General features: G+C 50.3%; 1 protein-coding gene and 3 long non-coding RNA genes across 7 annotated transcripts in view; 1 reads left to right on the top strand and 3 right to left on the bottom strand.

Annotated features, from left to right (window-relative positions):
* The window catches only part of LOC116955546 (synaptotagmin-like protein 4), a 64574-nt gene extending 44532 nt beyond the window's left edge, over nt 1–20042 (bottom strand). Inside the window, exon 1 of one of the 4 annotated variants that reach the window (XM_076053285.1) lies at nt 19633–20042. The gene's annotated coding sequence lies outside the window, so the exon portion shown is untranslated. Of the gene's footprint in view, nt 1–13335; nt 13737–13757; nt 14897–19632 lie in introns of those variants that run through there. The other 3 variants (XM_076053286.1, XM_076053288.1, XM_076053287.1) reach the window with 3 other exon arrangements.
* Nucleotides 20043–43024: 22982 nt separating this feature from the next.
* LOC142905978 (uncharacterized) lies at nt 43025–58296 on the bottom strand. The gene is made up of 4 exons (XR_012930006.1): nt 55539–58296; nt 54302–54408; nt 44598–44860; nt 43025–43738 (listed from the first exon to the last, which is right to left on the bottom strand). It is a non-coding gene; the product is annotated as an uncharacterized LOC142905978 (long non-coding RNA).
* A 7265-nt stretch (nt 58297–65561) lies between these two features.
* Nucleotides 65562–74792, top strand: LOC116955566 (uncharacterized). Its single transcript, XR_004404864.2, has 3 exons — nt 65562–65994; nt 72376–72491; nt 73861–74792. It is a non-coding gene; the product is annotated as an uncharacterized LOC116955566 (long non-coding RNA).
* Nucleotides 69054–107407, bottom strand: LOC116955564 (uncharacterized). Its single transcript, XR_012930005.1, has 4 exons — nt 106552–107407; nt 78217–78274; nt 72929–73010; nt 69054–71440 (listed from the first exon to the last, which is right to left on the bottom strand). It is a non-coding gene; the product is annotated as an uncharacterized LOC116955564 (long non-coding RNA).
* Nucleotides 107408–144179: the final 36772 nt, after the last annotated feature.

Below are 144179 nucleotides of genomic sequence, written 5' to 3'. Positions count from 1 at the left end.
CACCCCGAGCTCTCATACTCTGATGGTGCATTGTCTTTGAGTTGTGCGCCTTTTGGCGTCATCTGGTCCAACACCAACGTGAGACGAGGCTCTAAGGAAAGCTGTCTCGGGTGTGGACCAATCATTTTCAAGGACAGTGCCACATACATTATCAGAGATATGTTTTTTGTTTGCATTCCGACCGCAGGTATTGTGGTCAATGCAAACGTGACTCCTTGTAAAAAAAAGTCGTCAGTTTTGTTGCCAGATAAAAGGGGAAAAAAACATTCTTGGTTCTTTCGGTAAAGTCACATAGAAGGGAAACAATAAAATAAAAATATAAAACAATAAAATTATCACGACGTTTCGACTGCAACACAAGCAATCGTCATCAGGTGTGAAAACCACAGCAAGAAAATTTTGTGGTTTTTCACACCTGATGATGATTGCTTGTGTTGCAGTCGAAACGTCGTGAGAATTTGATTGTTTAATATTTTTATTATTTTATTGTTTCCCTTCCTACGTGACTTTACCGAAAGAACCAAGAATATGAATCCCCGCAGTCACGAAATCTTTAAATCAAAAGGTAAAAAAAAAACCAACGGTCAATTTACAGACTCACAAAAAGAAACGAAGTAACAACAGCGACGATAACGACGAGGGCGACCACGTTTCTGACATTACAGTCGCGCGTGAACGTTCGCGATCTTAAGCGCAAGAGTTCAGTTTAAATAAGGGCAGAGATGGCAGAGCGGAGATGCCAGCGGATGAATCCGTGGTGGCTCCGAACACGTTGGAGCAGCAGCGACATTTATTTATTTCGATCCAAGCGGAGCGCCAAACCTGGGGAAACTGTTAGGGGACGCGTGTCTCTTGATGTTGACAACTCAAAGAACATCCGCGCCGGTTGCAAACGTTCAGGCTGGCCCGCCTACGATCCACCCTGGGTTTAACCTGCACGCTGGATTTTGCGACACTTTTATTTCAGCGGAGCCGGCCGCCGTACCCACCGCGGCCGTCTTTCAGTGGAATTCGCGAGGCGCTCTGCGCTCTATCGGGGCCGTTTCATCGAGAAAAGTTGCCCTTGGGGGTTGCTCTGCCAATTGGACGCATCTGACGAAGCCACCCCCCCCCCCACCAAGTAAGACCGTCAAAGTTAAACCACGTGTAGCGTAGTATCAACGACAAGGCTCGATTATTGCAACTCGCTACCTTACGGGACGTCTGGCAACAAACACTACTAATCAGCAGCGTCTACAACATTATCTGGCAGTGTTGCGACGAGGCATCGCGAGATCCGACACCGCGTGTCGAGCCGCATTGCCCTCCGGTTGGCCAACGGAGACGTTGCTACGGGGTCGCGCTCGTTACACACAAATTGCTTGCCACAAATTAACCACAAATACCTCGTTAATCTCGTCAAGAAGCATAAACCATCATCATCATCATGCGAACTCCGGTCATCCTCGCAGTGAATTTGGCTAAGCCGTCGAACGAAGGCGGTGGTCACCGCATCATCGCACGGAGCTGTCAGATGCACTTCTGTGGCCGTCTGGAACGCTCTTCCTTCCGATATTAGGAAGCCACTGGAGCTGTGCGTTTTCGAATCATCATCTAGATCAATAACTAATTTCTTTATAATCGCTTTTTGTATTTAAGCGTGTTGTAATTACCTGTACCTCCGATTCGGACGGTTGGCTATGTATATTGCAAAAGAAGTTCAACATCTTATATACGTAAAATAAACTAACAAAAAACTTTAAGCAACTTTTTTTTTATTTTACCAGGTAATGCCCACTGAGCTGAACAGCTTTTTTTTCAGTAGCGACCTGCCCACAAATGATAGCCCAATGACGTGTCTTATCATCACGTGGGAATTTATAGCAGCCAAATACTCATACAGCTGGTGACCATTTACGTTTGGCTGCCCTGAGCCAGTGGTGGCAATTCCACGTTCCCAGGGGCAGGAGACAGTAAGGAACGACCACAGCGAATGGATCACGATTTGCATGTGGAGGGCACGCTGGATATTGCAGCGAGAGAGGTGGGAACTTGAGTGGGTTTGGGCATGACACATCACGGCGAGAGGGAACAGCGTCCCGTGGGGGAGACTTAACGACCAAATGATTATTTGCATTTATAGAAACCCTGTAATCAACGAAAGCCCGATTTGCAACCGTGATTTGCAACCGTGAATTTGGCAACTGTGAATTTGCAAGCGTGCTGTATCCTTTCTCTTTATAGAAACCCTGTAATCAACGAAAGCCCGATTTGCAACCGTGATTTGCAACCGTGAATTTGGCAACTGTGAATTTGCAAGCGTGCTGTATCCTCTTTCTTCGTGTGGCTCTTAAATGTTGGTATGTTTTTATTATTATTATTTATATATTATTCACAACGCAGATCAAGTCTATGTGCGATTTGGTTAATGCACCCACAACGTTTACATTGCTGGCAAATGCCCGATGATGATGCTGGTTGTTGTAATGGCAAGCGCAACTGGACATCTGCGAAAAAGAGCTTTACAGCTCATCAGATTCTTCCAGTATCAATATTCTGATTAGCTCAAACTGTGAATGTTGCTTATGGGTTTTTTGCTCTCCGACACACACACACACACGGTTGGCTACGTGCGGTGCGAAAAGAAGTTCAACATACATACAACACACACAAGCGATGGTGCTGCAGTCAGAACTAATTGGCACGTTCCGTTCACATGACAAACCTTACGAATTAGGTGTGTCGGGTGGAGGTATGTATGTACGTAACTGCTCAACCCGAGCTATAAATACTCTGATACTTGCATTGTCTTTGTAGTCTTCGCCTTTTGGTGTTCTCTGGTCTAATACCCTCTGGTGTAGGACAATCAGTTTCAAAGACAATGCAAATGTACTCTGTGCTTCTTTCGGTAAAGTCACGCAGTTAGAAATAAAATAAAAAATGAAAACAAATCAAGACGTTTCGATTGCAACGCAAGCAATCTTCATCAGGTGTGACAACCACAGCAAGAAAAATTGCTCAAGTGGTTGTCACACCCGATGGAGATTTGCTTGCGTTGCAATAGAAACGTCGTGACTTGTTTAATTTTGATTTGATTTCTAACTACAGTTAAACCTTGGATTGCGAGCATAATTCGTTCCGGAAACGTGTTTGTAATCCAAAGCACTCGTAGATCAAAGCACTCGTATATCAGTTGTGATCACGTGACGCTCGGCAGTACAAAGCGTGTACATGTACTACTACTCGTATTGCAAGGCCCTCGCTCGTTTGTCAAATTAATACTTATTTTAAAAAAAATTTGCTCGTTTTGCAAAACACTCGCTTGACCAAGTTACTCGCAATCCAAGGTTTTACTCTACTTGACTTTACCGAAAGAACCAAAGAGTATGGCTTCCTGCAGTCACGAAAGCTTCACATCAACAATGCACATACTATCAGAGCATGTCTTGCCACAAGCGTTTGTGGCCAATGCATTCTTGATTCCTTGCAAATGGAGTATCTATTTGGTTTTAAAGCTTTCGTGACTGCAGGGATTCATATTCTTGGTTCTTTCGGTAAAGTCACCACGTAGAAGGGAAATAAGAAGAGAGATGTCGGAAAGACGGCTCTGTTTGTTCACCTGAGGACGGCTGCTTGCGTTGTGGCCGAAACGTCGTGATAATTTCATGTTTTATTTTTATTATTTCCCTTCGACGTGACTTTACCGAAAGGACAAATAATAAATATATTTGGTGTTTGAACATCTTAAACACCTCCTGATTTATAGCCAGAAAGGGTAAAACCTGTTCTCATATTTTTGATACTGGCCAAAAGGTCCCATACAGTGAGGGAAAAAAGTATTTGATCCCCTGCTGATTTTGTACGTTTGCCCACTGACAAAGGAATGATCAGTCTATAATTTTAATGGTAGGTTTAATTGAACAGTGAGAGACAGATTAGCAACACAATCCAGAAAAACGCATGTCAAAAATGTTATAAATTGATTTGCATTTTAATGAGGGAAATAAGTATTTGACCCCTCTGCAAAACTTGACTTAGTACTTGGTGGCAACACCCTTGTTGGCAATCACAGAGGTCAGACGTTTCTTGTAGTTGGCCACCAGGATTGCACACATCTCAAGAGGGATTTTGTCCCACTCCTCTTTGCAGATGTTCTCCAAGTCATTAAGGTTTCGAGGCTGACGTTTGGCAACTCGAACCTTCAGCTCCCTCCACAGATTTCCTATGGGATTAAGGTCTGGAGACTGGCTAGGCCACTCCAGGACCTTAATGTGCTTCTTCTTGAGCCACTCCTTTGTTGCCTTGGCCGTGTGTTTTGGGTCATTGTCATGCTGGAATACCCATCCACGACCCATTTTCAATACCCTGGCTGTTATTCACCCAAGATTTGACGGTACATGGCCCCGTCCATCGTCCCTTTGATGCGGTGAAGTTGTCCTGTCCCCTTAGCAGAAAAACACCCCCAAAGCATAATGTTTCCACCTCCATGTTTGACGGTGGCGATGATGTTCTTGGGGTCATAGGCAGCATTCCTCCTCCTCCAAACACGGCGAGTTGAGTTGATGCCAAAGAGCTCCATTTTGGTCTCATCTGACTACAACACTTTCACCCAGTTGTCCTCTGAATCAATCAGATGTTCATTGGCAAACTTCAGACGGGCATGTATGTGCTTTCTTGAGCAGGGGAACCTTGCGGGCACTGCAGGATTTCAGTCCTTTACGGCGTAGTGTGTAACCAATTGTTTTCTTGGTGACTATGGTCCCAGCTGCCTTGAGATCATTGACAAGATCCCATGTAGTTCTGGGCTGATTCCTCACCGTTCTCATGATCATTGCAACTCCACGAGGTGAGATCTTGCATGGAGCCCCAGGCCGTGGGAGATTGACAGTTCTTTTGTGTTTCTTCCATTTGCAAATAATCGCACCAACTGTTGTCACCTTCTCACCAAGCTGCTTGGCAATGGTCTTGTAGCCCATTCCAGCCTTGTGTAGGTCTACAATCTTGTCCCTGACATCCTTGGAGAGCTCTTCGGTCTTGGCCATGGAATCTGATTGATTGATTGCTTCTGTGGACAGGTGCCTTTTATACAGGTAACAACCTGAGATTAGGAGCACTCCCTTTAAGAGTGTGCTCCTAATCTCAGCTCGTTACCTGTATAAAAGACACCTGGGAGCCAGAAATCTTTCTGATTGAGAGGGGGTCAAATACTTATTTCCCTCATTAAAATGCAAATCAATTTATAACATTTTTGACATGCGTTTTTCTGGATTTTTTTGTTGTTATTCTGTCTCTCACTGTTCAAATAAACCTACCATTAAAATGATAGACTGATCATTTATTTGTCAGTGGGCAAACGTACAAAATCAGCAGGGGATCAAATACTTTTTTCCCTCACTATAGATATGTACGTGTGTTGAACTTCTTTAACGCCGTACGTAGCCAACAGCGCTAATCGCAGATGCGGAGGACAACAAACGAAACATTAAAAACTGTTCTAAGGAAATGAGTTTTCAGCTTTGATTTAATAGCACATAGCTCCAGTGGCTTGTGATCTCACCCCAGGAAACACTTTATCGTGAATAAGATTTGTCGCGAAAGCCAATATGTTAAATGACTCTGTATATACTAAACTATTTTTTTATTTTCCCAGGAAAGGCCCCACTGAGATATGTGGCTCTTTTTCAGAAGTGACCCGGCCACAAATGATAGCTCAACGAAGTGGCTTATCATGTGCAAATGTATCACAGCCAAATACTCTGAACGAGTGGTGACGTTAATTCTAAATGTGGAAGCAAAAACTGGAAGACCCGGAGAAAAAATCCCCGCGACCATGGGGAGAGAGAAAGAGAGACACAGGGAAACTCCAAATATATACAGCAGGTGTCAGGGTCGAACCCCTGACCTCCTGTATACCAGGAGAGGTAGATAACATCTCAGCATGGGCAGAGAGACATGCAAACTGCAAATATGGCGTCAGGGTCCGGATCAAACCCACGACCTCCTGTATACCAGGCGAGGTAGTTAACATCTCCTAGCCACCCGCGGCGCCAAGCGTATGTGTGGCCCAGGGTAGGGCAGGGCAGGCGAGGTGTCTGGGTGGCTGGAGCGGTTTCACGATGATCGTGCCAGACAGATCACCGAGCCACCCACTGCCGCCACTGAAATTCCGGGTTCCAGCCGCCCGTGGCTGAACCGAGTTTTTGTCACGCAGCGAGTTCACGACCTCGGCCCAGAACAACAGAGCGCCCGCGCTCGTAAGCCGTCAGAACAAATTTGGCTTTGCGCTTAAGTTGATACGTACTACTGTGTTGTATACGTTGGGGCACAAGTAAATCGATGCTTAAAAAAAACCATGTAAATTTGAATTACATTTGCACTATAAGCTCAGCCTTGCAGTCATCCCGTACCTCCGATTGGCGCGGTTGGCTACGTATGGTGCGAAAGAAGTTCAACATACAGTACATACCTCGCAAACAGCACTTGCCCCAAGAGTCTGTTGCATCTATGGGGCGTGGTGGCCCAGTGATTATCGCGCTGAGCTATGGACCCGGCGAACCAGAGTCCAATCCATGAGAGGATTGTTTTGGAAATCCCACAGCTGCCTTGCGGTGCGTTCCCCCTGGAATTCCACCGTGTCGGCGTTCTGGTGGCGCCTCTCTATCTCCCGTGGTTATATTAAAGATTCGCGTGTGTTTATGTACGTCAATGTACGTCACGGTCACACCAAAGTAGAACAGCCTGCTTGCACCTAGCTTTGTCTGGCACCACCCCCCCCACTCCCTTGCTCCCGTTGTATTTGCACTGTCAGTGTTCTCTTAGCGTGCCGAGGGATCGCAGGTGAGCCCGAGGTGTTTCTGCTCTTTCTCGTCCAGGTCTCTGTTGTAAAGCGACGGACTCGTCAGTGACACCTGTGCTGCTGCCACGGTGACTAGGAGATGTTAACTACCTCGCCTGGTATACAGGAGGTTGTGGGTTTCGATCCCGACCCTGACGCCTGCTGCTGTATATTTGGAGTTTGTATAAATCTCTGTCCCCGTGGTGAGATGTTAACTACCTCGCCTGGTCTACATGAGGTCACGGGTTCGATCCTGATCCTGGCGGCCCCACTCCACCAACGCCCCCTCCCCCTCGGCCATCGTCATCATCATCATCATCACGATCCATGGGCAGATAGCCCGAAGGTGTCCACTGCACGTTTCATCATCTGTTTCCACTTTCCTCTGTCTTGTCGTGCCAATCTACTCAAGGAGTGGCCACATCTGTATGGTACATATCTCTTACGATATCGTCATCAAGCCATGCTCTCTTTCCAGTTCCTTCCATTTTTCCTGAACAAAAACAACAACAACCACACACACTTTTAATTTTCCTATTGTCCATCAGACATATTTGTCCCTCGGCCATAGGAACGTGGTACTTCCACCACTTGCTCGGGATGGCTGAGAACGGCAGACGAATCCCAATCAATGGTTATTGGAGGAGGAAATCTCCGTGGCCTTGCTTGACTTGATGTGACACACCAGTGAACGCCACTCATGCACAACCAGGCACACCGGACAAACTTGAAACTTCAAACAAGCGTTTGCGCGTGACGAGACGAGGCGCGGTGGGAATGCTTCACCCCTCCTCCTGCGCTTCGTGAGTGAGCGAGGGAGTGAGAACGCTTTACCCCTGCGCTTTGTGAGAACGCTTTAACCCCACGCTTCGTGAGTGAGCGAGTGGGCGAGCGTGCGAAGGAGCTCGTTCAAGAAGTAGAAATCCGCTAAATCGGATGACGGCCCGCCGGGTTAGTCGCTCCTAACAGATGGCGTGAGAGCCGCGGTGTCTCGGGAGACGTTAACTACCTCGCCTGGGTCATACAGGAGGTCGTGGGTTCGATCCCCGACCCTGACCCCTGCTGGATGATGGCACATGCCTTCATCCAGCAGTGGATAGCTCATGGCTGGATAATGTACATTAAAGCAGTCATCCCTTCTTAACCTCCCTCCGTTCCTCTCTGAAATCCTCCATCGCCCATTCCCCGTCCCCTTGACCTCTCCTCGCCCCTCCACTCTTTCCCATCCCTCCCCTACAGCCCTTTCGTGATCTCCCCCCGAATTGTCGCTGCTGTCATTCATTCCTCGACCTGTGCATCGCGCCTGCCATCTAAATCATTCGTATTATTATCGCGTTGAGAACGATGTTAAGCCCCTTGAGTGAAGGCGGTCTATCTCAATCTATATAAAAGGCAAAGTTGTGATTATGTGTGTCCGTTCAAAATGTTTAGCGTACTTCCCAACATGCAACAACCCTGAAATTTGCCATGTGGGTACTTTCCAGACTGTACACCATACAAAAATTATAAAAATACACTTAATTTTTTGGGGGGGGAGCTCAATAATGCATTTTTTTTGCACGGCAAGTGAGCTGTGACGTCAAATCTGTCACGTGACCCGCGCATGTGGAAGCGTAACGCATTGTAGTGTAGTGGTTAGCGCACCGCGCTACGAACCCGGCGACCCGAGTTCGATTCCCACTCACGGCCACCACCAGTGTAATTATTTGAACTGGTCCTGGGCCGCCCCTAGGTCGACTCAGCCTCAAATGAGTAACTGGTGTGGTGTGTGAACATCGCCACTGGGGAGACAAAGGCGGCCGGGCGTGGTGAATCCAAGTTCCGGGCGAAGCTGGGTAGGAAAGCTCGTATAAAATAAAATAAGGTGATGATGATGAGTTTGCATTTGACAATGGCGAGTTGTTCTTAAGAGATGCACATCGAAGTGATGACGGTCAGAATCCGAATATGTACACTGCAGGAGGAATCCAATGAGCAATCCAGTTGGGGCATGTGTTCAGAACGTTACAACAGTACAGAAACACGATTGGAGTGCAAAGTATAGGAAATGTAAACAAATCACTTTTAAAAATATGTAGAAATAAAACTAAATTTTTTTTATCCTACCAGGTTAAGCCCACTGAGCAAATTAGCTTATTTTTTCAAAATCAACCTGGCCACAAATGATAGCTCTATTAAATTATAATGATGCGTAAGTCGTTCTTTAAAGAGGTATAGCGTATCGATGAGGTTAACACGTGGAGAGAGAGAGGGGGGAGTGGATGATATGGTGAGGTTAACACGTGTAGAGGGGGAATGGATGTTATGGTGAGGTTAACACGTGGAAAGAGAGAGGGGGGAGTGGATGATATGGTGAGGTTAACACGTGGAGAGAGGGGGAGTGGACGTTATGGTGAGGTTAACACGTGGAGATAGAAGGGGGAGTGGATGTTATGGTGAGGTTAACACGTGGAGAGAGAGAGAGAGTGGATGTTATGGTGAGGTTAACACGTGGAGAGAGGGGGGAGTGGATGTTATGGTGAGGTTAACACGTGTAGAGAGAGGGGGGAGTGGATGTTATGGTGAGGTTAACACGTGGAGAGAGAGGGGGGAGTGGATGATATGGTGAGGTTAATAGTGGAGAGAGAGGGGAGTGGATGTTATGGTGAGGTTAACACGTGGAGAGAGAGGGGGAGTAGATGTTATGGTGAGGTTAACACGTGGAGAGAGAGGGGGGAGTGTATGTTATGGTGAGGTTAACACGTGGAGAGGAGTGGATGTTATGGTGAGGTTAACACGTGTAGAGAGGGAGAGAGGGGAGTGGATGTTATGGTGAGGTTAACACGTGGAGAGAGAGGGGGGAGTGGATGTTATGGTGAGGTTAACACGTGGAGAGAGGGGGGAGTGGATGCTATGGTGAGGTTACCACGTGGAGAGAGAAAGAGAGGGGGGAGTGGATGTTACGGTGAGGTTAACACGTGGAGAGAGGGGGGAGTGGATGTTAAGGTGAGGTTAACACGTGGAGAGAAAGGGGGGAGTGGATGCTATGGTGAGGTTAACACGTGGAGAGAGAGAGGGGGGAGTGGATGCTATGGTGAGGTTACCACGTGGAGAGGGGGGGTGGATGTTACGGTGAGGTTAACACGTGGAGAGAGAGGGGGGAGTGGATGTTACTCTGATGGGTGTGGTTGTCTGAATGTTGTAACCACATTATAGTGATGATTAGCAGAAAGTGCGAAGGCCTTTCCACAGTGGCGATGCCGCATATAAACGCAACTCGAGTCACACAAACCGTGAACAATTCTGGAGGCATTCCAGGAGTTAAAAATACCGATAATACACCACCAGATCGGTTATCGATCACCTGCTTTTCAGATGTACTGTCACGCCGTGCTAATCCTGCATTGTTTTTAAACCGCTAACAGTCATGCAATCAATTGATCAATTTCGTAAGGATACTCTCTATGCAGAGTAACAGCACGACACGATGGCTACAGACTGTGGGTGCAGTGATGATCTCTCATCGATAGGGCAGTGGTGACCACTCACTTTCGGAGAGGGAGGGAGGCCACTTTCGCCGATAAGACGTCATCAGTCGTGTGTGTGAGCAGGCCCACCACGCGTTTGAAGCCATTGCTGTGTTTGTGACAGCAGCACGACGATGATGATGATGGGGGGTGTTGTGATGATGATGATGGGGGGTGTTGTGATGATGATGATGGGGGGTGTTGTGATGATGATGATGATGGGCGGTGTTGTGATGATTGGGGGTGTTGTCACTTGAGTGATTGTCGGGGGGCCACACTAAAGACCACCAGGGGCCACACTAAAGGCCACCAGGGGCCACACTAAAGGTCATCAGGGGCCACACTAAAGACCACCAGGGGCCGCACTAGAGGCCATCAGGGGCCACACTAAAGGTTACCAGGGGCCGCACTAAAGACCACCAGGGGCCACACTAAAGGCCACCAGAGGCCACACTAAAGGCCATCAGGGGCAACACTAAAGGCCACCAGAGGCCGCACTAAAGGCCATCAGGGGCCACACTAAAGACCACCAGGGGCCACACTAAAGACCACCAGGGGCCACACTAAAGGTCATCAGGGGCCACACTAAAGACCACCAGGGGCCGCACTAGAGGCCATCAGGGGCCACACTAAAGGTTACCAGGGGCCGCACTAAAGACCACCAGGGGCCACACTAAAGGCCACCAGAGGCCACACTAAAGGCCATCAGGGGCAACACTAAAGGCCACCAGAGGCCGCACTAAAGGCCATCAGGGGCCACACTAAAGACCACCAGAGGCCACACTAAAGGCCACCAGAGGCCGCACTAAAGGCCACCAGAGGCCACACTAAAGGTCATCAGGGGCCACACTAAAGGCCACCAGGGGCCACACTAAAGGCCACCAGGGGCCACACTAAAGACCATCAGGGGCCACACTAAAGACCATCAGGGGCCACACTAAAGGCCACCAGGGGCCACACTAAAGGCCACCAGGGGCCGCACTAAAGGCCACCAGGGGCCGCACTAAAGACCACCAGGGGCCGCACTAAAGACCACCAGGGGCCACACTAAAGGCCATCAGGGGACGCCAGTGGGCCCGCGGGGGCCCTGCAATGACGAGTGCTGCGCTTCGCTGATGCTCGGACTATTTCAACTACAAAAGACCGGGAACACAGCACGGGAAGTGAGATTATCATCTCGCCAAGGCAGAAGAGGCATCGTCTTGAGCAGATGATTAATTATTGTTGTTGTAGTTGTGACATTAACTAGGCATCTTAATGTCGCATCCACTCACTCCAGCCATCCACCCACTCACCCTTCCACTCACTCACCCAAACATCCACTCACTCACCGACTCACCCACTCACTCACCCACCCATCCACTCACCCACCTACTCACCCACCCACCCATCCACCCACTCACCTACTCACCCACCCATCCACTCACTCACGTACTCACCCACCCATCCACTCACTCACCTACTCACCCACTCACTCACCCACCCATCCACTCACTCACCTACCCATCCACTCACTCACCCACCCAGCCACTCACTCACCCACCCATCCACTCACTCACCTACTCACCCACCCACTCACCCACCCATCCACTCACTCACCCACCCATCCACTCACTCACTCACCTACTCACCCACTCACCCACCCATCCACCCACCCATCCACTCACTCACGTACTCACCCACTCACCCATCCAGTCACTCACTCACTCACCCACTCACTCACCTACTCACCCACCCACCCATCCACTCACTCACCCACCCATCCACTCACTCACCTACTCACCCACCCATCCACTCACTAACCCACCCATCCACTCATTCACCTCACCTACTCACTCACCCACCCATCCACTCACCTCACCCACTCACTCACCCACCCATCCACTCACTCACTCACCCACTCACCCACCCATCCACTCACTCACGTACTCACCCACTCACCCACCCATCCACTCACTCACCCACTCACCCACTCATCTACTCACCCACCCATCCACTCACTCACCCACCCATCCACTCACCCACTCACCCACCCATCCACTCACCCACTCACCCACCCATCCACTCACTCACCTACTCACCCACTCACTCACCCACCCATCCACTCACTCACTCACCTACCCACTCATTCACCCACCCATCCACTCACTCACCCACCCATCTACTCATTCACCTCACCTACTCACTCACCCACCCATCCACTCACTCACCCACTCACTCACCCACCCATCCACTCACTCACCCATCCACTCACTAACCCACCCAACTACTCATTCACCTCACCTACTCACTCACCCACCCATCCACTCACTCACCTACTCACTCACCCACCCACACAACTGCATGGCGTTATTGACAACCTATTCGAGTTGTTTGCCCAACACGAACGGCAGAAATGAAAGAAAAAAACACAAAACAAATACAAAATAAAAAGCCATAAAAACTCAAAGAACACATAACACAAAAATACACAAAACTAAAAATACACAAAACTCAAGAAACAAAAAATACACAAAACTCAAAAAAATAAAATACACGAAACTAAAAAACCCCAAAAAATACACAACTAAAAATACACAAAACGCAAAAAAACACAAAACTCAAAGTACAAAAAACACATAAAAAAACACACACAAAACTAAAAAATATAAAAACACAAAAATAAAAAAAACGCAGAAAACTTCGAGCGCATGGGAGAGGCCGGGAAGTGGGAACATCCCACTCGCACTGTACCCGTGCACGACTCGTCACAACCGTTGCCTCATCATCATCGTTGTTATTATTATTGTTCATATTGTTATTATTATTCATATTGTTTAAATAACTGTGTAGGAAAAGTTGGGACAACCCCCACAATGATTAGCACCTCCGATTGGCACGGCACGCTTGGCTACGTACGGCGCGAAAGAAGTTCAACGTACAGTAACAAAGCAACCACAACACCTGATACACTACTGCACGTAAAGCAATGTCAACCACACCACACCGCACGTCAACGTTTAAACATTTATTTACCACATGCCAACGTTCGGCCGACGTTGAGGCAACGTTCGGCCGAGGTTGAGGCAACGTTGGGCCGACGTTGAGGCATCGTTGGGCAGACGTTGAGGCAACGTTGGTTGGGCAGACGTTGAGGCAACGTTCAGCCGACGTTGAGCCACGTTCTGCCGACGTTGAGGCAACGTTGAGCCGACGTTTAAACAATGTTGAGGCAACGTTGAGCCACATTCAGCCGACGTTGAGGCAACGTTGAGCCGACGTTGAGACAAACGTTGAGCCGACGTTGAGACAAACGTTGAGCCGACGTTGAGACAAACGTTGAGCCGACGTTTAAACAACGTTGAGCCGACGTTGCGACAACGTTGGCATGTGGTGCGGAAACTTTGCTGGGCCAACTATGACTCGACGTCCCAACGTTGGCCCAACGTCGCACGTACCCCCGGGTCTGTAGACGTGTCGGACTTCTTTCGCACCGTACGTGGCCACCCCGTGCCGATGGGCGGCGTCGCGATACCGACGACGACGATGTCGATGTCAAGTTTGGCCACCGCACACGCTAATCGATAACTTATAATTATTAATAACAATAACAATAATATATACACCACAAAGACCCCACCCGGGTAGCCTTCACAGACTGCTGGGGCAAGTGCTGTTAGCGAGCAGCACCTACGAAGGGGATGGCGTGGCCAGCAACCACGCCCGGCCGCCTTTGTCTCCCCAGCGGCGATGATCACACACCACACCAGGTACTCATTTGAGGCTGAGTCGACCTAGGGGAGGTCCAGGACCCTCAGCGCCGTCGGCTGCCGCGAGCGACGGGCGTGGGAATCCCAACTCGGGGTGCGGCCCGACACTCCCCACACGCTCACAATTCCGCAGGCACACAAACAACATCATCATCGACATCTTCGACATCATCAACAACAACATCGTCTTCACGATGATGTCGTTGATGATGTTGAGTATGGCCCAGTTATTGCATGCAGCAGGCTGGTCACGCACAGGCTACATCGCTGGGGGCTGATCACAATAACAACGCGCATTGAGGAACACACTCCAACTCACTACACGCACTGTACACAATATACACTGTACACAATACACACAATACACTGTACACAACACGCACTGTACACAATACACACTGCACACACTGTACACAACACACACCGTACACAATACACACTGTACACAACATACTGTACACAATACGCTCTGTACATAATACGCACTATACACCACACACTACACAATACGCTCTGTACATAATACACACTGTACACAACACACACTGTACACAATACACACTGTACAAAATACGCACCGCACATCGCGCACTGTACACAATACGCTCTGTACATAATACGCACTGTACATAAATACGCACTGTACATAATACACACTACAGAATACGCACTGTACAGAATACACACTGTACAGAATACACACTGTACAGAGTACACACAGGCGGGCGGCTGTAGCGATGCAGAGCTAACGAGGTGGAGTGTCGGGTGTGGACACGCTGCTGTATTGTGTTGGAGACGGTCAGACACACTCTTGTTGTTACACTGCGACTCGAGTGTGTGTGTGCAGTGTGTGTGTGTGGTGTGCAGTGTGTGTGTGTGGTCTTCATGGTGTGTGTGGTGTTCATGGTGTGTGTGGTGTTCAGTGTGTGTGGTGTTCAGTGTGTGTGGTGTTCAGTGTGTGTGGTGTTCAGTGTGTGTGGTGTTCAGTGTGTGTGGTGTTCAGTGTGTGTGGTGTGTGTGGTGAAGTCTGTATGGTGTTCAGTGTTAGTGTGGTGTTCAGTGTGTGTGGTGTGCAGTGTGTGTGGTGTTCAGTGTGTGTGGTGTTCAGTGTGTGTGGTGTGTGTGGTGAAGTCTGTATGGTGTTCAGTGTGTGTGGTGTTCAGTGTTAGTGTGGTGTTCAGGGTGTGTGGTGTTCAGGGTGTGTGGTGTTCAGTGTGTGTGGTGTGCAGTGTGTGTGTGGTGTTCAGTGTGTGTGTGTGTGGTGTGCAGTGTGTGTGGTGTTCAGTGTGTGTGGTGTGCAGTGTGTGTGGTGTTCAGTGTGTGTGTGTGGTGTTCAGTGTGTGTGGTGTTCAGTGTGTGTGGTGTTCATGGTGTGTGGTGTGCAGTGTGTGTGGTGTTCAGGGTGTGTGGTGTGCAGTGTGTGTGGTGTTCAGTGTGTGTGGTGTTCAGGGTGTGTGGTGTGCAGTGTGTGTGGTGTTCAGTGTGTGTGTGGTGTTCAGTGTGTGTGTGTGTGGTGTGCAGTGTGTGTGGTGTTCAGTGTGTGTGGTGTTCAGTGTGTGTGGTGTGCAGTGTGTGTGGTGTTCAGTGTGTGTGGTGTTCAGTGTGTGTGGTGTTCATGGTGTGTGTGTGGTGTTCAGTGTGTTCATGGTGTGTGTTTGATGTTCAGTGTGTGTGGTGTTCAGTGTGTGTGGTGTTCAGTGTGTTTGTGTGTGTGTGGTGTTCAGGGTGTGTGTGTGGTGTTCATGGTGTGTGTGTTGTGTTCAGTGTGTGTGTGGTGTTCAGGGTGTGTGTGGTGTTCATGGTGTGTGTGTGGTGTTCAGTGTGTGTGGTGTTCATGGTGTGTGTGGTGTTCATGGTGTACAGAATACACACTGTACAGAATACACACTGTACAGAGTACACACAGGCGGGCGGCTGTAGCGATGCAGAGCTAACGAGGTGGAGTGTCGGGTGTGGACACGCTGCTGTATTGTGTTGGAGACGGTCAGACACACTCTTGTTGTTACACTGCGACTCGAGTGTGTGTGTGCAGTGTGTGTGTGTGGTGTGCAGTGTGTGTGTGTGGTGTGCAGTGTGTGTGTGTGGTGTGCAGTGTGTGTGTGTGGTGTGCAGTGTGTGTGGTGTTCAGTGTGTGTGGTGTTCAGTGTGTGTGGTGTTCAGTGTGTGTGGTGTTCAGTGTGTGTGGTGTGTGTGGTGAAGTCTGTATGGTGTTCAGTGTTAGTGTGGTGTTCAGTGTGTGTGGTGTGCAGTGTGTGTGGTGTTCAGTGTGTGTGGTGTTCAGTGTGTGTGGTGTGTGTGGTGAAGTCTGTATGGTGTTCAGTGTGTGTGGTGTTCAGTGTTAGTGTGGTGTTCAGGGTGTGTGGTGTTCAGGGTGTGTGGTGTTCAGTGTGTGTGGTGTGCAGTGTGTGTGTGTGTGGTGTGCAGTGTGTGTGGTGTTCAGTGTTAGTGTGGTGTTCAGTGTGTGTGGTGTGCAGTGTGTGTGGTGTTCAGTGTGTGTGTGTGGTGTTCAGTGTGTGTGGTGTTCAGTGTGTGTGGTGTTCATGGTGTGTGGTGTGCAGTGTGTGTGGTGTTCAGGGTGTGTGGTGTGCAGTGTGTGTGGTGTGCAGTGTGTGTGGTGTTCAGGGTGTGTGGTGTGCAGTGTGTGTGGTGTTCAGTGTGTGTGGTGTTCAGTGTGTGTGGTGTTCAGGGTGTGTGGTGTGCAGTGTGTGTGGTGTTCAGTGTGTGTGTGGTGTTCAGTGTGTGTGTGTGTGGTGTGCAGTGTGTGTGGTGTTCAGTGTGTGTGGTGTTCAGTGTGTGTGGTGTTCAGTGTGTGTGTGTGTGGTGTGCAGTGTGTGTGGTGTTCAGTGTGTGTGTGGTGTTCAGTGTGTGTGTGTGTGGTGTGCAGTGTGTGTGGTGTTCAGTGTGTGTGGTGTTCAGTGTGTGTGGTGTGCAGTGTGTGTGGTGTTCAGTGTGTGTGGTGTTCAGTGTGTGTGGTGTTCATGGTGTGTGTGTGGTGTTCAGTGTGTTCATGGTGTGTGTTTGATGTTCAGTGTGTGTGGTGTTCAGTGTGTGTGGTGTTCAGTGTGTTTGTGTGTGTGTGGTGTTCAGGGTGTGTGTGTGGTGTTCATGGTGTGTGTGTTGTGTTCAGTGTGTGTGTGGTGTTCAGGGTGTGTGTGGTGTTCATGGTGTGTGTGTGGTGTTCAGTGTGTGTGGTGTTCATGGTGTGTGTGGTGTTCATGGTGTGTGTGTGGTGTTCAGTGTGTGTGTGTGGTGTTCAGTGCGTGTGGTGTTCAGGGTGTGTGTGGTGTTCAGTGTGTGTGGTGTGCAGTGTGTGTGTGTGTGTGGTGTTCAGTGTTAGTGTGGTGTTCAGTGTGTGTGTTGTGTGCAGTGTGTGTGTGGTGTGCAGTGTGTGTGTGTGGTGTTCAGGGTGTGTGTGTGTGGTGTTCATGGTGTGTGTGTGGTGTTCAGGGTGTGTGTGTGGTGTTCAGTGTGTGTGTGGTGTTCAGGGTGTGTGTGTGGTGTTCAGGGTGTGTGTGTGGTGTTCATGGTGTGTGTGTGGTGTTCAGTGTGTGTGTGTGGTGTTCAGGGTGTGTGTGTGGTGTTCAGTGTGTGTGTGTGGTGTTCATGGTGTGTGTGTGGTGTTCATGGTGTGTGTGTGGTGTTCAGTGTGTGTGTGGTGTTCAGGGTGTGTGTGTGTGGTGTTCAGGGTGTGTGTGTGGTGTTCATGGTGTGTGTGTGGTGTTCAGTGTGTGTTGTGTTCAGGGTGTGTGTGTTGTGTTCAGTGTGTGTTGTGTTCAGGGTGTGTGTGTGGTGTTCATGGTGTGTGTGGTGTTCAGTGTGTGTGGTGTTCAGGGTGTGTGTGTGTGGTGTTCAGTGTGTGTGTGTGGTGTTCAGTCTGTGTGGTGTGCAGTGTGTGTGGTGTTCAGTGTGTGTGTTGTGTTCAGTGTGTGTGGTGTTCATGGTGTGTGGTGTTCAGTCTGTGTGGTGTTCAGGGTGTGTGTGTGGTGTTCAGTGTGTGTGTTGTGTTCAGGGTGTGTGTGTGGTGTTCAGGGTGTGTGTGTGGTGTTCAGGGTGGGTGTGTGTGTGGTGTTCAGGGTGTGTGTGTGGTGTTCATGGTGTGTGTGTGGTGTTCAGGGTGTGTGTGTGGTGTTCAGGGTGTGTGTGTGTGGTGTTCATGGTGTGTGGTGTTCAGGGTGTGTGTGTTGTGTTCATGGTGTGTGGTGTTCAGGGTGTGTGGTGTTCATGGTGTGTGTGTGGTGTTCATGGTGTGTGTGTGGTGTTCAGTGTGTGTGTGTGGTGTTCAGTGCGTGTGGTGTTCAGGGTGTGTGTGGTGTTCAGTGTGTGTGGTGTGCAGTGTGTGTGTGTGTGTGGTGTTCAGTGTTAGTGTGGTGTTCAGTGTGTGTGTTGTGTGCAGTGTGTGTGTGGTGTGCAGTGTGTGTGTGTGGTGTTCAGGGTGTGTGTGTGTGGTGTTCATGGTGTGTGTGTGGTGTTCAGGGTGTGTGTGTGGTGTTCAGTGTGTGTGTGGTGTTCAGGGTGTGTGTGTGGTGTTCAGGGTGTGTGTGTGGTGTTCATGGTGTGTGTGTGGTGTTCAGTGTGTGTGTGTGGTGTTCAGGGTGTGTGTGTGGTGTTCAGTGTGTGTGTGTGGTGTTCATGGTGTGTGTGTGGTGTTCATGGTGTGTGTGTGGTGTTCAGTGTGTGTGTGGTGTTCAGGGTGTGTGTGTGTGGTGTTCAGGGTGTGTGTGTGGTGTTCATGGTGTGTGTGTGGTGTTCAGTGTGTGTTGTGTTCAGGGTGTGTGTGTTGTGTTCAGTGTGTGTTGTGTTCAGGGTGTGTGTGTGGTGTTCATGGTGTGTGTGGTGTTCAGTGTGTGTGGTGTTCAGGGTGTGTGTGTGTGGTGTTCAGTGTGTGTGTGTGGTGTTCAGTCTGTGTGGTGTGCAGTGTGTGTGGTGTTCAGTGTGTGTGTTGTGTTCAGTGTGTGTGGTGTTCATGGTGTGTGGTGTTCAGTCTGTGTGGTGTTCAGGGTGTGTGTGTGGTGTTCAGTGTGTGTGTTGTGTTCAGGGTGTGTGTGTGGTGTTCAGGGTGTGTGTGTGGTGTTCAGGGTGGGTGTGTGTGTGGTGTTCAGGGTGTGTGTGTGGTGTTCATGGTGTGTGTGTGGTGTTCAGGGTGTGTGTGTGGTGTTCAGGGTGTGTGTGTGTGGTGTTCATGGTGTGTGGTGTTCAGGGTGTGTGTGTTGTGTTCATGGTGTGTGGTGTTCAGGGTGTGTGGTGTTCATGGTGTGTGTGTGGTGTTCATGGTGTGTGTGTGGTGTTCAGTATGTGTGTGTGTGTGTTCAGTGTGTGTGGTGTTCAGTGTGTGTGTGTGGTGTTCAGTGTGTGTGTGTGGTGTTCAGGGTGTGTGTGTGGTGTTCAGTGTGTTTGTGTGTGTGTGGTGTTCATGGTGTGTGCGTGGTGTTCATGGTGTGTGTGTGGTGTTCAGGGTGTGTGTGTGTGTGTGGTGTTCATGGTGTGTGCGTGGTGTTCATGGTGTGTGTGTGGTGTTCAGTGTGTGTGGTGTTCAGGGTGTGTGTGTGTTAAACGTTCGCCCCACCTCTGCTCTGCGTGCTGCCTCCTGCTGCCCGTGCGAGCGGTGGTAGTTTGTGTAGTTTGTGGCCGAGTGTCAGAGACGTTGGGGCGACACCTCAACGTCTACTCCTGATGGGTTGGGACCCACCTACTGACGTCAACACTGCGTGTGGGTGTGTGCCTGTGTGTGTCTGTGTGGGTGTGTGCCTGTGTGTGTGTTTGCGTGTGTGTCTGTGTGGGTGTGTGTCTGTGTGTGTGCCTGTGTGTGTCTGTGTGTGTGCATGTGTGCCTGTGTGTGTCTGTGTGGGTGTGTGCCTGTGTGTGTCTGTGTGGGTGTGTGCCTGTGTGTCTGTGTGTGTATGTCTGTGTGTGTGTGCCTGTGTGGGTGTGTGTCTGTGTGTGTGCCTGTGTGTGTCTGTGTGTCTATGTGTGTGTGTGCCTGTGTGTGGGTGTGTGCCTGTGTGTGTTTGCGTGTGTGTGTGTCTGTGTGTGTGTGTGCCTAGTTCGATTCCCGCTCACGGCCAACACCAGTGACGATTATCTGAACCGGTCCCGGGCCTCCCCTAGGTCGACTCAGCCTCAAATGAGTACCTGGTGCGGTGTGTAAACATTGCCACTAGGGAGACAAAGGCGGTCGGGCGTGGTGCTGGCCACCCACCCCCTCGTGTACCGTTCCGGCCTTCATAGGTGCTCGCTAACAGCACTTGCCCCTACAGTCTGTTAAGGCTATATGGGGGATCTTTGTCTTTGTCATCTTTGCCTGTGTGTGGGTGTGTGCCTGTGTGTGTGTTTGTGTGTGTATGTCTGTGTGTGTGTGCCTGTGTGGGTGTGTGTCTGTGTGTGTGCCTGTGTGTCTGTGTGTGTGTATGTCTGTGTGTGTGTGTGCCTGCGTGTGTGTGTGCCTGTGTGTGTGTCTGTGTATGTCTGTGTGTGTGTGCCTGTGTGTGTGTGTGCCTGTGTGTGTCTGTGTGGGTGTGTGTCTGTGTGTGTGTATGTGCCTGTGTGTATTTGTGTCTGTGTCTGTGTGTGTGTCTGTGTATGTCTGTGTGTGTGTGTGCCTGTGTGGGTGTGTGTGTGTCTGTGTGTGTGTGTGCGCGCCTTGCGGTATGTGAGTGCAGGGAGCGGTGGTGCGCGACCGATAATAATTCCTCTAGGTCGACTCAGCCTCAAACGAGCGTCTTGCGCGGTGTGTAAACACCGACTACTTGGGAGACAAAGGCGGCCGGGCGTGGTTGCTGATCCACCCACCCCCTCGTGTGCCTTTCCGGCCTGGATAGATGCCACTCGCTAACAGCACTTGCCCCCACAGCCTGTTGAGGATATACGGGGTATGTTTGTCTTTGCCTGCGGAATGTGAGTGTGTGTGTGTGTTTGTGTGTCTGTGTGTGCCTTGCGATGTGTGTGTTTGTGTGTTCCTGGTAGTCCTGCATCGCGAGTTGTCAGACGCGCTTCCACGGTCCGTCTGGAACGCTCTTCCCTTCCGATATGAGGAAGCCACTGGGTAGGCGTACACTCTGAAATCATCATCATCATCTCGATTGACGAAACTTATTTCTTTAGAACTGCTACTTGTTGTTGTTGTGTTTAGTTTGTTGTGCTTCCCCCGGCATCTCCGATGAGTACCGTTTGGCTACGTACGGTGCGAAAGAAGTTCAACATACGTGTGTGTACGTACACGTGTGTGTGTGTGATTTTGTGTATGTGTGTAAACTGGCAGTGCTGTGTCGGCCCTTGTATGTGAATGAATGGGTTTCCCCGAGATCGACTCGACCATAAATGAGTCACCTGGTGCGCTGTGTAAACTTTGGCATTGGGGAGACAAAGGCGGTTGGGCGTGGTGCTGGCCACCCTACCTCCCTCGTGTGCCGTGCCGGCCTTCATAGGTGCTCGCTAACAGCACTTGCCCCTACAGTCTGTTAAGGCTATACGGGGGATCTTTGATATTTGTGATGCACGGTTGTATTTTTGGTTCAGTTTGTTGTCCTTGTACGGTGCGAAGGAAGTTCAGCATGCGTGTACACGTGTGAGTACACGCATGATGAACGTGTGTGTAAACGCATGCAGTTGTGGAAAGAGTGGAGAGTTTCCCAGACCTGGGCAGTGTGCTCATGACCGGCTCCGGTTTTACAGCAGAGCTCTCACTCCGAATCTTCGAATCAGTCGAGCGGCATTATCTTTCCATCGGTTGCGTAACGCTGTGTGGAAGCTACCTGGTCTGTCGCTCCGCACGAAGCTTCAGGTCTGCTCGGCCACGGTCATTCAGACCCTTCTCTACGCTTGCGAAACGTGGACCCCCCTAATGGAACATCTTCGCCAGTTAGAAACATTTAGGCTAGCCTGCCTACGATCCATCCTGGGTTTAACCAGGCTGGATTGTGTGAGGAGCTCACAAATCCTTGAAAGATCTGGGCAAGGTCCCATTGGTGAGCTCCTCTGGCAGGCAAGGCTGCGATGGCTGGGTCATGTAGCCCGCATGCCCATGCTAACACATGCCCAGCCACCGCATGCCTGAACAGCTTTTGTTTGGCCGGATCGAGGGGGCTAAGCGGGCACGACACGGGCTAGAGAAGAGATGGAGTGACGTGGTACAGGAGGACGTGGAGCTGAGTGGACTTGCCGATGACTGGTATCAGCGGTGTCAAGATCGGCCTCTGGAGGAGGCTCGTGAAGGATGCGACTGGGCATTTGGAGGCAGTCGCCCTCCAACAACAACGGAGGGGGCAGGAGCGACCCTCACAACGAGTGGAGCACAGGGTTACTAAAGCACAACAAGTTGGCACAGTAGGTGGCAAAGGTGGTGCATCAGCCAGTCATCTCAGTCAGTCGACCTCTGGCATCTGGGTCTGCCCCGTGACCTCCTGCCAGCGGGCGTTCGACACTTCACGTGGCCTCAAGGTGCACATGGCCTGGCACAGGCGTCGTGGTGACGTCACTGCCACTTAGTGGCGAATGGCGGTTGTTGTTGTTGTACACGCATGGTGAACCTGTATACACATGTGTGTGTACACGTGTGTGTACACGCATGGTGAACCTGTGTACATGTGTGTGTGTACACGTTGCCCAACAGAGATGCCCGTTTCGCTGTTGTTAGCCGTGGGAGGCGTCGCTAAACTCGCAGAGATTTTTTTTAACGACGTTATGGGAGAGACCTTTGCTGAACGAGCATTACGAGCATTAGTCATTCACGACACGAGTTCAGTCCTGAACCCTTCTACACTGGGGGGGGGGCGGGATGGTGCAATTACATCCTTGGGTATATTTGTGTTCCTTACCCTTGTCATTTCTACAAAATCAAAAGTGTCAGATGACATGACAGAAGAGACGCAGACAAGAGACAGATGTAGTGAGGGGAGAGATACAAACAGGAGACAGATGACGTAGTGAGATGAGAGATACAGACAGGAGACAGATGACGTAGTGAGATGAGAGATACAGACAGGAGACAGATGACGTAGTGAGGTGAGAGATACAGACAGGAGACAGATGACGTAGTGAGATGAGAGATGCAGACAGGAGACAAATGACGTAGTGAGACGAGATATACAGTCAGGAGACAGATGACGTAGTGAGATGAGAGATACAGACAGGAGACAGATGACGTAGTGAGACGAGAGATACAGACAGGAGACAGATGACGTAGTGAGACGAGAGATACAGACAGGAGACATGACGTAGTGAGGTGAGAGATACAGACAGGAGACAGATGACGTAGTGAGGTGAGAGATACAGACAGGAGACAGATGACGTAGTGAGATGAGAGATGCAGACAGGAGACAAATGACGTAGTGAGACGAGATATACAGACAGGAGACAGATGACGTAGTGAGATGAGAGATACAGACAGGAGACAGATGACGTAGTGAGACGAGAGATACAGACAGGAGACAGATGACGTAGTGAGATGAGAGATGCAGACAGGAGACAAATGACGTAGTGAGACGAGATATACAGACAGGAGACAGATGACGTAGTGAGATGAGAGATACAGACAGGAGACAGATGACGTAGTGAGACGAGAGATACAGACAGGAGACAGATGACGTAGTGAGACGAGAGATACAGACAGGAGACATGACGTAGTGAGGTGAGAGATACAGACAGGAGACAGATGACGTAGTGAGACGAGAGATACAGACAGGAGACAGATGACGTAGTGAGGTGAGAGATACAGACAGGAGACAGATGACGTAGTGAGGTGGGAGATACTGACAGGAGACAGATGATGTAGTGAGGTGAGAGATACATACAGGAGACAGATGACGTAGTGAGATGAGAGATACATACAGGAGACAGATGACGTAGTGAAATGGAACACAATATGTGTGTGTGCGTTTTCTCTCGTCTTCAAATTAAAACGCTCATTCAATTGAACCTTTCAAGGGATCGTTGAGTCAGGTTTGTCTGGTGGGGCCTGTCTATCAACACGCCCAGTTAATGTATAAGGTGGGGTCCCTCAGGGTGGGGTCGACTCACAGGGTGTGTGTTTGCTTACGTGCGTGTGTATGTATGTAGGGCACCGGGTAGACATGTCATGCCGAGTCGACCTAGGGGAGGTCCAGGATCGGTTCAAATAATCGTCACCGGTGTTGGTGGCCGTGGCCGGGAATCGAACCCGGGTCCCGGGGTCGGCAGCGCAGCGTAGCCCTGACCGCTGCGCCACCGCTCCTCTTTGGCTTTGTTTTGTAACAGCACTTGCCCCTGACAGTCTGCTCAGGCTATACGGGCGATCTTTGTCTTTGTACTTGTTGGGGCAGGGTTGCCACCTGCCTGGGTTTGATTGTGCTGTCACGTGACCGCGATGGATGATTCATGCAGCAGTGGATAAAGACTGGCCGATGATGATGATGCTGATGGTGTCAACAACAACAACGGTGATTGTTCCTCCACGTGGAGGTACGGTTGCCACCTGTCCCGGATTTGACCAGGGCAGTCCCGGAGTTGGCATCCACCCACTACTAAGGGGGTGCCACGGTGGTGAGATGTTAACTACCTCGCCTGGTATACAGGAGGTCGTGAGTTCAATCCCGACCCTGACGCCTGCTGCTGTATATTTGGGGTTTGCGTGTCTCTCTCTCTCTCCCCGTGGTGAGATGTTGACTACCTCGCCTGGTCTACAGGAGGTCGTGGGTTCAATCCCGACCCTGACACCTGCTGCTGTATATTTGGGGTTTGCGTGTCTCTCTCTCTCTCTCCCCGTGGTGAGATGTTGACTACCTCGCCTGGTCTACAGGAGGTCGTGGGTTCAATCCCGACCCTGACACTTGCTGCTGTATATTTGGGGTTTGCGTGTCTCTCTCTCTCTCTCCCCGTGGTGAGATGTTGACTACCTCGCATGGTCTACAGGAGGTCGTGGGTTCAATCCCGACCCTGACACCTGCTGCTGTATATTTGGGGTTTGCGTGTCTCTCTCTCTCCCCGTGGTGAGATGTTGACTACCTCGCCTGGTCTACAGGCGGTCGTGGGTTCAATCCCGACCCTGACACTTGCTGCTGTATATTTGGGGTTTGCGTGTCTCTCTCTCTCTCTCCCCGTGGTGAGATGTTGACTACCTCGCCTGGTATACAGGAGGTCGTGGGTTCAATCCCGACCCTGACACCTGCTGCTGTATATTTGGAGTTTGCGTGTCCCTCTCTCCACGTGGTCGCGTGGATTTTTTTCCGCGTCCTCCGGTTTCCCCCTCCACATTTAGAATCAACGTCAGAGTATTGAGGCTGCCGCTATACATTTCCACATGACGGTAATGATGATGATGATAAGCCACTTCGTTGAGGCTATAATTTGTGGCCAGGTCGCTTCTGAAAAAAATAGCTACAGAGCTCAGTGGGCCTTACCTGGTAAAATAAGTCGTAGTTTTAACGTGTTTAGTTCACTAACTCGCCCACCTACTCACGTATTCACTCATTCACTCACTCACATACTCACTAATTCACCCACTCACTCACCCACCTACTCACATTTTCACTAATTCGCTCACCCACACACTCACTAATTCACCCACTCACACACCCACATACCTACTCACATATTCACTCATTCGCTCACCCACACACTAATTCACCCACACACCCACCTACTCACATTCACTCATTAGCTCACCCACACACTCACCCACCCACCTCGTCACATATTCACTCATTCGCTCACCCACTCACTCACTAATTCACCCACTCACTCACCCACCTACTCACATTCACTCATTCGCTCACCCACACACTCACCAACCTAATCACATATTCGCTCACCCGCACACTCACTAATTCACCCACTCACTCACCCACCTACTCACATATTCACTCATTCGCTCACCCACACACTCACTCATCCACCTACTCACATATTCATGAACGCTCTCACTCTCCAACTGGGTTTGCCACCTGTCCCGGGTTTGTGCCCGCAAAGTCTTGGAATTGGCATCTTCCGTCCGGGTTGCAGGAATTGATTTGGACCCAGATCTCGCCTCCTCCTCCTCCTCCTCCTCCCCCCTTGTGTCATTGTGTTGAACTTTATCACCGCGAACTGCACCGCTTTGGTAATAGACCAAGTGCTGACAGACAAATTCTGTTTAGGGTTTGGTCTGCAGTGTGAAAGGTGGCAACACCATTGTGATATGTGTGTGTGTGTCTGTATGTGTGTGTGTGTGGGCTCTGGGGTGTTCTTCGTACTTTTGGATTTCCTGACCCCCTGCTCACAATCATTAAGGACCTTCATGATGGTGAGCGAGCCCGGCTAAAACTATGTGGCCGGGAGTCAGAGCCATTCCCTGTACACCTTGGGGTGCGACAGGGATGTCCTATGGCTCCCACATTATTTAACATCTATTTTGACCACGTAGTTCGTGAAGCCTTCAATAGCTGTACCGGGGGAATCTCCATTTGGTACAGATATAATGGGAGGCTGATCCATGCCCGGGTGCGGTCAAGGGATGGCTCCCTATTGCACAATCACGTTATGTATGCCGATGATTTGGTAATAGCTGCTCATTCAGAGGAGTTGGAGACGCTGCTGCTGAGACTGGAGCGTGCCACTAAGAGATGGGGCCTTACCATCAGCCCCACCAAAACTAAGCACCTGCCTGGGTGTTTTGTACCATCGGACACTCCACCACCACAACTCCCATTCGGTTATGGGGCAGTTGTGGAGAGAGTGGAGAGTTTCCCATACCTGGGCAGTGTGCTTATGACCGGCTCCAATTTAACAGCAGAGGTCTCACTCCGCAAAAGTCGGGCGGCAATATCTTTTCATCGGTTGCGTAACGCCGTGTGGAAGCTACCTGGTCTGTCGCTCCGCACTAAGCTTCAGGTCTTCTCGGCCACGGTAATTCCCTCCCTTCTATACGCTTGCGAAACGTGGACCCCCTTAATGGAACATCTTCGCCGGTTAGAAACATTTAGGCTAGCCTGCCTACGATCCATCCTGGGTTTAACCAGGCTGGATTGTGTGAAGAGCTCACAAATCCTTGAAAGATCTGGGCAAGGTCCCATCGGTGAGCTCCTCCGGCAGGCAAGGCTGCGTTGGCTGGGTCATGTAGCCCGCATGCCCAGCCACCGTATGCCGGTACAGCTTTTGTTCGGCCGGATCGAGGGGGCTAAACGGGCGCGGCACGGGAATGATGTGGTACAGGAGGATGTGGAGCTGAGTGGACTTGCCGATGACTGGTACCAGCGGTGTCAAGATCGGCCTCTTTGGAGGAGGCTCGTGAAGGATGCTACTGGGCAGTTGGAGGCAGTCGCCCTCCAACAACAACGGAGGGCAGAGGAGTGACTCTCACAACAACGAGCGGAGCGCCGGGTGGCTGAAGCACAGCGGGTTGGCACAGTAGGGGGCACAGGTGGTGCATCAGCCAGCCATCTCAGTCAGTCGACCCGTGGCACCTGGGTCTGCCCCGTGACCTCCTGCCAGCGGGCGTTCGACACTCCACATGGCCTCAAGGTGCACATGTCCTGGCACAAGCGTCGTGGTGACGTCACTGCCACTTAGTGGCGAATGGCGGTTTTTGTTGTCTGTATATGTGTCTGTATGTGTGTATAGGTGCTCGCTTACAGCCCTTGCCCCTACAGTCTGTTGAGGCTATATGGGGGATCTTTGTATGTGTGTGTGTCTGTATGTGTGTGTGTTTGCTTAGCGTCCGGGAAAACAACCCCCTACCTCCTCGCGGTGCCGGACGGGCAACTCTGTCGTGGACAGTGCTGTGGGGGGAGATCCAATTTTGATTGGCTCCTCCCCTCATGGCATATGTGTCCACCACAGGGGCTAAACGGGGGCTCTGGACGGGTGCGAGGGGCTGGTAACCCCTCCACCTTCAATTAATTACCACGAAACTACGAGTTAAACTGAAATATGTAACTAATAAGCTTGTGCCGGAGGCCCCGGGGGGCCAGGCGTCTATGATGTCTCCTGGCCAAACCCCAATTGGCGGAGCCAGGAGATTGAATACCTACCCTCGGGGTTACTCCAGAAACAACGAAAAGCCACTACGGGTGGCCACGTGGAATGTTCGAACGCTCACTGCGGAGGAGAGGCTGCCACTCCTCTGTCAGGAGCTGGACCGGTACCGCCTGGATCTATGCGGCATTCAGGAGGTCCGGTGGACCGGCTCTGGCTCCTGCCACCATGAGGGGTGGACAGTCCTCTACTCGGGGCAGCAGACTGCCAAACAACAGGGTGTGGCTCTTCTTTTGAACCAAAGAATGAAGGGGGCGTGGGAGCGTGGCGGTGAGGTGTGGGAAGCTGTAAGCCCCAGGCTACTTTGGGCTCGCCTTCCCATCAACCGGAGGCGAGGAATGGTGGTCATGGTTACTTATGCCCCCACCGAAGATGAACATCCGTGGAGGGATGCAGGCAAAGCCGATGAGTCAGATGCCTTCTATGACCTCCTGTCACAGGTGCTGGCTAAAGTGGCCCCTCGGGATAGAGTCATCATGTTGGGTGACTTCAATGCCCGAGTTGGTCATGATACTGGCACCTGGTCTGGAGTGATTGGAGGGCATGGGCCAGATCAGCTCAATAACAACGGTAAGAGGCTGCTAGATTTTTGTGCAGCCCATGGGCTTGTAATTACCAACACGCTGTTCCGGCATCGGCGCATCCACACAACATCATGGATGCATGCCAGGTCCAAGCAAGAACATCTGCTGGACTACATAGTGACGGACCAGCGGATGTGAGCCCATGTCCTTGACACCAGGACCTACCCTGGAGCTGATCTGCCCTCTGACCATCGACTAGTCATCTGTAAGATGCGCCTGCCATTCTTCCACTCCGGTGGTGGGTGTACACCCAGGACCCCATTCCGACCTAAAGTGGCCTGGTCTCAGTTATCTGATGAAAGTTGCAAGCGAGAATTTTATCATCGCTTGCGGCTGGGATTGGCATCGTCCCCGACTCCTCCTGATGTCGAGGGTAAATGGGCGAGGTTGAGGACTGTGACTCATGCAGCTGCAATGGCTGCTTTAGGTACGCGGTCCAGACCTCCCCAGAGACCCTGGCTGACAGAGGAGGTGTTCAGGATGGTTGAGAAAAAGCGACAGGCCCACTGTCATCGGCTACAGAATCCCACGTCAGAGAATGAGGAGGCTTACCGCAGCCTTCGCTTGGAGGTTCGGAGAGCCGTGAGGTACTGCAAGGATGGGTGGTGGTCGCGGGTTGCTGAGGAGATGGAGTCTGCCTCAGTGGCCTGTGATCACAAATCTCTATCTAACTCCATCAAAAAAGTAACCTGCAGCACCGCACCTATTACCATCATTAGGGGAAAAAACGTGATCCAATCTCCGACCCCCAGGAACAGGTATGCAGATTTGCTGAGCATTTCTGTGAGGTCCTGGGGGAGGGAAAATCCCTCAGCCAGGAAAATATCGTGGCACAAAGTGAGGATGACCCTGCTGAGGCTGCGGTGCCTCAAATATTGGAAGAAGTCACCCCCTGTGAGTGGCTGGCTGAGGTGCCATCTGTTGAGGAAGTACTGAAGGCGATCCGGAGTCTGAGACCAAGAAAGGCAGCAGACAGAGATGATCTCCCAAGCGAAAAGCTGAGGGAGGGTGGCGTTTGTGCACAGACTGCCCTATATGACATCATAACAACAGTCTGGACCACTGGACGGGTTCTGCAGGATTGGAAGGATGCCCTGGTGGTCCCCCTTTTTAAGAAGGGGGACCGCACAGACTGTAACAACTACAGGGGCATCTCACTCCTCAGTGTGCCGGGAAAGGTCCTGGCAAGGATTATTCAGCATCGCCTTGCCAGGCACGCTGAGGAGAGGCTTGCAGAGCCCCAATGCGGTTTCAGGAAAGGGCGGTCCTGCACAGATGCCATATTTTCTGTCCGTCTGCTACAGCAGAGGTGTATGGAATTCCAACAAGACCTACATCTCTGCTTTATTGACCTGGTCAAGGCCTATGATACCATCAGTAGGCCTGGGCTCTGAGTCGTTCTTCGTGCTTTTGGAGTACCTGACCCTCTGCTCACGATCATTAAGGACCTTCATGATGGTGAGCGGGCCCGGGTAAAACTACGTGGCCGGGAGTCAGAGCCATTCCCTGTACACCTTGGGGTGCGACAGGGATGTCCTCTGGCTCCCACATTATTTAACATCTATTTTGACCACGTAGTTCGTGAAGCCTTCAATAGCTGTACCGGGGGAATCTCCATATGGTACAGATATAATGGGAGGCTGATCGATGCCCGGGTGCGGTCAAGGGATGGCTCCCTATTGCTCAACCACATTATGTATGCTGATGATTTGGTAATAGCTGCTCAGTCAGAGGAGGAGTTGGAGACGCTGCTGCTGAGACTTGAGCGTGCCACTAAGAGGTGGGGCCTTACCATCAGCCCCACCAAAACTAAGCACCTGCCTGGGTATTTTGTACCATCGGACACTCCACCACCACAACTCCCAATCGGTTATGGGGCAGTTGTGGAGAGAGTGGAGAGTTTCCCATACCTGGGCAGTGTGCTTATGACTGGCTCCAGTTTAACAGCAGAGGTCTCACTCCGAATCAGTCGAGCGGTAATATCTTTTCATCGGTTGCGTAACGCTGTGTGGAAGCTACCTGGCCTGTCGCTCTGCACTAAGCTTCAGGTCTTCTCGGCCACGGTCATTCCCTCCCTTCTCTACGCTTGCGAAACGTGGACCCCCCTAATGGAACATCTCCGCCGGTTAGAAACATTTAGGCTGGCCTGCCTACGATCCATCCTGGGTTTAACCAGACTTGATTGTGTGAGGAGCTCACAAATCCTTGAAAGATCTGGGCAAGGTCCCATCGGTGAGCTCCTCCGGCGGGCAAGGCTGCGATGGCTGGGTCATGTAGCCCGCATGCCCAGCCACCGCATGCCGAAACAGCTTTTGTTCGGCCGGATTGAGGGGGCTAAGCGGGCGCCGCACGGGCTAGAGAAGAGATGGAGTGATGTGGTGCAGGAGGACGTGGAGCTGAGTGGACTTGCCGATGACTGGTATCAGCGGTGTCAAGATCGGCCTCTGTGGAGGAGGCTCGTGAAGGATGCTACTGGGCAGTTGGAGGTAGTCGCCCTCCAACAACAACGGAGGGCGGAGGAGCGACGCTCAGAACAACGAGCGGAACGCCGGGTGGCTAAAGCACAGCAGGTTGGCACAGTAGGGGGCACAGGTGGTGCATCAGCCAGTCATCTCAGTCAGTCGACCCGTGGCACCTGGGTCTGCCCCGTGACCTCCTGCCAGCGGGCGTTCGACACTTCACGTGGCCTCAGGGTGCACATAGCCTGGCACAAGCGTCGTGGTGACGTCACCGCCACTTAGTGGCGAATGGCGGTTGTTGTTGCTTAGCGTAGCGGTTAGCGCGCTACGCTACGAACCCAGCGACGATTGTCTGAACCGGTTCCGGGCCTCCCCTAGGTCGACTCAGCCTCATATGAGTACCCGGTGCGATGTGTAAACATCGCCACTGGGGAGACAAAGGCGGCCGGGCGTGGTGTTGGCCGGCCCGCCTATTCGTTCCGGCCTCGCTAACAGCACTTGCCCCAACAGTCTGGTCAAGCTATACGGGTGATCTTTGCCCATGTAGCTTTACATTTCGGTGACGAATATCATCCAGCACCGTGGAGCCAAGCAGCCAGTGTTGGTGGATCACCGCATGAATGTGAAACTCCCTCCCATCACGTGGTTGAGTGTCGAGGAGGCGCTGTACCCCTAGCTCTGCCAGCAGATGGCGTTGGACTAATCGCCATCTGTTTATTCCATCTGTTCGGGGATAGAGCGTTGCCCCCTCGCGCAAGGCGTGGGTATTCTCCGTGTGCTCCAATTTCCACCCGGCACGTGTTCGACAATAATAAATGATAACAATGAGCACAACTCGTCATTTATTGACTGAGAAATGTTGCGCCTTCAAAAAATAAAAAAAATAAAATCCCAATGTGGCGACAGCAGCCTCACCAAAAAAAGTAATGGTCCAGCGACTCGGCGTGGCTCTACCGGATAATAATTCGTCGACTTGTGCGCAACTCAGCGCCTGCCAGTGCCGGATGATCCTAGTAGCACAAGTTGCTACAAATGTAGTAGCTGCATGTATAGTAGCTACGTGTGTAGTAGCTACATGTGTAGTAGCTGCGTGTGTAGTAGCTGCGTGTGTAGTAGCTACATGTGCAGTAGCTACATGTGTAGTAGCTGCGTGTATAGTAGCTACATGTGTAGTAGCTATATGTGTAGTAGCTACATGTGTAGTAGCTACATGTGTAGTAGCTGCGTGTATAGTAGCTGCGTGTATAGTAGCTACATGTGTAGTAGCTATATGTGTAGTAGCTACATGTGTAGTAGCTACATGTGTAGTAGCTGCGTGTATAGTAGCTGCGTGTATAGTAGCTACATGTGTAGTAGCTACATGTGTAGTAGCTACATGGGTAACAGCTGCATATGTGGTAGCTACACGTGTAGTAGCTGCGTGTGTAGTAGCTACATGTGTAGTAGCTACATGTGTAGTAGCTGTACATGTGTAGTAACTGTACATGTGTAGTAGCTACATGTGTAGTAGCTACATGTGTAGTAGCTACACGTGTAGCTGCTGCACAGCGTACATTATGCGCACAAATTGTTATTGTACGGCCCGTCGATTGTGGGTACTACAAATAGCCGTAGAAGCGACAGATCCCCGTACAGGCATGCATTTAAACGGCGTATCACTTGGCAATTCGCTTCCAAGCGGCACTAAGCCCGTAGCCGCACCGGGACACTTTGGCCGCGACGCGTAGGCTGTGGGGCTTCGGACTGACCGCAGGGACGCAGCGTTTGCCGATCTCGTCAAGGGGCTGTGAAGACCACGGTCACGCCAAACTCCGCTCGTCCTCGCAGCAACAGCAGCAGCATCAGGAGCAGCAGCAGTGGCAGTAGTAGCAGCAGCAGTAGTAGTAGGAGCAGTAGTAGCAGCAGCAGCAGTAGCAGGAGCAGCAGTAGTTGTAGTAGCAGCAACAGGAGCAGCAGGAGCAGCAGCAGTAGCAGCAGTAGCAGTAGGAGCAGCAGCAGCAGGAGCAGCAGTAGCAGCAGTAGTAGTAGTAGCAGCAGCAGTAGTAGCAGCAGCAGTAGTAGTAGAAGTAGTAGTAGCAGTAGTAGCAGCAGTAGTAGCAGTAGTAGCAGCAGCAGTAGTAGTAGTAGTAGCAGTAGTAGCAGCAGTAGTAGCAGTAGTAGCAGCAGCAGTAGCAGCAGCAGCAGTAGTAGTAGCAGGAGCAGCAGCAGGAGCAGCAGGAGCAGCAGTAGCAGGAGCAACAGCAGCACCAGCAGGAGCAGCAGCAGGAGCAGCAGGAGGAGCAGCAGCGTCGCGCGGCGCTACCACGCGCGCTTCTGCGGTCCGTCTGGAACGCTCTTCCCTTCCGTTGTTAGGAAGCCACTGGGGAGCTGTCCGCTTTTAAATCATCATCATCATCACCTCCATTGTCAAACTCGTTTCTTTAGAACTGCTGCTCGTTGTTGTTGTGTTTGTTGTCCTTCCTCGCGTACCTTCTCCAATTCACACGGTTGGCTAAGTACGGTGCGAACGAAGTTCAACACACACACACATTACGAGGTTCATTAACACCATGTCATCCATACTGAGCCAGCAATGCTAAAGGTTCCTAGGTTCAAGCCATGGGGCTGGGCGTGTCTTGCTCTTCCAGAGTTCATGAAGGTCATGCCACATACACACCGAGTCAGCACGGTTTGAGATCCTAGGTTCAACCCCCTTGGGGCTGGTGTCTCTTTTACGAGATTCATATTCAGTAGCCATATCATCACGGTCTAAGCCAGCAATGCTGACATCCTAGGTTCAAGCCCCACGGCTGGGTGCGTCTGTATCTCTCTACCAAAGTTCATGAAGGGCATGTCATACTGTACATTCCCAGCCGCATGGCTCACAGGGCTATACCTAATAAATGAAACTTGAAATCTAAAGACTCAAAGAGTGCAATCATCTCTCATCTCAAATGCAAGTTGCACGTGAGCGCCAGCAGATGGCAGCATTGCATTGCAGTTCCCAAGAAGAAACAGACGACAAAACAAAGACAAAGCTCCCCCGGATAGCCTCGTGCACAGACTGTCGGGGCAAGTGGCTGTGAGCGAGCGGCACCTACCGTGGCACACGAGGGGGTGGCTGGCCAGCACCACGCCGGGCCACCTTTGTCTCCCTTAGTGGCGATGTTTACACACCGCGCCAGGTACTCATTTGAGGCCGAATCGACCTAGGGGAGAGGCAAACAAACACCTCCCTCCCTCTTCGCGAGAGACCAGGCCACGCAGAAGTCCCTCCTTGCTGACATATCTCGCCCTGAAGCTGCTGGGTCCACAACCTCCTACACCGCATCAACCGCCTGGAGCTCGCTCACCCGGCCCAACTGGACATCCGTGTAGAAGAGCTTCAAAGCTCATCGGATTCCTCCAGGATGAATACTGATTCTGATTCACTGCACAAACCACGGCAGCATTGGGAGCTGATGGGAGCCACTGGGAGACACTGAACGCTACTAGGAGACACATGGGAGACACACGGGAGACACTGAACGCTACTAGGAGACACACGGGAGACACACGGGAGACACTGAACGCTACTAGGAGACACACGGGAGACACACGGGAGACACTGAACGCTACTAGGAGACACACGGGAGACACACGGGAGACACACGGGAGACACTGAACGCTACTAGGAGACACACGGGAGACACACGGGAGACACTGAACGCTACTAGGAGACACACGGGAGACACACGGGATACACTGAACGCTACTAGGAGACACACGGGAGACACACGGGAGACACACGGGAGACACACGGGAGACACTGAACGCTACTAGGAGACACACGGGAGACACACGGTAGACACTGAACGCTACTAGGAGACACACGGGAGACACACGGGAGACACTGTGGGCCGCTGTAAGACACTGGGGGCCAATTGGAGCCACTCGGAGCCACTGGAAGTCACTGGGAGTTGCCTCTGGTTGAGTGGAAGGCTTCCTGCCGATATCTCACGGGTTATCTCAACGCTTTCTTTCCCTGCTTTTCCTTCAGAATGCCTTCGAATCTTCTCTCGTTCTACAGATTCCTCCGAATTGCTCTGAATTTCGTGTAACAAAGGCACCGTGGCAACACGATTGGCAAGTGTGGAATTTCCTGCAGATGTCTCTGTCTGACGTGGCACGGATTATTTAGTTTTACATTTCTCCGTATCACCTTCACAAAAAAAGATCATTCATCTCGTCTTGAGCTCTCCCCTAACGGGATACACTGCCGCGCACAAAGACAAAGCAGCCTCGTATAGCCTGGACAGACTGTAGGGGCAAGTGCTGTTAGCGAGTAGCACCTATGAAGACCAACACGGCACGCGAGGGGGTGGGTGGCCAGCATCACGCCCGGCCGCCTTTGTCTCCCGAGTGGCGATGTTTACACATCGCACCAGGTACTCATTTGAGGCCGAGTCGACCTAAGGTGGAGACAAGGTAAACAAATCACTAATATACATACCCTTACCAGGTAAATCCCACTGAGCTATCATGAGCTAATTCAGAAGCGACCTGGCCCACAAGCGATGGCTCAACGAAGTTGGCTCATCACGACTCCACACCGCACCAGTTACTCATTCGAGGCCGAGTCCATCTAGGGGGGCGTGGTGGAGGGGGGGGGGGGCAGGACCGGTTGGCATAATCGTCACCGCTGGTGCTGATGGCCCGCGACCGGGAATAGAACTCGGGCCCGCCGGGTTTCGCAGGACGTGAAATCTCTGCTGCGCGACCCACGTGCGCGGAATATCCACCGCCTCGCTCGCTGAGCAATGCGCGACGCCTCGACAATAATGCGCCCGCGGCTCCGGCAACAGGCGCCCTTTGTTGTCGTGGCTGGCACCCGCTCGCTGACTTCTCTCAACATTCGTGTAATACAAGCGGGGCGGTGCGGCGCAGCTGGACTAAATTAGGTTGGCAGGTGGGAAAGTGGACGGGTGGGTGGATGGATGGGTTGGTGGTAGAGGTGTGACGATTTACCACCCAACCACGCAACCATCCACCCACGCACCCACACACCCACCCACGCACCCACCCACCCACGCACCCATCCACCCACGCACCCACCCACGCACCTACCCATCCACCCACCCACACACCCACCCACACACCCACCCAACCACGCACCCACCCACGCACCCACGCACCCAACCACGCACCCACCCACCAACTCACACACCCACCCACGCACCTACCCATCCACACACCTACCCATCCACACACGCACCCACACACCCACCCACGCCCCCACCCACCAACCCACGCACCCACCCACGCACCCAATCCACGCACCCACCCAGCGCTATCATCATCATCGTCATTATATATGACCATATTGGGGGTGTTCCCCATGACAAAGCCTCACTTACTGAGTCTCAAGGCCTACTTTGTAGGAGCGCGCTGCTACGGTTTGATTCGCAGTCTGGGGGCGATGTTGCTGCTGGGTCCGATCCCAGTTGAGTGAATTTGCCTGTTCGGATCGGGAATCGTAAGTTCAACCTCCGCGCAATAGATGGCGGTGGCATCCACATCTGCAGAACGTGAAGAACCAGTGGCATCTACATCTGCAGAACGTGAAGAACCAGTGGCATCTACCTCTGCAGAACGTGAAGAACCAGCGGCATCTACATCTGCAGAACGTGAGGAACCAGTGGCATCTACATCTGCAGAACGTGAAGAACCAGCGGCATCTACATCTGCAGAACGTGAAGAACCAGTGGCATCTACATCTACAGAACGTGAAGAAGCAGTGGCATCTACATCTGCAGAACGTGAAGAACCAGTGGCATCTACATCTGCAGAACGTGAAGAACCAGTGGCAACTACATCTACATCTGCAGAACGTGAAGAACCAGTGGCATCTACATCTGCAGAACGTGAAGAACCAGTGGCATCTACATCTGCAGAACGTAAAGAACCAACGGCATCTGCAGAACGTAAAGAACTAGTGGCATCTACATCTGCAGAACGTGAAGAACCAGTGGCAAGTACATCTGCAGAACGTGAAGAACCAGTGGCATCTACATCTACAGAATATGAAGAACCAGTGGCAGCTACATCTGTAGAACAGACTAACACGTGGCATCTACATCTACAGGAGATTGTACAACTTGTAAAGCCATTCCCCGTGTTTAGTGTACACGCCGTACATGTTTGGAATCGACTTACGAACAGACCCCTGGAACCTAACTTGTTCGTAAGTAGAGGAGTCGCTGTATGTTGAACTTCTTTCGTGCCGTACGTAGCCAACTGTGTTAATCGGAGATCCCCCGGATAACCTTTTAACAGACTATAAGGGCAAGTGCTGTTAGCGAGCAATCAACGAAGGCCGGCACGGCACACGATGGGGTGGGTGGCCAGCACCACGCCTGGTCGCCTTTGTCTCCCCAGTGGCGATGTTTACACACCGCACCAGGTATTCATTTGAGGCTGAGTCGACCTAGGGTAGGACCTGGACCGGTTCAGATAATCGTCACCGGTGTTGGCCGTGAGCGGGATTCGAACTCGGCTATTTTTGGTGTTTGAACATTCGTCCCAGACAGGGTCAAAGCATTTTTCAAAAATCACTAAATAGCATAAACACATTTAAAAAATATTCCCATGTTTCATGGGCATGTGATTTAATGAATGCGCAGCGTTTCATAAACAACTTAAAATATACTACATCGTCGTGTTTAAAAAGAAAATAAGTTCGTAGAGTCAACAAGCAGCAGTGAGTAATTGCAAGCGACTCGCCAATCGTGTGTGTGTGTACGTGTCCAGCCCCTTTGTGAATCAACTGCTGGATGACCGCCTGACCCACGCCACCTGGGTCGTTGCCAGGGAGTCCCCTGGCCATACTTCACCCACGCTCGTGTTGATAGGCGGCGCTGCAGCGGTGAGTCAGCGCCGCGCTGCGCTACGAACCCGGCGACCCGAGTTCCATTCCCGCTCACGGCCACCGACACCCGGTGACGAATTATCTGAACCGGTCCTGGGCCTCCCCCTAGGTCGACGCAGCCTCAAATGAGCACCTGGTGCGGTGTGTAGTAAACATCGCCACTGGGGGAGACAAAGGCGGCCGAGGCGTGGTTGCTGGCCACCCACCCCCTCGTGAGCCGTTTGCGGCCTTCATAGGTGCTGCTCGCTAACAGCACTTGCCCCTACAGTCTGTCAAGGCTATACGGGGGATCTTTGTGTGTGTGTGTAGCGAAACACGCACGCGAGATGCTGCCCCACTCCCGACCGCATAGCCGCATAGTGAGTTAACTCAAACCGCATAAAGCGAATTTTGTGTATTGATACAGGGTGAACACTTCTGAGGATTAGCAACAGCATCACGAGAAATGTGAATCCTTCAGGGCTCTGGAGAGCAGTTGGGGAAGATTCATAATAAACGTGTTCGGGTTAAAATATACATCGTCGATTACAGGCACGCGTTGACAACGCCGGCGAACAAGTGGAAGGCTCTTTGGCATTCTTCTTTGGTTCTTTCGGTAAAGTCACGTAGAATGAGAATAAAATAATAAATTGATAAAATAAAATAACACAATAATATTCTCACGACGTTTCGGCCACAACACAAGCGGCCTTCGTCAGGTGAAGGGGACGAGACTGTCTGGAGGACCGCTTGTGTTGTGGCCGAAACGTCGTGAGAATATTATTGTGTTATTTTATTTTATCAATTTATTATTTTATTCTCATTCTACGTGACTTTACCGAAAGAACCAAAGAAGATGAATCCTTGCAGTCACGAAAGCTTTAAATCTCTTTGGCATTGTTTGTTAAGCTATTAACATTACATTTGTCGCCACGCCACGGTGTATTATTATTATTGTTACCCGTTCTTTTTACCATTCAAAAACGATAGTCCCGTGTGGCTGTTAACATTGTTTTGAAGCGCCCTTTAGTGTTAGCGAACCCCGCCGTCGAGCGAAGAGGAACGTGAATCAATTTGTCGTTTTTATCTAAATATAACCTTCAAACAATCGCCTGTTTTTTTTTCTCCCCCACGTCACGAATGCCCGTGTCACATCCTTCCCCGGTGGTAGTCGCCACGCGGCAAAGGAAACGCCCTAAGCTTTGTTTATGTTAATTCGTAAATTGTACATTCCATAACCATGATAAAGATGAACCGAGCCGAACCCAATCCCAGCCTCGTGGCCCGCTCCACGGATGGTCCTGCGATGGGATGTTGGGCAGACTGCGCAGTCTGCTGCTGCTGTTGTTGTCGTCTGCTGTTGTTGTTGTTGTTGTCGTCTGCTGATGTTGTTGTTGTTGTCTGCTGTTGTTGTTGTTGTTGTCGTCTGCTGCTGTTGTTGTCCTCGTACCACGCAGCAGTCGTAGCAGGTATGGTATTTAAAACAATCTCGTTACAATCAACAATAATGTAGGGCCCATAACAGAGCCAGATTTGTGGAGAATTGCTGGCGAAACGTCACAGTACTCAGATTGTAAATGTTGTGGCTTGGCTCTCCAACACACAACCGGTGTGGTGCTGTACTAGTATACTACACTATACACTACACTATACACTACTATACACCACTACACACTACACTATACACTACTATACACTACACTATACACTACTATACACTACTATACACTACACTAAACACTACTATACACTACACTAAACACTACTATACACTACTATACACTACACTATACACTACCATACACTACACTATACACTACACTATACACTACACTATACACTACACTATACACTACTATACACTACTATACACTATACACTACACTATACACTACACTATACACTACTATACACTACACTATACACTACTATACACTACACTATACACTACTATACACTACACTATACACTATACTATACACTACTATACACTACACTATACACTACTATAAACTATACACTACTATACACTACTATACACTATACTATACACTACACTATACACTACTATACACTATACTATACACTATACACTACTATACACTACACTATACACTACTATACACTACTATACACTAAACTATACACTACTATACACTACACTATACACTACTACACCATACACTGGTGTTGTACTAGTGACGAATTGGCCACGTTCTGTTTACGTGACAACCCTTACTAGTTGGCTGTGTCGGGTGGTGGCGGGTTTTAACGACACATTTATATATTTACACGATCTAACCCCAAAAAAAGACTCTCTTACGGATGATATTGGTCGCGAAAGCCTACGCGTCAATAACGTCGGGGTAAAGCGCAGTCCGCGATAACACCGTGAGATGCGTACGCAGGCCGAACAAAGGCTGAGGGCGCGTTGGGTAGCTTCTAGAAGGATCCAGCAGCATCCCACCGCCTTGTGTGGTGCTTCTGTTGCGTGCAGTCACTTTTAGATGTTTCCTGTTCACGTTTTTGTTTTGCTGCGGTTGCACCCGAGTCAAGAGCCGCATGGCTCACAGGGTTATTTATGCCGAATACATGAAACAGAAAACTGAAAACTGCTACGCCGAGGCAGCCGTACGACCGCTTGTTCCTACTCGCGCCGCGACGCCTTGTATCAAATTCGCATCCGCGTTATAAATGTAAAACAAAAACTGTGTTCGCTATTGCATTCATCATCCCGTTGTGGACAAATCGCGTTATGAAAACAACACGCGGCGTTGTAGGAGAAGCAGACTTAAACACGTCCCTCCGTGAAACTCAGACTTTAAAACATTTTAAAACATTTTAAAGTCTGAGTTTCCGGTCAAGTTGTACTTTGTTTAGCCAGGCGAGAAACTATAAACTTGCCAGGGGGCTGGGGGAAGGGATTGTAATAATCTTACACCATTGGCAGATTTTAAAACTGTAAACTTTTTACCAGGTAAAGCCCACTGATCTATTTAGCTCTTTTTTCAGAAGCGACCTGGCCACAAAGGATAGCTCAACGACGTGGCTTATCATCATTATCATCATGTGGCCATTTCTAGCGGTAGCCATATACTCTGAACGCGTGATGTTGATTCTAAACGTGGAGGAGGGAAAACCCGGAGGAGCAGGAGAGAGACGGGATCGGGATCGAACCCACGGCCTCCTGCATATCAGGCGAGGTAGTTAACATCTCATAGCCACCGTGGCGGCCCAAGAGAGAACTCAAGAGAGACAAGAATGAGTCTTCAATTGCAATGGTGAGTGGGTGAATGCGTCAGTGAGCGAGTGGATGAGTGAGATGGTGGGTGGGTGAGTGAGTGGTGAAGTGATCGAGTGAGATGATGGGTGGGTGAGTGAGTCCAGGTATAGATTTCGTTGACCAGCCAAAATGCGTTCTTTGGTCTAACACTCGTAGAGAAGGCTGTCTGCTGTAGGCCAATCAGACAATGCTTTTATTATAATCATCAGAGCGTGTTTGTTTGCATGTTTTGCCACAAGTATGTGCGGTTAATGTAGACGTGGTGCCTTGCAAAAGGTTTTTTTATTTAATGTTTGAACATCTTAACATCTTAACACCTGCAGTCACGAAAGCTTGAAATCAAAATCTTAACACCTGTTTTAATGCTAGAAAGGATAACGCCTATTCCGATTCATCAATGTGAGTACGAACTTGATTTGGAGCTTTCGTGACTGCAGGAATCACTCTGTCGGCTTCTTCCGGTAAAGTCACGTAGAAAGGAAAATGCGTTTAATAATAGCATACGACGCTTCGATCGCAACGCAAAGCAATCATCATCAGGTTACAAATGAAAGATAAATCAAACCGAGTAAACTTAGAAATATAATGCAAATACAACACAGAGTACGTTGAAGAGCAATCCCCCGCCCCGCCAGTCAGAGATAGGCTCGGCCCCCACCACCGCCCCCACCGCCAGAGGAACGTGGAGTTTCCACCACCGCTGGCTTGGGGGACAGGGGGTGAGTGAGGTGGATAGGGGCTCGTCCAGCGGTTCTGAGCCCCCTGTGATTGTGTGAGCGCGGCAGATGCTTTGCTAATAGACACGACGGGGTTTATTTATACATCGCTGCATCTCACAGCACGTGGGAGGCGCATAGACACATATATAGAGAGCACGGGGGTGGTCCACATGTCTTGTGACCCCCCCCCCCCCCCCCACATTTCATTATTTAGAACTTAATATATTTCATATTCTTAGTTTTTTCGGTAAAGTCACGTTGAAGAGATGACCGTTTGAGTTATGGTCGAAACGTCGTGAGAATTTTTTATTGTTTTATATATATTTTGTTATTTTGTTGTTTCTCTTCAACGTGACTTTACCGAAAAAACTAAGAATATGAATTACTGCAGTCACGAAAGCTTTAAATCAAAATTTAAATCAAAATTTAATATATTTCGTTAAGTTAGCTTTATTTAAAACAGATATGACAATGCAAATGGGCAACACATATTCTTGGTTCTTTCGGTGTGATGATGATTGCTTGTGTTGCAGTCGAAACGTCGTGAGAATTGTATTGTTTTATATTTTTATTATTTTATTGTTTCCCTTCTACGTGGTGACTTTACCGAAAGAACCAAGAATATGAATCCCTGCAGTCACGAAAGCTTCAAATCGGGGGTAACACATGTTGATTAAATGGGGGCCTCCTCTAGGTAAATTCAGCCTTAAAGTAGTGCCTGTGCTGTTACAAACGCGCGTGTGTGTGTTGAACTTCTTTCGCACCATACGTAGCCGACCGTGCTAATCGGAGGTGCGGGGAGGTGGGGGGGGATGACATCAAACTCACGTGAGCAGACATCGTCACTCGAGAGCCGAGTGCTCCTCTGACATTCAGAAGAAAAGTTAGCGGGGATGAAAATACATAACTCGAGAGCGGACCAAGCGTCTGCTTTCAGATGTTTGGGGGGGAAAAAAAACCCCCATAGCTTTAGGATTTAAGCGTGAGACCACGCTTATGTTTATTTAAATTAATTCATTAAAGTTAATAGATGGCGCATAGCGTTTCGAAGATGTTTTTTTTAAAATAATGTCTAGGGCAGCTCTCACTTTCACGTCTCTCTCGCGTGGATCTCAGTCGCAGGCTTCAGAATTGTTGTTGATCTTACTTTAAAAAAACAACCCACAACGATGATTCAATGACTCACCTCGTGTGAGAAGCGAGCTTTCGCAGCGTACGCTCGCAAAGACAAAGATCCCCCGGATAGCCTTCGAACGGACTAAAATCTTGACTTAAGGCTTTCGTGACTGCAGGGATTCGTATTCTTCGGGTCTTTCGGTAAAGTCACGTGGATAGGTTCCAAGAAAATGACAAAAAATAACAATAAACTACGACGTTTCGATCGCGACACAAGCGGTCGTCTTCAGGAAAAGGGGGGCGGGGAGGGGGGGGTTAGCTTCCAAGGCAATCTTTGCATTTTGTAAGTCTGTGGGTCTCTGTTTAAGTCTGTGGGTCTCTATGCACGTCTATGGGTCTCTGTGTAAGTCCGTGGCATTAGCGGTGGTCGCGTGGTTGGCACGCACCCTGGTGCAGGAAACGACCCCTGACCCCGATGTCCAATCCCACTCAGCCTCAATCCGTAGCCCGGGGTCCGGGGGGGGGGGAGGAAGGGGGGGAGGGAGGCGCCGCTGGCCGTGAGAGACCCCTTGTGGAAGTCAACGCCCGGCGCGGCATTTGCTTGGGCGCCCTGCCCGAGTGGCCCTGCCGTGCCCGCCTGCCGTGCGGCGTCAAGATCGGCCTCTGTGGAGGAGGATGCAGCAGAGAGGAGGAGGGAGGAGGAGGTGGCGACTCGTGAGGATGAGGTGCAAGTCGCCCTGACGGCAATAACGAAAGGGCGGTGGATGCGACGCTCACAACAAACAACAACAAACAACAACAACATTAGCGAAGTTCCAGGGCGGATAAATGGCAGACGAATTGGCACCCGTGGGCAGCGCAGGTGCATGCATCTGGCGAGAGTCATCTCAGGTAATAAACCCACGGCACCTGGGCCTGACCCGTGACCTCTCCCCCTGTTCGCAGCGAGCATCTGTGCCGGTTTAGGGGCAGGGAATGCGCCACTGTGGCACGTGGCGCCTGTGGGGAGGGGGATCGGCAGGTGCAGTAGCCCTGTCCTGCAGCAGGTCACGAGCCGGAGAGAAAGGAACGCGTGGCAAGGTGGGACAGATGAGACAGTGTGGTGAAGGCCGGCAACCTTTTAGTTAGTTCCATGGACTTACATAGAGATCCGTGGACTTACATAGAGACCCATAGACTTACATAGAGACCCGTAGACTTACATAGAGATCCATGGACTTACATACTGACCCATAGACTTACATAGAGGTCCATTGACTTGCATAGAGACCCATGGTCTTACATAGAGATCCATGGTCTTACATAGAGATCCATGGACCTACACAGAGACCCATAGACTTACATAGGGATCGATAGACTTACATAGATAGCCATAGACTTACATAGAGATTCATGGACTTACATAGAGAGCCATAGACTTACATAGAGACCCATATACTTACATAGAGACCCATAGACTTACATAGAGACCCATAGACTTACATAGAGACCCATAGACTTACATAGAGACCCATAGACTTACATGGATAAAAGGGGACCCTCCCCTCCTCCAGAGCGAATGTTGGGGGCTGTTGGTTGGGAGTGGAACCCGTCGTGCTGCTGGGAGCCCTTGTGACCGTCTTCAGCTCGTCGGCGTTGTAGGTCCAGGCAGCCTGTGAGGTGTCCTCACCCTATTCGAGTTGCCTCTCGATGTCTCCGGCTCAGTCACTACACGCGTGTTGAACTTCTTTCGCACCGTACGTAGCCAGCCGTGCTGATCGGAGGCGGGTGGGGGGGGGGACCAAACTAAAGGGCAAAGAGCAGTCAAAAAGAGAACAGATTTTTCGACCTAGATTTAAAAGTGCCTCAAAGCCCCGATCGTTGTGTCTTTTCTTCCTAACGTCGTAAGGGCAGAGCGTTCCAGACGGCCGCAGCAGCGCGCCTGGAAGCGGCTCCAGGGACTCCGGCAAGCAACACGACCAAGAAAAGGCGCTTTTGGTTGAATTCGGTAAACAAACAACAACAACAACAACAACTCGATAGTACAAGAGATGCCGCAATGCATTGTGGTTGTGGTGGCTCCTTCAAGAATGACGTCACCAAGAGAGTTGCTCAAAGAGCCGCGGGTCGTGGAGCCCCCCCAGGTCGTGGACCCCCCCCCCCCCCCAGGTCGTGGACCCCCACAGGTCGTGGACCCCCACAGGTCGTGGACCCCCCCCAGGTCGTAGACCCCCCCCCCAGGTCGTGGACCCCCCCCAGGTCGTGGACCCCCCCCAGGTCGTGGACCCCCCCCAGGTCGTAGACCCCCCCCCCAGGTCGTGGACCCCCCTCACAGGTCGTGGACTCCCCCCAGGTCGTGGACCCCCCCCAGGTCGTGGACCCCCCCCAGGTCGTGGACCCCCCCCAGGTCGTGGACCCCACTGACCTCGCCCTGACAACACCGCCGCTAAGCTGAGAACCGCGGCTGCGGTTGTTGTTGTTGTTGTGTGTACGTGTTGTGTGTAAGTGTTGTTGTGTGTTGTGTGTGTTGTGTGTGTGAGTTGTGTGTGTGTTGTGTGTGTTGTGTGTGTGTTGTGTGTGTTGTGTGTGTGTGTGTTGTGTGTACGTGTTGTGTGTGTTGTGTGTGTGTTGTGTGTGTGTACGTGGTGTGTGTGTTGTGTGTGTGTTGTGTGTACGTGGTGTGTGTGGTGTGTGTGTTGTGTGTGTGTGTTGTGTGTGTTGTGTGTACGTGTTGTGTGTGTGTGTGTTGTGTGTGTGGGTTGTGTGTGTGTACGTGGTGTGTGTGTGTTCGTGTTGTTGTGTGTTGTGTACGTGTTGTTGTGTGTACGTGTTGTTGTATGTTGTGTGTGTGTTGTGTGTACGTGTTGTGTGTTGTGTGTGTACGTGTTGTGTGTGTGTGTTGTGTGTGTGGGTTGTGTGTGTGTTGTGTGTGTGTGTTGTGTGTGTGGGTTGTGTGTGTGTTGTGTGTACGTGTTGTGTGTGTGTGTTGTGTGTACGTGTTGTGTGTACGTGTTGTGTGTTGTGTGTACGTGGTGTGTGTGGTGTGTGTGTTGTGTGTACGTGTTGTGTGTTCGTGTTGTGTGTACGTGGTGTGTGTGTTGTGTGTACGTGGTGTGTGTGTGTGTTGTGTGTTGTGTGTACGTGGTGTGTGTGTTGTGTGTTGTGTTGTTGTGTGCGTGGTGTGTGTGTGTTGTGTGTGTGTGGTGTGTGTGGTGTGTGTGTGTACGTGTTGTGTGTACGTGTTGTGTGCACGTGTTGTGTGTGCGTTGTGTGTACGTGGTGTGTGTGGTGTGTGTGTGTACGTGTTGTGTGTACGTGGTGTTTGTGTTGGGTGTTGTGTGTGTTGCGTGTACGTGTTGTGTGTATGTGGTGTGTGTGTTGGGTGTTGTGTGTGTTGTGTGTACGTGTTGTGTGTAAGTGTTGTTGTGTGTTGTGTGTGTTGTGTGTGTGAGTTGTGTGTGTGTTGTGTGTGTTGTGTGTGTGTTGTGTGTGTTGTGTGTGTGTGTGTTGTGTGTACGTGTTGTGTGTGTTGTGTGTGTGTTGTGTGTGTGTACGTGGTGTGTGTGTTGTGTGTGTGTTGTGTGTACGTGGTGTGTGGTGTGTGTGTTGTGTGTGTGTGTTGTGTGTGTTGTGTGTACGTGTTGTGTGTGTGTTGTGTGTGTGGGTTGTGTGTGTGTACGTGGTGTGTGTGTGTTCGTGTTGTTGTGTGTTGTGTACGTGTTGTTGTGTGTACGTGTTGTTGTATGTTGTGTGTGTGTTGTGTGTACGTGTTGTGTGTTGTGTGTGTACGTGTTGTGTGTGTGTGTTGTGTGTGTGGGTTGTGTGTGTGTTGTGTGTGTGTGTTGTGTGTGTGGGTTGTGTGTGTGTTGTGTGTACGTGTTGTGTGTGTGTGTGTACGTGTTGTGTGTACGTGTTGTGTGTTGTGTGTGTGTTGTGTGTACGTGGTGTGTGTGGTGTGTGTGTTGTGTGTACGTGTTGTGTGTTCGTGTTGTGTGTACGTGGTGTGTGTGTTGTGTGTACGTGGTGTGTGTGTGTTGTGTGTTGTGTGTACGTGGTGTGTGTGTTGTGTGTTGTGTTGTTGTGTGCGTGGTGTGTGTGTGTTGTGTGTGTGTGGTGTGTGTGGTGTGTGTGTGTACGTGTTGTGTGTACGTGTTGTGTGCACGTGTTGTGTGTGCGTTGTGTGTACGTGGTGTGTGTGGTGTGTGTGTGTACGTGTTGTGTGTACGTGGTGTTTGTGTTGGGTGTTGTGTGTGTTGCGTGTACGTGTTGTGTGTATGTGGTGTGTGTGTTGGGTGTTGTGTGTGTTGTGTGTACGTGTTGTGTGTACGTGGTGTGTGTGTTGGGTGTTGTGTGTGTTGTGTGTACGTGTTGTGTGGGTTGTGTGTACGTGTTGTGTACGTGTTGTGTGTACGTGGTGTGTGTGTTGTGTATACGTGTTGTGTGTACGTGTTGTGTTTACTTTCTGTGTACGTGTTGTGTGTACGTGTTGTGTGTATGTGTTGTGTGTGTACGTGTTGTGTGGGTTGTGTGTACGTGTTGTGTGTACGTGTTGTGTGTACGTGTTGTGTGTGTTGTGTGTGTTGTGTGTGTGTGTACGTGTTGTGTGTACGTGTTGTGTGAGTTGTGTGTGTGTTGTGTGTACGTGGTGTGTGTGTGTTGTGTGTACTTGTTGTGTATACGTGTTGTGTGTTCGTGTTGTATACGGGCTGGTTGAGTGGGGGGGGGGCGTGGTTGTAAACACATTATTCTAGTGAAGTAGTAGTCGTCATAATAATGAGAATAGTAATCAGAGTAATAATTCTACTAATAATAGTAACAAAAATATAAATCACAGTAATTATAATAATAACAGTAATAATAGTAGTAATAGTATTAATAATACTCGTGAAGATGAGAGTATTCTTCCCATATGGCTCCGCCCTCTGGTGAGGTTTTTACCCCGGTAAATATTTACTCCACGTGCTTCCTCCCGGCGAATAAACAAAGACTCGCGCTGCGTCTTTGTTTCGAGAAGTTTCGGCTAAGTGGCGCCGAGAACCATGGGGCCGCGTGGACATTTCTGAAATAGTTTCCAACCAATAGCAGAATGCTGTGTGTGCGTGATTTGTTTCAAGATATACAAATGTAGATTTGTGTACACGATCGAACCCACGGCCACCTGGTGTACAGGAGGTCGTGGGTTCAATTCCGACCCTGACGCCCGCTGTATATTGGAGTTTGCGTGTGTCTCTCTCTCTCTCTCCATGGTGAGATGTTAACTACCTCGCCTGGTGTACAGGAGGTCGTGGGTTCAATTCCGACCCTGACGCCCGCTGTATATTGGAGTTTGCGTGTGTCTCTCTCTCTCTCCGTGGTGAGATGTTAACTACCTCGCCTGGTGTACAGGAGGTCGTGGGTTCGATCCCGACCCTGACGCCCGCTGTGTATTTGGAGATTGTGTGTCTCTCTCTCGCTGTGGTGAGATGTTGACTACCTCACCTGGTGTACAGGAGGTCGTGAGTTCAATCCCGACCCTGACGCCTGCTGTATATTGGAGTTTGCGTGTCTCTCTCTCTCCCCGTGATCGTATAGATTTTTCTCTGGGTCCTCCGGTCTTTCCCCTTCACATGTAAAATCAAAATGCGTTTAGAGTATTTAGGCTGCTCTACATTTTCACGTGATGATGATGATGACAAGCCACTTCGTTGAGCTATCATTTGTGGCCAGGCCATTTCTGAAAAAGAGTTACATAGCTCAGTGGGCTTTTCCTGGTTAAAAATAAGTAATATTGAAAACTACTTTATTAAACACGCTTTAATGAAATGTACCGTACTAGTAATGGAAGAACTCCACGACTCCAGGAAGTGGCCTCTAAGCTTGCCACAACGTAAGGGGGGCCGTGGTGATTTACAGCCAACGTCAGTTGAGCGTGGACAATTAGACCCAAGCCGAAACATAACATATAAAAACGATTGTTAAAAAAATATGTATTTTCTATTTCTTATGATATAATATAGCATTGTCATCAGTATGACATAAGTATACCAAGTTTTCAGTCGATACCACATTGGGAAGTGGGTTAAAATTGAGTTACAAGATTTGAGGATACAACAGACAGAGTGAGTTAATAGAAAGCGTGTAAATAAAAAATAGCTGGAGTAGTTTTAGTTTGGGTCGGTTCCTGAGACCCGTTCGTGAGTGGAACGGTTCGTAAGTCGGAACACAATATTGTGCTGTATTTAAATGCACACACTGTCAGTGTCATGAAATGTGTTTCGGCATGATTAAATATCATAAGTAATATACAGCATATTGTAAATGTGCATGTAAGTCTATGGGTCTCTATATGAGTCTGTGGGTCTCTATGTAAGTCTATGGGTCTCTATGTAAGTCTTTGGGTCTCTATGTAAGTCTATGGGTCTCTATGTAAGTCTATGGGTCTCTATGTAAGTCTATGGGTCTGTATATCAGTCTATGGGTCTCTATGTAAGTTTATGGGTCTCTATGTAAGTCTTTGGGTCTCTATGTAAGTCTATGGGTCTCTATGTAAGTCTATGGGTCTCTATGTAAGTCTATGGGTCTGTATATCAGTCTATGGGTCTCTATGTAAGTTTATGGGTCTCTATATAAGTCTTTGGGTCTCTATGTAAGTCTATGGGTCTCTATGTAAGTCTATGGGTCTCTATGTAAGTCCATGGGTCTCTATATCAGTCTATGGGTCTCTAAGTAAGTTTATGGGTCTTTATGTAAGTCTTTGGGTCTCTATGTAAGTCTATGGGTCTCTATGTAAGTCTATGGGTCTCTATGTAAGTCCATGGGTCTCTATGTAAGTCCATGGGTCTCTATGTAAGTCGTTGGGTCTCTATGTAAGTCTATGGGTCTCTATGTAAGTCTATGGGTCTCTATGTAAGTCTATGGGTCTCTATGTAAGTCTATGGGTCTCTATGTAAGTCTATGGGTCTCTATATCAGTCTATGGGTCTCTATGTAAGTTTATGGGTCTCTATGTAAGTCTTCGGGTCTCTATGTAAGTCTATGGGTCTCTATGTAAGTCTATGGGTCTCTATGTAAGTCCATGGGTCTCTATATCAGTCTATGGGTCTCTATGTAAGTTTATGGGTCTCTATGTAAGTCTTTGGGTCTCTATGTAAGTCTATGGGTCTCTATGTAAGTCTATGGGTCTCTATGTAAGTCCATGGGTCTCTATGTAAGTCTATGGGTCTCAATGTAAGTCTATGGGTCTCTATGTAAGTCTATGGGTCTCTATGTAAGTTTATGGGTCTCTAAGTAAGTCTATGGGTCTCTATGTAAGTCTATGGGTCTCTATGTAAGTCTATGGGTCTCTATGTAAGTCTATGGATCTCTATGTAAGTCTATGGGTCTCTATGTAATTTTATGGGTCTCTATGTGAGTATATGGGTCTCTATGTAAGTCTATGGGTCTCTGTGTAAGTCTCTGGGTCTCTATGTAAGTCTATGGGTCTCTATGTAAGTCTATGGGTCTCTATGTAAGTCCATGGGTCTCTATATCAGTCTATGGGTCTCTATGTAAGTTTATGGGTCTCTATGTAAGTCTTTGGGTCTCTATGTAAGTCTATGGGTCTCTATGTAAGTCTATGGGTCTCTATGTAAGTCCATGGGTCTCTATGTAAGTCTATGGGTCTATATATCAGTCTATGGGTCTCTATGTAAGTCTATGGGTCTCTATGTAAGTTTATGGGTCTCTAAGTAAGTCTATGGGTCTCTATGTAAGTCTATGGGTCTCTATGTAAGTCTATGGGTCTCTATGTAAGTCTATGGATCTCTATGTAAGTCTATGGGTCTCTATGTAATTTTATGGGTCTCTATGTGAGTATATGGGTCTCTATGTAAGTCTATGGGTCTCTGTGTAAGTCTCTGGGTCTCTATGTAAGTCTATGGGTCTCTATGTAAGTCTATGGGTCTCTATGTAAGTCTTTGGGTCTCTATGTAAGTCTTTGGGTCTCTATGTAAGTCGTTGGGTCTCTGTGTAAGTCTATGGGTCTCTATGTAAGTCTATGGGTCTCTATGTAAGTCTATGGGTCTCTGTGCAATTCTATGGGTCTCTATGTAAGTCTATGGGTCTATATATCAGTCTATGGGTCTCTATGTAAGTCTATGGGTCTCTATGTAAGTCTATGGGTCTCTATGTAAGTCTTTGGGTCTCTATGTAAGTCTATGGAACTCTATGTAAGTCTTTGGGTCTCTATGTAAGTCTATGGGTCTCTATGTAAGTATATGGGTCTCTATGTAAGTCTATGGGTCTCTATGTAAGTATATGGGTCTCGATATCAGTCTATGGGTCTCTATGTAAGTCTATGGGTCTCTATGTAAGTCTATGGGTCTCTATGTAAGTCCATGGGTCTCTATATCAGTCTATGGGTCTCTATGTAAGTTTATGGGTCTCTAAGTAAGTCTATGGGTCTCTATGTAAGTCTATGGGTCTCTATGTAAGTCTATGGGTCTCTATGTAAGTTTATGGGTCTCTAAGTAAGTCTATGGGTCTCTATGTAAGTCTATGGGTCTCTATGTAAGTCTATGGGTCTCTATGTAAGTCTATGGATCTCTATGTAAGTCTATGGGTCTCTATGTAATTTTATGGGTCTCTATGTGAGTATATGGGTCTCTATGTAAGTCTATGGGTCTCTGTGTAAGTCTCTGGGTCTCTATGTAAGTCTATGGGTCTCTATGTAAGTCTATGGGTCTCTATGTAAGTCTTTGGGTCTCTATGTAAGTCTTTGGGTCTCTATGTAAGTCGTTGGGTCTCTGTGTAAGTCTATGCGTCTCTATGTAAGTCTATGGGTCTCTATGTAAGTCTATGGGTCTCTGTGCAATTCTATGGGTCTCTATGTAAGTCTATGGGTCTATATATCAGTCTATGGGTCTCTATGTAAGTCTATGGGTCTCTATGTAAGTCTATGGGTCTCTATGTAAGTCTTTGGGTCTCTATGTAAGTCTATGGAACTCTATGTAAGTCTTTGGGTCTCTATGTAAGTCTATGGGTCTCTATGTAAGTATATGGGTCTCTATGTAAGTCTATGGGTCTCTATGTAAGTATATGGGTCTCGATATCAGTCTATGGGTCTCTATGTAAGTCTATGGGTCTCTATGTAAGTCTATGGGTCTCTATGTAAGTCCATGGGTCTCTATATCAGTCTATGGGTCTCTATGTAAGTTTATGGGTCTCTATTTAAGCCGTTGGGTCTCTATGTTAGTCTATGGGTCTCTATGTAAGTCTATGGGTCTCTATGTAAGTCTATGGGTCTCTATGTAAGTCCATGGGTCTCTATATCAGTCTATGGGTCTCTATGTAAGTTTATGGGTCTCTATGTAAGTCGTTGGGTCTCTATGTAAGTCTGTGGGTCTCTATGTAAGTCTATGGGTCTCTATGTAAGTCCATGGGTCTCTATATCAGTCTATGGGTCTCTATGTAAGTTTATGGGTCTCTATGTAAGTCGTTGGGTCTCTATGTAAGTCTGTGGGTCTCTATGTAAGTCTATGGGTCTCTATGTAAGTCCATGGGTCTCTATATCAGTCTATGGGTCTCTATGTAAGTTTATGGGTCTCTATGTAAGTTTATGGGTCTCTATGTAAGTCGTTGGGTCTCTATGTAAGTCTATGGGTCTCTATGTAAGTCTTTTGGTCTCTAAGTAAGTCTATGGGTCTCTATGTAAGTCTATGGGTCTCCACCCCCTCGCTTGTCAGTCTGCACGCCTCCCACGTTGCCAGGGCTCATTACCCGCTCGCCTATTTTATTTTATACAAAGAACCGCCCGAAATCCGACCGGGCGAGCAATCAGCCTCTGATTCGCTCACGGATCCACGGTAAAGCGGGGGGTGTAAGTAATTCTCACTCTCTATCTATCACTCTCTCTCTCACTCTCTCTTTCACTCTCTTTTTTACGATCAGAGGAAACAAGAAGATGCTCGGTGTAGTCGGCACTTTGCTTCATCATTTCGTTGTTTTTGCTTTTTTATGTTTTGGTTAATGTAACCTCCCCCCCCCCTTTAAAAGGAAATATTTACTCTCTCTTTCTTGCTTTTTCAGACTTGTGCATTTCCTGCGGTGCCAGGGAGGATCTGGCCCCACCAGTACTTACGCTGCCAGCGGCTCAAACTCAATGTTCCGCCTTTTGGGGGACATCTTCAGGAAACTGGGGGTGCCCTTCTACAAAAGCAGCTTCGTATATGGGGTGGTGCCTTACCTGGCTAACAAGCGCCATGACCTCGCCAACTTCGCCTGTGCTCAGGCGAAGTTGGCGGTGTTACAGAACGAGGTAAAAAGACGCTGCAAGGTGACACTGACGGCTGCTCTGTGCTGCTTCCAGTGTTCAGGGGCCTGCTCAAGGCGCGGCTCCGGCTGGAGCACGCCACGTACCACACACACGTGTCGGTGATGTGCAGAACGTCTTCTTCGAACGCTGGGGAGCCGGACAAGCCCCTCTCTGTACTAGCGTGGACGGCACCACCCCACGTGTTCACCTTCTGAAGCGCTCGCTCGTCACCGTGGCGTGCGCGATGACCACCACCACAACCACCACCACGTGACTTTTCTTTCGTGTTGTGCGCGGTGCATTTAGCGTCACAGCGCGTGGATGTATCGTGTTTGTGTTATTTGTGTTGCTGGTGACTTTGTGTTATTTGTGTTGCTGGTGACTTCGTGTATTTCATATCGGAATCGCCTCCAGTGCTATTGCTGCTGGCGGCCATAAAAGTTGTTTAAAAGTCAAAAAGTCTCACTCTCTCTCGTTCTCTCTCTCGCTCTCACTCTCTCCCACTCTCTCCTATTTCCCATTGAAGCGGTCACATTCCTCCAATTACCCACGCCGCCCTCCCCCCCCTCCTGGGAAAGGTGCAGAAAGATCCCCCCTCTCCCTCCCTTTCCCCTCTCACTTCTCCGCAGGAGTTTCCGGGTACAAATGGAAAGAATAACAGACGTTAAAATTCTCTCTTAAGCACTTCCCAAACGAATCAATCACCACGCGCCACTTCCACTACAAAGGCACGGATCCTCACTCCCCATGTAGCCTTACCGACACCGTCGGGGCAAGTGCTGTCAGGGAGCACCCACCACGTGTGCACGTGCCACACGTTGGACTTCTTTCACACCGCACGTAGCCAACTGTGCGTGAGCGGGGCGGGTGGTGAAGAGGGTGCCGTGGTTAGAAACCACGCCCAGCACCATTGTGTCTCCCCACTGGTTGCAATGTTCACGAAACCAAAAATACCCCCCTCCCTCCCTCCCCACTCACCGTATAGGGCTTTGTCTCCTCTGTGCTGATGTTTAGCTGCCACACCCAGGTGCAGACAGCGAAGGTTCAGTCGATCTAGGGGGATGGCGTCGTCGACGAGACGTCATCTATTAAGGATGCACCGCAACGTTGAGTGGTTATTGACCGAATTCGAACGAAAAATAAATGCCTCCGTCTTGTTATTTTGGTTTCCGACCCCGTGATCTAGGGGAGGCCGAGAACTGGTTCAGATTTTCGACGATGTTTGGCTGTGAGCCGGAATCGAACTCGGGTGGCCGGAGCCGTAGCGTAGTTACCTAACCGCTGCGCCTCCACTCCCGTGACATGCATGTGTACACTCACACAGACTCTCAGATACATACACGCAACAACAACAACCGCCATTGGCCACTAACTGGTGGTGACGTCAACACCGCGCTTGTGCCAAGCTACGTGCACTTTTAAGGCCACGTGAAATGTCGAACGCCCGCTGGCAGGAGGTGATGGGACAGACCCAGGTACCACGGGTCGACTGGCTGAGATGAATGGCCGATGCACCACCTGTGACCCTTACTGTACCAACTTGCTGTGTTTTAGCCGCCCAGCGCTCCGCTCATTGTTGTGAGCGTCACTCCTCTGCCCTCCACAGAGGTCGATCTTGACACCGCTGGTACCAGTTAGTGGCAAGTCCACTCAGCTCCACATCCTCTCGTACCACATCACTCCATCTCTCGTCTAGCCCGTGCTCATTTAGCCCCCTCTATCCGGCCAAATAAAAACTGTTCAGGCATGCGGTGGTTGTCTCCATGACCCAGCCAACGCAGCCTTGCCTGCCGGACGAGCTCACCGATGGGGCTGTTTCCAGATCTTTCGAAGATTTGTGAGCTCCTCACACAATCCAACCTGGTTAAACCCAGGATGGGATCGTAGGCAGGCCAGTCTGAATGTCTCTAACTGGCGAAGATGTTCCATTAGGGAGGTCCAAGCATAGAGAAGGGAGAGCATGACCGTGGCCGAGAAGACCCGAAGCTTCATGTTGAGTAACAGACCAGGTAGCTTCCACACAGCGTTACGCAGCCAATGAAAAGAGAATGACGCTCAACTGATTCGCAGTGAGACCTATGCTGTCAAACCAGAGCTGGTCATACGCACACTACCCAGGTATGGAAACCTCCCCACTCACTCCACAACTACCGGACCAATGTGGAGATGAGTGGGCGGAGTGTTTGATGACACAAAATACACAGGCAGTGCTCACTTTTGGAGAACCTGATGGTAAGGCCCCATATCGTAGTAGCACCCTCCAGGTTCAGCAGCAGCGCCATCAACTCCTCTGAGGAACAGCAACCACCAGATCATCGGCATACGTGTTGTGTTACGCGTTGCGTAACGCAACACGCGACACAACGCGTAACGCAACACGTGACACAACGCGTAACGCAACACGCGACACAACGCGTAACACAACACGTGACACAACGCGTAACGCAACACGTGACACAACGCGTAACGCAACACGCAACGGGGCCCTCCGCTTCCCCCCTCCGCATTTAGAATCCGCGTTGCCCTTTAGGGTATTCGTTTAGGGTATTCGTTTAGGGTATTCGTTTAGGGTATTCGGCTGCCGCCGTTCATTTCCACGCCACGACGCCGAGCCGTCATTCGTGATGGCCAGGTCGCTTCTGTAAATAAGTAATATTTAAAACAACGTTTTTTTATATAAAAAAAACACGCTTGAATGAAATGTATCCTGCTAGTAATGGAAGAACTCCACGACTCCAGGAAGTGACCCCGAAGCTTGCGGTAACGTAAGGGGACCGTGGTGATATTACAGCCAACGGCAGCTGAGCGTGGACAATTAGACCCAAGCCGAAACATAACATATACAAAATAACGTTTACAAATATATATATTTTATTATATATTTTTTATGATATAATATAGAATTGTCATCAGTATGGCATAAGTTTACCAAGTTTGCAGTCGATAGCACATTGGGAAGTGGGTTGAGGATACAACAGCAACAACAGATATAGTGAGTTAAATAAAAGCGTGTGATAAAATAAAAGCGTGTAAGTAAGAAGAGCTATGTAGGCTCAGTTGGACCCTTCGGGCTGGTGAAATAAATAAATAAATAAAAATTGTTGAAAGTTTTTTGTCGAGGCACTTGGCTCCTGGGCCAGATTGTATGGAAGGGCTCTTTGTGTGCACGCTTGAGATCAGCTTTTCTTTCCACGGTTTTACCAGAAGCCACATTATATATATAATAAATATAAAATGTTTAATGTGGCATTTTACGATCTGAGAACGAAGACAACCGTGGTTAATTTTTTTTATTTTTATTTTATACCTACGTGACTTTACCGAAAGAAGCAAAGAGTAGGGAAAAATAAAACATTCAAGATTTAATTTTGTCTCTCGTCGATGCACTTCCGTGCTTCGGCCACCCAAGTTCGGCACCAGTAACGATGATCTGAACCAGTCCTGGGCCTCCCCTAGTTCGACTCAGCCTCAAATTGAACTATAAATGATTAGAAAAAGATAAACGATTTTTTTTATTTAACCAGGTAAGGCCCAATGAACTATACAGCAATTTTTTTAGAAGCGACCTGGCCACACGTGATAGCTCAACGAAGTGGCTTATCGCGTGCAAAATGTAACGTAGCTAAACACTCTAAACGCGTGGTGACGTTGATTCTAAACGTGGAGGGGAAAACCGCAGGACCCGGAGAAATATTCACGCGACCACGGGGAGAGAAACAGAGAGACACGCAGATTCCAAATATACAGCAGCAGGCGTCAGGGTTAGGATCGAACCCACGACCTCCTGTATACCAGGCGAGGTAGTTAACATCTCACCACGGGGAGAGAGACACGCAAACTCCAAATATACAGCAGGCGTCAGGGTCGGGATCGAACCCACGACCTCCTGTGCACCGTGCGAGGTAGTTAACATCTCCTAGCCACCGCGGCGAATTTGGGGAAGAGGTGGTCTGTTGGGGGGGGGGGTGATGGGAAGTGATGTTAGATATTATTTCTTTATATTATTTTATGGCCCAAACCTATCTGCAAATCTAATCGACAATAATGACTCACCCTCCTCGCTCGCCTTTCAAACAGCCCTCTTAAACCATTGCAAATGCCTCTTCACGCCCCGTGTGGAAATTAATCCTCGGCTCGATGTCCACAGTGTGTGGGTTTCACGCGCGCCCGCGGATACAAAGGCAAAAGGTCCCCGCGATCCGTATAGCCTTGCACAGATCGATGGGGGAGGGGGGTACATTTGACGGGGGCCAGTGGCTAACAACCCCGCCCGGCCGCCTTTGTCTCCCCGGAGCGCTTGCAAGATGCGCTTCTACGGCCTCACTGGGTGCTGTGATTGTTGCTGTCCTTCCACCGCACCTCCGATTAGCACGGTTGGCTACGTACGGTACGAAAGAAGTTCAACGTACGGTGTTTGTAACAGCGGACAGGCACTACTTTAAGGCTGAATTTACCTAGAGGAGGCCCCCATTTAATCAACATGTGTTACCCCCGATTTAAAGCTTTCGTGACTGCAGGGATTCATATTCTTGGTTCTTTCGGTAAAGTCACCACGTAGAAGGGAAGCAATAAAATAATAAAAATATAAAATAATAAAATTCTTACGACGTTTCGACTGCAACACAAGCAATCATCATCACACCGAAATAACCAAAAATATGTGTTGCCCCTTTGCATTGTCATATCTGTTTTAAATAAACCTAACTTAACAAAATATAATAAGTTCTAAATAATGAAATGTGAGGGGGGGGGTCACAAGACATGTGGACCACCCCCGTGCTCTCTATATATGTGTCTATGCGCCTCCCACGTGCTGTGAGATGCAGCGATGTATAAATAAACCCCGTCGTGTCTATTAGCAAAGCATCTGCCGCGCTCACACAGTCACAGGGGGCTCAGAACCGCTGGACGAGCCCCTATCCACCTCACTCACCCCCTGTCCCCTAAGCCAGCGGTGGTGGAAACTCCACGTTCCTCTGGCGGTGGGGGCGGTGGTGGGGGCCGAGTCGATCTCTGACTGGCAGGGGCGGGGGTTGCTCTTCATGAATGGACGGGTGGGGGGTGGGGGCGGAGGTAGAGAGGGGGGGGGTAGAGTGGAGGTAGAGAGGGGGGTAGAGTGTAGGGGGGGTAAAGGGGAGCTAGATGGGGGTAGAGGTGGGGGTAGAGGGGGGAGGGGTAGAGGTGGTTCTAGAGGGGGGGGGGTGCAGAGAGAGGGTAGCCGGGGGGGTAGAGGGGGGGTAGAGGGGGAGTAGAGGGGGGAGTAGAGGGGGGGTAGAGGGGGGTAGAGGGGGGTAGAGGGGGAAGTAGAGGGGGGGTAGAGGGGGGGTAGAGAGGGGGAATTCCACCCTGCTCGAGCCCCCCCCCCCGCCGTGTCTGTGCACGGGAAATGAAAGCTGAAGCGACCGGGGCAGGTGCGAATTCGCAAGATTGATGCCACGGATATTTCAATTGCAGCCCACGTTTATTTTGGAACGCGAAGGCACTGCCGGCAGCAGCGTGGTTTAGACCATCTCGTTACCACTACTACCACACGTGTGTGTGTGTCTGTGTGTGTGTGTCTGTGTGTCTGTGTGTGTCTGTGTGTGTGTCTGTGTGTGTGTCTGTGTGTGTGTCTGTGTGAATCCGTGTGTGTCTGTGTGTGTCTGTGTGTGTGAATCTGTGTGTGTGTCTGTGTGTGTGTCTGTGTGTAGTCCGGCAAAACAACCCCCTACCTCCTCGCGGTGCCGGACGGGCAACTCTGTCGTGGACAGCGCTGTGGGGGGAGTTCCAATTTTGATTGGCTCCACCCCTCATGGCATATGTGTCCACCACAGGGGCTAAACGGGGGCTCTGGACGGGTGCGAGGGGCTGGTAACCCCTCCACCTTCAATTAATTACCACAAAACCACGAATTAAACTGAAATATGTAACAACTAAGCTTGTGCCGGAGGCCCCGGGGGGCCAGGCGTCTATGACGTCTCCTGGCCAAACCCCAATTGGCGGAGCCAGGAGATTGAATACCTACCCTCGGGGCTACTCCAGAAACAACGAAAAGCCACTACGGGTGGCCACGTGGAATGTTCGAACGCTCACTGCAGAGGAGAGGCTGCCACTCCTCTGTCGGGAGCTGGACCGGTACCGCCTGGATCTATGCGGCATTCAGGAGGTCCGGTGGACCGGCTCTGGCTCCTGCCACCATGAGGGGTGGACAGTCCTCTACTCGGGGCAGCAGACTGCCAAACAACAGGGTGTGGGTCTTCTTTTGAACAAAAGAATGAAGGGGGCGTGGGAGCGTGGCGGTGAGGTGTGGGAAGCTGTAAGCCCCAGGCTACTTTGGGCTCGCCTTCCCATCAACCGGAGGCGAGGAATGGTGGTCGTGGTTACTTATGCCCCCACCGAAGATGAACATCCGTGGAGGGATGCAGGCAAAGCCGATGAGTCAGATGCCTTCTATGACCTCCTGTCACAGGTGCTGGCTATAGTGACCCCTCGGGATAGAGTCATCATGTTGGGTGACTTCAATGCCCGAGTTGGTCATGATACTGGCACCTGGTCTGGAGTGATTGGAGGGCATGGGCCAGATCAGCTCAATAACAACGGTAGGAGGCTGCTAGATTTTTGTGCAGCCCATGGGCTTGTAATTACCAACACGCTGTTCCGGCATCGGCGCATCCACACAACATCATGGATGCATGCCGGGTCCAAGCAAGAACATCTGCTGGACTACATAGTGACGGACCAGCGAATGCGAGCCCATGTCCTTGACACCAGGACCTACCGTGGAGCTGATCTGCCCTCTGACCATCGACTAGTCATCTGTAAGATGCGCCTGCCATTCTTCCACTCCAGTGGTGGGTGTACACCCAGGACCCCATTCCAACCTAAAGTGGCCTGGTCTCAGTTATCTGATGAAAGTTGCAAGCGAGAATTTCATCATCGCTTGCGGCTGGGATTGGCATCGTCCCCAACTCCTCCTGATGTCGAGGGTAAATGGGCGAGGTTTAGGACTGTGACTCATGCAGCTGCAATGGCTGCATAGGGTACGCGGTCCAGACCTCCCCAGACACCCTGGATGACAGAGGAGTTTTGATTTAAAGCTTTCGTGACTGCAGTAATTCATATTCTTAGTTTTTTCGGTAAAGTCACGTTGAAGAGAAACAACAAAATAACAAAATATTGTTTTATATATATTTTGTTATTTTGTTGTTTCTCTTCAACGTGACTTTACCGAAAAAACTAAGAATATGACAGAGGAGTTGTTCAGGATGGTTGAGAAAAAGCGACAGGCCCACTGTCATCGGCTACAGAATCCCACGTCAGAGAATGAGGAGGCTTACCGCAGCCTTCGCTCGGAGGTTCGGAGAGCCGTGAGGCGCTGCAAGGATGGGTGGTGGTCGCGGGTTGCTGAGGAGATGGAGTCTGCCTCAGTGGCCCGTGATCACAAATCTCTATTTAACTCCATCAAAAAAGTAACCTGCAGCGCCACACCTATTACCATCATTAGGGGAAAAAACGGTGATCCAATTTCCGACCCCCAGGAACAGGTTCGCAGATTTGCTGAGCATTTCTGTGAGGTCCTGGGGGAGGGAAAATCCCTCAGCCAGGAAAACATCGTGGCACAAAGTGAGGATGACCCTGCTGAGGCTGCGGTGCCTCAAATATTGGATGAAGTCACCCCCTGTGAGTGGCTGGCTGAGGTGCCATCTGCTGAGGAAGTATTGAAGGCGATCCGGAGTCTGAGACCAGGAAAGGCAGCGGGCAGAGATGATCTCCCAAGCGAAATGCTGAGGGAGGGTGGCGTTTGTGCACAGACTGCCCTATATGACATCATAACAACAGTCTGGACCACTGGACGGGTTCCGCAGGATTGGAAGGATGCCCTGGTGGTCCCCCTTTTTAAGAAGGGGGACCGCACAGACTATAACAACTACAGGGGCATCTCACTCCTCAGTGTGCCGGGAAAGGTCCTGGCAAGGATTATTCAGCATCGCCTTGCCAGGCACGCTGAGGAGAGGCTTGCGGAGCCCCAATGCGGTTTCAGGAAAGGGCGGTCCTGCACAGATGCCATATTTTCTGTCCATCTGCTACAGCAGAGGTGTAGGGAATTCCAACAAGACCTACATCTCTGCTTTATTGACCTGGTCAAGGCCTATGATACCATCAGTAGGCCTGGGCTCTGGGTCGTTCTTCGTGCTTTTGGAGTACCTGACCCTCTGCTCACGATCATTAAGGACCTTCATGATGGTGAGCGGGCCCGGGTAAAACTACGTGGCCGGGAGTCAGAGCCATTCCCTGTACACCTTGGGGTGCGACAGGGATGTCCTCTGGCTCCCACATTATTTAACATCTATTTTGACCACGTGGTTCGTGAAGCCTTCAATAGCTGTACCGGGGGAATCTCCATATGGTACAGATATAATGGGAGGCTAATCGATGCCCGGGTGCGGTCAAGGGATGGCTCCCTATTGCTCAACCACGTTATGTATGCTGATGACTTGGTAATAGCTGCTCAGTCAGAGGAGGAGTTGGAGACGCTGCTGCTGAGACTGGAGCGTGCCACTAAGAGGTGGGGCCTTACCATCAGCCCCACCAAAACTAAGCACCTGCCTGGGTATTTTGTACCATCGGACACTCCACCCCCACAACTCCCAATCGGTGATGGGGCAGTTGTGGAGAGAGTGGAGAGTTTCCCATACCTGGGCAGTGTGCTTATGACTGGCTCCAGTTTAACAGCAGAGGTCTCACTCCGAATCAGTCGAGCGGCAATATCTTTTCATCGGTTGCGTAACGCTGTGTGGAAGCTACCTGGTCTATCGTTCCGCACTAAGCTTCAGGTCTTCTCGGCCACGGTCATTCCCTCCCTTCTCTACGCTTGCGAAACGTGGACCCCCCTAATGGAACATCTTCGCCGGTTAGAAACATTTAGGCTGACCTGCCTACGATCCATCCTGGGTTTAACCAGACTGGATTGTGTGAGGAGCTCACAAATCCTTGAAAGATCTGCGCAGGGTCCCATCGGTGAGCTCCTCCGGCAGGCAAGGCTGCGATGGCTGGGTCATGTAGCCCGCATGCCCAGCCACCGCATGCCGAAACAGCTTTTGTTTGGCCGGATTGAGGGGGCTAAGCGGGCGCGGCACGGGCTAGAGAAGAGATGGAGTGATGTGGTACAGGAGGACGTGGAGCTGAGTGGACTTGCCGATGACTGGTACCAGCGGTGTCAAGATCGGCCTCTGTGGAGGAGGCTCGTGAAGGATGCTACTGGGCAGTTGGAGGCAGTCGCCCTCCAACAACAACGGAGGGCGGAGGAGCGACGCTCACAACAGCGAGCGGAGCGCCGGGTGGCTAAAGCACAGCAGGTTGGCACAGTAGGGGGCACAGGTGGTGCATCAGCCAGTCATCTCAGTCAGTCGACCCGTGGCACCTGGGTCTGCCCCGTGACCTCCTGCCAGCGGGCGTTCGACACTTCACGTGGCCTCAGGGTGCACATAGCCTGGCACAAGCGTCGTGGTGACGTCACCGCCACTTAGTGGCGAATGGCGGTTGTTGTTGTTGTCTGTGTGTGTGTCTGTGTGTGTGTCTGTGTGAATCTGTGTGTGTGTCTGTGTGAGACTGTGTGTGTCAATCTGTTTGTGTGTCTGTGTGTGAATATGTGTGTCTGTGTGAATCTGTGTGTGTCTGTGTGTGTGTCTCTGTGTGAATCTGTGTTTGTGTCTGTGTGTGTGTCTGTGTGTGTGTGAATCTGTGTGTGTCTGTGTGGATCTGTGTGTCTGTGTGTGTGTGTCTGTGTGTCTGTGTGTGTGAATCTATATGTGTGTGTCTGTGTGAATCTGTGTATGTCTGTGTGTGTGTGTCTGTGTGAATCTGTGTGTGTGTCTCTGTGTGTGTGTGTCTGTGTGAATTTGTGTGTGTGTCTGTGTGTGTGTCTGTGTCTGTGTCAGGCTGTGTGTGTCTGTGTGTGTGTGTCTGTGTGTGTCTGTGTGTGTGTGTCTGTGTGTCTGTGTGTGTGTCTGTGTGTGTCAATCTGTTTGTGTGTCTGTGTGTGAATCTGTCTGTGTGTGTGAATCTGTGTGTGTGTCTGTGTGTGAGTCTGTATGTGTGTCTGTGTGAGTCTGTATGTGTGTCTGTGTGAATCTGTGTGTGTGAATCTGTGTGTGTGTCTGTATGTGAATCTTATGTCTGTGTGTGAATCTGTGTGTGTGTCTGTGTGCATCTGTGTGTCTGTGTGTCTGTGTGTGTGAATCTGTGTGTGTGTCTGTGTGTGAATATTGTGTCTGTGTGTGTCTGTGTCTGAATCTGTGTGTGTGTGTGTCTGTGTGTGTGAATCTGTGAGTGTGTCTGTGTGTGAATATTGTGTCTGTGTGTGTCTGTGTCTGAATCTGTGTGTGTGTGTGTGTGAATCTGTGTGTCTGTGTGTGTGTCTGTGTGTGTGTCTGTGTGTGTCTGTGAATGTGAATCTGTGTGTTTGTGTGTGTGAATCTGTGTGTCTGTGTGTGAATCTGTGTGTCTGTGTGAATCTGTGTGTCTGTGTGTGTCTCTGTGAATCTGTCTGTGTGTGTTAATCTGTGTTTTGTCTGTGTGTGTGAATCTGTGTGTCTGTGTGTGTGTGTGCCTGCGCGTGTGTTGTGTGTGTGTGAATCTGTGTGTGTCTGTGTGTGTGAATCTATGTGTCTGTGTGTGAATCTGTGTGTCTGTGTGAATCTGTGTGTCTGTGTGTGTCTCTGTCAATCTGTGTCTGTGTGTGTTAATCTGTGTTTTGTCTGTGTGTGTGAATCTGTGTGTGTCTGTGTGTGTGTGCGATTCAGCCTCAAATGAGTACCTAGTGTGGTGTCTAAACATCGCCACTGGTGAGACAAAGGCGGCCGGGTGTGGTGCTGGCCACCCACCCCCTCGTGTGCCGTGCCGGCCTTCGTAAGTGCTACTCGCTAACAGAACTTGCCCCGAAAGTACGTTAAGGCTACACGGGGGATCTTTGTCTTTGTATTTTGAGGCTGCAGGTTGGAAGCGTGGGGGGGATTTGTCTGCTTTGGCGGCTCAAGGTTTCAAATAAAATAAAAATGCTGATTTATTAAAATTACTTCATACTTATTATTCTTCTGAAATACATTCTTGAAATATTTCAACAACTCACTTGTGGAAAGAAAATACCTACTGTATTTTAAACGAATGTGAAAATGCCCCCCAAAAAACACCCTCAAGCATTTAAACACGTTTTCGTCTTCGTCTTCTTCTTCTTCTTCTTCAAATATGTAATTTAATAGCACGGGGAAAAAATGTACGGTAGGAAACGAGATAATTAACGATCAGTGCATATTTGTAATAAAACGTATTCCACAGCAGTTTCCCCTCTGATGTTACTCAATGAAACGGCAACTGCAGGGCTGCGCCTTCATCTGTCATTGCCACGGGATCCTGCTGCGAGGGCAAGCCTCGCAGAACGCGGTGGCTGGAGGGGGGTTACGTTCCTGGAAAATACCGTGGTGGGCAAAAGCCGCGTCCTGGGTCTGAAAGGTTCAGCTCTCTGTTGAACAAACTCTATACAACAACAAGAACAACTCCCTCTCTAGTCACTAAAGGATGCCGGGTCGCTCTGCATCTCTTGTGTACAACCCTTTGGTTAGGGGCCGTCCATAAATGACGTCAGGCACCTGGGGGGGGGTGGGAGTTTGAGAAATGTGACGTCACATCAAAATGCCCAACTTTAAGTAAATATAGAATTGTTATAACAACACTCCTACAACATCAGAGTGCAGCGCCACATTAAATACGCACTACAATGACGATCGTTTAAAGCGATTTGAAGCATGTTTTATTTTTAAAATGGAAATATGGTTTGGAGGGGGGGGCAGAGCTTTGTGACGTCATATTTGAGGGGGGGGTCTGACTTTTTGTGAGGCCGTGTGACGAGGGGGGGAGGGGGTCAAAAATCGTCCAAAATCGCGTGACGTCATTTATGGACGGCCCCTTTGCGATTTTACTCCTTCGCGCCTCCAGCCCCACGCTCGCCCCTAACTCTGAATTCCTAACGCTACGCTCGCCCCTAACTCTGAATTCCCTGCCCATTTTCCACCCCAAACTCTGAATTCCCAACCACACTCTCGCCCCTAACTCTGAATTCCCAACCCCATGCTCGCCCCTAACTCTGAATTCCCAACCCCATGCTCGCCCCTAACTCTGAATTCCCCGCCCATTTTCCGCCCCTAACTCTGAATTCCCAACACCACGCTCGCCCCAAACTCTGAATTCCCAACCCCACGCTCGCCCCTAACTCTGAATTCCCAACCCCACGCTCGCCCTAAACTCTGAATTCCCAACCCCACGCTCGCCCCTAACTCTGAATTCCCAACCCCACGCTCGCCCAGGCCCACGCTCGCCCAGGCCCAGGCTCGCCCCGTAACGTTGACGATCCGCCCTCTAATGCCTCCGCGGGGGGGGGGGGTGCTGACGTCCTCGACGAGCTGGCCGGCGAAACGTTCGCGACGTCCGCGTCGGGCGCGTCGGCACCATCGCGCAAAAGGGGCGCGCGGGTCCCAAGCCCTCGTCGTTCTCACCGCCCGATTCATTCACACGTCGCCCACGGGCGCGGCACTCTGGCCTGCGCGACACACAGTTGAGTGTCCGTGCGTCTGACGGGGTGACGATGAATCTTGGCAGCGTCGGACCGCGCGTGAAGCCGAGACGTCACCCGCCGGCCCGTGAGTCCATTGGCCCAAAGCACGCGTTCGATAAGAGCCGCGTTGGGCAAGGTTTTCCTCCATTTCGGGTCTTAATTGATTGTCCACGCTTACGGTGGCTTTCAGACAGCGCACATTAAATTTTTTCGTCTCCCCCGTCCTCTTTTCAGAACATAGATGGACTCGTCCTTCTAAATAAAACTGGCAAAATCGCTGCGCGTGGCGCTGACGTTTTTTAAATAAATAATCAAAGACACGGTTTTAAAATAAATAAATTAATGCGAACCGACACACCTGATGACGACCGTTTGTGTTATGGTCGAAACGCCGTGATAATTTTTTATTGTTTTATATATATTTTATTATTTTATTGTTTCCCTTCAACGTGACTTTACCGAAAGAGCTAAGAATATGAATATAAAAAAGAGAGAACAGTTTTGCTGAGCGGCTTACTGCCTGGATTCCTGTCTGCCCGGCTGTCGCGCAAGTTGCACGTTGCGCGCCGGTGACGTCACACGCATCGCGCGGCGTTGAGGCGGGTTCGTGCGTCACTGTGACGTCACAAGGCCAGTCCCGCCCCCGGCCCCGCCCCCCAAAGTCCCAGCAACGGCCGTTGTGTGCCACGCTGATTCGCTGGGATGCGTCATCGTCATCCCATCAGCACGGTTGGCTACGTACGATGCGATAGAAGTTGAACATACGTTCCAATTATTTTATTATTTTATTTTATTATTTTATTTATTTTGGTATAGCCCTGTGAGCCATTCGGCTCTTGAATCGGGTGCAACCGCAACAAACATTCCGCGGGAGACTTTTTTTGGTCAACCCGCTGCTGGATGAAGGCCTCCCCGCAACACCGCGTGGGTCATTGGGGGTTGCTTGACCCTATTTCACCACTTCGGGCGATTGTGGATTGCTAAGGGAGGTAGGAGGTGGGGGGGTGGGAGAGACACGGCCACCAGGACCGGTTCAGATTATTATCAATTGCTGCCACTGCCACTGATGTTAGCCGTGACCGGGAAAATGGAACGTGGTTCATGGAGCAGCGCGCTAACCGCTGCGCCACCCCTCGTCCCCTGGGGCTATTGACTTTCCCCCTGTGAGCTCTTCAAAATGTGCTGGTTAATTATTGCCTTCGTAATCGCTGGGAATGTAACAGGTGATGTATTGTGGTGGCACTTGGCAAAGTTTGAACTCCACTGGTCAGAGATGGGTGCGGGTAGGCAGCTGGTGTCCGATTTTGTAGGTCATGCACAGGCAGTCCAGAGAGCGTGGAGAGGAGTCAGATGAGAGGGGAGAGGTAGGAGAGTGGGTGGAGGGGAGTGGAGTGGGATGAGAGGGGAGAGGTAGGAGAGTGCGTGGAGGGGAGTGAGATGAGAGGGGAGAGGTAGGAGAGTGCGTGGAGGGGAGTGGAGTGAGATGAGAGGGTAGAGGTAGGAGAGTGAGAGGGGAGTGGAGTGAGATTGAAGGGGAGAGGTAGGAGAGTGAGTGGAGTGGAGTGAGATGAGAGGGGAGAGGTAGGGGAGTGTGTGGAGGGGAGTGGGGTGAGATGAGAGGGGAGAGGTAGGGGAGTGTGTGGAGGGGAGTGGAGTGAGATGAGAGGGGAGTGGTAGGAGAGTGTGTGGAGGGGAGGGGAGTGAGATGAGAGGGGAGAGGTAGGAGAGAGCGTGGAAGGGAGTAAAGTGAGATGAGAGGGGAGAGGTAGGAGAGAGCGTGGAGGGGAGTAGAGTGAGATGAGAGGGGAGAGGTAGGAGAGAGCGTGGAGGGGAGTAGAGTGAGATGAGAGGGGAGAGGTAGGAGAGAGCGTGGAGGGGAGTGGAGTGAGATTAGAGGGGAGAGTGGGTGGAGGGGAGTGGAGTGAGATGAGAGGGGAGAGGCAGGAGAGTGGTGGAGGGGAGTGGAGTGAGATGAGAAGGAGAGGTAGGGGAGTGGGTGGAGGGGAGTGGAGTGAGATGAGAGGGAGAGGTAGGGGAGTGGGTGGAGGGGAGTGGAGTGAAATGAGAGGGCAGAGCTGACTTTGACACGTTTGTCTCTGTGAGACAACGTTTGACCTTCCACCTCTGATCCTTATGGTAACCCTGCCAAGTCTGTGGTTAATTCCTCAGCACCTCGCCGTGCTTCGTCGTTGACCCCGGCCACCCCGGGGTGCTGGGCAGAGCACGTGACTCGTGATTGGAGAGGTCACGAGTTCAAATCCTGGTTGGAAGTTTTGCGTCGGCCAACCATAACACGATTTTTGTTCCTGGGTAGTAAATGTTATTTTCTAATTGCTTATGCCTCGAAAGTACAGAAAGTGGCTATTATTATTATTCCCCACAAACTTTGTTTTTGTGACCAGGACTTTACGTTAAGGAATGACACACAAATGCACACCGCGTTTTCTCATTGACAATAGCTACATTTCTAAATATCAATGTCCTGGTCACAAAAGCAAAGTTTCTTGGGAGTAATAGCCATTTTCTGTAATTTTGAGGCATAAGCAATTAGACAATAACACTTACTACCCAGGAACAAAAAATCGTGTTACATAGTGCAATAATCAACGAATGTCATTTCAGATTTGGGCCACGTGTTAGCCAGGCTCACAATTCCCACGTTTTTTTTTTTGGTAACACAGTGTTATCATTCATCAGCTGCCGCTGTTGCAAATACTTTGGTGATGCTGCTGCTGCGTTGGCGGCAGTGCAGAAACCCAGCTTAACAACAACAACAACGACAGCGACAAGACTCAACACGTCCGTCAATAACGTTGTGGACTCATAATGGCTGACGTTTCGTGCGATGGCCCTTCTTCAGTGCCCATGAATAGAGAGGCCAGCCAGAGTGTACAACGAGAGACCCTTGCTTTGTTTACACCGTGAGACCTCACCAACGTTACCTTTTTAAAGTGTTTCCTGATTAACACTTTGTTTCATATTCTTGGTTCTTTCGGTAAAGTCACGTTGAAGGGAAACAATAAAATAATAAAATATATCGTTATATATATTTTATTATTTTATTGTTACCGAAAGAACCAAGAATATGAATAAAATAATAAAATAAATTGCTATATATTTTTATTATTTTATTATTTCCCTTCAACGTGACTTTACCGAAAGAACCAAGAATATGAATCACTGCAAGTCACGAAAGTTTTTAAATCAAACACTTTGTTTAAACAGCCACGTGAAATGTGTTACCTCGTCGTGGCTGTTGAGTAAGAAGACAACAACAACAACAACAACACCCCCCCCCCCCCCTATGTGAAGACAAAGGCGGCCGGGCGTGGTGCTGGCCACCCACCCGTCCTCGTGTGCCCAAAACCCACTGTGACAGGTTTCTCGCCGAACAGCAGCAGAGCCATCGGGCGTCACCGCTTTGCCGGTTGGCACTCGGGCGAAACAACGCGTGGGACGATCCAGGAGGGTGTGGCGGTCGCGGACTCGAGGAATTCATCCCGTGTTGTGCTCGTATCTAAAGAGAATCGCCACCGCAGATGGACCAGGATGTGTCGACTGATCACCGCGATGCAACGTGTGGTCAGGGTCGCGACACGAACTACGCGTTCGACCACCGTTGAGTCGCGACACAGCCAACAGCAGGTCGCGACGAGGCTCGAACAATTGCAACTCGCTACTCTACGGGACGTCTGGCAAGCAAAAACTAAAAAAAAAAATCCCGTGACCAAGCTGCAGCGTCGACGACATTGTCTTGGCACGCGTCGTGACGGGCACCGCGACACAGCGTGGTGCGACACGGCGTGGTGCGACACGGCGTGATGCGACACGGCGTGGTGCGACACGGCGTGATGCGACACAGCGTGATGCGACACAGCGTGATGCGACACAGCGTGATGCGACACAGCGTGGTCCGAACGGAGACGTCGCCACGAGGTCGCGCTCGTTACTCGCAATGTGCTCGCGCCACGCGTGCACCACGACGCCTCGCCGGACTCGTCAAGGAGCGATGAACCATCTTCATCACGCAAACTCCGCTCATCCTCAGCAGCAGCAGCAGCAGTTGCCGCGGCTTTCGGCTCGGCCATCGAACGAAGAGGGCGGTCACCGCATCGTCATCGCGCGGCGCTTTCCGATGCGCTCCTGCGGCCGTCTGGAACGCTCTTCCTTCATAAATTAGGAAGCTACTGGCGCTGTGCACTTTCAAATCATCGTCATCATCATCATCATCATCATTTAATTTCCTTAGAACTGCTGCTTGCTTTTAGTTTGCTGTCCTTCCTGTGTACCTCCGATCAGCACGGTTGGCTACGTACGGTGCAAAAGAAGTTCAACGTACATATTGATTACTACGGCTATATACATCGCCGGATCACGAGAGGTGGCGACAACTTGTGGAGCGCTGCATCCAGCAGTCGATCGACCCTGGCCGACGATTATGATTGATGATGATGATGATCATGATGATCACGATGGTGGTTTGAGAACCTAGTTTGATCACCGGTAACGGCTGCGACCCCCGGATTCGAACTCAGGTTTCGAATCCGTGGTGGGGCTCAGTGACTCGGACAGACGCTCGATCCACCCGTGACCTTTCTCCTCGAGCCTTCAACGTTCGGAGACGCGGAAGTTCTCCCTCGGGGAACCCCCTTACGGTCGTATGATGGTGATGACGAACCACCTGCCCACTGAGATCATCAGAGCCCCCGCCGAGTCCATCTTCCCACCGCCGAAATCTCAATGAACAGCTCGTCTGATCAAAATGTTCCTGCGATCTGGCTGGAATTCCCCACAATCCCAAAGCACTCTCCCACCTTGCATATTCCGTCACTTGAATGTCCTCTGTGCTGCTCCTATGTTTCGTACATACGCCATTGTTTTACTGTGTAGGAACCTCCTGGTTACTACACCACCAGCCCACAGGGGATTATTGTGTCCGTCCGTCCGTCGTGCATCCAAAGATGGGAGGGGTGGGGCTGGGTGGGGAGGGGCTGGTCACCCCGTGGTGCCCTTATAAAACTCAACGTTTAACCTACTCACGCCGGCTTGTGCCCGCCCTCACAGTCGGGCATATTTATGGAATACACCACGTGGTGCCGCCGTTGACCCTGGCCATTGACCGAGCAACCCAACGTTCCTACTACCAGCTCCCTCCTCAGGAATGTATTTTACGTAGTAGTTTTTATTGGTGTCAGTATGTGTAATCTTGATTTGAAGCTTTCGTGGCTGCAGGAATCCATAGTCGTTGGTTCTTTCGGTAAAGTCCACGTAGGTTCGGGTAGATGTTATTTTTGGTTTCATTTTATTTTTCTACCTACGTGAATTTTACTTAAAGAACCAAAGAGAATAGTTTTGTGTAATATCGCTTGTCATTTTTTTTTGCTTCCTGTCCAGTGCTTTGAGCGTGGGAAAAGCGCTCTGTAAATAAAAAAGCTAATTTTTTTTTGGGTAAACATTAATACAACCTGACGCGCCTTCCGGCAAGGGCAGTGGTCCCCCACTGGACGCTGTTGGTCTCTGGTGTGACACCTCTAAAAAAAGGGGGGGGGGGGGAGGGTTTACATAAAGCGAAACATTAAAAAAAAACGAAATGATGAACGGAGCAAAGTGCCGACTACACCGAGCATCTTCTCGTTTCCTCTGATCGTAAAACAAAAAGAGAGAGACGAGGCCAGGTCGGGGAGGCTGGGATTCTGGTGGAGGCCAAATGCGTCGCGTTATAGTCACACTGCGTAACGCAAACTTTATTTTAGTTGTGTTCCTGGGTAGTAAGTGTTATTTCCTAATTGCTCATGCCTCAAAGGGTACAGGAAGTGGCTATTATTCTCCCACAAACTTTGCTCTCGTGACCAGGACAGTGATATTTTGAGATGTAGCCATTGTCAATGAGAGCACGCGGTGTGCGTTTGTGTCTTTCGTTCACCTAAAGTCCTGGTCACAAAAGCAAAGTTTGTGGGGAGTAATAATAATAATAGCCACTTCTCTGTTTCTTTTGAGGCTTAAGCAATTAAAAATTAACACTTAGTACCCAGGAAGACAAATCGTGTTGCATAGTGAATGATCAAAGCACGCGTGTTTGCATGTTTTACCACACGCACGATGTGTGGTCAATGTAGGCTTGGTTGACGTCTTGAACTGACAATAGCTGTGTGTGTGTGCCTATTCGGTGTTTGAACATCCTAACACATCCTGTACACTTCCCGCAAAGGGTAAAGCCTATTCATTTTTTATGTCAGAAGGGGAATTCTGTTCAAGATGGGTTTTCTTTCCTTCTTCAAATCCCACAGATTCTTCATTATAGCAGCAGCAGCAGCATGCGCTTGTGTTATCCATGTGTTGTGTGTCAAACTCACCCCTTCCCACTCTCTCTCTCTGGCAGTCGAAAGTTGTTTGTAATTAAAACGAGAGAGAGAGAGTGAGTGAGTGAAGTCGCCGCTAATGATCTCCGTCTTTACACCCATTTAAGGAAAAGGATCGCTTCTGCTCAGCAGGCGAAGTTCGTGGTCATCGCTAAAGCTCCGTGCGTTCGTCAAAGCTCCGTCTCTCTCTCTCTCTCGCTCTCAAACCCTCAAAAGCCTCGAGGTACCATGGTGATGATAATGATTGTTGTTGTTATATTGTCATCATATTAGCCCAGTCCCCGACGGATCCCCAGCAAACGTGCTAACGTTGGGCCAACGTTGGAATGTGGTTGGAACGTTGAGCCAACGTTAGCCCCAACGTTTGTATGTGGTTTGGAACGTTGAGCCAACGTTAGCCCCAACGTTGGTATGTGGTTTGGAACGTTGGGCCAACGTTAGCCCAGCATTAGCCCAACGTTAGCCCAACATTGGCCCAACTTTATCCCAACCTTAGCCCAACGTTGGTATGTGGTTTGGAACGTTGGCCCAACGTTAGCCCAACGTTGGTCCAATATTGGCCCAGCGATTCCACGTTAACTGGGTCAACGGCTGAGCGAGCGTCTGGCGGGTTCAAATCCTGGTTGCGGGTCGGGGGTTGTCTCAGCCCATCATCCTCACCTCCGGGGGGTCGATAAAGTGTGGTACCACTTTGCGGTGAAGCCATCGGGGAGTTTCCAGCAACCGCTCTGTCTCTGTAGGGCTGTGGGCAGGAGATGAGCACCACTGCCTTTGTGCTCATGCGAGTAGGAAATTACTGCCACTTATATATATTTGAATACGATTACAGTACTACAACATTTACAAAAAAATTATATATATCGTCGCTACTATTATTATTATTATCCTTAATTAAGTTGCAAACTTCAAACAGTTTCCATTCGACGCGGGAAACGATCTGCCAGTTTGGCATCATTTAACGTCGCAAGTAACACAAAGACAAACACACAAACAATATAGAAAATAATAAAAAAACTCAACTTGATTTTTGAGCTTTCGTAGCTGCAGGAATTACGCTTTGGTTCTTTGGGTAAAGTCTCGTAGAAAAAAATAATAATACATTAAATAATAGAATACGACGTTTCGATTGCAACACAAGCCATCACCTTCTTTGGTTCTTTCGGTAAAGTCACTTAGAATGAGAATAAAATAATAAAATAAAACAATAAAATTCTCACGACGTTCACCAATCACCATCAGTGGATGATTGTGTTGCAATCGGAACGCCGTGTTCTATTGTTTAATGTATTTTTATTTTATTTCTACGTGACTTTTACCGAAAGAACGCAACTAAAAATACGTTGAAGCCGGGAGTGAAAACACTGTCGGTGTGATATTAGGAGCTAGGCGAAGCCTGCGCTGACGCCATCGTCAAATAAACTGCACGTGTTGTCCTGAACCTACTGGAAATCCATGTGTGTGGAACAGATATCAAGTTACAACTTCCCTTCTCGTCTGCTTTCAAGCCACCGCGCCAGATTATTGTTACTACTACTGCTACATATATTATTACTATTACATATAGTAATTCTCTTTTTTTTTTCACTTTACAGGATGGATGTTCGATTCCCGTTACAGCTGTTGAGTGATTCGTGCCAAGCGCTCAGCAGTGGGTGACCACTCAGTTAAAAACAATTACCAAGCCCTCTTCATTTCCCATGGAGACAACCGAGCCGTGCTGATGCCGTGCCGTGCCGTGCCATCTCATTGCTCCATCTCCAAAGTGTCCGTTCTCCCCGGGAGCGTTCTATCCTTGGGCTGCCAATTCCATTTCTGGTCTCGTCCACCGGCCACTATGATCATCATTACCACCATCATCATCATCACTATCATCATCACCATCATCATCACCACCACCATCATCATAATCATTACCACCATCATCATCACCATCATCATCACCACCATCATCATCATTATCACCACCAACATCATAACCATCATCATTATAACCACCATCATCACCATCATCATCACCATCATCATTATAACCACCATCATCATTATCATCATCATCATTATAACCATCATCATTATCACCACCAACATCATAATCACCACCACAACAATCATGATGATCATCATCATCCCTTCTCGAAGCAACGAACAGTGCCGGATGAAGTGAGTGCGGGGCCTGTAGCATTTGTTATAAAGGGGCCCTAAATAAATGAATAAAACCATGAATATTAAAGCACATAAATGTTTAACTTGCACAGTAAAGTAATTGTGTTTTTTCATTCGCTATACAGCCAGATAATACGACAAATCGCTAACCTTAAACACCCAGTCGTTCATAAAAGTTGAAAGCGGTATAGTACTATAGTAATAGAGCGAGTGCAGAATCACTGAACCGGAATTCACGGCTTGGAAGCATTTAGCGCGGGGCCCTTGAAAGTGCGGGGCCTGTAGCTACTACATATGTAGCTACTACATATGTAGTAGCTACATGTGTAGTAGCTACTACACATGTAGTTACTACATGTGTAGTAGCTACTACATGTGTAGTAGCTACTACTCGTGTAGCTACTGCACGTGTAGCTACTACATGTGTAAAATCACACATGTAGCTGCTGCACGTGTGTAGTAGCTACATGTGTAGTAGCTACATGCGTAGTAGCTACATGTGTAGTAGCTACATGTGTAGTAGCTACACGTGAGTAGCTACTGCAGTAGCTACTACATATGAGTACTCACACTGTAAATATTGTGGATCCACTCTTCAACACACCGGTGGGCTAAACTAGTAAACTATTTGTCTTTTGTCAATGTGACACTTTTTTGCCGATTGGCCGTGTCGGGTGGTGGAGGGTTACGACACATTTATTAATAACGCGTTCTAACCAAAAACCTTTATTATGAATAATATTGGTCGCGAAAGCCTACGTGTTAAACAGAGTGACCTATTACTTTCAAACATTTGGAAAATCGAGGGACGTTTACAATTAGTGGTTTTTGGTTTCACATCTTAGAAGAGAAGCGGGGGAGACGCGCGTTTTTAATTCGCCTTAGTTTGAATGTAAAACCGAACGCTAAGTGGTACCAAATGGACCCTGGCACGTGACTGTGGTTATTAATCCACACGACGTGCCATCTGCCTTCTACTGCAAGCTATCTACACCCCATCCATCCCTACACACCAACCATCCCTACACCCCATCCATACCTACACCCCAACCATACCTACACCCCAACCATCCCTACACCCCATCTATCCCTACACACCAACCATCCCTACACCTCAACCATACCTACACCCCATCCATCCCTACACACCATCCATACCTACACCCCATCCATACCTACACCACGACCATACCTACACCCCGACCATACCAACACCCCAACCATACCTACACCCCAACCATACCTACAACCCAACCATACCTACACCCCATCCATGCCTTCACCCCAATCATACCTACACCCCATCCATCCTTACACACCATCCAGATCTATACCCCAACCATACCTACACCCCAACCATACCTACACCCCAACCATACCTACACCACGACCATACCTACACCACAACCATACCTACACCCCAACCACACCTACACCCCAACCATACCTACACTCCAACCACACCTACACCCCAACCACACCTACACCACAACCATACCAACACCACAACCATACCTACACCCCATCCATCCCTACACGCCAACCATACCTACACCCCAACCATACCTACACCCCAACCACACCTACACCACAACCATACCTACACCCCATCCATCCCTACACGCCAACCATACCAACACCCCAACCATACCTACACACCAACCATACCTACACCCCAACCACACCTACACCCCAACTATCCCTACACCACAACCATACCTACACCCCAACCATACCTACACCCCATCCATCCTTACACACCAACCATACCTACACCCCATCCATACCTACACCCCAACCATACCAACACCCCAACCATACCTACACCCCATCCATCCCTACACACCAATCCATACCTACACACCAACCATACCAACACCCCAACCATACCTACACCCCATCCATACCTACACCCCATCCATACCTACACCCCAACCATACCTACACCCCAACCATCCCTACACCCCATCTATCCCTACACACCAACCATCCCTACACCTCAACCATACCTACACCCCATCCATCCCTACACACCATCCATACCTACACCCCATCCATACCTACACCACGACCATACCTACACCCCGACCATACCAACACCCCAACCATACCTACACCCCAACCATACCTACAACCCAACCATACCTACACCCCATCCATGCCTTCACCCCAATCATACCTACACCCCATCCATCCTTACACACCATCCAGATCTATACCCCAACCATACCTACACCCCAACCATACCTACACCCCAACCATACCTACACCACGACCATACCTACACCACAACCATACCTACACCCCAACCACACCTACACCCCAACCATACCTACACTCCAACCACACCTACACCCCAACCACACCTACACCACAACCATACCAACACCACAACCATACCTACACCCCATCCATCCCTACACGCCAACCATACCTACACCCCAACCATACCTACACCCCAACCACACCTACACCACAACCATACCTACACCCCATCCATCCCTACACGCCAACCATACCAACACCCCAACCATACCTACACACCAACCATACCTACACCCCAACCACACCTACACCCCAACTATCCCTACACCACAACCATACCTACACCCCAACCATACCTACACCCCATCCATCCTTACACACCAACCATACCTACACCCCATCCATACCTACACCCCAACCATACCAACACCCCAACCATACCTACACCCCATCCATCCCTACACACCAATCCATACCTACACACCAACCATACCAACACCCCAACCATACCTACACCCCATCCATACCTACACCCCAACCATACTAACACCCCAACCATACCTACACCCCATCCATACCTACACCCCATCCATCCCTACACACCATCCATACCTACACCCCAACCATATCTACACCCCAACCATACCCACACCCCAGCTATACCTACACCCCAACCATACCAACACCCCAACCATACCTACACCCCATCCATCCCTACACCCCAACCATACCTACACCCCATCCATCCCTACACACCAACCATCCCTACACCACAACCATACCTACACCGCATCCATACCTACACCCCAACCATCCGTACACACCATCCATACCTACACCTCAACCATACCTACACCCCATCCATCCCTACACCCCATCCATCCCTACACACCATCCATACCCATCATGGTGGTAGCGGGTAGTTTGTGATAAACGACCTCAGGGCGTGACGACCCCCCTGCCTTACGCGAGTCCCAGGCACAGCTGGCCCGGCTGTCAGTACCTGGTAGGGTCCCCTCCCAGGGCTACGCGGTTCTCTCACTGCCTCGTGAGTGTCTCGGGAGAGGCAATGGCTGAGGGAGTAAACCCCGACAGAAAATCAGGAGTGGGGCCCCTCAGGCGGTTTTGTGACGCACTGCGGCACATTCCCGGCAGCCCCTGCAGCCAAACTGGTACCAAACGTCGTGCGTGGCACTCCTTTGGACATCACCGGCAAGGCCGAGGGGGGGATCCTGACGCATGGAGAACCCAGGATTTCCAGAATAACCTGCCCGGGCTTTGCGCCAACACGAGGTGCAAAAATGGGGAGAGGACACTCCTCCTCGGCCACCTAATCGTGGCCAAGAAACACGGATGGCAGCAGTCACGGGTTATAAGCTCATTTTAGATTGGCATAATAAATGGGCGCCACGGGTTGCCATCGTCGGTGGGAGGGGTCATAGCACCCCAATGGATAGCTACCGCCACCCGCCTCAAGCTGGGAAGTCCGGCCAATAAGGTGCTTTCCCGCCACGGCTCACCTGCTCCAATGGGTGCTTGGAGCTTATGGTTCATCACCAAACAAGTGGTCTGCAACACCTGCACCAGACAAAAGCAAAACAAAACGAAAGAAAGTTCCAGCCCTTCATTTTGCCAAGCTGGAATGTACGCACAATGTGTTCTGGACTCTCCGAAGATCTATTGCAGATTGAGGACATCCGCAAGATGGCAGTTATCGACAGAGAGTTGGCGAGACTCCATGTCGATTTTGCAGCACTGCAGGAGACCCGGCTTGCTGGCAGTAGCTCACTACGAGAGAGTGACTACACTTTCTACTGGTAAGGAAAACAGCAGAACGAACCAAGGCAACACGGTTTTGGGTTCGCCGTCAAAAACACACTCCTTGGCATGATAGAACCACCGACTGCAGGCTCCGAGCGGATCATGAGATTGCTCACTGCTTCTGGCCATGCAAACATCCTGAGTGTCTACGCCCCAACACTCTACTCACCTCCGGAGATTCATGACCAGTTCTATGAAGAGCTTCACAATAGTATTAGCAAAATCCCCAGCTCTGAGCGCATGTTTCTGTTGGGAGACTTCAATGCAAGGGTTGAGGCTGACCACGACGCGTGGCCCGCATGCCTTGGCTATCATTGCATCGGAAAGATGAATGCCAGTGGCCAAAGACTACTGGAGCTTTGTTCTTACCGCAATCTCTGTATCACAAACTCATTCTTTCTCACAAAACCATGCCATAAAGTATCATGGAGACATCCAAGGTCTCTTAATTGGCACCAACTGGACCTCGTCATCACCCGACGAGCCCTCCTCAACTCGGTACTCATCACACGCGGCTACCACAGTGCAGTCTGTGACACCGATCACTCGCTGGTATCCAGCAAGGTCAGACTACGCCCCAAAAAAGATACACGGACTCAAACTAAAGCGCTACCTACGCATCAACTCTGCAAAGACCTCCCTCCCAGAGCTCACTCAATCATTCCAACACAGCCTTGAGCAGTCCCTACACGACACACCAGATGGAAGCGTGGAGACAAAGTGGGCGTACATTAGAGACGCCATCTTCAACGCAGCCATCAATACCTTCGGCAAGCAGACAAGGCGGAACACACAGACTGGTTTGAGGAACACCTGGCTATATTGGAACCCATCCTCCAAGCCAAACGCATGGCGCTCCTGAAGTACAAGCTTGTCCCGAGTACAGGATCGTTAAGGGCTCTGAAAGCTGCTCGTAGTGCAGCTCAAACGACCGCCAGACGCTGCACCAACAACTACCGGGTGAATCTCAGCAGTAGGATCCAACTCGCCTCTGACACTGGCAATATCCGTGCCATGTATGAAGGCATCAAGACAGCCTTTGGTCCAGACATCAGGAGGACTGCCCCCCTTAAATCCAGCACAGGAGCCATCATCACTGACAAACAAGAGCAAATGGCCAGGTGGGTAGAACACTACTCAGAGCTCTACTCACGAGACAACGGTGTGTCAGAAGCTGCCCTTGCTGCTGTAAAGCCCCTACCAACGAAGCACGAACTGGACAATGTTCCAACCTTGAAGGAACTTGACAACGCCATCAACTCACTAGCCAGCGGCAAGTCACCGGGACAGGACGGCATCACACCTGATGTACTGAAATGTTGAAAACCCGCCGTCCTCACAAAACTCCATGAACTTCAGCCCCCTAGGGAGCACCTTGATAGGAAGGAAGTGGCATGGGGAGTGACAGACAGTTCGTAATATACTCTTTGGTTCTATTGGGTAAAGTCACGTAGGTGAAAATAAAATAACAAAAAATCACGACGTTTCGGCCACAACACAAGCGGCCTTCATCAGGTGAAGGGACGAGACTGTGTTGTGGCCGAAACGTCGTGATTTTTTGTTATTTTATTTTCACCTACGTGACTTTACCCAATAGAACCAAAGAGTATGGATCCTAGCAGTCACGAAAGTTTTAAATCTAGAACAGTTCGTAATGCCGCCTGCAGAGAAGGGCAGAGAGCAATTGTTGCGTGGAGTGCGTGGAGGGGAGTGGAGTGAGATGAGAGGGGAGAGGTAGGAGAGTGAGTGGAGGGGAGTAGAGTGAGATGAGAGGGGAGAGGTAGGAGAGTGTGTGGAGGGGAGTGGAGTGAGATTAGAGAGCAGAGCTAGGAGAGTGCGTGGAGGGGTGGAGCATATTGGTCTTTATCTGAGTCTGTGTGTCTCTATGTGAGTCTGTTAGTCTCTATGTAAGTCTGTGTGTCTCTATGTGAGTCTGCGTGTCTCTATGTGGGTCTGTGTGTCTCTATGTGAGTCTGTGTGTCTCTATGTGAGTCTGTGGCTCTATGTGAGTCTGTGTGTCTCTATGTGAGTCTGTGTCTCTATGTGAGTCTGTGTGTCTCTATGTGAGTCTGTGTCTCTATGTGAGTCTGTGTGTCTCTATGTAAGTCTGTGTGTCTCTATGTGAGTCTCTGTGTCTCTATGTGGTCTCTGCGTGTCTCTATGTGAGTCTGTGTGTCTCTATGTGGGCCTGTGTCTCTATGTGAGTCTGTGTGTCTCTATGTGGGTCTGTGTGTCTCTATGTGAGTCTGTGAGTCTCTATGTGAGGCTGTGTCTCTATGTGAGTCTGTGTGTCTCTATGTGAGTCTGTGTGTCTCTATGTGGGTCTGTGTGTCTCTATGTGAGTCTGTGTGTCTCTATGTGGGTCTGTGTGTCTCTATGCGAGTCTCTGCGTCTCTATGTGGTCTCTGCGTGTCTCTATGTGAGTCTGTGTGTCTCTATGTGAGTCTGTGTGTCTCTGTGTGAGTCTGTGTGTCTCTATGTGAGTCTGTGTGTCTCTATGTGAGGCTGTGTCTCTATGTGAGTCTGTGTGTCTCTATGTGGGTCTGTGTGTCTCTATGTGAGTCTGTGAGTCTCTATGTGAGTCTGTGTGTCTCTATGTGAGTCTATGGGTGTCTATGTGAGTCTGTGAGTCTCTATGTGAGTCTGTGAGTCTCTATGTGAGTCTGTGTGTCTCTATGTGTGTCTATGGGTGTCTATGTGAGTCTAAGGGTGTCTATGTGAGTCTGTGAGTCTCTATGTGAGTCTGTGAGTCTCTATGTGAGTCTGTGTGTCTCTATGTGAGTTTGTGAGTCTATGTGAGTTTGTGAGTCTCTATGTGAGTCTGTGTGTCTCTATGTGAGTCTGTGAGTCTCTATGTGAGTCTGCCTCCACAGGGACATGCTGAGTGCAGTCCAGTGTGAGAGAGTGTGTGTGAACCACAGCTACAAATGCACCCAATTTTATTGAACGATTTCTTCCAAAGACAGCAACTGAACTAATAAAACACATGAGTCTAAGATCAACATTTAATCTCCTCGTCCGCGAGCTTAACTCAAACTTCAAACACGTTCCATCGTCACAGCATCGTGGCAGTGCCAAGTCCAGCCGGTGCCGATTGGGAGACCAGGGATGAGAACCTCTGCACTTTTAATCTCCGTGAGTCTGTGAGTCTCGGTGTGAGTCTGTGAGTCTCTGTGTGTGTCTCTGTGTGAGTCTGTGAGTCTCTATGTGAGTCTGAGTCTCTATGTGAGTCTGTGAGCTCTATGTGAGTCTGTGAGTATCGATGGGAGTCTGTAAGTCTCTATGAGTCTGTGCGTCTCTATGGGAGTTTGTGAGTATCCGTGTGAGTCTGTGAGTCTCTGTGAGTCTAAGTGTGAGCCTGTGTGTCTCTATGGGAGTCTGTGAATCTCTATGGGAGTCTGAGTCTCTATGTGAGTCTGTGAGCTCTATGTGAGTCTGTGAGTATCTATTCGAGTCTGTGAGTCTCTATGAGTCTGTGAGTCTCTATGGGAGTATGTGAGTCTCCGTGTGAGTCTGTGAGTCTCTATGAGTCTGTGAGTCTCTATGTGAGTCTCTATGAGTCTTGGAGTCTCTATAGGAGTCTCTATGTGAGTCTCTATGTGAGTCTCTATGAGTCTGTGAGTCTCTATGTGAGTCTCCATGTGAGTCTCTATGAGTCTGTGAGTCTTCATGCGAGTCTCTATGTGAGTCTCTGTGAGTCTCTCTGAGTCTATATGTGAGTCTCTATGAGTCTGTGAGTCTCTATGTGAGTCTCTATGTGAGTCTCTGTGAGTCTCTATGAGTCTGTGAGTCTCTATGGGAGTCTCTGCGAGTTTCTCTGAGTCTATATGTGAGTCTCTATGAGTCTGTGAGTCTCTGTGAGTCTCTCTGAGTCTATATGTGAGTCTTTATGAGTCTGTGATTCTCTATGTGAGTCTCTATGTGAGTCTCTATGTGAGTCTCTATGAGTCTGTGAGTCTCTATGCGAGTCTCTGTGAGTCTAAATGAGTCTCTATGAGTCTGTGAGTCTCTATTGGAGTCTCTGCGAGTCTCTCTGAGTCTATATGTGAGTCTCTATGAGTCTCTATGTGAGTCTCTATGTGAGTCTCTATGTGAGTCTCTATGAGTCTGTAAGTCTCTATGTGAGTCTCCATGTGAGTCTCTATGAGTCTGTGAGTCTTCATGCGAGTCTCTATGTGAGTCTCTGTGAGTCTCTCTGAGTCTATATGTGAGTCTCTATGAGTCTGTGAGTCTCTATGTGAGTCTCTATGTGAGTCTCTGTGAGTCTCTATGAGTCTGTGAGTCTCTATGGGAGTCTCTGCGAGTTTCTCTGAGTCTATATGTGAGTCTCTATGAGTCTGTGAGTCTCTGTGAGTCTCTCTGAGTCTATATGTGAGTCTTTATGAGTCTGTGAGTCTCTATGTGAGTCTCTATGTGAGTCTCTATGTGAGTCTCTATGAGTCTGTGAGTCTCTATGCGAGTCTCTGTGAGTCTAAATGAGTCTCTATGAGTCTGTGAGTCTCTATGTGAGTCTCTATGTGAATCTCTGTGAGTCTGTGAGTCTCTATGGGAGTCTCTGTGAGTCTCTATGTGAGTCTCTATGTGAGTCTCTATGAGTCTGTGAGTCTCTATGCGAGTCTCTGTGAGTCTGTGAGTCTCTATGCGAGTCTCTGTGAGTCTCTATGTGAGTCTCTATGAGTCTGTGAGTCTCTATGTGAGTCTCTATGTTAGTCTCTGTGAGTCTCTATGTGAGTCTCTATGAGTGTGTGAGTCTCTATGCGAGTCTCTGTGAGTCTGTGAGTCTAAATGAGTCTCTATGAGTCTGTGAGTCTCTATGGGAGTCTCTGCGAGTCTCTCTGAGTCTATATGTGAGTCTCTATGAGTCTGTGAGTCTCTATGTGGTTCTCTATGTGAGTCTCTATGAGTCTGTGAGTCTCTAAGTGAGTCTCTATGTGTGTCTCTATGTGAGTCTCTGTGAGTCTCTATGCGAGTCTCTATGAGTCTGTGAGTCTCTATGCGAGTCTCTGTGAGTCTGTGACCGCGTCACGCAGGAGTGAACCATCTCACTCTACTCCCGTCCATGCACTCCCCTGCCTCTCTCTCTCTCGCATGGAGGCCTCGACCGTCAGCAGTGACGCGAGCAGAGCTCTTGCAGGGCTGCACCCACGCCACCACGTCCACCGTTGCGACACAAGTTCCACACACGTACATGGTCGATAAACGGAGCAGGCGGAGACCACATTTGTTCCTCTGAACCGCATTCTCCTGGCAGAGAGCCACGGCTCCTCTTCGACGCCTCCTCCCTTCTCTGGGAACTGGAGTGTGCGCGGTGATCCACTAACCCTCGCTGCTGCCTCCACAGTACAGGATGTTAACTACCTCGCCTGGTACTCAGGAGGTTTGTGGGTTCGATCTCGACCCTGACGCCTGCTGTATATTTGGAATTTGCGTGTATCTCTCTCTCCCCGTGGTGAGATGTTAACTACCTCGCCAGGTGTACAGGAGGTCGTGGGTTCGATCTCGACCCTGGCGCCTGCTGCTGTATATTTGGAGTTTGCGTGTCTCTCTCTCTCTCATCATCATCACGGTGGCTAGGAGATGTTAACTACCTCGCCTGGTACTCAGGAGGTTTGTGGGTTCGATCTCGACCCTGGCGCCTGCTGCTGTATATTTGGAGTTTGCGTGTATCTCTCTCTCCCCGTGGTGAGATGTTAACTACCTCGCCAGGTGTACAGGAGGTCGTGGGTTTGGTCCCGACCCTGACGCCTGCTGCTGTATATTTGGAGTTTTCGTGTCTCTCTCTCTCTCTCTCATCATCATCACGGTGGCTATGAGATGTTAACTACCTCGCCTGGTACTCAGGAGGTTTGTGGGTTCGATCTCGACCCTGGCGCCTGCTGCTGTATGTTTGGAATTTGCGTGTATCTCTCTCTCCCCGTGGTGAGATGTTAACTACCTCGCCAGGTGTACAGGAGGTCGTGGGTTTGGTCCCGACCCTGACGCCTGCTGCTGTATATTTGGAGTTTGCGTGTCTCTCTCTCTCTCTCGTCATCATCACCGTGGCTAGGAGATGTTAACTGCCTCGCCTGGTGTACAGGAGGTCGTGGGTTCGATCTCGACCCTGACGCCTGCTGCTATATATTTGGAGTTTGCGTCTGCCTCTTTCTCTCTCTTCCCGTGGTAGCGTAGATTTTTCTCCGGGTCCTCCGGTTTTTTCCCTCCACACTTAGAATCACGACGCGTTTTTGAGAATGTTTGCTGCTGTAAATGTCCACGCGACAAGGCGGTCCGTTGAGCCATCAACATGTGGCCAGGTCGCGTCTGCAAAGGATCTGCATAGCTCAGCGGGCCCATACCTGGTATCAGACAAATCGTTTACTTTTACAGGCAGCAATCACGTGGGGCGCAGTAGCCGTGCCGGCCTTGCTGCTTGGTGATCGCCAACAGCACCTTTCCCCAACAGCCTGTTCAGGCTATACGGTGGTGGTGGGGGGGGGGGGGGGGGGGTCTTTGTAGTCGCCTCCAGCACCACCAGGGCCGGATTAAGATTTTGTAGACCCCTGGGCTACAGGTAATGTGAGCCCCTCCCCCCAGCCCCCCCCCCAGTAATATTTTCAAAAGGAAAATTAAGTTAAAGAAAAAATAAAATATATATTTTTCTTTTTTCACAAGGCTAACAACAAATGAATTTCAGCACTCACAAACGAAATCACTTTTCACTTCATCTCTGGAGGCCCCTCCAGCTGGCGGTGGCCCCCTAAAGCCCCCACGCCTTGATCAGGCCCTGATCATCACCACAACCACCGCCACCACCGCCACCACCACCACAATCACCACCACCAACACTGCAGCCACAACCTCCACCACGGCGACCACCCAAGCGGCTGTTTGTTTTTTCTTTCTGTGCGCAGTCATCGGTGACGGGGCTGATGTCAGTAGCTGGGAGCTGCTGACCGGTTTAATCATTGGAGTCCGTGACCCCGAACACACCACGGCAATTAATATGAGAGAGAGGCTCGGGCCGCGTGACTCTGACACGGTCACTGTGGTTCCGCTGAGCCAATGGGCTGCCTCTGGCAAATTAAACGAGAGAAGAAAATCCACTTGACATTGACTGAACAAAAACTAAATATTCGTCGCGTGTTCCATGCTGTGGGTTTGCTTGTTGCCTTTCTACGAGGTAGGGAGGCTAAGAGTTTGAGCGCAATGTGCCAATGGGACAGGTTTGAGGTCCAAATGTTTTTTGGCCGGGGTCGAGCAGGTGAGAAGTGGAGAGACTGGGACTCGAAGCGAATTTGCACGACCGAATTTCCTGGCTTGGCACGACCACCACCACCACCCACCGCTACCACCACCCACCACTACCACCACCCACCACTACCACCACCCACCACTACCACCACTACCACCACCACTCACCGCTACCACCACCCACCACTACCACCACCCACCACCACCCACCACTACCACTACCCACCGCTACCACCACCAACCACTACCACCACCCACCACTACCACCACCCACCACCACCCACTACTATCACCACCCACCACTACCACCACCCACCATTACTACCACACACCACTACTACCACCCACCAACCACCACCACCAATGGAGAACGAATTACAAAATAAACAACGACAAACATCACTGCTGGCGAAGGCGAAACGATCTCAAGTCGCTGCCAATTCCTTTGAAATTCCCCGCAGTGCAAGCCGCCTCGAGATGACCGCACGTGCTTTTTTTACACGAACATTAAAAGTCACGGGAACATCAACCAGGTGACCGGGCGACGATTGTACGAGCGTGTAAACAGGCGCGGGCTTCATCGCAAAGAACTAGAACGTCTTCAGAGCATTTATTGACTTCCAATTTCTGACATCTGAGGTCGGTCGCGCACTGCGAATAGGCACCACAGAGGGCCTGGGTTCGAATCCTTGGGATTGAACTCTGGGTGCTCTCGTGCGGCGGGTTGATTGTCTCAGCGCGGTCACCGTTGACTTAGCAGAGAAACCTACAGACTCGCATAGAGACCCATAGACTCACATAGAGACCCATAGACTCACATAGATACCCACAGACTCACATAGAGACCCACAAACTCGCATAGAGACCCATAGACTAACATAGAGACCCATAGACTCACATAGATACCCATAGACTCACATAGAGACCCACAGACTCACATAGAGACCCACAAACTCGCATAGAGATCCATAGACTCACATAGATACCCACAGACTCACATAGAGACCCACAGACTCACATAGAGATCCACAGACTCGCATAGAGACCCATAGACTAATATATAGACCCATAGACTCACATAGAGACCCACAGACTCACGTAAAGACCCACAAACTCGCATAGAGACCCATACACTCACAGAGAGACCTATAGACTAACATAGAGACCCATAAACTAACATAGAGACCCATAGACTCACATAGATACCTATAGACTCACATAGATACCCACATACTCACATAGAGACCCACAGACTCACATAGAGACTCACAGACTCACATAGAGACCCACAGACTCACGTAGAGACACACATAGACTCACATAGATACCCACATACTCACATAGAGACCCACAGACTCACATAGATACCCATAGACTCACATATAGACTCACAGACTCACATAGAGACCCACAAACTCACATAGAGACCCACAGACTCACATAGAGACCATAGACTCACATAGAGACCCATCGACTAACATAGAGACCCATAGACTCACATAGATACCCATAGACTCATATAGAGACCCACAGACTCACATAGAGACCCACAAACTCGCATAGAGACCCATAGACTCACATAGATACCCACAGACTCACATAGAGACCCACAGACTCACATAGAGATTCACAGACTCGCATAGAGACCCATAGACTAACATAGAGACCCATAGACTCACATAGAGACCCACAGACTCACGTAAAGACCTACAAACTCGCATAGAGACCCATACACTCACAGAGAGACCTATAGACTAACATAGAGACCCATAAACTAACATAGAGACCCATAGACTCACATAGATACCTATAGACTCACATAGATACCCACATACTCACATAGAGACCCACAGACTCACATAGAAACTCACAGACTCACATAGAGACCCACAGACTCACGTAGAGACACACATAGACTCACATAGAGACCCACAGACTCACATAGATACCCATAGACTCACATATAGACTCACAGACTCACATAGAGACCCACAAACTCACATAGAGACCCACAGACTCACATAGAGACCATAGACTCACATAGAGACCCATCGACTAACATAGAGACCCATAGACTAACATAGAGATCCATTGACTCACATAGATACCCATAGACTCACATAGAGACCCACAAACTCGCATAGAGACCCATAGACTAACATAGAGATCCATAGACTCACATAGAGACTCACAGACTCACATAGAGACCCACAGACTCACATGGATACCCATAGACTCACATAGAGACTCACAGACTCACGCAGAGACCCATAGACTCACATAGAGACCCATAGACTCACGTAGAGACCCAAAGACTCACATAGAGACCCATAGACTCACGTAGAGACTCATTGAATCACATGGAGGGATTCGAATCGATTTTTTTTTAATCTGACGACAATACTTAGCCACTCGTATCCATTATAGGACAGTGATATTTAGAAATGTACCTGTTGTCAATGAGAAAACGTGGTGTGCATTTGTGTCTTTCGTTCACATAGAGTCCTGGTCACAAAAGCAAAGTTTGTGGGGAACAATAATAGCCATTTTATATACTTTTGAGGCAATAGCAATTAGAAAATAACACTTGGTACCCAGGAACAAAAATCGTGTTACATAGTGTAATAATCAATGAAAGTCATTTCAGATTTGGGCCACGTGTTAGCCAGGCTCACAATTGCCAAGCGCTGTTCCCACGTTTGTCTGCTTCCTGAGCGAAGCCTCGATGCGGGACTCACGCTGAGTATGAGATGGGGAGCGGTGGCGCAGCGGTTAGCGCACTGTGTGTGTGCGTCGATTCGATTATCTGAACCGGCCGTGGGCCTCACCTAGGTCGACTTAGCCTCAAATGAGTTCCCTTGTGCGATGTGTAAACATCGCCCCTGGGGAGACAAAGGCGGTCGGGCGTGGTGTTGGCCAACCACCCCCTTGCGTGCTGTGCCGGCCTTTATAGGTGCTCGCTAACAGCACTTGCCCCTACAGTCTGTTAAGGCTATACGGGGGATCTTTGTCTTTGTCAGTGGCAAAGATCCCCGGTACAGCCTTGACAGACTGTTGGGGCAAGTGCCGCTAGCGAGTAGCAGCACCTGTGAAGGTGCTAACGGGCACACACGAGGGGGTGGGTGTCCAGCACCACGCACGACCGCCTTTGTCTCCCCAGTGGCGATGTTTGTACATCGCATCGGGTACTCATCTCTTTATCAGAATCTTTATTTATCCTGGAGAAATTCGATAAGCTATGAAGCTCTTTCCCGCCCCCCCCCCCCCCCACACAAATGTCCATTAGACACATGTACGGTACACACACATTGTTATCGTCATCATCATTTGAGGCTGAGTCTACCTAGTGGACGCTCGGGACCAATTAGCTAAACTAAAAACGTATTTGTACTTGACCAGGTAAGGCCCCACTGAACTACGCGGCTTTTTTTCAGAAGCCACCTGGCCACAAATGATCGCTCAACGAAGCGGCCTGTCACGTGGACATGTAGAGCAGCAGCCACATACTCAACACGCGTGCTGATGTTGATTCTACATGTGGATGGAAAAACCCGGAGGATCTGGAGAAAAATCCACGCGACAGAGACACACACGCAAGCTCCAAATATACAGCAGCAGGCGTCAGGGTTGGGATCTAACCCACGGATCTCCTGCATACCAGGCGAGGTAGTTAACATCTCCTAGCCACCGTGATGATGATGATGATGAGAGAGACGCGCAAGCACCAAATATACAGCAGCAGGCGTCAGGGTTGGGATCGAACCCACGGACCTCCTGCATACCAGGCGAGGGAGTTAACATCTCACCATCGTGGCGTCCATTCGGTTCGGATAATTGTCACTGGTGTTAGCAGTGAGCGGGAATCGAACTCGGGGCAGGTGGGTTCGTGGTTGCAGCGTGGCGCTAACAGCTACATTGCAGCTACCGCCAACCATCATCATCCTCATCATCGTCCTCATCATCATCATCATCAGCAGCTCCACCGCCACCTAGCTTGGCCCTCGCGGCAACCCGTGGGGTCAGGACGGGAGGGTCGGCCCACGGCCTCGATGACTGGACGGGGCCTCTCTCTCTCTCTCTCTGCCTGGCTGGCTGGGGCTGCAATGGCGCGGGGCGATCTTTGGTGGGGTGCTGCCGAGTCTATCGCGGCTTTATGCGCCATCCTAATGATCGGTAACGCGATCTCGAGGCCCCCACTGCTCAATAAGCCTCGCTGTGCCATGCGCACCACTCACCACCCCCCCCCACCCAGGGTCCTATCGCCCCCCACCCCCCTGGGGACCCACGGCTCACTGAGCCCACATTTTGATTTCTCTCTGCTCGTGTTTTGTTGTTTTGTTTAAGGACCACCTAGGGAGCCCCCCCCCCCACTACCACCCCCACAGCTCCCCCCATCCCCCAGTGCTCCACCACCACCCCCTACTGCCCCCTCCCCCCCACTGCTCCACCACTCCCCCCCACCACACCTCTCGCTCGGCCAGCAAAGAATCCTCGTCTTGCCCCCCGCCGAAGATCCACGTTCACCTCCAGGGAGACGCCGCGCCCAGTGCGGTCGGGGGTTGATGGGCGATGGGCGGTGCCCACGGTGGGCACGGTTCACGTGGTAGGCAGAGAGGTTGCCCCCGGTGGGCACCGATCGGTGGGCACCAGCGCTGGTCGCTCACCCAAGCGGCCTCCATCCTCCCTCGTAAATAATCAGAGCCAAGACACCCGCTGACGTTCCCACCACCACCACCACCACCAAAAAAAAGACAAAGATCCCCCGTATAGCCTGATCAGACTGTCGGGGCAAGTGCTGTTAGCGAGTAGCACCTATGAAGGCCGGCACGGCACACGAGGTGAGTGGTCAGCCCCACGCCCGGCCATCTTTGTCTCCCCAGCGGCGATGTTTACACACATTGCACCGGGTGCTCATTTGAGGCTGAGCCGACCTAGGGGAGGCCCAGGACCGGTTCAGATAATCGTCACCTGGTGTTGGTGGCCGTGAGCGGGAATCGAACTCGGGCCGCCGGGTTCGTAGCGCGTGCGTAGCGCCGACCGCTACACCACCGCTCCCCACACGCCCAGGTACACGCCTCCAGCCCTCTTGCAAAATCCACTGCTGGATAGAGGGCGATCTTTGTCTTTGTGTCGGGGCGGGGAGTGGAGGGGGGGTAGTCTAGTTGGTCAAATAATCACCCCGTAACTTACGAGACTTGGAGTGGCCTTCACAACAATACGCACATACACACACAGTGTGTGTATCTTTGTGAATATATGTATTTATATAAGCGCACACATATACACATTAATTACACACCCGTGTACGTGTGTGTGTAGGTGTGTGTGTGTGTGTTGCGGGGAGCGGTGGTGTAGCGGTTAGCGCGCTGCGCTATTAACCTGGCGACCCGGGTTCGATTCCCACTCACGGCCAACACCAGTGACGATTATCTGAACCGGTCCTGGGCCTCCCCTAGGTCGACTCAGCCTCAAATGAGTACCTGGTGCGGTGGATAAAAACATTGCCACTGGGGAGACAAAGGCGGTCGGGCGTGGTGCTGGCCACCCACCCCCTTGTGTACCGTTCCGGCCTTCGTAGGTTCTCGCTAACAGCACTTGCCCCTACAGTCTGTTAAGGCTATACGGGGGATCTTTATCTATGTTGCGGGGTAAACGCACGCTGTACATTTAACGGTGTTTAAAGGACGATCGCAGCTGTGTTTGTGTTACGGGGCAATATTTAGTTGAAACGCCTTTGACCGCGCCTTCACGTGACCATTCATTCTCCATGCGCTGCATCTACCACGTATCAACTCTCCCTCCTCCCCTCTCTCTCACTAATAAAGATGAATACAAAGATCCCCCGTATAGTCTCGACGTGACTTTTTGGGGGCAAGTGCCGTTAGCGAGTAGCACCTACGGAGGCCGGCACGGCACATGAGGGTGCGGGTGGGTGGCCAACGCCACGCCCGGCCGCCTTTGTCTCCCTCGTGGCGATGTTTACACACCGCACCAGGTACTCATTTGGGTGGGGGGAGGGGGAGAAGTCGAAGAACCGGTTTCAAGATAATCGTCACGGGCCGTGAGCGGGAATCGAACTCGGGTAGCCAGGTTCGCAACGCAGCCTCCTGTTGCCTAATCCTCGTCTTCATCACCCCTACGTTGGTTGCTCTATGGGCGAGGCGTCTCCACCGCCCGTACTCTGAACCCCCACGCCTTACGCCCTCTGCATAGCGACCTTCATTTAAACTGAGAGCAACTCGCCATCACTTGGGGGTCTGTCTGCGGTGTCATGCAGGCGTCGAGTTCACGCTGACCAGAGATCCCGAGACCATGTGTCATGTCACAGTCTCTCGATCCACCACCCCTCCGTGTCTCGTCCATCCGTCGCTTCCATTCACTCAGCAACTCACTCAGCAATTCACTCAGCAACTCACTCAGCAATTCACTCAGCAATTCACTCGGCAATTCACTCAGCAACTTACTCAGCAACTTACTCAGCAGCTCACTCAGCAACTCACTCAGCAATTCACTCAGCAATTCACTCAGCAATTCACTCAGCAACTCACTCAGCAATTCACTCAGCAATTCACTCAGCAACTCACTCAGCAATTCACTCAGCAATTCACTCAGCAACTCACTCAGCAATTCACTCAGCAATTCACTCAGCAACTCACTCAGCAATTCACTCAGCAATTCACTCAGCAACTCACTCAGCAACTCACTCAGCAATTCACTCAGCAACTCACTCAGAAACTCACTCAGCAATTCACTCAGCAACTCACTCAGAAACTCACTCAGCAATTCACTCAGCAACTCACTCAGCAATTCACTCAGCAACTTACTCAGCAATTCACTCAGCAATTCACTCAGCAATTCACTCAGCAATTCACTCAGCAATTCACTCAGCAACTCACTCAGAAATTCACTCAGCAACTCACTCAGCAACTCACTCAGAAATTCACTCAACAATTCACTCAGAAACTCACTCAGCAACTTACTCAGGAGCTCACTCAGCAATTAACTCAGCAATTCACTCAGCAATTCACTCAGCAACTCACTCAGCAACTCACTCAGCAATTTACTCAGCAACTCACTCAGCAACTCACTCAGAAACTCACTCAGTAATTCACTCAGCAACTCACTCAGAAATTCACTCAGCAACTCACTCAGCAACTCACTCAGAAATTCACTCAGCAACTCACTCAGCAACTACCTCAGCAACTCACTCAGCAATTCACTCAGCAATTCACTCAGCAACTCACTCAGCAATTTACTCAGCAATTCACTCAGAAACTCACTCAGCAATTTACTCAGCAACTCACTCAGCAATTCACTCAGCAACTCACTCAGAAATTCACTCAGCAATTCACTCAGCAACTCACTCAGCAACTTCCCCTCAGATTTTTGGATGCACGACGGACGGACGGACACAATAATCCCCTGTGAGCTGGTGTAACCAGGCGGTTCCTACACAGTATTAACTCACTCTGGTGTTGTATCCTCAAATCTTGTAACTCAATTTTAACCCACTTCCCAATGTGGTATCGACTGCAACCTTGGCAAACTAATGTCATGCTGATGACAATGCTATATTCTATCATGAAAAAATATTGATTTTCAAACAATATTTTTTATATGTTATGTTTCGGCTTGGCTCGAATTGTTCACGGTAAAACTGACGTTGGCTGTAAATGACCACGACCCCCTTACGTTATGGCAAGCTTCGGGGCCACTTCCTGGACTCGTGGAGTTCTTCCATTGCTAGCAGGGTACATTTCATGAAAGGCGTGTTTAAGAAACAAGTTTTTTTTAAAATATAACTTTTTTTCAGTTTCATGTATTCGGTATAAGCCTGTGAGCCATGCGGCTCTTGACTCGAGTGCAACCGCAACAAAAAAACAAAAACACGAGCAAGAAACATCATCAAGTGACTACACGCAACATCAAAAAAAAACCAAACACCGCATTTCAACGCTGTGCGCAACGAGCGCCTTAATAGGCGCTCGCTAACAATCGTCAATGGAGGCTCCACGCAGGGAACTTTCGTCTTGCAACCACCCCCCCCCACGCTTTGCCCTGCGTGCGTGCACATTGACAGAGAAATGACGATCAGAGGAAACAAGAAGATGGTCGGTGTAGTCGTCACTTTGCTTCGTTCATCATTTCGATGTTTTAAGGCTTTGCTTTATGTAAACCACCCCCCCCCCCCCAATTTTTTTTTTAAATGAAAGATTTCACAAAAGATTTCACGCTCTGCTCTCCTTACCCCTTCCCTCTCTCTCTACCCCCTCTCTCACTACCCCCTCTCTCTCTACTCCCTCTCTCTACCCCCTCTCTCACTACCCACTCTCTCTCTACCCCCTTTCTCTACCCCCTCTCTCTCTACCCCCTCTCTCTCTACCCCCTCTCTCACTACCCCCTCTCGCTGCCCCCTCTCTCTACCCCCTCTCTCTCTACCCCCTCTCTCACTACCCCCTCTCTCTACCCCCTCTCTCTACCCCCTCTCTCTACCCCCTCTCTCTACCCCCTCTCTCACTACCCCCTCTCTCTCTACCCCCTCTCACTACCCCCTCTCTCCCTACTCAATGTCTATGTTCCCCACCCACCCGCCGTGTTTTCTATGTAATAGTTGTAATAAATGCCATCTCTTAGCAACAGGGGTTGATGTCAGCCTACTTGATGAGGGCATTCCTCGTGCTGGGAGATGGCTGGGACCTTCCCCCGCAGCCCCTCCCCCTCCCACCCCGCCCGTTCGTGAGAAGGTCTCCCCGGAAATCCGCGGAAGTTCCCACCTCGACCGTCAACAAAAACAACAACAAATACAAGACAACAACAATAACAACAACAAAACCCCCAACGTTGTTTTGTTTGTCAAACGTCCCCGGGGATTTGCCGAAGCGCTCGGGAACGATCGCCGATGGGCGACCGTAGACACGGAACAGGGTGCCGACTAGCTGTGTGACGTAGTTCACTGTGTGACGTAGTTCACTGTGTGACGTACTACACTGTGTGACGTCCTACACTGTGTGATGTACTACACTGTGTGACGTACTCCACTGTATGACGTAGTACACTGTGTGACGTACTATACTGTGTGACGTAGTACAGTGTGTGACGTACTAGCTGTGTGACGTACTACACTGTGTGACGTTCTACACTGTGTGGCGTACTACACTGTGTGACGTGCTAGCTGTGTGACGTACCTCACTGTGTGACGTTCTCCACTGTGTGAAGTACTAGCTGTGTGACGTACTACACTGTGTGACGTTCTACACTGTGTGATGCACTACACTGTGTGGCGTACTACACTGTGTGACGTACTAGCTGTGTGACGTACTACACTGTGTGACGTTCTACACTGTGTGAAGTACTAGCTGTGTGACGTACTACACTGTGTGACGTACTACACTGTGTGATGTACTACACTGTGTGGCGTACTACACTGTGTGACGTACTAGCTGTGTGACGTACTACACTGTGTGACGTACTACACTGTGTGACGTACTAGCTGTGTGACGTACTAGCTGTGTGACGTACTGCACTGTGTGATGCACTACACTGTGTGATGTACTACACTGTGTGATGTACTACACTGTGTGACATACTACACTGTGTGACGTACTAGCTGTGTGACGTACTGCACTGTGTGACGTAGTACACTGTGTGACGTAGTACACTGTGTGATGTACTACACTGTGTGATGTACTAAGAGTGTGATGTACTACACTGTGTGACGTACTACACTGTGTGACGTACTACACTGTGTGACGTACTACACTGTGTGACGTACTACACTGTGTGACGTACTACACTGTGTGATTTACTACACTGTGTGACGTACTACACTGTGTGATATATTACACTGTGTGACGTACTAGCTGTGTGACGTACTACACTGTGTGACGTAGTACACTGTGTGACGTACTACACTGAGTGACGTAGTACACTGTGTGATGTACTACACTGTGTGACGTAGTACAGTGTGTGACGTACTACACTGTGTGACGTACTACACTACACTGTGTGACGTACTACACTGTGTGACGTACTACACTGTGTGATGTACTACACTGTGTGACGTCCTACACTGTGTGACGTACTACACTGTGTGATGTACTACACTGTGTGACGTCCTACACTGTGTGACGTACTACACTGTGTGACGTACTACACTGTGTGACGTACTAGCTGTGTGACGTACTACACTGTGTGACGTTCTACACTGTGTGAAGTACTAGCTGTGTGACGTACTACACTGTGTGACGTACTACACTGTGTGATGTACTACACTGTGTGGCGTACTACACTGTGTGACGTACTAGCTGTGTGACGTACTACACTGTGTGACGTACTACACTGTGTGACGTACTAGCTGTGTGACGTACTAGCTGTGTGACGTACTGCACTGTGTGATGCACTACACTGTGTGATGTACTACACTGTGTGATGTACTACACTGTGTGACATACTACACTGTGTGACGTACTAGCTGTGTGACGTACTGCACTGTGTGACGTAGTACACTGTGTGACGTACTACACTGTGTCACGTAGTACACTGTGTGATGTACTACACTGTGTGATGTACTAAGAGTGTGATGTACTACACTGTGTGACGTACTACACTGTGTGACGTACTACACTGTGTGACGTACTACACTGTGTGATTTACTACACTGTGTGACGTACTACACTGTGTGATATATTACACTGTGTGACGTACTAGCTGTGTGACGTACTACACTGTGTGACGTAGTACACTGTGTGACGTACTACACTGAGTGACGTAGTACACTGTGTGATGTACTACACTGTGTGACGTAGTACAGTGTGTGACGTACTACACTGTGTGACGTACTACACTACACTGTGTGACGTACTACACTGTGTGACGTACTACACTGTGTGATGTACTACACTGTGTGACGTCCTACACTGTGTGACGTACTACACTGTGTGATGTACTACACTGTGTGACGTCCTACACTGTGTGACGTACTACACTGTGTGACGTACTACACTGTGTGACGTACTACACTGTGTGACGTCCTACACTGTGTGACGTGCTACACTGTGTGACGTACTACACTTTGTGACGTACTACACTGTGTGACGTACAGTACTACACCGTGTGATGTACTACACTGTGTGACATACTACACTGTGTGACGTACTACACTGTGTGATGTACTAAGAGTGTGACGTACTACACTATGTGACGTACTACACTGTGTGACGTACTACACTGTGTGACGTACTGGCTGTGTGACGTACTACACTGTGTGATGTACTACACTGTGTGATGTACTAGCTGTGTGACGTACTAGCTGTGTGATTTACTACACTGTGTGATGTACTACACTGTGTGACGTACTACACTGTGTGACGTTCTACACTGTGTGACGTACTACACTGTGTGATGTACTCAGAGTGTAACGTACTACACTGTGTGACGTATAAACACTGTGTGATGTACTAGCTGTGTGATGTACTACTGGTATGATGTACTACACTGTGTGATGTACTGCCTGTATGGACTACACTGTGTGATGCAGTTTCATTACGACGATGATGACGAGCTGATGTGACGATGATAATGAAAGTGACAATGAGAATGACGACAGTGATTTTACTGCGACTCCTTACGAACATTCTACTTGCGAACTTTGAGAGACGCGAACAAAACTGTCCGTGTGTCCAGTCGCCTGTTCGGACTGAGAGTCGTAAGTTCAACCATCGCGCAATAGATGGCGGTGGTGGCATCTACATCTACAGAACGTGAAGAACCAGTGGCATCTACATGTGTAGAACGTGAAGAACTAGTGGCATCTACATCTACAGAACGTGAAGAACCAGTGGCACCTACATCTGTAGAACGTGAAGAACCAGTGGCATCTGCAGAATGTGAAGAACCAGTGGAATCTACATCTGCAGGACATGAAGAACCAGTGGCATCTACATCTGCAGAACGTAAAGAACCAGTGGCATCTACATCTGCAGAATGTGAAGAACCAGTGGCATCTACATCTCCAGAACGTGAAGAACCAGTGGCATCTACATCTGCGGAACATGAAGAACCAGTGGCATCTACATCTACAGAACGTGAAGAACCGGTGGCATCTACATGTGTAGAACGTGAAGAACTAGTGGCATCTACATCTACAGAACGTGAAGAACCAGTGGCACCTACATCTGTAGAACGTGAAGAACCAGTGGCATCTGCAGAATGTGAAGAACCAGTGGAATCTACATCTGCAGGACATGAAGAACCAGTGGCATCTACATCTGCAGAACGTAAAGAACCAGTGGCATCTACATCTCCAGAACGTGAAGAACCAGTGGCATCTACATCTGCAGAACGTAAAGAACCAGTGGCATCTACATCTCCAGAACGTGAAGAACCAGTGGCATCTACATCTGCAGAACGTGAAGAACCAGTGACATCTACATCTGCAGAACGTGAAGAACCAGTGGCATCTACATCTGTAGAACGTGAAGAACCAGTGGCATCTACATCTGCGGAACATGAAGAACCAGTGGCATCTACATCTACAGAACGTGAAGAACCGGTGGCATCTACATCTGCGGAACATGAAGAACCAGTGGCATCTACATCTACAGAACATGAAGAACCAGTGGCATCTACATCTGCGGAACATGAAGAACCAGTGGCATCTACATCTACAGAACGTGAAGAACCGGTGGCATCTACATCTGCGGAACATGAAGAACCAGTGGCATCTACATCTACAGAACGTGAAGAACCGGTGGCATCTACATCTGCGGAACATGAAGAACCAGTGGCATCTACATCTACAGAACATGAAGAACCAGTGGCATCTACATCTGCGGAACATGAAGAACCAGTGGCATCTACATCTACAGAACGTGAAGAACCGGTGGCATCTACATCTGCAGAACGTGAAGAACCAGTGGCATCTACATCTGCAGAACGTGAAGAACCAGTGGTATCTACATCTATAGAACGTGAAGAACCAGTGGCATTTGTAGAATGTGAAGAACCAGTGGCATCTACATCTGCAGAATGTGAAGAACCAATGGCATCTACATCTCCAGAACGTGAAGAACCAGTGGCATCTACATCTGCAGAACGTGAAGAACCAGTGACATCTACATCTGCAGAATGTGAAGAACCAGTGGCATCTACATCTGTAGAACGTGAAGAACCAGTGGCATCTACATCTGCGGAACATGAAGAACCAGTGGCATCTACATCTACAGAACGTGAAGAACCGGTGACATCTACATCTGCAGAACGTGAAGAACCAGTGGCATCTACATCTGTAGAACGTGAAGAACCAGTGGCATCTACATCTGCGGAACATGAAGAACCAGTGGCATCTACATCTACAGAACGTGAAGAACCGGTGGCATCTACATCTGCGGAACATGAAGAACCAGTGGCATCTACATCTACAGAACATGAAGAACCAGTGGCATCTACATCTACAGAACGTGAAGAACCGGTGGCATCTACATCTGCGGAACATGAAGAACCAGTGGCATCTACATCTGCAGAACGTGAAGAACGCGCCGTACAACTTGGTGGGAATCCACAGGGGTGAAGTTGGACTTACGAACAAATCGACTTACGAACAGACCTCCGGAAAAGAAAAAAAACAACTGGTTCGTAAGTAGAGGCTCAACTGTGCATCGTCAACATTGCCCTTTTTTAATTCGCCGTCCGACACACCGCGTGGCCTCCCCGATGGCGGCTAAAACACGGGCGGCGCCCGTGCGTCGCTTCTGCGGATGTCTCTTCTTCTTTCTGCCGACGCAGATCCCTGGCGGCGCCGTTCCGCCGCGCCTAAGTCGAATCGTCGCTCGCGGGGTTTGCCCCCATCGAGTGATGGCGTTGGGGGTTGGGTCCTTTGGGACGAGAACGCGAGGGCTCTGAAGGGTGACCGATCGGCCGGCGTTAATGGAGGAATGCGTGCCGGGCACGAGAGGGCTACCCCAAGTGCGGTGGGGAGGGTGACCCACAATAATTGCGTCTCCGCGTGTCTCTGCGTCTTTGTCCTGGTGGGGAGAGGCGGCGTGGGGGTTGTAGCGCGCTGCGTCGCGAACCAGACGACTCGAGTTCGATTCCCGCTCGCGTCCAACACCCGTGACAATTATATTCTTAGCTCTTTCGGTAAAGTCACGTTGAAGGGAAACAATAAAATAATAAAATCTATATAAAATATATTGTTTTATATTGTTTTATATATATTATTATTTTATTGTTTCCCTTCAACGTGACTTTAACGAAAGAGCTAAGATTATTAATTACTGCAGTCACGAAAGCTTTAAATCAAAATTTACCCGTGACAATTGTTTGAGTCGGTCTTGGGCCTAGCCGTAGGTTTACTCGGCCTCAAATGAGTACCTGGTGCGGTGTGCAGTAAACATCGCCACTGGGGAGACAAAGGCGGCTGGGCGTGGTGCGGGACATCCACCACCTCGTGCGCCGTGCCGGCCTTCACAGGTGCTACTCGCTCACAGGACTTGCCACGGCAGTCTGTTAAGGCTACACGGGGGGGGAGGGGGGGGGTCTTTGTCTTTGGGGATGGGTCGTGGAGACAGATGATCGATGCGGCGGTTGTGACGACTATCACCTCCTTCATCTCCGAAAGCCTCGGTGGTGAGATGTTAACTACCTCGCCTGGTGTACAGGAGGTCGTTGGTTCGATCCCGACCCTGACGCCTGCTGTATATTTGGAGTTTTCATGTCTCTCTCTCTCATCATCATCACGGTGGCTAGGAGATGTTAAATACCTCGCCTGGTGTACAGGAGGTCGTTGGTTCGATCCCGACCCTGACGCCTGCTGTATATTTGGAGTTTTCGTGTCTCTCTCTCTCATCATCATCACGGTGGCTAGGAGATGTTAACTACCTCGCTTGGTGTACAGGAAGTCGTTGGTTCGATCCAGACCCTGACGCCCGCTGTATATTTTGATTGTCAGTGTCTCTCTCTCCCCCCGTGGTCGCGTGGATTTTTTCTCCGGGTCCTCCGGTTTTTCCCTCCACATTTAGAATCAACATTACCACGCGTTTCGAGTGTTTTACCGCTGTGAATTTGCACGCGATGACAATACACCGCTTCGTTGAGGCTATGATTTGCGATAGCCAGGTCGCTTCTGAAAAATAGGCCACGTAGCTCCGTGTGGGCTTTACCCTGGTGGGAAATAAAATAAATAAATAAATAGTGCAGTTTCTAGTTCAATTGTGCCTTTAAAACACTGGACGATTGGAAGAAATAAAGCAAACGTGGGACGGAAGCCTCCCTTAATCGCCGCGAGCAGAACCTGCCACGCGTTTCCGTGCCGCCCGTGATCTATAATCATTGCTTGGCCGACGATTCAGATAACACCTTGGGGGACAAACTCGACGCCACCAATACGCCCGAGTCAGGAGTCGAACCGAGGGCCATTATTTTCTTGCCACTGCCGCTCGAGATCTCAAACACCCACGCGCAATAACTCAACAACTCTTTAACGTCTGCGGGAAATTCTAGCCCCGGACGCTAAAAATATAACGCCACAGATACCGGCCGACACGCGACACCCTTCGGTTGCCGCTGCGTATGATGATTATTCCCCCTCTTCTGTCACTCGGCGCGGATTTATCGGCCTCGCGGCGACGACGTTGCGACGTTGCCCGCCTTCCCGGGGGGGGGGGGGGGGGGCGGGGTCACGATCGCGTGCGGAAGGAAGGAAGCGATGGCGCAAGGGGTTGTGGTGGCATCGGCCAACGCCGCGCGACCTCTTGACCTTTGCTGTGGGTGACTTGGGAATGAGACGTTTGGGCTGTGACACGTTAGCACTGGATATCTGGGAATGAGGCGGTCGGGGCCACCGGTTGACCGGCTGATTGTCCGGGTGTGTGAGTGGCTGAACGACTGCCTGGATGGCTGGGTGATTGAGTGGCTGAATGACTGACTGGGTGAGTGAGTGGCTGATCGGCTGACTGGCTGATCGGCTGACTAGCCAGGTGTGTGAGTGGCTGAATGACTGACTGGGTGAGTGAGTGGCTGATCGCCTGACTGACCGAGTGTGTGAGTGGCTGAACGACTGCCTGGCTGGCTGGGTGAGTGTCTGATCGGCTGACTGGCTGGCCGATCGGCTGACTGGCTGGCTAACTGAGTATGAGGCAGGCCTGGCTGGCTGGGTGAGTGGCTGGTCGGCTGAACGGCTGGCCGGGTGGCTGAACGACTGCCTGGCTGGCTGGGTGAGTGTCTGATCGGCTGACTGGCTGGCCGATCGGCTGACTGACTGGCTGGCTAACTGAGTATGAGGCAGGCTGACCAGGCTGAAGGGGGCCGGATGAGTGAGCAGCTCGTGAAGGAACACTGTCCAGAGACCCCTTGCGTGTGCCCATCGGGGGGTTTTTAATGCCCCAGCTCCGCGCAGCAACGGGGGTTGGGTTCCGAACCGGTTTGGTCGCATTTCAGACCTCTGGTTTCCCTCTCTCCTCCCTCCCTCTCTCCCCGCGTGTGAACGGACACAGCGCAGATGGGCAGCGCCTCCGCATTAGCGCACAGCTCTGCTTTGTAGTTTGTGGTCCTTGCAAAATTCACAACGCAGCAGTGCTTTTGGTCATTGTTGGCGCGCGCGCGCGCGCACACACACACACAAATGCGTCCACACACACACACATACATCCAGCCACGTGCATATGCATACTAAGACAAATATCCCCGTATAGCCTTACCAGACTGTTGGGGCAAGTGCTGTTAGCGAGCACCTCTGAAGACCGGCACGGCACAAGCGAGGGTGGGTGGCCAGCACCACGCCCGACCGCCTTTGTATCCGCAGCGGTGATGTTTACAGACCGAACAAAGGGATTAATTTGAGGCTGAGTCGACCTAGGAAAGGCCCACGACCGGCTCAGATAATCGTCGCTGGTGTTGGCCGTGAGCGGGCATTGAACTCGAGTCGGCGGATGGGAGCACAGAGCGCTAAACCGCTACACTACCACGCGCGCACACACACATACAACCACGTGCATATCCACACACACACACACGTGCAAAGAATCCACAGACATGTGCACATAAAACAACAACCGCTGTTCGCCACTAATTCGCGGTGACATCACCACTGCTTGTGCCAGGCTAGGTGCACTTTGAGGCCACGTGCAGTGTCGAACGAAGGCTCAACGCTGGCAGACCACGGAACAGACCCAGGTGCCATGGGTTGACTCAGACGACTGGCAGATGAAACAGCTGTGCTCCCTACTGTGCCAACTTGCTGCGCTTTAACTGCCCGGCGCTCCAATCGTTGTTGTGAGCGTCGTTCCTCTGCTCCTCCGCTGTTGCTGGAGGGCAATTACCCGGTAGGGTCCTGCACGAGCGTCCTCCTTCACAGATGCCGATATACAAAAAAAAAACAAAGATCCCCCATATAGCCTTAACAGACTGTAGGGGCAAGTGCTGTTAGCGAGCACCTATGAAGGCCGGAAACAGTACACGAGGGGGTGGGTGGCCAGCACCACGCCCGACCGACTTTGTCTCCCTAGTTGCAATGTTTACACACCGCACCAGGTACTCATTTGAGGCTGAGTCGACCTAGGGGAGGCCCGGGACCGGTTAAGATAATCGTCACCGGTGTTTGCTGTGAGCGGGAATCGAACCCGTGTCGCCGGGTTCATAGCGCAGCGCGCTAACCGCTACACTACCGCTCCCCAATATACAACAACAACCGCCATTCGCCATTAAGTGGCGGTGACGTCACCACGACGCTTGTGCCAGGCTATGTGCACCCTGAGGCCACGTGAAGTGTCGAACTCCCGCTGGCAGGAGGTCACGGGGCAGACCCGGGTGCCACGGGTCGACTGACTGAGATGACTGGCTGATGCACCACCTGTGCCCCCTACTGTGCCAACCTGCTGTGCTTTAGCCACCCGGCGCTCCGCTCGTTGTTCTGAGCGTCGCTCCTCCGTCCTCCGTTGCTGTTGGAGGGCGACTGCGTCCAACTGCCCAGTAGCGTCCTTCACGAGCCTCCTCCACAGAGGCCGATCTTGACACCGCTGGTACCAGTCATCGGCAAGTCCACTCAGCTCCACGTCCTCCTGTACCACATCACTCCATCTCTTCTCTAGCCCGTGCCGCGCCCGTTTCGCCCCCTCGATCCGGCCGAACAAAAGCTGTTTCGGCATGCGGTGGCTGGGCATGCGGGCTACATGACCCAGCCATCGCAGCCTTGCCCGCCGGAGGAGCTAACCGATGGGACCTTGTCCAGATCTTTCAAGGATTTGTGAGCTCCTCACACAATCCAGTCTGGTTGAACCCAGGATGGATCGTAGGCAGGCCAGCCTAAATGTTTTTAACCGGCGAAGATGTTCCATTAGGGGTGCGGGGGTCCACGTTTCGCAAGCGTAGAGAAGGGAGGGAATGACTGTGGCCAAGAAGACCTGAAGCTGAGTGCGGAGCGACAGACCAGGTAGCTTCCACACAGCGTTACGCAACCGATTAAAAGATATTGTCGCTCGACTGAATCGGAGTGAGACCTCTGCTGTTAAACTGGAGCCGGTCATAAGCACACTGCCCAGGTATGGGAAACACTCCACTCTCGCCACAACTGCCCCATCACCAATTGGGAGTTGTGGGGGTGGAGTGTCCGATGGTACAAAATACCCAGGCAGGTGCTTAGTTTTGGTGGGGCTGATGGTAAGGCCCCATCTCTTAGTTGCACGCTCCAGTCTCAGCAGCAGCGTCTCCAACTCCTCCTCTGAATGGGCAGCTATTACCAAATCATCAGCATACATAACGTGGTTGAGCAATAGGGAGCCATCCCTTGACCGCACCCGGGCATCGATCAGCCTCCCATTATATCTGTACCAAATGGAGATTCCCCCGGTACAGCTATTGAAGGCTTCACGAACTACGTGGTCGAAATAGATGTTAAATAATGTTGGAGCCAGAGGACATCCCTGTCGCACCCCAAGGTGTACAGGGAAAGGCTCGGACTCCCGGCCACGTAGTTTTACCCGGGCCCGCTCACCATCATGAAGGTCCTTAATGATCGTGAGCAGAGGGTCAGGCACTCCAAAAGCACGAAGAACAACCCAGAGCCCAGGCCTACTGATGGTATCATAGGCTTTGACCAGGTCAATAAAGCAGAGATGTAGGTCTTGCTGGAATTTTCTGCACCTCTGCTATAGCAGACGGACAGAAAATATGGCATCTGTGCAGGACCGCCCTTTCCTGAGACCGCACACACATACACACACATACACACACACACATACACACACACACATACACACACATACACACACACATACACACATACACACACACATACACACACATACACACACACATACACACACACATACACACACATACACACACATACACACACACAGACACACACACACACATACACACACATACACACACATACACACACATACACACACACAAACACATACACACACAAACACATACACACACATATACACACACACACATCGCGTATCCACCACAGAGATCAAGGCGCGATAGACATCTCCCCAAATTCGTGCCAGCGGTTTAAAAAAAAGGGAAGGAAATTAAAAAAATTGTTTTAAAAACAAAAAAAATTAACGCAACGGCTGCTTCTTGGTACGAATGATCAACTCGATACGCACAATGTCTGCGCGTGCAATGTATTTCGAAGATCGCAACAATCAAACTTGGAGGAATGTAGCAAGCGATGCAGCGTGGTTGATAAACGTCTCGTATGTACGTAAACTCACGAACTATTTTTGTTTTTGGTTTCACCGGGTGTAAGCGACCTGGCCATCGCAAAATGATAGCTCACACGAAGTGGGTTGTCATCATAGTCGTCGTCGTCGTCGTTGTGTGGAGCTTTATAGCAGCAGCGAAATACCCTAAACGCGCGCTGTTGTTGAACCGGAGTGACCCGGGGAATACAATCCACGCAGTGACCACGGGGAGAGATGAAGAGACGCAGACGCCAAATATACAGCAGCAACAGGCGTCAGGGTCGGGATCGAACCCACGACCTCCTGTAGATCAGGCGAGGTAGTTAACATCTCATAGCCACCGTGATGATGATGATGAGAGAGAGAGACACGCAAACTTCAAATATACAGCAGCAGGCGTCAGAGTTGGGATCGAACCCACGACCTCCTGTATATCAGGCGAGGTAGTTAACATCTCCTAGCCACCGTGATGATGATGAGAGAGAGAGAGAGAGACACGCAAACTCCAAATATACAGCAGCAGGCGTCAGGGTCGGGACCGAACCCACGACCTCCTGTATACCAGGCGAGGTAGTTAACATCTCATAGCCACCGTGTATGGTAACCTTCCTTTGCACCGTACGTAGCCAACCGTGCTAATCAGAGGTACGGGGGTGCATTCCCTGTAGCCCATACAAGGAATGCTCCTTCCTCCTTCTACCTCCTCCTCCCTCCTACCTACCTTGACCTCCTCCGACCTCCTACCTCCTCCACCCTCCTCCATCCTTTCCGTGCTTCAATCCACAGTTACACGTTCTCTGTAAACATCGCACCCGTGCCAAATTGTACAGCTATCATAATAATGACGATGACGATAACAATACGTCACTTGCGTGTCCAGGATAGGCACGCAGTCTCAGGAGTGTCCTGCAGTGTTTCATATTTGTTTTTATTTCTGGATGTTTTGAGACGATTTACTTTGACCGTTGTCCATTATTATTGCTAACATCATAACAAGCGGGGCGAGGAAAACGGAGCACCCGGAGAAAACCCACGCCTTACGCGAGGGTGCAACGCTCTATCCCCCGCGCACGTGAAAAGCAATGGGGATTGGTCCACACTTTGCCTTACCGCCTTCTCCTGGCAGAGCCCGGGGTACGGCATCTCCTCGACACTCACGCACGTGGGAGGGGAGTTTGACATCATCATCATCATCGTCGTCGTCGTCATCACGATCTTCGTTGCGGTGATCCACCAACCCTCGCCGCTGCCTCCATACACGGTCCACGTGTGGCAGGCACCGCAGCTGCGTCTCGATCAGAATCACCGCACGCTTCGTGATTTTAAAACAAAGCCCACGGTGAGTGGTGGTTGTTGTTTAACCCAGGACCGGGGGGTTCCTCGAGACGCGGAGGGTGTGCCGACGTGCCTCGGGGTGTTTGGACAAATCCAATGATAATAATAATAGTTTGGCTTTGTGTAGAAATACATTTGAGAACCCGGGGGAACCACGGGGGGCTGGGGAGGGGTGGGCGCGGTGACACTCTGCAATGCCAGGTCCTCAATTCAGTTCCTGAAGAAACCCCCGGGCACGTGGAGCGAAACGTCGGACAACGACGTGTGGCGATCGGTACAACCTGACAGGACTAAAACTGTGAACAATTGTATTTTATGTTACCAGGTAAGGCCCACTGAGCTGGCCACGCATGATAGCTGAACGGAGCGGCTTATCGCCATCACGTGTGTACATTTATAGCAGCCGAAGACTCTAAACGCGTGGTGACGTTGATTCTAAGTGTGGAGAGAAAACCCGGAGGCCCACAGGGAGAATGTGCAAACTCCAAATATGCAAAACAGCGGTTTTCATTTGGGTCAGATCGCGTAAATATAAACGCGTCGTTAAACCCTCCACCACCCGACACAGCCAATTAGTCAAGTTTTTTCACGTAAACAGAACGTGCCAATTCGTTACGAGTACAGCACGCCGGCGTGTTGGAGAGGAAACCCCACGACATTTACAATTCCAGTAGCGACGTTTCGCCTGAGATTACAACCAGCGTCATCAGAACGGCAGCCAGACTTGTGGAGAAATCCATCCTTTCGGTCAAGTCACGTAGGAAGAAAAAAAATCATAGATCACTTTCGTTTCGATCGCAACGCAAGCGAGCGTCATCAGGCGAGCAATTGTCATCAGGCAATTGCTCGCCTGATGACGGTTGCTTACGTTGCGATCGAAACGTCGTGATCTATTACTTGCATTTATTATTTTTTTCTAACCCACGTGACTTTACCGAAAGAACCAAACAGTATACATTCCTGCAGCCACGGAGGCTACAAATCAAGCTGGGAATCCATCCTGCATCGTTCTGAAACGCGCAGCAGGCGTCAGGGTCAGCATCCAACCAGCGACCTCCCGTGTGCCGGTGCGAGGCCGTGAACATCTACCCAGCCCCCGCGGCGGCTGGGTAGATGTTCACGGGGGCTGGGTAGATGTTCACGGGGGCTGGGTAGATGTTCACAACCGGAAGTTTCGTTGGACAGCGGCACGACCGCAAGGACCCCCGGGGCGTGCAGGAGCTCGACCTGCGCGGCGTCGAGGTCAAAGAATTACCGCGCAGCTCCGTCAGCGTCTCGTTGTCGCGACTGCGGCGGGCGGAAGGAAGCGATGGCCGTCTGTCGCGGCAGTCGGCCGCGCCTGCGCCGGGGGGGGGGGGGGGTGGGGGGGGGGGTGGGGGGGTGGGTCTGACGACCTCTTGACCCGTAGATAGAAAATAAACGAATCGATCGCGACGTTTCGATCGCAACGCAAGCAATCGTCGTCAGGCGAGCAATCGCCTGACGACGATTGCCTGCGTTGCGATCGAAACGTCGTGATCAGGAGTGTTTTGTGTATGTTGAAGGAGGCGCTGCTGCTGAACCTTGAGCGTGCCGCTAAGAGTTGAGGCCTTACCATCAGCTCCCCCCTCCCCCCCCCCCCCCAAAACGAAGCACCTGCCTGGGTTTATTTTGCCATCAAACACTCCACCCCCTCAACTCTCCATTGGCGACGGAGCAGTTGTGGAGAGAGTGGAGAGTTTCCCATACCTGGGCAGTGTGCCCATGACCAGCTTCGGTTTGACAGTAAAGGTCTCGCTCCGAATCAGTCGAGCGGCATTATCTTTTCATCGGTTGCGTGATGCTGTGTGGAAGCTACATGGTCTCTCGCTCCGCACGAAGCTTCGGGTCTTCTCGGCCAAGGTCATTCCTTCTCTTCTCTGTGCTTGTGAAACGTGAACCCCCCCCCCCCCCCCCCCTAATGGAACATCTTCGCCGGTTAGAAACATTTAGGCTGGCCTGCCTACGATCCATCCTGGGTTTAACCAGGATGGATTGTGCGAGGAGCTCACAAATCCTTAAAATATCTGGATTAAGTTCCATTGGTGAGCTCCGGGCAGGCAAGGCTGCGTTGGCTGGGTCATGCAGCCCACATGCCCAATCACCGCATGCCTAAACAGCTTTTGTTTGGCCGAATAGAGGGGGCTAAACGGGCGCGGCACGGGCTAGAGAAGAGATGGAGTGATGTGGTACAGGAGGACGTGGAGCAGAGTGGACTTGCCGATGACTGGTACAACAACGGAGGGCGGAGGAGCGACGCTCACAACAACGAGTGGAGCGCCGGGTGGCTAAAGCACAGCACGTTGGCACAGTAGGGGGCACAGGTGGTGCATCAGCCAGTCATCTCAGTCATCTTAGTCAGTCGACCCGTGGCACCTGGGTCTGCCCCGTGACCTCCTGCCAGCGGGCGTTCGACACTTCACGTGGCCTCAACGTGCACAGCGCCTGGCAAAGAGCTCTGTGGTGACGTCACCGCCACTTAGTGGCGAATGGCGGTTGTTGTTGAACTTCTTTAGCACCGTACGTATCCAACCGCGCTAATTGTAGGCGCACGGGGGGCAACAATCTAAACACAAAAATCAGTTAAAAAAAAAGGAGTTTTCCATCTCGATTTGGAGATTTCAGGCTGTAACAACCATTAGCAGACTCTTGGGATCGCAGTGCGTGCTTTTTGTTTTGTCTTGTTTAACAATCTGCCTTCAAACAGTTATCAACACCGGATTCGCAGTCCAGTGGCCGCCGGTTCGATATTGATCTTCCTTGCGATTCTCGATATCGATCTCCAGTTTTGGTGAAAACCGTCCACCTCTATCTGCCCACGAGAGTCTTGGTGGGCATCACCGAAGGTCGAGCAGGTCACCGCGTGTGCCGGTGCGGTTACCCGCGTCTCTTCCGAGACGGTTGACCAGCGAGGGAAGAGTAGGCGAAGCACCCTCTAAGAAGGCGGCTTCTCTCTACATTCACCTCTCTCCCTCCCCCCCCGCGCCGCCTCTCTTAGTGGAGGCATTTCCACCGGCAGTTGTGGGGGAACAGCAATTGCAGGGCTGCGCCTTAGCTATTATTTGCACGATTCCCGAAGCGCATTTGGGCTTGGAACACGATGCATTTCTTGTTTGCTTTACTCAGTGGGCCAAATCACAGGAGTTAATTTTAAAAAAAAGTATATATATATATTTTAAAGAACATACAATTTACAGCCAAGGAGATCCCCAGTGTAAACCACCGCGTTCCTGTGTAAGCGGCTTTCCAAAACCGCGGACTCCCGGTATAGACGGTGACTGGGAGATGTTAACTACCTCGCCTGGTGTACAGGAGGTCGTGCGCTCGATGCTGACCATGACGCCTGCTGTATATTTGGAGGCTGCGTGTCTCTCTCTCTCTCTCTCGCCGTGGTCGCGTGGATTTTTCTCCGCGTCCTCTGGGTTTTCCTTCTCCGCATTTAGAATCAACGTCACCACGTGTTTAAGGGCATTTGGCTTCAACACGTTTGCGCGTTCTACTTCGCTTGGTCGAGCAATCGTTTGTGAAAGCCAGGTCGCTTCTGAAAAAAAAAAGACCTACGTAGGCTCAGTGCGCCTTACACTTGGTAACAACATTTTTTTAGTTTAAATAGTTGATCGTTTAAATTCCGGGTGAAGATCACCGGGTTCACTGTGTAAGGCGGAGGTCCAAAAACGGCCGACTCGTCAATGCGTTACTTGGCTGGCTGGCAGGAGGAATTCTCTCTCTAGCTCGGTCTTTCTCTCTCGCTGTGACCGCCCGACGTGAAGGAACAAGAACACTGCCAGCAGCCCGCTACGACCACGTGTGTGTGTGTCTGTGTGTACGTGTGTCTGTGTACGTGTGTGTGTGTACGTGTGTGTGTGTACGTGTGTGTGTGTACGTGTGTGTGTGTACGTGTGTGTGTGTACGTGTGTGTGTGTACGTGTGTGTTTGTGTGTACGTATGTGTGTGTACGTGTGTGTGTGTGTGTTTGTACGTGTGTGTGTGTACGTGTGTGTGTGTACGTGTGTGTTTGTGTGTACGTATGTGTGTGTACGTGTGTACGTGTGTGTGTCTGTGTGTGTGTACGTGTGTGTACGTGTGTGTACGTGTGTGTACGTGTGTGTGTATGTACGTGTGTGTGTGTGTGTTTGTGTGTCTGTGTGTGTGTACGTGTGTGTGTGTGTTTGTGTACGTGTGTGTGTGTGTGTACGTGTTTGTGTGTGTGCACGTGTGTGTGTGTACGTGTGTGTGTGTACGTGTGTGTGTGTACGTGTGTGTGTGTACGTGTGTGTGTACGTGTGTGTGTGTGTTTGTGTGTACGTGTGTGTTTGTGTACGTGTGTGTGTGTTTGTGTACGTGTGTGTGTGTACGTGTGTGTGTGTTTGTGTGTACGTGTGTGTGTGTGTACGTGTGTGTGTTTGTGTGTGTGTACGTGTGTGTGTGTACGTGTGTGTGTACGTGTGTGTGTGTACGTGTGTGTGTACGTGTGTGTGTGTGTGTATGTGTGTGCGTGTTTGTGTCTGTGTGTATGTGTGTGTTTGTGTCTGTGTGTACGTGTGTGTGTTTGTGTGTGTGTGTGTTTGTGTGTGTGTACGTGCGTGTGTGTGTGTACGTGCGTGTGTGTACGTGTGTGCGTGTACGTGTGTGCGTGTGTGTGTGTGTACGTGTGTGCGTGTGTGTGTACGTGTGTGTGTGTACGTGTGTGTGTTTGTGTCTGTGTGTATGTGTGTGTGTGTACGTGTGTGTGTTTGTGTGTGTGTACGTGTGTGTGTTTGTGTCTGTGTGTATGTGTGTGTGTACGTGTGTGTGTGTACGTGTGTGTGTCTGTGTGTACGTGTGTGTGTGTGTTTGTGCGTGTGTGTGTGTACGTGTGTGTGTTTGTGTCTGTGTGTACGTGCGTGTGTGTACGCGTGTACGTGTGTGTGTTTGTGTCTGTGTGTACGTGCGTGTGTGTACGTGTGTGTGTTTGTGTCTGTGTGTACGTGCGTGTGTGTACGTGTGTGTGTTTGTACGTGTGTGTGTGTACGTGTGTGTGTGTTTGTGTCTGTGTGTACGTGTCTGTGTTTGTGTCTGTGTGTACGTGCGTGTGTGTACGTGTGTGCGTGTACGTGTGTGTGTGTTTGTGTGTGTGTGTACGTGTGTGTGTTTGTGCGTGTGTGTTTGTGTGTGTGCACGTGTGTGTACGTATGTGTGTACGTGTGTGTGTACGTGTGTGTACGTGTGTGTGTGTACGTGTGTGTGTGTTTGTGTGTACGTGTGTGTGTGTACGTGTGTGTGTGTACGTGTGTGTGTTTGTGCGTGTGTGTGTTTGTGTGTGTGTACGTGTGTGTGTGTACGTGTTTGTGTGTGTGTACGTATGTGTGTGTGTGTTTGTGAGTGTACGTGTGTGTGTGTGTGTGAGAGGTGCTCGCTAACAGCACTTGTCCCTACAGTCTGTTGAGGCTATACGGGGGATCTTTTCTTTGATCTTTGTGTGTGTGTGTACGTGTTTGTGTGTGTACGTGTGTGTGTACGTGTGTGTTTGTGAGTGTACGTGTGTGTGTGTGTGTACGTGTGTGCGCGTGTGTACGTGTGTGTACGTGGGGGAGCGGTAGTGTAGCGGTTAGCACGCTGTGCTATGAACCGGGCCACCCAGGTTCGATTCGCACTCACGGCCAACACCGGTGACGATTATCTGAACCGGTCCTGAGCCTCCCCTAGGTCGACTCAGCCTCAAACGAGTACCCGGTGCGGTGTGTAAACATTGCCACTAGGGAGACAAAGGCGGTCGGGCGTGGTGCTGGCCACCCACCCCCTCGTGTACCGTTTCGACCTTCATAGGTGCTCGCTAACAGCACTTGCCCCTACAGTCTGCCAAGGCTATATGGGGGATCTTCGTCTTTTATCTTTGTGTGTAAATACATAACAGCCTAATGTGTCCTGACTTTTTGGGTCATCCTTTATATATTTGTCTATTGTTTTAATAAAAATAATAAAGTTTGTTTCTTAACTGCCATTATTAAATATTATCTTCTTCTTCCACTTGCTTGTCCCACTCATGTTAGGACTCATAGAGACCCATAGAGATACATAGAGATGCATAGAGACTCATAGAGATAAATAGAGATACATAGAGACTCATAGAGATACATAGAGACTCATAGAGATACATAGAGACTCATAGAGATACTTAGAGCTACATAGAGACTCATAGAGACTCATAGAGATACATAGAGACTCATAGAGATACATATAGACTCATTGAGATAGATAGAGATACATAGAGACTCATAGAGATACATAGAGATTCATAGATATACATAGAGACTCATAGAGACTCATAGAGATTCATAGAGACTCATAGAGATACTTAGAGCCACATAGAGACTCATAGAGACTCGTAGAGATACATAGAGACTCATAGAGACTCATAGAGATAAATAGAGATACATAGAGACTCATAGAGATACATAGAGACTCATAGAGACTCATAGAGATACATAGAGACTCATAGAGACTCATAGAGATACATAGAGACTCATAGAGATACATAGAGACTCATAGAGATACATAGAGATACATAGAGACTCATAGAGATGCATAGAGATACATAGAGACTTATAGAGATACGTAGAGACTCATAGAGATACATAGAGATACATAGAAACTCAGAGATACATAGAGATACATAGAGACTCATAGAGATACATAGAGATACATAGAGACTTATAGAGATACATAGCGACTCATAGACATACATAGAGATACATAGAGACTCATAGAGATACATAGAGATACATATAGACTCATAGAGATGCATAGAGATAAATAGAGATACACAGAGACTCACAGAGACAGAGTAAAACATGGGCTATAGTTTGCCCATTCCTGGCTCAACAACTTAATAAGCTAGGGAACTTACTGAACGTGTTTGAGACTCGGTGTTTTCAAATTGCCATGGAATTTCCCGACGTGGCTAAAAAAAATCGTGGAAGCTTTGAGAGAGAGAGGGGGGGGGCGGTGGGGGCTGGGGCGAGGAGGAGGGGGGGGCTGGTCCGGGAGGGCATGAGCTGGAGGTCGTGTGAGTCCACCTCCTCGTCTTGCCGCTATCGACCTCTTTAACTTCTCTAAGTGCTCACGACAAAAAAACAAACCCCAATAAAATCGCGACGGAATTTTTCGCGTCTCGACAAATTTCGCGCTCTCGGCCGCCTCCGCCCGTTGGCAGTCGACTTCTCAGACCCCCCCCTCACCTCCCCCCACACAGCCCGAAGGGCCAAACGGATTGCGACTTCACGCTCCACGGAGCGTTCGCATCAGATGAGACGCGGGTTGTGTAGCAGGCGGGGTTCTGTATGGGATGAGACTAGGGTTCTGTATGGGATGAGACGCGGGTTGTGTAGCAGGCGGGGTTCTGTATGGGATGAGACTGGGGTTCTGTATGGGATGAGACGCGGGTTGTGTAGCAGGCGGGGTTCTGTATGGGATGACACGGGGGTTCTGTATGGGATGAGACGCGGGTTGTGTAGCAGGCGGGGTTCTGTATGGGATGAGACTGGGGTTCTGTATGGGATGAGACGCGGGTTGTGTAGCAGGCGGGGTTCTGTATGGGATGACACGGGGGTTCTGTATGGGATGAGACGAGGGTTGTGTAGCAGGCGGGGTTCTGTATTGGATGAGACGAGGGTTCTGTATGGGATGAGACGTGGGTTCTGTATGGGATGAGACGTGGGTTCTGTATGGGATGAGACGTGGGTTCTGTATGGGATGAGACTGGGGTTCTGTATGGGATGAGACGAGGGTTCTGTATGGGATGAGACGCGGGTTGTGTAGCAGGCGGGGTTCTGTATGGGATGAGACTGGGGTTCTGTATGGGATGAGACGTGGGTTCTGTATGGGATGAGACGTGGGTTGTGTAGCAGGCGGGGTTCTGTATGGGATGAGACTGGGGTTCTGTATGGGATGAGACGTGGGTTCTGTATGGGATGAGACGCGGGTTGTGTAGCAGGCGGGGTTCTGTATGGGATGAGACGTGGGTTCTGTATGGGATGAGACTGGGGTTCTGTATGGGATGAGACGTGGGTTGTGTAGCAGGCGGGGTTCTGTATGGGATGACACGGGGGTTCTGTATGGGATGAGACGTGGGTTCTGTATGGGATGAGACGAGGGTTGTGTAGCAGGCGGGGTTCTGTATGGGATGACACGGGGTTTCTGTATGGGATGAGGGTTCTGTATGGGATGACACGGGGGTTCTGTATGGGATGAGGGTTCTGTATGGGATGAGACGGGGGTTCTGTATGGGATGAGATGAGGGTTGTGTAGCAGGCGGGGTTCTGTATGGGATGACACGGGGTTTCTGTATGGGATGAGACGTGGGTTCTGTATGGGATGAGACGTGGGTTGTGTAGCAGGCGGGGTTCTGTATGGGATGACACGGGGGTTCTGTATGGGATGGGGGTTCTGTATGGGATGACACGGGGGTTCTGTATGGGATGAGGGTTCTGTATGGGATGAGACGGGGGTTCTGTATGGGATGAAACGGGGGTTCTGTATGGGATGAGACGGGGGTTCTGTATGGGATGAGACGAGAGTTCTGTATGGGATGAGACGGGGGTTCTGTATGGGATGAGACGAGGGTTCTGTATGGGATGAGACGAGGATTCTGTATGGGATGAGAGTTCTGTATGGGACGAGGGTTCTGTATGGGATGAGACGAGGGTTCTGTATGGGATGAGACGAGGGTTCTGTATGGGATGAGACGAGGGTTCTGTATGGGATGAGACGAGGGTTCTGTATGGGATGAGATGCAGGTTCTGTATGGGATGAGACGAGGGTTCTATATGGAATGAGACGCGGGTTCTGTATGGGATGAGACGCGGGTTCTATATGGGATGAGACGCGGGTTCTGTATGGGATGAGACGAGGGTTCTGTATGGGATGAGACGGGGGTTCTGTATGGGATGAGACGAGGGTTCTGTATGGGATGAGACGGGTGCTCTGTATGGGATGAGACGGGGGTTCTGTATGGGATAAGACGGGGGGTTCTGTATGGGATGAGACGACGGTTCTGTATGGGATGAGACGGGTGCTCTGTATGGGATGAGAAGGGGGTTCTGTATGGGATAAGACGGGGGGTTCTGTATGGGATGAGACGAGAGTTATGTATGGGATGAGACTGGGGTTCTGTATGGGATGAGACGAGGGTTCTGTATGGGATGAGACGAGGGTTCTGTATGGGACAAGACGAAGGTTCTAAATCGGATAAGATAGATACATCTTAAGATACAGATGATAAGATACGGATGCTCCGATGACATCTATCCTCTCGCTTCCCTTTCAGTCTTCACCATCGCTCCTCTACCTCGTCACCCCCCCCCCCCCACCCCCCGTTCCCCCCAGAGTCTCGCTATGAAGAGAGAGAGAGAGGGGGGTGGGGTGGTGGTGGTGGTGGTGGTGGTCGAGGGCTCGAGTCTATCGCCGTTCTATTTGTGACGCTGACGCCTTGACTGGCGGCGTTGGGATGCAAACAGCACGAGGCGTCGAGATCGTCTCAGTCTGTCTTGGACGCTGCGAATCTCCTTCGTTGGGGGGGGGGGGGGGGGGCGCGCTACGTTCGCCAGGATATGTTTAGCAACATCCCCGGGTATAAAGGATGGTCGTGGGTTACATCGCCAACCTGATGATGCCTGCTGTATATTTTTGGAGTTTGCGTGTCTCTTTCTCTGTGAGATGACCACCACCAGCACCACCACGTGACTTTTCTTTCGTGTTGTGCGCGGTGCATTTAGCGCCACAGCGCCTGTGGATGTACAGTGTCTGTGTTATTTGTGTTGCTGGTGACTTTGTGGATTTCGCATCGGAATCGTCTCCAATGCTGTTGCTGCTGGCGGCAATAAAAGTTGTTTAAAAAGTCAAAAAAGTATCTGTGTGTGTCTCCCCCGCCTCTCTCTCTCTCTCTCCCTTTCGTCTTCCCCGTGTGGATTTTGTTTTGATACAGGTCCGTTTATCGTGCCGAAAGGTCGCTACTCGAATTGTAAATGTCGTGGGGTTTACTCTCCAACACGCCGGCGTGCTGTACTCGTAACGAATTGGCACGTTTTGTTCACGCGACAAACTTGACTAATTGGCTGTGTCGGGTGGTGGCGGATTTAACGACACATCTATTTACGTGTTCTCACCCAATTTAGTATATTTGGAGTTTGCACATTCTCCCCGTGGGCCTCCGGTTTGTTCCCCCCCCCCCCCCCCCCCACATTTAGAATCACCACGCGTTTAGAGTCCTTGGCTTGCCACACATTTCCACCAGACGACAAGCCACGTCGTTGGGCTATCATTTTTGATAGCCAGGTTACGCTTCTTAAAAGAAACAGAAAGCTGAATAGCCCCAGGGGGGACTTGACCTGGCCAAACAAATAATAGTTTAATCGCTACGTTCAGTTCAATTCTGGAGCAGGGGTCGCTCCGTCCGTCTGTCACGGTCTGCACTGCGTTTTTGGTGATAAAACTAACAATTAAGGCACACTTAATTAAATAAGTTAAAAAAGAGCGAGAGAGAGAACCGCGCGAGAAAAAATAATAAAATATCGTCGACCGCGCAGGGAGAGGAGACACACAGAGTGATTTAGAGAGAGACAGAGAGACGCAAACACACAAAGAGTGATTTAGGAGTCGAGTTACGCTGGGAATGGGAGGATCATCTTCAGGAATGTATGTCTCCAACGTGCTTGTGCTGATGGTGTCTAAACATCGCCACTGGGGAGGCAAAGGCGGCCTGGTATGGTGCTGGCCACCCACCTCTTCCTGTGCCTTTCCGGCCTTGATAGGTGCTCGCTAACAGCACCTGCCCCAACAGCCTGTTAAAGGCTACACGAGGGATCTTTGTCTGTTAGCGCACTGCGCTACGAACCCTGCTACCCGAGTTCAATTCCTCAGGCTATGGGCAATAACTATAGACTCAAAGACCCACAGACTAACACAGAGACCCACAGACCAACACAGTGACCCACAGACTAACACAGAGACCCACAGACTAACTCAGAGACCCACAGACTAACACAGTGACCCACAGACTAACAAAGAGACCCACAGACTAACACAGAGACCCACAGACTAACACAGATACCCACAGACTAACACAGAGACCCACAGACTAACACAGTGACCCACAGACTAACACAGAGACCCACAGACTAACACAGAGACCCACAGACTAACACAGAGACCCACAGACTCACACAGTGACCCACAGACTCACACAGTGACCCACAGACTAACACAGAGACCCACAGACTAACACAGAGACCCACAGACTAACGCAGTGACCCACAGACTAACACAGTGACCCACAGACTAACACAGTGACCCACAGACTAACACAGTGACCCACAGACTAACACAGTGACCCACAGACTAACACAGTGACCCACGGTAACGAGCGCGTCACACGGGAAGCGAGGATTTACAGGGGGGGGGGGGGTGGATTTGGCGCGTGGAACAAAAGCAGGAACATTTTATTCTTAAAAGAAACACGACGCACAAACACAATTCACGAAATAATAATCAACCAGAACAATGCCCACGCCCGTTTGTCTCCTCGCAGCGGCCACAGCAGCAGCTTTTGGCTCAGCCATGGACCCAAGGCGGTGGTCACCGCTTCATCGTCACGGCACGGCGCTTTCAGACGCGCTGCTTCTGCGGCCGTCTGGAACGCTCTTCCCTTCCAGATGTTAGGAAGCCACTGGGAGTTGTGCGCTTTTAAATTATCGTCATAATCATCATCATCATCATCGAGATTGACGAAGTCATTTCTTTAGAATAGCTTTTGGGTGTTTTAGTTTGTTGTTCTTCCCTCCGCCGCATCTCCGATTAGCACGGTTGGCTTCATACGGTGCGAAATAAGTTCAACATACATGCATAAACACACACGAAGACAAATATCCCCGGTGTAGTCTGTTAGGGCAAGTGCAGTTTAGCGAGTAGCACCTATTACGGCTGGCGCGTACACACACTCATACACCCAGTAGCCCTTTCAGATGCGCTTCTGCCGCCGTCTGGAACGCTCTTCCCTCTCATATCATGAAGCGAATGGGAGCTATGATGTACTTTTACATCGTCATCATCTAGGTTGACGGACTCATTCCTTTAGAACTGCTATGATGCACTTTTACATCGTCATCATCTAGCTTGACGAATTCATTCCTTAAGAACTGCTATGATGCACTTTTACATCGTTATCATCTAGACTGACGGACTCATTCCTTTAGAAGTGCTATGATGCACTTTTATATTGTCATCATCTAGACTGACGGACTCATTCCTTTAGAAGTGCTATGATGCACTTTTATATTGTCATCATCTAGACTGACGGACTCATTCCTTTAGAAGTGCTATGATGCACTTTTACATCGTCATCATCTAGACTGACGAACTCATTCCTTTAGAAGTGTTATGATGCACTTTTACATCGTCATCATCTAGCTTGACGAACTCATTCCTTTAGAAGTGCTATGATGCACTTTTACATCGTCATCATCTAGCTTGACGAACTCTTTCCTTTAGAAGTGCTATGATGCACTTTTACATCGTCATTATCTAGGTTGACGAACTCATTCCTTTAGAAGTGCTATGATGCACTTTTACATCGTCATCATCTAGCTTGACGAACTCATTCCTTTAGAACTGCTATGATGCACTTTTACACCGTCATCATCTAGATTGACAAACTCATTCCTTTAGAACTGCTATGATGCACTTTTACATCGTCAATATCTAAATTGATGGACTTATTCCTTTAGAACTGCTATGATGCACTTTTACATCGTCATCATCTAGCTTGATGGACTCATTCCTTTAGAAGTGTTATGATGCACTTTTACATCGTCATCATCTAGCTTGACGAACTCATTCCTTAAGAACTGCTATGATGCACTTTTACATCGTCATCATCTAGCTTGACGAATTCATTCCTTAAGAACTGCTATGATGCACTTTTACATTGTCATCATCTAGCTTGACGAACTCTTTCCTTTAGAAGTGCTATGATGCACTTTTACATCGTCATCATCTAGCTTGACGAACTCTTTCCTTTAGAACTGCTATGATGCACTTTTACAACGTCATCATCTAGATTGACGAATTCATTCCTTAAGAACTGCTATGATGCACTTTACAACGTCATCATCTAGATTGATGGACTCATTCCTTTATAAGTGCTATGATGCACTTTTACATCGTCATCATCTAGACTGACGGACTCATTCCTTTAGAACTGCTATGATGCACTTTTACATCGTCATCATCTAGCTTGACGAACTCATTCCTTTAGAAGTGCTATGATGCACTTTTACATCGTCATCATCTAGCTTGACGAACTCATTCCTTTAGAAGTGTTATGATGCACTTTTACATCGTCATCATCTAGATTGACGAACTCATTTCTTTAGAACTGCTATGATGCACTTTTACATTGTCATCATCTAGATTGACGGACTCATTCCTTTAGAAGTGTTATGATGCACTTTTACAACGTCATCATCTAGATTGATGGACTCATTCCTTTAGAAGTGCTATGATGCACTTTTACATTGTCATCATCTAGACTGACGAACTCATTCCTTTAGAACTGCTTTTGTTGCTGTGACTAGTTTGTGAACCTTACGCCCGCACCTCCAATTAGCGTGGTTGGCGACGTACGGTGCGATAGAAGTTCATGATACTGTACACTACCATACACCACACACACTACGCTGTACATTACACATACCGCACACTACAATACAGCACACTACTATACACCACACCACTATAATAAATAAAAATCTCAGTTGGGTTTTTCGGTAAAGTCACGTCGATTGCGAGAGGAGCTCACAAATCCCACGTGACTTTTACCGAAAGAACCAAAGAAAATTAATTCCTGCAGTCACGAAAGCTTTCGGTCAATCGAATTTCTTCAGAACTTCGTTCCTGTGTCTAGTTTGTTGTCCTTCCCCCGGCACCCCCGAGTAGCGTGGTTGGCTATGCGAAAGAAGTTCAAAACACACGTGCATACGTGCTGCGAGCGATCCAAGGCATGGCCACACTGCGCACATGGCCACGTTGCGCACGTGGCTCGAGGCTCACGTGACGCACTTTGAAACGCGACGTCACGGAGATGCGACGACCAGGCACGAGATTCGTAGACGTCGGCGCTTCCTGACGGATGCCTCCCGCACCCCACACCCCGCCCCCGCATGGCAGGGCATCCGGGCTGCCACGGTGGCTAGGAGATGTTGACTTCCTCGCCTGGTATACAGGAGGTCGTGGGTTCGATTCCGACCTTGACGCCTGCTGGGCTGTGAGGGTGCCGAGGGCCTGGGTCTGGGTATCTCTCTCTCTCAGGGGGTTCACAATGGTCATGTCAGTCACTGAGCAAGCGTCACTAAGAACCTGGGTTTGAGCCCTGGGTCTGGGTATCTCTCTCTCTCTCAGGGGGTTTACAATGGCCTTGTTAGTGTCACTGAGCAAGCAGTCACTAAGAACCTGGGTTTGAGCCCTGGGTCTGGGTATCTCTCTCTCTCTCTTTCTCTCAGGGGGTTTACAATAGCCTTGTTAGTGTCACTGAGCAAGCATCACTAAGAACCTGGGTTTGAGCCCTGGGTCTGGGTATCTCTCTCTCAGGGGATTCACAGTGGCCATGTCAGAGTCACTGAGCAAGCGTCACTGAGAACCTGGGCTTGAGCCCTGGGTCTGGGTATCTCTCTCTCTCAGGGGGTTCACAGTGGCCTTGTTAGTGTCATTGAGCAAGCGTCACTAAGAACCTGGGCTTGAGCCCTGGGTATGGGTATCTCTCTCTCTCAGGGGGTTCACAATGGCCATGTCAGAGTCACTGAGCAAGCGTCACTAAGAACCTGGGCTTGAGCCCTGGGTCTGGGTATCTCTCTCTCTCCGGGGGTTCACAATGGCCATGTCAGAGTCACTGAGCAAGCGTCACAAAGAACCTGGGTTTGAGCCCTGGGTCTGGGTATCTCTCTCTCAGGGGGTTCACAGTGGCCATGTCAGAGTCACTGAGCAAGCGTCACTAAGAACCTGGGTTTGAGCCCTGGGTCTGGGTATCTCTCTCTCAGGGGGTTCACAATGGCCATGTCAGAGCCACTGAGCAAGCGTCACTAAGAACCTGGGTTTGAGCCCTGGGTCTGGGTATCTCTCTCTCTCTCTCAGGGGGTTCACAGTGGCCATGTCAGAGTCACTGAGCAAGCGTCACTAAGAACGTGGGTTTGAGCCCTGGGTCTGGGTATCTCTCTCTCAGGGGGTTCACAGTGGCCTTGTCAGAGTCACTGAGCAAGAGTCACTAAGAACCTGGGTTTGAGCCCTGAGTCTGGGTATCTCTCTCTCTCTCAGGGGGTTCACAATGGTCATGTCAGTCACTGAGCAAGCATCACTAAGAACCTGGGTTTGAGCCCTGGGTCTGGGTATCTCTCTCTCTTTCTCTCAGGGGGTTCACAATGGCCATGTCAGAGTCACTGAGCAAGCGTCACTAAGAACCTGGGTTTGAGCCCTGGGTCTGGGTATCTCTCTCTCAGGGGGTTCACAGTGGCCATGTCAGAGTCACTGAGCAAGCGTCACTAGGAACCTGGGTTTGAGCCCTGGGTCTGGGTATCTCTCTCTCTCTCAGGGGGTTCACAGTGGCCATGTCAGAGTCACTGAGCAAGCGTCACTAAGAACGTGGGTTTGAGCCCTGGGTCTGGGTATCTCTCTCTCAGGGGGTTCACAGTGGCCTTGTCAGAGTCACTGAGCAAGAGTCACTAAGAACCTGGGTTTGAGCCCTGAGTCTGGGTATCTCTCTCTCTCTCTCAGGGGGTTCACAATGGTCATGTCAGTCACTGAGCAAGCATCACTAAGAACCTGGGTTTGAGCCCTGGGTCTGGGTATCTCTCTCTCTTTCTCTCAGGGGGTTCACAATGGCCATGTCAGAGTCACTGAGCAAGCGTCACTAAGAACCTGGGCTTGAGCCCTGGGTCTGGGTATCTCTCTCTCTCAGGGGGTTCACAGTGGCAGGGTCAGAACCACTTCCGACGTCTTAGTTTCAGCCGCCAGTGATACAAACCAACTTCTCAAGTTGTAGCAACGTGATGGTCTCAGCATAACGTTACTCGCAACAAAACTGTACAATAAATTGTCTTGCAGATATGCAGTAGTTATTTACTTTATTTGACCCAGCTTAGCTCCGAGAGACAAAATTAATTATGTTATAATGATAATACATTTTTACTTAAAGCTTTCGTGACTGCAGTAATTCATATTCTATGGGACTTTCGGTAAAGTCACGTAGATAGGTTCAATGAAAATTACAAAAATAGCAAAATAAAAACTCCGACGCTTCGATCACAACGTCGTAGTTTTTTTTGTTTGTAAAAAAATTGAATTACAATAACTGGAAAATCACCGATAAATGTCTATTTTACCATAATGTATGAGCATAAATTAGACCTGCCTCGTGTCTGAATTGCTGAAGAAATAAATAAATAAATACGCCAAATCCACTTTGTTGCTGCGTATAATTATTCATTAGATTCATTGTACATTAACTCATCTTCCGTGGCAACCACCCCCGTTCCCTCCCCCCCCCCCACGTGAAGAGTGGAAATTCCACATTCCTTCTGAGGCTGAAGACCGGGTCCCGTGCAAAATAATCATCATCATCACTCGCCGCCGGTGCGGGAGTCACACTCGGAATGGGGGGGGGTGAGCGGGCGATTTGACAGCAACGAAAGTCCGAATTCATCGCCCTCCCACTGAGATCAACTCCACACGTGCGAGCGGACACACACACGCACATGCACACACACACTCGCACACACGCACGCACACACGCACTCGCACACACGCACATGCACACACACACACGCACTCGCACACACGCACTCGCACACACGCACGCACACACACTCGCACACACTCACACACACACTCGCACACACACACACACTCGCACACACGCACACACGCACACACTCACACACTCGCACACACACACGCATACACACACTCACACACACACTCACACACACTCACACACACTCACACACTCGCAAAGACAAAGATCACCCGTGTAGCCTTTGACAGGATGTTGGGGGCAAGTGCTGTTAGCGAGAATGCTGCACCGGTTACGGACACACGAGCGGGTATGTGTGGGCGAGCATCACGCCCGGCCGCCTTTGTCTCCCCTGATGGCGATGTTTACACCACGGCACCAGGCACTCATTTGAGGCTGAGTCGACCTAGGGGAGGCCCAGCACCGGTTCAGATCATCGTCATTGGTGTTGGCCGTGAGCGGGAATCGAACCCAGGTGGCCAGGTTCGTAGCGCAGCGCGCTCACTGCTAGACTTAGACACAAAGATCCCCCGTATAGCCTTAACAGACTGTTTGGGCAAGTGCGGTTAGCGAGCACCTATGAAGGCCGGCACGGCACACGAGGGGGTGGGTGGCCAACACCACGCCCGACCGCCTTTGTCTCCCTAGTGGCGATGTTTACACATCGCACCAGGTACTCATTTGAGGCTGAGTCGACCTAGGGGAGGCCCGGGACCGGTTCAGATAATCGTCACTGGGTGTTGGCCGTGAGCGGGGAATCGAACCCGGGTCGCCAGGTTCATAGCGCAGCGTAGCGCTAACCGCTACACTACCGCTCCCCACTTACACACACACACAAGACACACACACACACCTGCACACACACACACGCGCGCTTACAGTAACACCGCATGATTGATGTAAATATTCTACATCAGATAAAAGACGGTGGCTCGGAATTCGTCCACGAGACTTTTCCGACCACCCAAAAATTCGGAGATGAAAAAAAACCACAACTGAAGCTGCCTACTTGGGAGTAAAAAAAAAACGATTTTAAATTTGCTATTGGATTTCCTCCACCACCACCACCCCCACACCCCCTCGCCCCAAACCCCGCTGAGTTCAAACCAGGTCAGCTGTAGGGTGTGAGTTTTGTCCGGACCCTGACTCACACCGCTGCCTGCAGAATTATTCCACGCGGCTAGGGTCAGATGACACTTCCTGTTTATAACACTGCCACCCCTCTTGGCTTGCAGCGGAGATGTACTTTGATGTCGTTGTTATAATAATAATAATAATTATTAAATTATTGTGTGCATGTTGAACTTCTTTAGCGCCGTACGTAGCCAACCGTGCTAATCGGTGCGCGGGAAGGGGAACAGGACACATCGGGTTATTTAATTTATGTTAATGTGAACATTGCAACATTGTGATTATTCTTCTTTGGTTCTTTCGGTAAAGTCACGTAGAATGAGAATAAAATAATACTTTTTATTGATAAATCAATTTATTATTATTGATAAATCAATTTATTATTTTATTCTCATTCTACGTGACTTTACCGAAAGAACCAAAGAAGATGAATCATTGCAGTCACGAAAGCTTTAAATCGAAATTGTGATTATTGATTATTGAAAGTGAACACGTTATATTTTTTATTGGAGGCAACACATTTATTCAGATCAAACACACGGGGTAACTTTCCCATTAACAGAATAACAACCTGTGGTGGTGACCACCAGGCTAGCTACACTAGTCACTACACTAATTACTACACTAGTAACTACACTAGTTACTACACTAGTAACTACACTAGTTACTACACTAGTAACGACGTGACTGGTGTAGTTAGCCGGGTGGTGGACGAATCCTCGGGAAGGATCTGGGTCCCAACCACGTGACCACCTCCAGCCCTCTCTTGGGGCCCCTTTGTCAACTTACCCGGTCACGTGTCCTCCCGGGTCAACCCGAGTGCCATGGCCTCGAGTAACCCCATCCCTCGGCCGGTACCCACAAACCCTGTCCTGTAGGGGCCGGCACTGCACCCCAAGCGTGGTGACATCCAGCGCGATCATTCAGCGCTGACCGGGCCCCTCTAGGGCTGGCACTGCACCCAGCATGTTGACATCCAGCGATGTCACTACATTATTATTATTAATGTCTCTCAACCATTTCTGCACAAAGGCACCATTATTATCCACTTTCTAGCAGGAGCTCATGGCTGTCACCTGCCCAGGATCTCACCTGTCCATAGTCTCACCTGTCCAGACACTCACCTGTCCAGACATTCACCTGTCCAGACACTCACCTGTCCAGACTCTCACCTGTCCAGACTCCCACCTGGTTCAGACTCTTACCTGTCCAGACTCTCACCTGTCCAGACTCTCACCTGTCCAGACTCTCACCTGTCCAGACTCTCACCTGTCTACGCCCTCACCTGTCCAGACTCTCACCTGTCCACACTCTCACCTGTCCAGACTCCCACCTGGTTCAGACTCTCACCTGTCCAGACTCTCACCTGTCCAGACTCTCACCTGGTTCAGACTCTCACCTGTCCAGACTCTCACCTGTCCAGACTCTCACCTGGTTCAGACTCTCACCTGTCCATACCCTCACCTGTCCAGACTGCCATCTGGTTCAGACTCTCACCTGTCCAGGCTCTCACCTGTCCAGGGTCTCACCTGTCCAGACTCTCACCTGTCTATGCTCTCACCTGTCCAGACTCTCACCTGTCTACGCTCTCACCTGTCCAGACTCTCACCTGTCTACGCTCTCACCTGTCCAGACTCTCACCTGTCTACGCCCTCACCTGTCCAGACTCTCACCTGTCCAACCCCTCACCTATCCAGACTCTCATCTGGCCAGACTCTCACCTGTCTAGACTCGCACCTGTCCACGCTCTCACCTGTCCAGACTCTCACCTGTCCAGACTCTCACCTGTCTGCGCTCTCACATGTCCAGACTCTCACCTGTCTACGCTCTCACCTTTCCAGACCCTCACCTGTCCACACTCTCACCTGTCCAGACTCTCACCTGTCCAGACTCTCACCTGTCTGCGCTCTCACATGTCCAGACTCTCACCTGTCCAGTCTCTCACCTGAACAGACTCTCACCTGTCCAGACTCTCACCTGTCCAGACTCTCACCTGTCCAGACTCTCACCTGTCCAGAATCTCACCTGTCCAGACTCTCATCTGTCCAGACTCTCACCTGTCTAGACTCTCACCTGTCCACACTCTCACCTGTCTAGACTCTCACCTGTCCACGCTCTCACCTGTCCAGACCCTCACCTGTCTAGACTCTCACCTGTCCACGCTCTCACCTGTCCAGACCCTCACCTGTCTAGATTCTCACCTGTCCACGCTCTCACCTGAACAGACTACCACCTGTATCAGACTCTCATCTGTCTGCGCTCTCACATGTCCAGACTCTCACCTGGTTCAGACTCTCACCTGTCCAGACTCTCACCTGTCCAGACTCTCACCTGTCCAGACTCCCACCTGGTTCAGACTCTTACCTGTCCAGACTCTCACCTGTCCAGCCTCTCACCTGTCCACGCTCTCACCTGTCCACGCCCTCACCTGTCTAGACTCTCACCTGTCCAGACTCCCACCTAGTTCAGACTCTCAGCTGTCCAGACTCTCACCTGTCCAGACTCTCACTCTCACCTGTCCACACTCTCACCTGTCCAGACTCCCACCTGGTTCAGACTCTTACCTGTCCAGACTCTCACCTGTCCACACTCTTACCTGTCCAGACACCCACCTGTTCAGGCTCTCACCTGTCCAGACACTCACCTGTCCAGACTCCCACCTGTCCAGACTCCCACCTGTTCAGACTCTCACCTGTCCACGCCCTCACCTGTCTAGACTCTCACCTGTCCACACTCTCACCTGTCCAGACACTCACCTGTTCAGGCTCTCACCTGTCCAGACCCTCACCTGTCCACACTCTCACCTTTCCAGACTCTCACCTGTCCACACTCTCACCTGGTTCAGACTCCCACCTGTCCAGACTCTCACCTGGTTCAAACTATCACCTGTCCAGACTGCCACCTGGTTCAGACTCTCACCTGTCCAGACACTCACCTGTCCAGACCCTCACCTGGTTCAGACTCTCACCTGTCCAGACTCTCACCTGTCCAGACTCTCACTTGTCCAGACTATCATCTGTCCAGACTCTCACCTGTCCACACTCTCACCTGTCCAGACTCTCACCTGTTCAGACTCCCACCTGTTCAGACTTTCACCTGTTGAGTAACTCACCTGTTTAGGCTCTCCCCTCACCATCACCTAGCCACGGCGCAGTGAATTATGGTCGACCAGGGCGGTGAAGTATGGTCGAATGTAACCCCCACAACCTCATCCAGCAGTGTACTGACACGCGCTCACACACACACACACGTGATAATTCGACAGCGGTCGCTCCGTTAATAGTACTGGCTCCCTGCCATAGGAATGTGGAATTTACACCGACGGAAATGAGCCAACGACCGCCCCCCATCAACATATGAGTTGGTTGGCGAGGGAGAGTTTGGCAGATTTGTGGCTCTGTACGCACCACAGCAGTTGCGTAAGTTCGCCTCCCACTCTGTGCTCTCTCCCGCCCTCTCTCATGTCCAAGTGGCAACTCGCGCGCACACGCAGAGGCAAAGATCCCCCGGGTAGCCTGCGTAGGCTTGTTGGGGCAAGTGCTCTCTTAGCCAGCGCCGGTGAAAGTCATCGTCCGTACCGAGAGAAATACAAAACAAAAACATTTATAAAGATGCCACAACCCTCCCCCGCGCCCACCTAGCCTTAACAGACTTTTCGGGCAAGGGGCCGTCCATAAGTGACGTCACGCACCTGGGGGGGAGGGGGGTGAGAAATGTGACGTCACATCAAAATGCGCAACTTTAAATAAATATAGACAACACGTCCTAACTGAATTGAATAGACGTTGTAAAACATGTTTTTCTCCTACAACATCAGAGTGCAGCGCTACATTAAATACGCACTACGATGACAATAGTTTAAAGCGATTTGAAGCGTTGCATATATATTTTTTTTGGGGGGGGGGAGGGGGCAGAGTTTTGTGACGTCATATTTGAGGGGGGGGGTCTGACTTTTTGTGACGCCGCGTGACGAGGAGGAGGAGGGGGGGGGTTTAAAAATCGTCCAAAATCGCGTGACGTCATTTATGGACGGCCCCCTAGTGCTGCTCGCGAGCACCTATTAAAGGCTGGCGCGGCACGCGAGTCGGGGATGGTCACACCATCCCCCAGAGGCAAGCCTTACCCCGTTTATCTCCCCAGTGCTGATGTTAACATTCTGCGTAAATTAAGGCCGAGCAGAACCTAAGGGAGGTTCAGTTTTGCCTCTAACAGCTGACGTTATATTTGGCCGCTTATCACGGAAGCCTCGGTCGGGTATAACGTCTAAACTTACAGAGGGCGAGTCTGTCACTCGAATCTCGCGCGCTGAGCAGAGTTCAGTCAGCCTCGCTAGCTATTGGGGCTGTGGAGAGGGCTATGCGAGACGGGAGGACAGCAAGTGACTACTTAACATTGTAACTATTCAATAATAATTATAGGGGTTTTCCCATTTTTTTTTTCTGGCAACAAAACTGAAACCTTCTTTGGTTCTTTCGGTAAAGTCACCACGTAGAATGAGAATAAAATAATAAATTGATAAAATAAAATAACACAATAATATTCTCACGACGTTTCGGCCACAACACAAGCGGCCTTCATCAGTTGTGTTGTGGCCGAAACGTCGTGAGAATATTATTGTGTTATTTTATTTTATCAATTTATTATTTTATTCTCATTCTACGTGACTTTACCGAAAGAACCAAAGAAGATGAATCATTGCAGTCACGAAAGCTTTAAATCGAAAAAACTGAAACCTTTTGCAAGGATTCATGTCTGCATTAACCACAATACCTGCAGTCAAAATACGAACAAAAAAAGATACTATGATAATATATGCATTGTCTTTGAAACTGATTGGTCCACACCAAGTCTCCAAGACAATGCATATATTATCATAGTATGTTTTTTGTTTGTATTTTGAATGCAGGAATTGTGGTTAATGCAGACATGAATCCTCGTAAAAAGGTTTCAGTTTTATTGCCAGAAAAAAGGGGAAAATCCTTATTATTATTATTATTATATTTTGGTACTGGCAAAGGGGGTCTAATGATGATTGTAACTATTTTTTTTAAAAATATTTTTGTAACCAGGAAAGGCCCCACTGAGTTGTGTAGAGATTTTTCAAAAGCGACCTGACCGTCACAAATAATGGCCTCAACGAAGTGGGCTTATCATCGCCATCACCATCATCATCATCACCATCATCATCACCACCATCATCATCACGTGGAAGTGTATAGCAGCAGTAAAATACTGTAAACACGTGATTCTAAATGTGGAGGGAAAAAAATACACGGGACCACGGGGAGAGAGAGAGAGACACGCAAACTCCAAATATACAGCAGCAGGCGTCAGGGTCGAGATGGAACCCACGACCTCCTGTGTACCAGTCGAGGTAGTTAACATCTCACCCCGAGGAGAGAGACACGCAAACTCCAAATATACAGCAGGCGTCAGGGTCGAGATGGAACCCACGAACTCCTGTGTACCAGTCGAGGTAGTTAACATCTCACCCCGAGGAGAGAGACACGCAAACTCCAAATATACAGCAGGCGTCAGGGTCGGGATGGAACCCACGAACTCCTGTAGACCAGGCGAGATAGTTAACATCTCACCACGAGGAGAGAGAGACACACGCAAACTCCAAATATACAGCACGCGTCAGGGTCGGGATGGAACCCACGACCTCCTGTATACCAGGCGAGGTAGTTAACATCTCACCACGAGGAGAGAGAGGGAGAGAGACACACGCAAACTCCAAATATACAGCAGGCGTCAGAGTCGAGATGGAGCGCACGACCTCCTGTATACCAGGCGAGGTAGTTAACATCTTTTTCTCAGGGTTTCTCGCGATTTCCTCGCACGCGACAGACACGCTCGCATTCATGAATGTGCCACGAAAAAGGGGGCGTTGCCCGGAACGTCGCGTCTCTTTTACAATTCCTTTTTTGAAGGTCACAGTTGTGAGATTTCTTTTAAAAATGCTTTCTTGTTATCGTATCGACAAACATCCTAAAGTATCCATAATATATATTTTTTGGGGGGGTTATGTCGCGTAAATATATAAATGTGTCGTTAAACCCGCCACCACCCGACACAGCCAACTAGTAAGGGTTGTCACGTAAACAGAACGTGGCCAATTCGTCACTAGCACAGCAACACCGGTGTGTGTTGGAGACCCAAGCCACGAAATTTACAATCTGAGTACGACGTTTCGCCTGTATTTACAACAGGCATCATCAGGCGACAGCCAAAAGAGCCACATCATCCTGAACGCGAGTTCTTCAGACTCAGTTTGGAAATTCCACATTCTCGTGTGAGTGGCCAGTCCTACCAGAGAAGACTGTTACACAGAGTGGTACTTAATTGTATCAACCCTGCAAGCGACCATTATAATTGGCCGTTCCCTTGACGAGGATTTGAACTTGCAACCTTTTAATTGTGAATCAAGTGCGTTGACAAATGTGCCATCAGACTGGCGATAATAAACTACTATTTAATGTTGATAATGTCACGGCAGCATAGGGTGAGCAACTTGGAGGTTTGGAATAGGACGTGGCAGGAAAGCGCTGTAGGTGTGTTCAGGAGGAGGATGGAGTGGTGATGGGTGGGACACGTGGTGTGTAGGGAGGAGGAGGATGGAGTGGTGATGGGTGGGACACGTGGTGTGTAGGGAGGAGGAGGATTGGGTGGTGATGGGTGAGACACGTGGTGTGCAGGGAGGAGGAGGATGGGATGGTGATGGGTGGGACACGTGGTGTGTAGGGAGGAGGATGGGGAGGTGATGGGTGGGTCACGTGGTGTGTAGGGAGGAGGAGGATTGGGTGGTGATGGGTGGGTCACGTGGTGTGTAGGGAGGAGGAGGATGGGATGGTGATGGGTGGGACACGTGGTGTGTAGGGAGGAGGAGTAGGATGGAGTGGTGATGGGTGGGACACGTGGTGTGTAGGGAGGAGGAGGATTGGGTGGTGATGGGTGGGACACGTGGTGTGTAGGGAGGAGGAGGATGGAGTGGTGATGGGTGGGACACGTGGTGTGCAGGGAGGAGGAGGATGGGATGGTGATGGGTGGGACACGTGGTGTGTAGGGAGGAGGAGGATGGGGAGGTGATGGGTGGGTCACGTGGTGTGTAGGGAGGAGGAGGATGGAGTGGTGATGGGTGGGACACGTGGTGTGTAGAGAGGAGGAGGATGGGGAGGTGATGGGTGGGTCACGTGGTGTGTAGGGAGGAGGAGGTGGTGATGGGTGGGACACGTGGTATGCAGTGTAGAGGAGGAGGATGGAGTGGTGATGGGTGGTACACGTGGTTTGTAGGGTAGAGGAGGAGTAGGCCAAGTCACCGAGACCGCCATTGGAGTTGCGCCCAGAGGCGGCGACCAAGGGGACGAGAAGACCTCAAGCCAGACGATGGTGGTGATGATGATGGTGGTGATGATAATGGTGGTGGTGATGATGATGACGATGGTGGTGATGATGATGGTGATGATGACTGTGTAAGAGCGATCCTTAGCGATCGCGTATCGCCCGCGCAGCAGCAACAACAACAAAACATTCGTGAAATCTGGCAGAAGGAAGGAAGAGACGGCAAGATGTGACGCGAGTCCCAACATCATTGGCCAGCGATGGCGTGCCTACCCTCCCCAACTGTACGCCTCCCGCTAATCGCAACGGGTTGCCGTGTGCGTGCAGATGTAGCGGACAAAGTCAACACAACTCCGTCAGGAATTCCCTAAGCAGATCAGAGTTGCTGAGTGAATTCTTTGCATATTTACACAATCGAGCCCCCTTACACCCGTTGCCTTCCACCCCCACAATCCCCTTGCCCCCACCCCCTCAAGAGTTACTCAGAACTAGAATATATTTATATTCTTTGGTTCTTTCGGTAAAGTCACGTAGGTATAAAATAAAATAAATAAAATAAAAAATGTTTTATCAAATATTTTTTTTCTACCTACGTGACTTTACCCAAAGAACCAAAGAGAATGGATTCCTGCAGTAACGAAAACTTCAAATGAAGATTAATATATTTATAGTGGAGGAATCCGATGAGCAACGAAGCTCTTGTTTTTTTCCACACGGATCGAACAGAGAGGGCGGTCCCCGCATCATCATCATCGTACGCTCGTACACGCGCTTGCGCGTCCGTCTGGAACGCGCTTGCGCGTCCGTCTGGAACGCTCTTCGCTTGCGATGCGAGGAAGCCACTGGCAGCTGTGCGCGCTTTAAAATGATCATCTAGAATCTCGATTGACAAAGCTCATTTGTTCAACAAAAACAAACTGCTTGTTGCTGAATTTTTACTTAAAACTTTGGCGACTGCAGGAATTCATATTCTTGGTTCTTTCGGTAAAGTCACGTAGATAGAAAATGAAAATGAAATAAAATAAAAATTCAAAATAAATAAAAAATCAAACCAAAAACCTACGACGTTTTTTGCTTTTATTTTTAAATTTATTGCAATTTTTTTTTTATTTTCTATCTACGTGACTTTACCCAAAGAACCAAGGCTGTGCTTGTTGTTGTTGTTGTGTTTTAGTTTGTTGTCCTCCCGCCGCAAACTCCTCCGAGGAGCGCGGTCGGCAACGTACGGCGCGAAAGAAAGAAGTGCAACGCACACGCACGCGAGTATGGGGGCGTGGCGGGGCAGGGTTAGCGGATCACGCGGAGATCCGGGCGCGCGCGCGCGGTGGCAAGCTCCCAAACCTGCTGGGCAGTGCGGGCGGTAGGGTTCGTTCACTTTGCGAGCGCGAAACGTCGAACGCACATCGTGCTTAGGGCCGGATTAAGGCGTGGAGGCCTTAGGGAGTGCAGCCCAGGGGGCCACCGCCAGCTGGATGGCCTCCAGAGATGAAGTGAAAAGTTATTTCATTTGTGAGTGCTGCATTTCATTTGTTGTTAGCCTTGTAAAATGTATTTATTTTTATTTTTTTCTTTAACTTTGTTTTCCTTTTGAAAATATTACTGGGGGGGAGGGGGGGAGCTCACAGTACCTGTAGCCCAGGGGCCTCACAGTACCTGTAGCCCAGGGGCCTCACAGTACCTGTAGCCCAGGGGCCTCACAGTACCTGTAGCCTAGGGGCCTCACAGTTCCTGTAGCCCAGGGGCCTCACAGTTCCTGTAGCCCAGGGGCCTCACAGTAACTGTAGCCCAGGGGCCTCACAGCACCTGTAGCCCAGGGGCCTCACAGTTCCTGTAGCCCAGGGGCCTCACAGTACCTGTAGCCCAGGGGCCTCACAGTTCCTGTAGCCCAGGGGCCTCACAGTACCTGTAGCCCAGGGGCCTCACAGTACCTGTAGCCCAGGGGCCTCACAGTTCCTGTAGCCCAGGGGCCTCACAGTTCCTGTAGCCCAGGGGCCTCACAGTACCTGTAGCCCAGGGGCCTCACAGTACCTGTAGCCCGGGGACCTCACAGTACCTGTAGCCCAGGGGCCTCACAGTACCTGTAGCCCAGGGGCCTCACAGTAACTGTAGCCCAAGGGCCTCACAGTACCTGTAGCCCAGGGGCCTCACAGTACCTGTAGCCCAGGGGCCTCACAGCACCTGTAGGCCAGGGGCCTCACAGTTCCTGTAGCCCAGGGGCCTCACAGTACCTGTAGCCCGGGGGCCTCACAGTACCTGTAACCCAGGGGCCTCACAGTACCTGTCGCCCGGGGGCCTCACAGTACCTGTAGCCCAGGGGCCTACACAATCTTAATCCGGCCCTGGCAGGCATCCCCCTCGACTTACGATCGCCGTTCGATTTGTGAGCGACATTTCTTCGCATGCACCCAAGTTCTCAAATCGCGGGACACTTTTCGACGAGCGGAATGGAATTTCCGTGCGAGCGAAATTTCATTCGTTTAGAATGACCGAGATTTCGCTTGTGATAGGTTTTTACCCTTTTATCTGGCACCAAAACTGACACCTTTATACAAGGGGTCATGTTTGCAATAACCACAACACAAGCAGCCAAAATGCAAACAAAAAGAGACAACTCTGATAATGATATGCACTGTCCTTGAAATTGATTGGTCCACACCCGAGACGGCTTTTCTTAGAGCCTAGTCTCCACTGGTGTTGGACCAGATGATGCCAAAAGGCGAACCAGTGGAGACTAGGCTCTAAAAAAAGCCGTCTCGGGTGTGGACCAATACATTTCAAGGACAGTGCATATCATTATCAGAGTTGTCTCTTTTTGTTTGCATTTTGACTTCTTGTGTTTTGGTTATTGCAAACATGATCCCTTGTATAAAGGTGTCAGTTTTGGTGCCAGATAAAAGGATAAAAACCTATCACTATATCTTGCTACTGGCAAAGGAGGTCTCATAACGAAGTTTCGCTTGTTTAGAATGAACGAGAAGCAACCCGGCAGACTGCCAACGTGGTCATCCGTCCGCTACTGGGCATCTGGGACAAAGTGCTTCATAGCAACACCGTCGAAGCAGGGCACCGATGGCACGCCGTGATGGTGATGGGAAAATCAACTCCACGTAGGGTGCTGGTGGGGGTCGTCCGCATGGATTCGTTGGTTACAGATTAAAAAAAATAAAGATAAAAGTTGGGTCGCAAGTTCACCGCTCACGAGTGCTTGGACGAAATGAACTGTGTTTCGTGTTCGCGGTTGGGTTGTTTTGATTGGCTCCGCGACCAATCTCGTTACTGTTACATATAGATATTTTTTAAAACGTTACACTTATTTAATTACTCATCGAATGTTGTTTTTATTTCCCTCCACTCGGTGTGATTTTATTGCTCGTTACGGGCTGCCCGGTCGGGAGTTTTGGGCGCGGTTGCTGCTGTTTGCTGGGCCACACGTCACCTCCGTTTGGCTGCGTATGGTGCGAAAGAAGTTCAACATCGGACAACATCGTACACATAGAGAGGGCGGCGGTGCAGAGAATGGTGGGCTGAATCGTGAACGAGCTGCTACCCCGAGTTCAATTCCGAGGGGGTCACGGCTAACGTCAGTGGCCAGAGCGACATTTGACTCGCAGACTCAGAGACCCATAGGACCACGCCGCGCGACTGACTTACACAGAGACTCGCAGACCTACACCGAGACCCACAGATCTACAACAGAGACTCACAGACATGCATCGAGACCCACAGATCTACAACAGAGACTCACAGACATGCATCGAGACCAACAGATCTACAATACACTCACAGACCTACACCGAGACCTACAGATCTACAATAGAGACCCACAGACCTACACCGAGACCCACAGATCTACAATAGAGACCCACAGACCTACACCGAGACCCACAGATCTACAATAGAGACTCACAGACCTACACCGAGACCCACAGATCTACAATAGAGACCCACAGATCTACAATAGAGACCCACAGCCCTACACCGAGACCCACATATCTACAATGGAGACCCACAGACCTACACCGAGACCCACAGATCTACAATAGAGACTCAGAGACCTACATCGAGACCCACAGATCTACAATAGAGACCCACAGATCTACAATAGAGACCCACAGGTCTACAATAGAGACCCACAGATCTACAATAGAGACCCACAGATCTACAACAGAGACTCACAAACCTACACCGAGACCCACAGATCTACAACAGAGACCCACAGACTTACACCGAGACCCACAGATCTACAATAGAGACCCACAAATCTACAATAGAGACCCACAGACCTACACCGAGACTCATAGATCTACAATAGAGACCCACAGACCTACACCAAAACCCACAGATCTACAATAGAGACCCACAGACCTACACCGAGACCCACAGATCTACAATAGAGACCCACAGATCTACAATAGAGACCCACAGACCTACACCGAGACCTACAGATCTACAATAGAGACCCACAGACCTACACCGAGACCCACAGATCTACAATAGAGACCTACAGACCTACACCGAGACCTACAGATCTTCAATAGAGACCCACAGACCTACACTGAGACCCACAGATCTACAACAGAGACTCACAGACTTAGATCGAGACCCACAGATCTACAATAGAAACTCACAGACCTACACCGAGACCCACAGATCTACAATAAAGACCCACAGACTTACATCGAGACCCACAGATCTACAATAGAGACCCACAGACCTACACCGAGACCCACAGATCTACAATAGAGACCCACAGACATACACTGAGACCCACAGATCTACAAAAGATACTCACAGACTTAGATCGAGACCCACAGATCTACAATAGAGACTCACAGACCTACACCGAGACTCACAGATCTACAATAGAGACCCACAGACTTACACCGAGACCCACAGATCTACAACAGAGACCCACAGACCTACACCGAGACCCACAGATCTACAACAGAGACTCACAGACCTACACCGAGACCCACAGATCTACAATAGGTACAATAGAGACCCACAAACTTACACCGAGACCCACAGATCTACAATAGAGACCCACAGACCTACATCGAGACCCACAGATCTACAACAGAGACTCACAAACCTACACCGAGACCTACAGATCTACAATAGAGACCCACAGACCTACAATAGAGACTCATAGACCTTTCACCGAGACCCACAGTTCTACAATAGAGACCCACAGGCTAGATAAGCGAGGGGGGGGCTTAGGAAAGGAGGGGGGTGTTAGCTACCTCGCCTGGTGTGCAGGAGGTCGTGGGTTTGATCCAGACCCTGACTCCTGCTGTATAATTGCTGTTCGCGGTGTGTCTCTCTCTCCGTGGTGGCGTGGATTTTTCTCCGGATCCTCCGGTTTTTTCCCCCTCTACATATCGAATCAACATAATCGCGTTCAGAGTTATTTGGCTGCTGCTAAACATTTTCACGTGCCGATGACGATAAGCCCACTTTGTTGAGATAGCATTTGTGATAGCCAGGTCGCTTCTGCCCAAGAGCTACGTAGCTCAGTGTAACATTGACCTGGTGAAATGTAAAAAAAAGAAGAGTTTATCGTTGTATGCGGCTGTGTTCGTGCACGGTGCTGCTGATGGGACCTTCGACCATTCAGAGCCTCGAGGAAGCATGCGGAGTGGCGACCTCTCATTGAACTGGGGAAGAAAAAAAATGAAACATCTTTACAGACAGCTCTAAACCCCAACCGCTTACCCCCTAACTGTCTCACCCTGTCTCCCCGGCCACCACCCCCTTACCTGTCTCTCTCCCCACCCCTGCTCACCGCGATACGCACACCGACTCGGTATGTAAACAACTTCATCCTGGGGACCCCCGTCAAGCCATCGGGGTTAGCGCGGCGGTGCCACGTTGGCCATCGTCACCGACTCTTTGGATTGTCGCGAGGGTGCAGATACGAGCGGAGATCGATGCGGAGTGCGGTGTTGGTTTCGCGTGCTGTTGTTGGCCCACGAGTTTTTTTTTTGTGTGTGCGTTGTCGTCAGCGTGGACTTCATTGCCTCGCGCTAAGGTGTGCGGTGCGCATCGGTTGGTTGTTTGAACGACGTCTTGGCACCTCCGCCGTTGCATTGCCAGACAGGGAGAAGCCCTCTGATTCTTGAATTTTTTGCTCATCGTCTTGAGACTGGCGAAAGCGGTCCCGCAGAGATAACAACCGGAGTGTACATACCAGAGGTGAGTCATGGGGGGGGGGAGTGGAGGGTAGGGGTTGCGACGGGGAGCGGTGGCGCAGCGGTTAGCGCAACGCGCTACGAGCCCCGCGGAGACCCGAGTTCGATTCCCGCTCACGGCCACCAACCAACACCACGTGACGATCATCTGAACCGGTCTTGGATCTCTTCGCCTAGGTCGACTCAGCCTCAAATGAGTGCCTGGTGCGGCGGCGTGTAAACATCGCCACTGGGGAGACAAAGGCGGCCGGGCGTGGTTGCTGGCCACCCACCCCCCTCGTGTGGTTGTTCCGGCATTCGTAGGTGCTGCTCGCTAGCAGCACTTGCCCCAGCAGTCAAATAGATAGCGATTGCAGGCCATCAAGTATGCCTTAACCGCACATTAGTGTGGCGAAACATACACAAGGACACGCTCTGATAATAATGTGAAGCGTTGCCTTCGAAACCGATTGGCCTACAAGAGACAGCCTTCTGTATTGCCCTGTCTCACCACCAGTGTCAGGCCAGGGAACGCCTTTTGGCTGTCTCTGCCGTGGGTCAGTCAGGTTTAAAGGACAATGCAAGCATTATCCCAGCGTGTTTGTTTGCACGTTTTTGCCACAGAGCATGTGCGGTCAATGCAGACTTGATGCCTTGCAATAGGCGTTTGGTGTTTTTTGTTGTTGTTGTTTCTAACCATCGTAACACCCCCTGTTCTATTAGCCAGAAAAGGGCACAGCCGGTTATTCGTGAGCACGATGATGCTGATTATGTTCAGCTGCCGGTTTGATGCCCGTCACGTGGCCTGAGGCACTTGCCCGCACCACGTGGCCCGCTGTGCGAGTTGGCGGACGGGGAGCCTCGAGGGGCGAACAGGGCCTAAACTTGCAGGGGTGGGGAACGTCCGGCCCGCGGGCCGTATGAGGCCCACGAAATAATTTGGGTCTCTGGCCCTGCCAAGGCAACCGCAGGCGGGCCTCGAAATTCAATAAATCTAGCTAGAGCAAGCCTGGAAAAGCAGTTGCGAGTAGCAACATCATCAATACCAGCTGATATCATCACACGCCTCGCCATCATCAATACCAGCTAACATCATCACACGCCTCGCCAAAGAGAAGCATGTTCCAGCCATCGCATTAGGGGCGAAGTTCATTAAATGTTTGACCAAATATAACGGGCACATTTTTTAAAGTTGATAATTTTGTATGGCCCGCGAATGATGTTATATAAATATCCAAATGGCCATTTGACAGAAAAAAAATGTTCCCCACCCCTGGCCTAAAGGGACGAGACGATCACTCGCCACTGATGTGAGCCGTGACCCGGGGTGTCGAGTTCGCTCGCCAGTTTCGAAGCGCGGGTGTGCTCCAACAAAACCGCTGCACGACGATGACGATGATGATGACGATGATGACGATGACGATGATGATGACGATGATGACGACGATGATGACGGGGATAACGATGATGACGATGATGATGACGATGATGACGATGATGATGATGAAGATGACGACGATGATGACGACGATGGTGACGGGGGTAACGATGATGATGATGACGATGATGACGATGACGACGATGATGACGACGATGATGACGACGATGATGATGACGATGATGACTATGATTATGACGATGATGAAGATGATGACGACGATGACGATGATGATGTCGATGATGACGATGATGATGACGATTATGACGATGATGACGATGATAATTTAACACGTAGGCTTTCGCGACCAATATTATTCATAATAAAGGTTTTTGAGTTAAATCGCGTTATTTATACACATTTATAAATAACGCGATCTAACCCAAAAACCTTTATTATGGACGATGATAATGACGATGATGACGATGATGACGACGATGACGACGATGATAACGAAAATAAAAATAACAAATGCCCTGCTATCCACACGGAGGCAGACTCGCGAGTCTCAAGACTCGTCGTCAAGAGGGTCCTGCTGCTCGAGGGTCCTGTTCCTTCGACGTTTCGGGCAATGGTCATTATTCATGGCACGTGGACGAATACGAGCGTGTCTCTCGCGTGGTAAAGAAAATCGAGAGAACGTTGAGAGAATCCCAAGCGTAAGTTCGGGCGCAGATGGCCGAGATGTTAACTCCCTCGCCTGGCACGCAGGAGGTCGCAGTGGTCTGCTTTATACGTGGAGTTTGCACGTTTCCTCTCTCCCCGTGGTCGCGTGGATTTTTCTCCGGGTCGTCCGGTTTTTTCCCCGCCACGTTTCGAGTTCACGCGTTCGAGAGCATTGGGTTGCTCTAAACGTCCACGTGATAAGCCACGTCGTCTGTAATTGCCAGGTCGCTTCTGGAAAACGGGCTTACGTAGCTCAGTGTGGGGCCTTAACCTGGTAGCATGCAACAAATGTTTTTCAAATAGTTTCGTTTTAGCGGTTGGCTTCGCGTAGGAGGCAATCGGATTACTCAGAGAGAAGAGACGCACGCAGCTCCGCCGGATCGTCTTCAACGGACTGTTGGGGCAAGTGCTGCTAGCGAGCAGCAGCGCGGCACACGATGGGGTGGGTGGCCAGCACCACGCCCGGCCGCCTTTGTCTCCCTCGTGGCGATGCGTTATACATAGCCCCAGAGGCACTCATTTTGAGGCCGAGTCGATCTGGAGGAGGCCCATTACCGGTTCAGATAATCGCCACTGGTGTGTGTTGGTGACCGTGAGCGGGAATCGAACTCGGGTGTCCAGAGAAAACTCCACTTCATGCACACGGCAGGAGGCAGCTAATAACATTGGAAGCTCCGCACGGATGGATTCAAGAATTCCTCGCTGTATGTAGCCCCCCTTTCGCTGCAGAGAGGCAACGTAACGACAAGGAAACACAAAACCGTGAAATCCTCGCAGTGATTTTTATCAAAGGAATGCTAGATTTAACATTTTTCATTGACGTTGTAACTTTTTGGTTTTGTTTGGCACAGTTCCGTGGAAATTCTTGACTTGACGTGGGAGTTAGGTTGTTGGTTGATTGTGTTTTTTTATTTTATTTCAGCTGTTCTCTCTTTTTTTAATGTTGCAGGCCCTCCGAAAAATGTGCACTGTGTCACGCGCACAGAGCGATGCATTATGGCCTTTGTCTGGTTAAAAAAAGAAAAAATCCTTGGCAGTACAGCATGTAGGTTGTTTGACATATTCGTTCAGAGCCTGCGATTGTTATCCCCCCTCACCTCCTGTCCTATGCCCGGGTTGAGTTTGTGAGCGGTGTTGGTGGTGTCAGGCCTGCCACGGTGTTGGCTTAGGGATGGACCCACTTTGTGTGTCAGATTCAATTCACGTCCCCGTATAGCCTCAGCCTCCACCGTCATGGGGAAATGTGGGATTTTACACCACTGCCTCTTGCCATGGCTGTTGAGCTTCTTTCGCACCGTACGTAGCCAACCGTGTTAATCGGTGGTGCGGGGAGAAGGACAACAATCTATGGGTCTCTCTGTGAATCTATGGGTCGCTGTGTGAGTCTGTGGGTCTTTGTGTGAGTCTATGGGTCTCTGTGTGAGTCTATGGGTCTCTGTGTGAATTTATGGGTCTCTCTGTGAATCTATGGGTCGCTGTGTGAGTCTATGGGTCTCCGTGTGAGTCTATGGGTCTCTGTGTGAGTCTATGGGTCACTGTGTGAGTCTATAGGCCTCTGTGTGAGTCTATTGGTGGCTGTGTGAGTGTATGGGTCTCTGTGTGAGTCTATGGGTCTCTCTGTGAATCTATGGGTCTCTGCGTGAGTCTATGGGTATCTCTGTGAATCTATGGGTCGCTGTGTGAGTCTATGGGTCTTTGTGTGAGTCTATGGGTCTCTGTGTGAGTCTATGGGTCACTGTGTGAGTCTATGGGCCTCTGTGTGAGTCTATGGGTGGCTGTGTGAGTGTATGGGTCTCTGCGTGAGTCTATGGGTCTCTCTGTGAATATATGGATGGCTGTGTGAGTCTATGGGTCTCTCTGTGAATCTATGGGTCGCTGTATGAGTCTATGGGTCTCTGTGTGAGTCTATGGGTCTCTGTGTGAGTCTATGGGTCTCTGTGTGAGTCTGTGGGTCTCTCTGTGAATCTATGGGTCGTTGTGTGAGTCTATGGGTCTCTGTGTGAGTCTATGGGGCTCTGCGTGAGTCTATGGGTGTCTGTGTGAGTCTATGTATGTATGTATGGGTCGCTGTATGAGTCTATGGGTCTCTGTGTGAGTCTATGGGTCTCTGTGTGAGTCTATGGGTCTCTGTGTGAGTCTGTGGGTCTCTCTGTGAATCTATGGGTCGTTGTGTGAGTCTATGGGTCTCTGTCTGAGTCTATGGGTCTCTGCGTGAGTCTATGGGTGTCTGTGTGAGTCTATGTATGTATGTATGTTGAAATTCTTTCGCACCGTACGTAGCCAACCGTGCTAATCGGAAGTGCGGGAGGAAGGACAACAAACTGAACACTAACGTCAGTTCTAAAGAAATTCGTTTTCAATTTAGATGTAAAAGTCGTGATCATCATCATCACCGTCGTCGTCATCATTCATGCAGGGCCGCTAAAATAGGTACCGCTTTGTGGGAGAAAGTCTGCTACGGTCGTGCTGTAGAAAGACTGGCCTTGGCCATGGGAATGTGGACGCTTCCACCACTGGACTTGAATGACGGCCGCGAGCAAAACCGGCTGGAATTGCACCGATCGTGGGAAGGACGACCAACCCGACATCACTCAAAAGCTGTTCCGAAGAAACGAGTCTTCGGTCCAGACAATGAACACGTGCCATAAGCTCCCACTGGCTTCCCAACGTCTGAAGGGAAGAACGTTCCAGACAGCCGCAGGAGCGCGTTCGAAAGCGCCGTGCGATGATGATGATGACGATGCGGGTGACCACCGCCGCCTTTGTTTGATGTCTGAGCCAAAAGCCGCCGTAGCCGCCGCCGCTGCTTCTAGGATGGAATTAGCGAGCCAAAAAACGCCCGCTCGAGCAGCAGCAGCAGCAGCAGCAGGCGCAACAAAAAGTTCACGTCGAGTCTGAAAAAAACCAAACAAATAAATAAAAAAACAACCATCACGGGTGTGAGCCATCAACAAAATGCATCGCCCCGGCTCTACAGAAGCCCTCCGCCCGGCCCTCGACGACCTCCGGGGCTAATCTCGCCCTGGTCAAGCGCGCGACGCGGTGGGTGTTGTGTACAATGGGCACGGTGCAGCGAATTGGCAGAGTTAGCGGGAGGGGTGGGCACAGGTGGTGCGTCTGTCATTCCATCCCTCTCAGTCAACCCACACGTGCCACCTGCACCCAGGGGCTGGAGGTCACGGGGCAGACCCACTGCCCAGTGACCTCCAGCCCGTGGCGATCGTTCGACGCTTCACGTGGCCCGCGAGTGCACCTAGTCTGGCACAAACGTCGCGGTGACGTCGGCGGCCACTTATTCGGCGGGTGTTTTTTGGCGTGTGTGGGGAGCGGCGGTGTAGTGGTTAGCGCTGCGCCGCGCTACGAATCATCGGCGACCCGAGTTCGAGTCCCGCTCACGGCCGCCAACACCGCTGACGATTATCTGAACCGGTCCTGGGCCTCCCCGAGGTCGACTCAGCCTGAAATGAGGAGCTGGTGCGGCGTGCAGTAAACATCGCCACTAGGGAGACAAAGGCGGTCGGGCGTGGTGCTGGCCACCCACCCCCTCGTGTGCCGTGCCGGCCTTAATAGGTGCTCGCTAACAGCACTCGCCCCGACAGTCTGTTGTAGGCTATACGGGGGATCTTCGTTTCTGCTTCTCTGTTGGTGAACGAATCGGTGCTGCTACTCGCTAACAGCACTTGCCCCCAGCATTCTGTTGAAGGCTACACGGGAGATCTTTGCCTTTGGACGACTGGCTATACTCCCACACGCGCAAACACACGCAACACCCACACACACAGGAGCAACGGAATAAATAAATGATAATAAGAGAGTGGTCACGAAA

This window comes from Petromyzon marinus, chromosome 60 (genome assembly GCF_048934315.1).
Source record: "Petromyzon marinus isolate PM22_M1 ecotype Great Lakes invasive population chromosome 60, UKy_Petmar_22M1.pri1.0, whole genome shotgun sequence".
NCBI classification, from domain to species: domain Eukaryota; kingdom Metazoa; phylum Chordata; class Hyperoartia; order Petromyzontiformes; family Petromyzontidae; genus Petromyzon; species Petromyzon marinus.
This window is presented reverse-complemented; position numbering and strand designations above follow the sequence as displayed.